This window comes from Pelodiscus sinensis, chromosome 30 (genome assembly GCF_052426305.1).
Source record: "Pelodiscus sinensis isolate ZL-2025 chromosome 30, ASM5242630v1, whole genome shotgun sequence".
In the NCBI taxonomy this organism is placed as follows: Eukaryota; Metazoa; Chordata; order Testudines; family Trionychidae; genus Pelodiscus; species Pelodiscus sinensis.
This window is the reverse complement of record NC_143081.1, coordinates 3,870,296-4,012,709: the sequence shown is the minus strand read 5'-3', so window position 1 is coordinate 4,012,709 and position 142,414 is coordinate 3,870,296. Positions and strand designations below refer to the sequence as shown.

General features: G+C 46.9%; 10 protein-coding genes and 2 pseudogenes across 10 annotated transcripts; 8 read left to right on the top strand and 4 right to left on the bottom strand.

Moving 5' to 3' along the window:
- The first annotated feature begins 2,164 nt into the window (after positions 1-2,164).
- LOC102456226 (olfactory receptor 14A16-like) lies at positions 2,165-3,112 on the top strand. Its single transcript, XM_006128282.4, has one exon. The coding sequence runs from the start codon at positions 2,165-2,167 to the stop codon at positions 3,110-3,112; it is 948 nt and encodes a 315-aa protein (XP_006128344.3).
- Positions 3,113-7,809: 4,697 nt separating this feature from the next.
- Positions 7,810-12,174, bottom strand: LOC102456481 (olfactory receptor 10A4-like). Its single transcript, XM_089774187.1, has 3 exons — positions 12,084-12,174; positions 10,772-10,808; positions 7,810-8,752 (listed from the first exon to the last, which is right to left on the bottom strand). The coding sequence occupies exons 1-3, from the start codon at positions 12,172-12,174 to the stop codon at positions 7,810-7,812; spliced, it is 1,071 nt and encodes a 356-aa protein (XP_089630313.1).
- A 2,437-nt stretch (positions 12,175-14,611) lies between these two features.
- LOC102455489 (olfactory receptor 10C1-like) lies at positions 14,612-15,550 on the bottom strand. Its single transcript, XM_006128279.4, has one exon. The coding sequence runs from the start codon at positions 15,548-15,550 to the stop codon at positions 14,612-14,614; it is 939 nt and encodes a 312-aa protein (XP_006128341.3).
- A 12,338-nt stretch (positions 15,551-27,888) lies between these two features.
- Positions 27,889-28,815, bottom strand: LOC102456727 (olfactory receptor 10C1-like). The gene has a single exon (XM_025187345.3). The coding sequence runs from the start codon at positions 28,813-28,815 to the stop codon at positions 27,889-27,891; it is 927 nt and encodes a 308-aa protein (XP_025043130.3).
- A 10,186-nt stretch (positions 28,816-39,001) lies between these two features.
- On the bottom strand, positions 39,002-39,958 carry LOC102456971 (olfactory receptor 10C1-like). Its single transcript, XM_006128284.4, has one exon. The coding sequence runs from the start codon at positions 39,956-39,958 to the stop codon at positions 39,002-39,004; it is 957 nt and encodes a 318-aa protein (XP_006128346.4).
- Positions 39,959-60,238: 20,280 nt separating this feature from the next.
- Positions 60,239-61,201, top strand: LOC102457219 (olfactory receptor 2AP1-like). Its single transcript, XM_006128285.2, has one exon. The coding sequence runs from the start codon at positions 60,239-60,241 to the stop codon at positions 61,199-61,201; it is 963 nt and encodes a 320-aa protein (XP_006128347.2).
- A 4,319-nt stretch (positions 61,202-65,520) lies between these two features.
- On the top strand, positions 65,521-66,478 carry LOC102457464 (olfactory receptor 10C1-like). Its single transcript, XM_006128286.3, has one exon. It carries the CDS (start codon positions 65,528-65,530, stop codon positions 66,476-66,478), a length of 951 nt encoding a protein of 316 aa, XP_006128348.3. The 5' UTR covers positions 65,521-65,527.
- Positions 66,479-72,749: 6,271 nt separating this feature from the next.
- On the top strand, positions 72,750-73,688 carry LOC149521018 (olfactory receptor 10C1-like). Its single transcript, XM_089774450.1, has one exon. It carries the CDS (start codon positions 72,750-72,752, stop codon positions 73,686-73,688), a length of 939 nt encoding a protein of 312 aa, XP_089630576.1.
- Positions 73,689-79,908: 6,220 nt separating this feature from the next.
- LOC102457718 (olfactory receptor 10C1-like) lies at positions 79,909-80,847 on the top strand. Its single transcript, XM_075911901.2, has one exon. The coding sequence runs from the start codon at positions 79,909-79,911 to the stop codon at positions 80,845-80,847; it is 939 nt and encodes a 312-aa protein (XP_075768016.2).
- Positions 80,848-86,640: 5,793 nt separating this feature from the next.
- On the top strand, positions 86,641-87,579 carry LOC102457975 (olfactory receptor 10C1-like). The gene has a single exon (XM_006128288.3). It carries the CDS (start codon positions 86,641-86,643, stop codon positions 87,577-87,579), a length of 939 nt encoding a protein of 312 aa, XP_006128350.2.
- A 9,645-nt stretch (positions 87,580-97,224) lies between these two features.
- Positions 97,225-98,153, top strand: LOC102458215 (olfactory receptor 6N1-like; annotated as a pseudogene).
- Positions 98,154-126,409: 28,256 nt separating this feature from the next.
- Positions 126,410-127,355, top strand: LOC149521017 (olfactory receptor 5AP2-like; annotated as a pseudogene).
- The last annotated feature ends 15,059 nt before the right edge of the window (positions 127,356-142,414 follow it).

The window sequence follows — 142,414 nt, the reverse complement described above, 5'->3', positions numbered from 1 at the left end:
CGTTGTCCTCCGTTCTGAATTAGAAGTAGGCTTGGAAGAATGAGAGAGATCTTGGTAAAGGTGAGTAAATATTCATTTCACCATACCTGCCCAAACCAACACAAATATTTCAATGAGTAATATCGAAAAACCACAGTGAGGCAAAGTAAGAAAATACAACCAGAGAGATGAGTGGAGTTTTGATTGTAGGCTATATGCTTTGTATATTTTGAAGTGATTTTACAAGTCGTATCGTAATAATTATAAATGTTGTTTTCTGATGTTCAGTGTAATTAAGTATCGTCAGCCACACTTTGTACGACATCCCTCCCCAGTAATTTCCCATGCCCGTGAAAATTTCAAGAGAAGAATGTAAGGAAAAATGTAAGGAGATCTATAAAATAATGACTAGTGTGGAAAAAGTGAATAAGGAAAAGTTATTTACTTATTCCCATAATATAAGAATGAGGGGTCACCAAATGAAATGAAGAGGCAGCAGGTTTAAAACAAACAAAACAAAGTTTTTCTTCACGGAGCGCACAGTTAACCTATGGAACTCCTTGCCAGAGGATGTAGTGAAGAGTGGGATTTTAACAAGGTTCAAAAAGGAGCTAGATAGATTCACGGAGGTTAGGTCCATCAATGGCTCTTAGCCAAATGGGTAGGAATGGTGTCCCTAAGCCTCTGTTTGTCTGGGGGTGGGTGACGAGGAGTGATTACGTGAGGATTCCCTGTTGTGATCCCTCCCTCTGATGTATCTGGCATTGGCCACTGTCAGTAGACAAGACACTGGGCTGGTAGGACCTTTAGTATGATCCAGGATGACGATTCTTATGTTCTTATGTAAAAATGCTTAAAACTGATAACTTTTTTGCAACTGGGAGAATATAAATTGATCATCAAACTGTACAAATTAATACTGATGTTATCTGCTGACATTATAAAAAAGGAATTCTGCCAAGCACGGTTATGAAGGTTCTGCTTGTTGTAATTGAGGGCATATGCTGAAAACAATCAGACAGTTTTTCTGTGGACGTGAGGTCCCACAGTGTCATAGAAATAGACATTTACAGAAGCAGAGAATTTTCTTTTCTTTTGTTGTAAATGAGGGTGAATCATTTGGACGAGCAAACAAGTTTGGGAAACGTATCTACCATTCTAGGACCAAGAAAGAAAATATTAACAGGCAAAACGTACCCAAATAAATCTTTCAGAAGAACATAGGAGCGGTTGGACGGGGTGACACCAAAGATCCATCGAGCCCAGCGTCCTGTCTGCTGACAGTGGCCAATTCCAGGTGCCCCAGAGGAAGTGAACATAACAGGGAAGGATCAAGTGATCCTTCTTCTGTCATCCGTGTCCAGACAAAGAGAGGTGAGGGACACCATTCCTACCCATCCTGGATAATAAGTATGAATGCATCTACCCTCCATGAATTTATCTAGGTCTTTTTTTAGCCCTGTTAAGTTCCTGGTCTTCACCACCTCCTCTGGCAAGGAGTTCCACAGGTTGACTGTGTGCTGCATGAAGAAAAACTTCCTTTTGTTTATTTTAAAGGTTCTACTCTCAATCCATTGTTTGTTTAAAACCAGCCACCTGTTCTTCATTGAGAATAACTTTCCTCTAATCCCTGAGGGTATGTCTACACTACCCTCCTAGTTCGAACTAGGAGGGTAATGTAGGCATACCGCACTTGCAAATGAAGCCCGGGATTTGAATTTCCCGGGCTTCATTTGCATAAACCGGGCGCCGCCATTTTTAAATCCCGGCTAGTTCGAATCCCGTGCCGCGTGTATCCTCGTGGAATGAGTACAGCTAGTTCGGATTAGGAATCCTAATCCGAACTACCTACTCCATGCAGCCGCGCGGCACGGGGGGGGTTGAACTAGCCGGGATTTAAAAATGGCGGCGCCCGGCTTATGCAAATGAAGCCCGGGAAATTCAAATCCCGGGCTTCATTTGCAAGTGCGGTATGCCTACATTACCCTCCTAGTTCGAACTAGCGGGGTAGTGTAGACATACCCTTATTCTTGGACCTGAATGACCTTAGAAAAAGACAATTACTCAAGCTCATTCTAGAACGAAGAATATGACCATGGAAGAAGCACATAATATCGTCCTCTTTTCTCTTCTGCTTCCCTGACCCTTTGTTTTTACCTTCCCACTTTTCTCCCCACAGCAGGAAATGTCGAACCAAAGCACCGTGATTGAGTTTCTTCTCCTGGGCTTCTCTGATGAGCGGGAGCTGCAGATTTTGCACTTTGTGGTGTTCTTGGTGATTTACTTGGCTGCCCTGATGGGGAACCTTCTCATCATCTCAGCCATCGTCCTCGACCACCGTCTTCACACCCCCATGTATTTCTTCCTGGGCAACTTGTCTATCCTGGACATCTGCTACATCTCCGTTGCAGTCCCCAAGTCCATGGCCAACTCCTGGAACAACACCCGGTGGATCTCTTTCCCCGGCTGCGTTGCCCAACTCTACTTCGGCATCACCTTTGCCTTCGCGGAGGTGACTCTCCTCACGGCCATGGCCTACGACCGCTACGTGGCCATCTGCCATCCTTTGCGGTACAGGGTCATCATGACCGGAGGGGTTTGTGCCAAGATGGCCGCCGGTTCCTGGCTCACCAGCTCCGTCTATTCCTTGCTGCACACGGCGAATACTTTCTTCCTGCCCTTCTGCCGGTCCAACGTGGTGGATCAGTTCTTCTGCGACATCCCGCAGCTGCTGAAACTCTCCTGCGCGGATACGCGCCCCAACGAAATTGTGGTGGTTGTCTTAAGTGCCTTGGTGGGCTTGTTTTTCTTCATTTCGATATTTCTGTCCTACTTTCATATCTTTTCGGCTGTGCTAAGGATCCCCTCAGCCCAGGGTAGGTATAAGGCCTTCTCCACCTGCCTGCCGCACCTACTTGTGTTTTCATTGTTTATCAGCACCGGGATCTACACGTACCTACGGCCTGGATCAGCGTCTTCCCCCTACGAGGGCCTCTTGGGTGCTGTGCTCTATACTGTGGTTTCCCCAATAATAAACCCACTGATTTACAGCCTGCGGAACAAGGAGATAAAAGACGCCCTAGGCAAACTTTTAAACAAGTTGTGTTTCACCAAGGGCCTTTTCACTTCTTAGTGTCTATATACATTTGTATTTCCTGTCCCGTGTAGTCAACCTGTGGAACTCCTTGCCAGAGGAGGCTGTGAAGGCTAGGACTATAATAGAGTTTAAAGAGAAGCTAGATAATTTTATGGAGGTTAGGTCCATAAAAGGCTATTAGCCAGGGGATAAAATGGTGTCCTTGGCCTTTGTTTGTCAGAGGCTGGAGAGGGATGGCAGGAGACAAATCACTTGATCGTTGTCTTCGGTCCACCCTCTCTGGGGCACTTGGTGCTGGCCACTGTCGGCAGACAGGCTACTGGGCTAGATGGACCTTTGGTCTGACCCAGTACGGCCGTTCTTATGTTCTTATGTCCCACTCCAGCGGATCATCTTCACAGTTAAAGGATGGGAGTCATTTTCATGGAATATATGTTTCTCAAAGCACGAGGGTAATTTGAAGATGGTGTTTTATTGAAAAACATAGAACACCATTTAGTCAGGCGTCAGGGCTGGTTGAAGTCAATTGTGTGTTTCTAAATGGTGTTTAAACATGGGGCCATTGATGGACCTAACCACCTTGAATCTATCTAGCTCTTTCTTGAACCCTGTTAAAATTCTAGTCTTCACCACATCCTCTGGCAACGAGTTCCACAGGTTGACTGTGCACTGCGTGAAGAAAAACTTCCAAAGGTCCATCCAGCGCAGTGTGCTGACTGCCGACAGTTGCCAATGCCAGATGGCCCAGAGGGAATGAACAGAACAGGAAATCCTCATGAGATTCCTCTCCTGTCCTCCATTTCCAGACAAACAGAGTCTAGGGACACCATTCATACCCATTCTGGCTAATAGCCATTGACAGACCTAACCTCCAGGATTCTGTCTAGCTCAGTGGTCCCCAACACAGTGTCCGCGGGTGTCGTGGCGCCTGTCGGGCCATTTCTGTGTGCCCGTCGAGTGGTCGGGGCCGGCCCCACCCCCGGGTGCACAGGACATGGGCTGTTCTGGGCCCGGGCGCGCAGCGTATGGGCGGCCACACCCCTGGGTGTGCCGCACAGTTGCGGCGCCAGCCCCGGGAGTGCGGCGCATGGGTGGCACCAGCTCCGGGCACGCAGCGTATGGGTGGCCCCACCCCCTGGCACGTAGGCGGCCCTGACCCCGAGCGCATGTGTGGCCCCTCCCCTGGGTGCCCAGCGTGTGAGCGGCCCAGCCACCCGGGTGCCCGGCAGCCCCAAAAGGTTGGGGACCACTGATCTAGCTCTTTTTTGAACCCTGTTAAAGTCCTAGCCTTCGCCGCATCCTCTGGCAAGGAGTTCCACAGGTTGGCTGTGTGCTGCATGAAGAAAAACTTCCTTTGGTTTGTTTTAAACCAGCTGCCTATTCCTTTCATTGGATGTCCCCTAGTGCTTATATTGTGGGAAGAAGTAAATAAGTTTTCCTTATTCACTTTTTCCACAATAGTCATGAGTTTATAGACTTCTATCCTATCCTTCATTGGTCTCCTCTTTTCTAAAATGAAAAGTCCAAGTCTTTTTAATCTCTCTTTAGATGGGACCCGTTCCAAAACTCTAATAATTTTTGTTGCCCTTTTCTCAACCTTTTCCAATGCCAAAAGTTCTTTTTTTGAGATGAGGCGACCACATCTGTACACAGTATTCAAGATGTGGGCATCCCATGGTTTTATTCAGAGGCAAGAAGATATTCTCTCTTATTCTCTATCCCTTTTTTAATGACTCCTAAGATTCTCTTGGCTTTTTGACGGCAAAAAACAGGTGTGTAAGATTCTGGCAACGGTTTGTACGTATCTTAGCTAGGGAGGGGATGGCTTGTGACCCCGGGGAAGTGTGATGAACATCAGAAGATGTTAGTGAACAACAGGGCAGATAAGAATTGTCTTTGGCAAAATGCATTGAAAGCGGTTTGGCTTGAGAAATTCCTAGGAGAAGGTGAACACAAACTCCAACCTATGTGAAGAGCGTAGCTCAGTGGTTTGAGTATTGGGCCATTATATAGAGCGTTGTGAGTTCAATCTTTAAGGGACCCAGTTAGGGTACGTCTAGACTACCGCGTTTTGTCGACGGAAGTTTTGTCGACAGATACTGTTGACAAAACTTCCGTCGACAAAGAGCGTCCAGACACATCGAGTTCTGTCGACAAAGCAAGCTGCTTTGTCGACAGAACTCCGTAGTCTGGACGCAATGTTACAGGCAATAACACCTTCTGTTGACAGAGTTCTGTCGACAAGGTGTTATGCCTCGTAAAATGAGGTATACCAGCGTCAACAAAACTGCTGAGATCTGTCGACGTTATGTCGACAGAACTCAGCGGTAGTGTAGACGCTGGTATAGTTTTGTCGACAAAAGTCCACTTTTGTCGACAAAACTAGGTAGTCTAGACACACCCTTAGATCTGTGACAAATCTGTCAGGGATGGTATTTGCTCCTGCTGTGAGGGCAGGGGACTGGACTCCGTCACCTCTCAAGGTCCCTCCCAATTCTATAATTCTTTCCTCAGATTATGCAAAACAAAAAAACAGATCTTTGAAGCTACACCCAGACGGAATGCTTAATTGTCTGCTAACCCAAAGACGGTCGGGCGAACCCCTCCGAAAGAAAATCTCAGCTCTTTGTGCTGGTTCTGATTTTGAATGTGAGACCGTTATGACCCTTTAAACAAAGGGGACAGCAATTGAGGCTACGTCTACACTGCTCCCTCTGGTGCAAAAAATGTGCAAATGAGGCAAAGCGTGGAATATTGCCGTGCCTCATTTGCATAATTAAGGAGGCTCTGTTTTTGCACAAGAGGCTTTTGCGCAAAAATAAGTCATCCACACTGCTCCTTTTTTGCACAAAACCACCATCTTATGCCAGAGCCCTTATTCCACATTTTTTTCCAGGAAAAACGGCTCTTGCATGGAGAGGGCCGATAAAGAAAAGTTATTTATTAGTTCCCTAAATAGAAGAACTAGAGGACACCAAATGAAATTAATGGGGAGCAGGTTTAAAACTAATAAAAGAAAGTTCTTCTTCACACAGCGTGTAGTCAACCTGTGGAACTCCTTGCCAGAGGAGGCTGTGAAGGTTAGGACTATAATAGAGTTTAAAGAGAAGCTAGATAATTTCATGGAGGTTAGGTCCATACAAGGCTGTTAGCCAGGGGATAAAATGGTGGCCTTGATCTCTGTTTCAGAGGCTGGAGAAGGATGGCAGGAGACAAATCGCTTGATCGTTGTCTTCGGTCCACCCTCTCTGGGGCACCTGGTGCTGGCCACTGTCGGCAGTCAGGATACTGGGCTAGGTGGACCTTTGGTCTGACCCAGTACGGCCGTTCTTATGTTCTTAAGTAAGAGGGTTCTTGCACAAAAATGAGCTGTGTGGATGGCTCCTTTTTGCTCAAAAGCCCCTTGTGCAAAAACGGAGCCTTCTTAATTATGCAAATGAGGCACACGATAGTCCACGCTTTGCCTCATTTGCATATTTTTTGAGCCAGAGGGGGCAGTGTAGACCGAGTCCCAAACATTGGCCCCTTTGTTAAAAGGGTCATAATGGTCTCACATTCAAAAAGATGTGTTGATGTTGCCTTGGGGTTTGAAGGCCTGAGTCTGACCAGGCCGTGAGGATGGAGCTGAGGTGATTCCGGTTTAGCACTGTCAATTCTGTCATTGATTTTGATATGCTTTCCCCCTGAAGAATAAATGTACTTGCAGAATCTGTGTGGGAACTTCATTGAGGCAGGGTATTTATACTCTTTGCAGACTTAGAAGAGAAAGCAGAGAGATGCTAGCTTACTTAGGCCTTCTGGGATGCGTAAGACATCACCGGTGGTATCCTGACAGGTCGTCTTCTCCATCAACGATGATAAACTTTCGGCGGCATGTGTGTGCTCCCCATCGACCGTGTTAACCACGCACACTTAGTCAACATCGCAGACTCCGAGAGAGCCCCCAAAGAGCAAACACTCAGGGTATGTCTAGACTACAGAGTTTTGTCGATAGAAGTTTTGTCGACAGATACTGTCGACAAAGCTTCTGTCGACAAAGAGCATCTAGACTGCAGCCAGTTCTGTCGACAAAGCAAGCCGCTTGGTCAACATAAGTGTGGACGCAAAGGACAGTGTAGATGCAAGAATGCCTTCTATCGACAGAACTCTGTCGACAAAAGGCGTTATTCCTCGTAGAATGAGGTTTACATACGTCGACAAAACTGCTGAGTTTTGTTGACGTTATGTCGACATAACTCAAAGGCAGTGTGGACGCAGGTATAGTTTTGTCGACAAAAGTCCAGTTTTGTCGACAAAACCCTGTAGACAAGACGCACCCTCAGATAAGGATCGAAGGCACCCAGACAGGTGACAAAGGACTGACTCTGTCAACAGTATGGAGTTCACTCTTTGCCCCCTCAGTTGGAGAAAGACGACTCTGAAGGGTTCGCTTTTCCACAGAAATGCAGACAGGTGACACCTCACTCCTGACAGAACAGGTTGCTCCTCTCCTGTTACTTACAGGCCCAGCCAAAAGGTTCACGGGGTCCAAGGCAACATGCTGTGTTTGCAGGGCCGGCCTTACTATGAGGAGAACTGAGGCAGCCACCTCAGGTGTGAGCCATTTTAATAATATCGGTGGGGAGAGGAAGGGGGAAACTACAGAGACGGAATGTAGCGTAACTGGGCAACTCCACACATGGACAAAATGTCTTGCAGTCCACACACTGAACCCCACATGTGCCATGTTCATCTCAAAATGGAGGCTCTCCCCAGGAAGATATTATCCTATGAAAGGTTCTCCTGAGCGCCCCTTTCACTACCTTGTTCCTGAGGCTGTAGACCACCGGGTTTAATAACGGGGTGATTACGGTGTAGCAGAGGGACCAGAATTTGCCGGTAGTGGGTGAACTATTAGATTTGGGCTGGAAGTAGGTGAGACCGGTGGTGCCGAAGAACAAAACCACCATGGTGAGGTGTGAGGAGCAGGTCGAGAAGGTTTTACCCCGGCCTGCAGCTGAGGGCATTTTCAAGATTTCGGTCAGGATGTAGAAGTAGGACCAAAGGATCAACGCAAAGGGGATGGCGACAAATAGCACCGTCGAGATAAGGGCTTCGATTTCAATCCCATTGGTGTTTCCGCAGACTAGCTCCAGCACTGGGGGAGCATCGCAGAAGAAATGGTCAATCTCCATGGGGGGGCAGAAAGGGAGATGGAACAGCCACATGACGTGCGTTAGCGTCACGAAGCTGCTGCTCAGCCAGGCCGCGCCCGCGAGCCGCAGGCAAACGCTCTTCTTCATCACAACGGCATACACCAGGGGGCGGCAGATGGCCACGTACCGGTCATAGGCCATCAGGGCCAGGAGGCAGCACTCGGTGCCTCCGAGCGAGAGGAGGAAATACATCTGGGCCGCACAGCTCGAAAACGAGATGGTTTTCGCCCCTGCCAGGAGGTTGGCCAACATTTCTGGGATGATGACCGCAGTGTAGCAGAGCTCCAGGAAGGATAAGATCCTGAGAAAGAAATACATGGGGGTGTGAAGGGCAGAGTCGGCACATGTTATAAGAACGATGAGAACATTCCCCAGCAGAATAGTTATGTATATAACTAAGACCAAGACAAAAAGTAGGCCTGGCAAGTTAGGGAGACCAGAATATCCCAGAAGGATGAATTCAATTGCGGAGGACTGGTTCCTTCCTTTCGTGGTTTCAGGATATTGCACCTCCTAAGGAAATGAAGAGGTATTCAGATACCATGGTGACGTGGATCCTTCTAAAACACATAGTTACAGAGCACAGTGCCCCTATGAAAGTTATTGGCTGCAGGAATTAAACCTGGCAACTTAAGATAATGAACCTTTTTGGTTTGTACTAAAAAAGAAACCTCTGTTAGCCAATGCCCCATCAACCTCTCAGTGGCCTGGTCGCCAGCAGAGGGCAACACGGATCCCCCCTTAGCCCCAGTTTACATTAGGACTTTATTTTGCAACAACCCCCTTTAGGTTGAATTTATAAGCAGAGCATCCACAAAACCAAGCCCGATATTTCAAAATAACGGGACACTTGGAATACGTTTTTTTTAAAGACAATATGCAAATTTGGTGCTAATTTTCATATCTTCTTCCGGTCACTTTTTGGAAAGCAGGTTTTTCAAAAGTGAAAGTAGTCTGGACGTGGTTTTTTCAGGAAAAAAAAACCTTTTTCGAAAAAACCACTCTTCCAAAAAAGAGGTTTACGTGATTTTTTGAAAGGTTTTTTTTTTTTTTCAAAACAAGCCCACGTCCAGACTAGTTTCACTTTCAAAAAACCCACTTTTGAAAAAGCGATTGGAAGAAGAGATGCAAATTAGTGCCAAATTTGCATACTTCCTTTAAAAAAAAACATAGTCTAGACGTAGCGTTATTCTGAAATCTGTGCTCCTGCTTTCCTCTGGGGGAAAAATGCTAATTTTAAAATAGTTATTTCAAAATATCATTAGTGTGGACGCGCTGGTGCCACTATTTCAGAATAACGACTCCCCAGAGTCATTCGAAGTAATTACACCCCAGTGCTTCCACATTAACAGAGCCTGCCTCGAACTCATTTCGAGGCTTCCCCCATAATGGGGAGACACCATATCGATTTTGAATAGTGATAGAGATGTAGCCGTGTTAGTCTGGTGTAGCTGAAACAAAATACAGGACTATGTAGCACTTTAAAGACTAACAAGATGGTTTATTAGATGATGAGCTTTCGTAGGCCAGACCCACTTCCTCAGATCAAATAATGGAAGAAAATAGTCACAACCATATATACCAAAGGATACAATTTAAAAAAAATGAACACACATGAAAAGGACAAATCACTTTACAGAACAGAAGGGGGATGCCAGTGAGTTAATGATATTAGAGGTGGGGAAGGGGAAATGTCTGTGAGTTAATAGTATTAGAGATAATTGGGGAAAATTCGACACTCTCCACAGGGGAATTAACAAAGACTATCTTACCCATTACAAAGATAGCTTCCCCAATTTTCTTCCATTATTTGATCTGAGGAAGTGGGTCTGGCCCACGAAAGCTCATCACCTAATAAACCATCTTGTTAGTCTTTAAAGTGCTACATAGTCCTGTATTTTGTTTCATATCGATTTCGTTATTTCCAGAGAGCAGGTCTACTCTGGGAAATTATTAGGTGTGCACTTTATTTCAAATTCATTTAAGTTATTCCAAAATTAAACTGCTGTGTTGACATACCCTTAAAGATTAAGTGGAGAGCATTTCATCGGATGCATGACGTTTTTGCTGAAAGAGACTAACACGGCTACTTCTTCGAACAATAATTTCACTTCTACAAAATACAATGACAAAGAGGTCTAATTTAGCTGTGGCCACTCAACAAAGAGATTTTGGAGTCACTGTATGAGTTTTTGGACCCCTTAATGTGCAGTAGCAATCAACAAAGCAAACAAAATTTGGGGCAATGTTACGAAAGGGATCGATAATAAGACCATAACAAATCATATTGTTTCTATATAAACCAATGGCACAGCCACATCTTAAATACTGCATGCCGATTTGCTCACGCCATCTCAGAAAAGGTATATTGCAATTGGAAAAGGTACAGAGAAGGAGGGGGAATTATTAAGGGAATGGGACAACTATTAATAGGACTGGGAGTTTTCAGCTTGGAAAAAGGGACAACTCGGGGACACAAGATAGTCAATTAAATCATGACTGTTGTGGAGAAAGTAAGGATGTGTTATTAGCTTGTTCTCATAACACAAGATCTTAGGGTCAGGAAATGAAGTTGATAGGCAGGGTTTAAAATAAACACAAGGAAATATTTCTTTACGCCATAACACGTCAACCAATGGGACTCTACCAGAGGATGTTGTGAAGGACAAGATTTTAAGACGACTGAAAAACGAGAGACGTTCATGAGTCAACAATGGGACACTGTTGCAAAAAAAAGCCAACATGATTCTGGGAGGCATCAACAGGAGTGTTGTGAGCAAGACACAAGAAATCATTCTTCTGCTCTGCTTTGCACTGATTCGGCCTCGGTGGGAGGATTGTGTCCAGTTCTGGGCACCACTTTTCAAGAAAGAGGGAGAGAAATTGGAGAAGGTCCAGAGAAGAGCAACAAAAAACGATGAAAGATCTAGAGATCAGGAGCTAGGAGGGAAGGCTGAAAGAATCGAGCTTGTTTAGTTTAGAAAGAGAAGACAGAAGCTATGTCTAGACTGCAAAGACAAGTCGGGAAAAGAACTGCAATTTGCAAATCCTTTTCTGGGTTTTTTTTTCGGAAGAGGCTTTTCCAAAATTTGGCCCAGCCACACAGGGTGAAATTTGAGAAAAACCTCCTTTTTTCAGAACATCCCTTCTTACTCATACAATGACTACAGGGATGCCAAAAGAACATGTCCGCTTTATCGGAAACTGTTCTTTGGATATGTTCCTTGGACATGACACAGCTTTTCTGGGATACTGGAAATATCCTGGAAAAGCTCTGCCGTGCAGACATAGCCTGAGGGAGGACATGATGGCGGTTTTGAAGTATCTAAAAGGGTGTCACAAGGAGGGGAGAAAATTGTTCTCCTTGGCCTCTGAGGATAGGACATCACAGCAAGGGAGGTTGAGGTTGGATATTAGGAAAAACTTCCTACCAATCAGGGTGGTGAAATACTGGAATAAATTGCCCGGGGGGTTGTGGAATCTCCATCTCTGGAGATATTTAAGAGCAGGTTGGACAGACGCCTGTCAGGGATGGTCTAGATGGTGCTGGGTCCTGCCGTGAGGGCAGGGGATTGGACTTGACCTCTTGAGGTCCCTTCCAGTTCCAGGATTTTGTGGAGGACAGGTCCATTAAGGGGTATTCGTCAGGATGGGTGGGGATTCAGGGTTTGCTAGCAGCCCCGAATGGGTGACAGGGGATGGATCCATCGTTGATTCCCTGTTCTGTTCACTCCCTCTGAATCACCTGGCATTGTACCAACAGCAGAATTAAAATTTTGCCTTCCTTGAAAGAGACACTTCCCTGCCTTAACCAGGAATCAGAGACATTCCATCGGAATTCGATCTCCCACGCAGGGAGTCCCCAACCTCTGCCATCCGCCTGGCCATGTCTAAGACCAACATTACGTCTTATATGCTCGCACACTCTCATAACAATCAGAGAGAAACACTCACTGAGAAGAGTGGTCCATTGTCCACATTCATTTCTGCAAGATGCTCTTTGGTTGAGGTGGGTTCGCATGTCTTTGTTTATTTCAAGTCGCAAAGACAGCCGACTTTTATCCTCACTCCGTCTTCTCCCACCTTCCATTCCCTTGTCCCAGGGATTTCCCCTCCCACCTCAGGGATCTATTAACATGTTTATGTAGCTGCGACCAAAACCAACGGTGCCCATTACATTGTGATTATGAAAGACAGAGGCTACTCTCCAGAGGTGGAAAATGAGATCTCTTAGAACGGATTTTTTTTTTGTAGGTTTCTTTCAAAGTTGAACGGGTTGCCACTGGGATATTGGATCCTTCCCAAAGTTCATGGGTCGATTTTCAGAAACTGGATTGCTACCTGAGATCCGCAGACTCTTGAGTGTCCTCAAACGATGTCTAGAGGGCCCATGAAAGATTACTGTAAAAAAAAAAGTTTCAGGTCCCAGAAAAATGCATACTCCCACTACAGGCCAAAACTGGGTAGAATTGAGCTTACTTGTGGACATGTCTACACTGGGAAACTATTTTGAAATAACTCAAATCGATGTATTAGCTCCGGCTCTGTCTACACTACTAGGATATTTTGAAATAAATTATTTCAAAAGAATAACTCCCCAAATTGCTATTTCAAAAAATGTTTATTCTTCTTCACAAGTAAGAGTTATTTCAAAATAATCAGCCTATTATTTTGAAATAGTAGGGTAGACAAGGGAGTTCTACATCATGCAATGAGAACCAGCTGCTTTTTAGTTCAAACAGTAGAGGCTCCTATGCAAAGCTCCAGAGATCCCAGGTTCAAATCTACCTTGTGGTGCTCCAGCCATGTGGTGGTTACATGTAAAGGCTGCTTCCTCAGCTAGAGGAAGTATGCAACCCACACACCTAGGCTACCTCCAGACTGCACTTTTAGGATGTGTCTAGACTAGAGGGTTTTGTCGACAAAAGTCCACTTTTGTCGACAAAACTATACCTACGTCCACACTGCCTTTGAATTATGTTGACATAACATCGACAGAACTCAGCAGTTTTGTCGACGGATGTAAACCTCATTCTACGAGGAATAACGCCTTTTGTCGACAGAGTTCTGTCGATAGAAGGCTTTACTGCATCTACACTGTCCTTTGCGTCCACACTGTTATGTCGACCAAGAGGCTTGCTTTGTCGACAGAACTGGCTGCAGTCTAGATGCTCTTTGTCGACAGAAGCGTTGTCGACTGTATCTGTTGACAAAACTTCTGTCGACAAAACCCTGTAGTCTAGACATACCCTCAAATCTGAAAAAGATATGCAATTTGTGGTAGTTAGTCTCTTTTTTGATTTCCTTTCTAAAGAGGCTCTTTCAAAATTTGGCACATCTACATGGCACCAAATTGCGAACAAAAGCGCTCTTTCAAGCCCATCCCTTATTCCTCAGAACGAGGTTTACAGGGATGGCGAAATAGCTCATCTGTTCTTTGGAATTTTTTTTTGAAAAAGAGGACTTGTTCCTTGGACGCGGTGTTTCTTTTTCCCGAAAAAGCAATGCAGTCTGGATATAGCCCTAGTGTGGTTCACTGCCCCATGCAGTGGCGCTTAGACCATTTACAACAAGAGCTAAGGACAAGAGACCTCTACAGCCAGCTGGCTTTTTAGCACAAACAGTAGAGGTTCCTATACAAAGTTCCAGAGGTCCCAGGTTCAAATCCGCCAGGTGCCGGTTACAGATGCTCACCTTGTTGAATAAGGGGAGTTATTTTGAAATGACTCCCCAGCATAGATCTGCCCTCCTGAAATAACAAAATTGATATAGTATATCCCCACTACGGAGAAGCCTTGAAATTAGTCCGAGGCAGGCACCGTTAAGGTGGATGCTATACCTCAATTGAGAGCTCGTGGGTGTGGCCAATTTTTCCAAAGTCCCATGAAGTTTGTTTACAGCCACCATTTCTAACTCTCATTGGTCTGTGCTATTATTTAGCCTGATTTTACCCATAAATATTCATTAACAGCCGAGTAAGCAGGGGAAGTGTTGATAATGCTGCTAGACAATATTGACCTCCCATGATCCGGAAAATTCTCTGGTACAGAACCGGTCAAGTCCCGAGAGTGCTGGACAAGAGAATTTCGACCTGTCATACTAACAAAAAATTCTGCAAATGATAATATTTCTTCATGTATTTTGTTAAATATGAAATGTTAAAGAAAAAAATTCATGGAAATACAAAACTCAGCCAATTTTCCAACACTGAATTACACACGGCAAATATCTCGTTTACAGCTGAGATGCTGTCTGAGAGATACTCCAGTAAAGGAAATGACGTTTGGAGTAAGGTACTTCTCAGAGATTCATCCGTCAGAAAATAATTTATCTGAATGTATTAAAACAATTTAATGGGTATTTTTCTCAAAGCGTCTTTCACCTCTTTGTTCCGGAAGCTGTAGATGATGGGGTTTAAGAAAGCAATCACCACGGAATAGAAGAGAGAGAACACCATCTCCTCCCCCATGCCGTAGCTGGACTTGGGGCGGGCGTAGGTGATGAGGGCCGTCCCATAGCACAAAGTCACCACAATGAGGTGTGAGGAGCAGGTGGAGAAGGCCCGACGCCGGCCTTCGGCTGTCTTGATTCTCAGGATGGTGGGGATGATAGCGACGTAGGAGAGCAGGCTCATTAACAAAGGCACCATGAGGGCGAAGCCAGCACCCAGAATGAACTGGATCTCTATCCAGTAGGTGTTCCCGCACACCAGCTTCAGCACCGCCTGGATGTCACAGAAGAAGTGGTTGATCGTGTTGGGACCACAGAAGGGAAGGGTGAAGAGCGAGGATGTGTGCCCCACGGCCACCAGGGTGCCGCAGATCCACGACCCACCCGTCAACTGGAGGCAAACCCTCTTATTCATGATGGCCGTGTAGCGCAGCGGGTTGCAGATGGCGCTGTAGCGGTCGTAGGCCATCGATGCAAGCAGGAAGCACTCGGTAACGCCGAAAAACAGAAAGAAAAACATCTGCACGGCGCAACTGGCAAAGGAGATGGTCTTACGGTCAGAGAGAAGGTTGTCCAACATCTTGGGCACGGTGACAGAGGTGTAGCAGAGGTCCAAGAAGGACAAGTTCCTGAGGAAGAAATACATGGGGGTGTGAAGGGCCGGGTCGACATATATGACAAGGATGAGGAGAAAGTTGCCCAGCACGGTGAGGATGTAAATGAACAGAAACACCACAAACAGGACGAGATTCATGTCGGGGTAGTTCGAGAAGCCCAGGATGACAAACTCAGTCATGGAGGTCTTATTTCTCATTCTCTCTTTCACCATATTTTCTCTTGAAAATCAAAAAGAAGACTTGTTAGTTTGATATTTTATATCAAGTCAAACTGATTATGATCTATCTATCTATCTATCTATCTATCTATCTATCTATCTATCTATCTATCTATCTATCTATCCCCGTATACCCCCTCTGTCCTATCTATCTATCTCTCCATTCCCGTATACCCCCTCTGTCCTATCTATCTATCTCTCCATCCCCGTATACCCCCTCTGTCCTATCTATCTATCTCTCCATCCCCGTATACTCCCTCTGTCCTATCTATCTATCTATCTATCTATCTATCTATCTATCTATCTATCTATCTATCTATCTATCTATCTATCTATCTATCTATCTATCTATCTATCTATCTATCTAATCTATCCCCGTATACTCCCTCTGTCCTATCTATCTATCTCTCTCTCCATCCCCGTATACCCCCTCTGTCCTATCTATCTATCTATCTATCTCTCCATCCCCGTATACCCCCTCTGTCCTATCTATCTATCTCTCCATCCCCGTATACTCCCTCTGTCCTATCTATCTATCTATCTATCTATCTATCTATCTATCTATCTATCTATCTATCTATCTATCTATCTATCTCTCCATCCCCGTATACTCCCTCTGTCCTATCTATCTATCTCTCTCTCCATCCCCGTATACCCCCTCTGTCCTATCTATCTATCTCTCCATCCCCGTATACCCCCTCTGTCCTATCTATCTATCTCTCCATCCCCGTATACTCCCTCTGTCCTATCTATCTATCTATCTATCCCCGTATACTCCCTCTGTCCTATCTATCTATCTATCTATCTATCTCTCCATCCCCGTATACTCCCTCTGTCCTATCTATCTATCTATCTCTCCATCCCCGTATACCCCCTCTGTCCTATCTATCTATCTCTCCATCCCCGTATACTCCCTCTGTCCTATCTATCTATCTATCTATCCCCGTATACTCCCTCTGTCCTATCTATCTATCTATCTATCTATCTATCTCTCCATCCCCGTATACTCCCTCTGTCCTATCTATCTATCTCTCTCTCCATCCCCGTATACCCCCTCTGTCCTATCTATCTCTCCATCCCCGTATACTCCCTCTGTCCTATCTATCTATCTCTCTCTCCATCCCCGTATACCCCCTCTGTCCTATCTATCTATCTATCTATCTATCTATCTATCTATCTATCTATCTATCTATCTATCTATCTATCTATCTATCTATCTATCTATCTATCTATCTATCTATCTATCTATCTATCTATCTATCTATCTATCTATCTATCTATCTATCTCTCCATCTATCTATCTCTCCATCCCCGTATACTCCCTCTGTCCTATCTATCTATCTATCTCTCTCTCCATCCCCGTATACCCCCTCTGTCCTATCTATCTATCTATCTCTCTCTCCATCCCCGTATACCCCCTCTGTCCTCTCTATCTCTCTATCTCTCTCTCCATCCCCGTATACCCCCTCTGTCCTCTCTATCTCTCTCTCTCTATCTATCTATCTATCTATCTATCTATCTATCTATCTATCTATCTATCTATCTATCTATCTAGGGAGGGAGGGAGGGAGGGAGGGAGGGGATTTGTCTGGCACCTTTCTTTGTGTGATTCAAACCTTCAGTGACCCTGGGAGCATTCATGTATACGAACTTAAGAACGGCCAGACTGGGTCAGACCAAAGGTTCATCTAGCCCAGTGTCCTGTCTTTTGATAGTGGCCAGTGTCAGGTGCCTCACAGGGAATGAATAGAACAGGGAATCATCAAGTGATCCCTCTCTTGTCATCTATTGTCAGCCCCTGACAAACAGAGGCTAGGAACACCATCCCTATCCATCCTGGCTAATAGCCATTGATGGACCTAACCTCCAGAAATCTCTCTAGCTCTTTTTTGCACCCTGTTAAAGTCCTAGCCATCACCACATGCTCTGTCAAGGAGTTCCACAGGTTAGCAATGCGCTGAATAAAGAAAAACTTCCCTTGGTTTGTTTTCAACCTGCTGCCTATTCATTTCATTTGGTTGACCCCTCATTCTTATATTGTGGGAATAAGTAAATAACTTTTCCCTATTCACTTTTTCTGCAACAGTCATGATTTTATAGACCTCTATCCTATCCTTCTTTAGTCTCCTCTTTTCTAAGCTGAAAAGTCCAAGTCTTTTTAACCTCTCTTCATATGGGACCCGTTCCAAACCCCTCATCACTTTTGTTGCTCTTTTCTGAACCTTTTCCAATGCCAATACATCTTTTTTGAGATGAGGCAACCACATGTGTAAGCAGTATTTTGGGGGAGTCCATCACAGCCACACACTGAGCAAGATAAAATACACAATTAGAATCATAGCATGCCAGGGTTGGAAGAGACCTCAGGAGTCATCAAGTCCACCTCCACACCCAAAAGAGGACCAACCCCAACTCAATGCCCCTCTGCCATGGATATTGGTCAAACAGGACAGTCTCTACGGAAAAGAATTAATGGACACAAATCTGATATCCAAAAAGGTTACACACAGATACCAGTTGGAGATCACTTTAATCTACCCTGGAACTCGTTAATGTATCTCCAAGTCACCATGTTGTTTTGGGCCAATCACATAAGCTTTGGGGCATGGATAGCTCAGTGGTTTGAGCATTGGCCTGTTAAATTCACGGTTGTGAGCTCAACCCTTGAGAGAATTAATCTGGGGCAAATCTATCAGGGATTGAACTTTGTCTTGCTGTGAGGGCAGCAGACTGGAGTCGATGACCTCTCAAGGTCCATTCCAGCTGTATGAGGTATATCTCCATGTTTTATATTAAATACCCAGGGAAGGTTGGAACTTAGCTTCATTTTCAAGTTTGAGTCCTGTCACAGAGGTATGAATAGAGCCATTGGCAGGATGGCCCGCTACATGCCACTTCCGAATGACATAAAAAAACAAACAACGGGAACTTCAGAACGACTCGCAACTTATCTATCTGCTTCATGCATAGAGACTCTAGGGGTGTTTCTAGACTACAGGGCTTTGTCGACAAAAGTGGAAATTGTCGACAAAACTATACCTGCGTCCATACTGCCTTTGAGTTATGTCGACATAACGGCAACAGAACTCAACAGTTTTGTCGACGTATGTAAACATCATTCTACGAGGAATAATGCCTTTTGTTGACAGAGTTCTGTCGATAGAAGGCATTATTGCATCTACCCTGTCCTTTGCGTCCACACTGTTATGTCGACAAAGCGGCTTGCTTTGTTGACAGAATTGGATGTAGTCTAGACGCTCTTTGTCGACAGAAGCATACTGTTGACACAACTTCTGTCGACAAAACCCTGCAGTCTAGACATACCCTAGTTAACTATTTCTTTCTCTTTTTTTCCTTCTCTCTCCCCTCATCCCTTATTTATTTTGCAACTGCACTTTTAATAACTCCGGTCATCTGAAGAAGTAGGTTGTGCCTACGAAAGCTCATGATGCCATCGATATGTTTTGTTAGTCTTTAAGGTGCTGCTAGACTATTCGTTGGGTTTTTTTTTTAAAGTTTTTCCAGTTACATACTAATTCGGCTTCCCCTCTGAAGCTTTCAATCCACTGATCCAGGACTTGGTCAAGCCGGGACTTCAAAACCTCTAGGGATGGAGATTCCCTCCTGTCCCTAGAGAACCCATCCAAGTGCTTCCTCACCTTCCTTGGGAAATCGTTTTCCTCATAGCCAACCTACACCTCACCCAATTGTGGTACTGAGCAAGATTTGTACTTCTTACTCTGGGGAAAAAAGTGTGATGGCTAAGAACAGGAGATACATCTAGACGAGTGTTTCTCAACCTTTTTTTATAAAGTACCCCTTTTTTAAAAAAACATAAGTACCCCCAGTATCTACAGTTTTCAGACACACACAATTTTTTCTACCATTGCAACACATTTGTTTAAACAACTTAATCGTAGCCAGGTGGGCGATGAAATTTTTGGGTATAAAATGTACAAAAATAATAAAGCGCTGTCAAACTTAAAACAAAAATTCAGTTTTCTCCAATTTTCAGTGGTGTTGATGTACCCCCAGATGTGTCTCGAGGACCCCTAACGGTACTCGTACCACCAGTTGAGAAACATGATCTAGACTGCAAGGCTATTTTGGGATCCTGAAATAGCTACCCTATGTCCAAGGGACACGTCTGCTATTTTGAAAAAATTTTCAAAATAACGGATGGGCTATTTTGACATCCCCATAAACCTCGTTCCACGAGGAATAAGGAGTGTTTTGAAATAATGCTATATTTTGAAATTTGGTGCCGTGTAGCTGCATCAAATTTCAAAATAGCCTATTTCAAAATAAAATTGAAATAAGATACGCAATTTGTGTATCTTTTTTTTTCAATTTTGTAGAGCAGTCTAGACATATCCAGTCAGGCAGAGGCGACTGGTTGGTTATTTTCAATGTGCTTCTTTCAGGAAAGGGATGTAGGGGCAGAGAAGCAGGAAAAGGAGAGAAAGCAGCGAAGCCATCGTAACGTTTTTCAGACTGCACGCTGCAGAAAAAGAAAGAGAGCACTGGAGAATATTGAAACGGGAGAACTGAAGACAAGGGAGAAGGAAATAAGGGAGAAGAAAGAGAAAGAGGGTGAAAATAACATTCCGACTTCCTGGAGAAGCCAAACCAGAATTCACCTACCCCAGTGATCCCCAAAAATCCACCATTGGGACCATTTTTAATTCGCCCACATAAGACAGAAGATATTGCTGAGTATTTGACTACCTTAGAAGAAGTTCCTGACACCAAGACAGTTCCTACCATGGCCGCAAAATTAACTGAGAGCTCCAAGTGTGTACAATGAAATGCCCATTGAGGATGCTTTTGATTAGTGCAAATTGAAGAATGTTGAATTACAAAGGTTTGGATTACAAAGGTTATTCCTGAAATAGATAAGAGTTAAATTTAAGGAATCTTCAGAGAGAAATTGGCAGGAGCTGGTTGGCCTTACCTGCAAGCGAAATATGCAGCTGTGGAGAGGCTCCTGAAAATTTGGGGCTCCGCTGGGTTTTAATGTCTTCCCACCCACCTCTTCCTATCCCTGGCCTGTAGATCCACTTCCTCCAGAGAGGATCTAGTTAACTTCAAATTAAAAAGGCTGGCCAGAATTATTAGCAGAGCCTGTGAACGAGCCATTCAAGCAGTAATGAAGGCATTGAACAGGCATTTGCCTACCTCAGTTATATACAGGATGAACCTCTCTAGTCCAGCACCCTCAATTCTAGTCCTGAACGAGAGAATTTTCCATCAGTATGACCAGTGCTTTTTACAGCCACAGGTAATGGATTACTGGCACCTTTTTCTCTTGCAAAAAAAGCACAATATGACCAACACTTCCATGGCTTACTGGGCTCTGAGAAGACATGTAGGGGTCAATTAAGGTGCGTCTACACAGCAGGGCTTCAGTCAGAGTAAGCTGCACAAATTGAGCTACGTCAACTGCATTGTTTATTTTGAAATAGCTTCTTTCAAAATTAGGACCATCCACTTATTTCGAAATAGAGCATTCTTCTTCTGACTTCCCTTCAGCTACGTCTAGACTGCAGAGTTCAATCGGAAAAATTGCATCGCTTTTTCCAATTTACTTTCGAAAGAGTCTGTTCTGACATTTGGTGCATCTACACAGCACCAAATTTCAGAACAAAAGAGTTCTTTGGACACATTCCTTCTGCCTCGTAGAACAAGGTTTACAGGGATAGTGGAAGAGCGTGTCTGCTTTTTCAATTTTTTTTCTGAGAAGTGCACACATTCCTTGAGGCATTGTTTTTCCGTGATACCTCCAGGATCCTGGAAAAGCAATGCAGTCGAGACGTAGCCTTACTCCTCGTACAATGAGGGTTACAGGAGTTGGAGTCAGAAATCCTCCAGCTTGAAAGTATTTTGACATAAATCAACTGCCTGCTGTGTAGATACGGACTGTTACTTTGAAATAATACTAGTTATTCACCTCAAAAAAGATATTTTGGCCTTGGAAAGGGTTCAGAAAAGGGCAACTAAAATGATTAGGGGTTTGGAACGGGTCCCATATGAGGAGAGGCTAAAGAGACTGGGACTTTTCAGTTTAGAAAAGAGGAGACTGAGGGGGGATATGATAGAGGTCTATAAAATCATGAGTGGTGTGGAGAGGGCTGATAAAGAAAAGTTATTTATTAGTTCCCATAATAGAAGAACTAGAGGACACCAAATGAAATTAATGGGTAGCAGGTTTAAAACTAACAAAAGGAAGTTCTTCTTCACACAGTGTGTTGTCAACCTGTGGAACTCCTTGCCAGAGGAGGCGGTGAAGGCTAGGACTATAATAGAGTTTAAAGAGAAGCTAGATAATTTCATGGAGGTTAGGTCCATAAAAGGCTATTAGCCAGGGGATAAAATGGTGTCCTTGGCCTCTGTTTGTCAGAGGCTGGAGAGGGATGGCAGGAGACAAATCGCTTGATCATTGTCTTCGGTCCACCCTCTCTGGGGTACCTGGTGCTGGCCACTGTCGGCAGACAGGATACTGGGCTAGATGGACCTTTGGTCTGACCCAGTACGGCCGTTCTTATGTTCTTAAAATAATGTTGCCCTGTAAATGTACCCCTAGAGCTAAGAACAGAACAGAACACGGTCAGCCAGGACTGGTGGCTGTAAATAAACATCATCAGACCACGGGGAAATATGAAAAAGGACATGAAGCCAACTAATATCATGCCGGACCGCGGATCTTGTCAGACCAGAAAGTGCTGGATTAGAAAAGTTCAACCTGTATTGTAAGTTTCTGAATGTACCGTGTTAGTCAACAAGAACTTACTTTTAATGCAAATTTTAAACTATTTCATTAGCATGTTGCTGACGATGATAAAATCACATCTCAAAAAAATTATCACTACTCCCGTCCTGTGGTTGCCATTGGGCTACTGTTCTCTTAAAAGTCTGCCTTAATAAGGAATTAATATAACTGAATGCAGTTTCTATTCATTCTATTTAATTTTATGTAACTATACGGGGCTTTCTGTTCAATGAAATAGTCTCGATTTCTCGGGCTCCTTCACAAGGCCCAACTAGAATGAAATCAATATTTTGCCAGTCTCACAAACCTCTTGGTTCATCTACAATGATTTAGGGTACGAGTCTCTTCTCTCTTAAAAGAACATAAGTCACAAATAAACACCGATACTATAAACAACGAGGAGTTTTGTAGCACTGTAAAGGCAAATAGATTGGACTAACAAAAACGATGAAAGGTCTAGAAAACATGAGCTAGGAGGGAAGGCTGAAAGAACTGGGCTTGTTTAGTTTGGAAAAGAGAAGACTGAGAGGGGACATGATAGCAGCTTTCAAGTATCTAATACGTGTTACAAAGAGAAGGGAGAGAAATTGTTCTCCTGGCCTGTGAGGATAGGACAAGAAGCAATGGGCTTAAATTGCAGCAAGGGAGTTATAGACTGGATATTAGGATGTTTTTTCCTAACTGTCAAGGTGGTGAAACACTGGAATAAATTTCTGAGGGAGGCTGTGGAATCTCCATCACTGGAGATATTTAACAGCAGGTTAGAGAGACATCTATTAGGGATGATCTAGACAGTGCCTGGTCCTGCCATGAGGGCAGGGAACTGGACTTGATGACCTCTCAAGGTCCCTTCCAGTTCTAGCGTTCTATGATTGTATGATTTATTGGAGCTTGACCTTTTGTGGGTCCTTCGTCATATGCATGGCATGAAAAACTTATGTCCAAATAAATCTGTTAGTCTTTAAGGTGCAATAGGACTCCTCATTTTTTTTGCCGATACAGACTTACATGGCCACCCCTCTGAGACTGAGACCACCATTTTCCCAGCATAACTCATGGAAATCAACGCAGTTATGCCCATGAAAAATAGGAGTAAAACTTTGCTATTTCTCTTCTATCAACTGACAGCATTCTGTTTTCTTTTCCTTTCTTTTCTATTCTAATCAAAATGATATCTCAGAATCGGCACATTGCTATGTAAAATGTATTGATTGCACCCAATTGGCATTTTCCGATGGAAAATTAGTGCGCTGGAATGTTTTGAAATGGTTCAACAATTCGCAGCACTAGAGTTCCTCCTGGTGTTCCACTGAAGGGTGTCTGAAGTTGGGGTTTGAGACGAAAATGGACCCCATTTCAGTTCAAGACACCGGAGGGATTTCACAAAACTCATCTAGATGCATCTCGTTTAGAAGACCCCAACGGAAATAAACGTAAGTCTTGGCAAATCAAGAAAGGTCTCACCTGCTCCGTAGCCCACGTTCATCTCCGTTCGATGATGGCCAAAGAATTCAGTCACTCATGGTACAGGAATATTTAACAGCTTCTTTAGAATCACAAAGGGCCTGGTTTTTTTCTTTCTCTCCCAGGACCCATTATATGAAGACGTAACATAATTATTACGGGAATATTCTTTCTCCTCTTGAAATCAGCGGCAAACATCTAATGATCTCAATAGTGTAGAATGTTGGCATTGAATGTTTTGCATCTATGGGACAAATAACCAGCTAGCCCTAAGCTCCTAAATCCCATGGGCACATTTCCAAATTCCACATCTTGTAACTAAGCAAAGACTTGAAGGGTTGGTCTATATGCAAGATGCCACCAGCAAATTGCCGCTGAGGTGCATAGAGTTTCCAACCAAGGAAAGGCCATAAATGTCCCATTATACCCCAGTTACAGGACCAAGCTAATGTTGCTTTCAAGAAATGGCAACTTCACACGGGCAAAGGGGAGATTCTTAAAAACACGAAAGTTGTTCCTTCATCGACAGATGGGCCATTATTTTCAAGGCAAAGAGGATAGGCAGAACCTGCTCCTAATTGACCTGGGGTAAAATTGTCTAAAAAAAATCTAATCTAAATCATTTCCCACAACTCTAAGGGTGCGTCTACATAGCAAAGTTATTTCGGAATAACGGCCATTATTCCAAAATAATGATGCGAGCGTCTACGTAGCAAATCCGTTATTTCAAAATAATTTCAAAATAACGGATGGCTTCTTCCGACTTCTGTAAAAACATTCTACGAGGAATAACGCCTCTTCTGCAATAGCTATTTCAAAATAAGGCGTGTGTAGACACTCCACTGCTGCGATTTCGAAATAGCCCCTCCCCAGGGCATTCTAAGTTATTCCCCCTGGGGCTGTAAATCGAGAGAGCACATCTACATTAGGGAAGCCGGACTCAGATTCATTTGGAGGTTTCCCTGCAGTGTAGACATGCTATTTCAAAATAAGGTATTTTGGAATAACTATTCTGCAGTAGCTTGTTCCGAAAAAACCGTGCAGTGTAGATGTAGCCTAAGTGACTTACGAGCTCAAGTCACATTCAAGTAGGCCCATGTTTCCCAAGGTAAGAACATTCCTAATTCCCATTGGCTTGGCTGAGAGTTGGGTACTGACGGTGTGTCTACAATGCACTGCAACTGGAAGTTGCGTAGCTTCTTATGATGCAATTTTGAAATAGCTTATTTTGTCATAGGGCGCTGTCTGCACAGTGCCAAATTTCAAAGTGAAACACTGTTCTGAAATGTCCCTTACTCCTCGAGGAATGAGGTTTATAGGAATATCGGAGTATTAAGCACGAAATAATAACCTTACTGTGAAGATGTGGGATAGCTATTTTGGGATACTCTGGTACTTTGGGATAATCCTGAAATAGCGTTGCAGTCTAGATGTACCCTGAATGACCAGAATACCTTTGACTTTCTGGCCTTTAAGACAAGTCAACGGGAACATGGAAATGTTACCCCCAGACCCATATTCTGTGGAAGATTTAGATCGACCAAGAGAGTTTGGTGACTACGGGCATGTCTACGCTGCATTTCAAAATAACAAGGGGTGTGTTTACAGAGCACCCTAAACTCGAAATAAAATATGCAATCTGCCTATCTTATCTCGAATCGATTTGGAAATAGCTTATTTTGAAATTTGGCACGTCTACACAGCACCAAATTTTGAAATAATGTGCTGTTTCGAGCCATCCCTTATCCCTCGTGCCACGAGGTTTACCGGGATGGTGAAATAGCCCACCTGTTATTTTGAAAAAAAATATTTTGAATCAGTGGGCGGCCTGTGTCAACATGGGGTAGCTAGTGTAGACATGGGGTAGCTAGTTCGGGATACCTCCGCTATCTTGAAATAGCCATGCAGTGGAAACATATCCTAACTGCCCCTTTAGGTGCCCAAATCCCAGAGTTAGCTAACACTGGTATTCTCCGAAAGCTGTATGCACTTCCATTTCCTGGGGTCCCCATTGCCTTAATGCCTACTCATGAGGCTCTGTGCATGAACACTGAGGCCTCTTGTAGCATCCAGATGAATAGATTTCAAGACCAGGAGGGCCCATTGTGATCTTGTAGACTTACCACCTGTATGACACTTTCCACGGAATGTCCCCAAAATAATTCTTAGAACAGATATTTTTTTGGGGGGAAGGGGAGGAACATCCAATCCTGATTTTAAAATAGTAAGAGAGGCAAAATCGGCATTGACCCTTGGTTAATTTTTCCAGTGAGTAATTAATCCTGCTGCCAAACAGGTAAGTCTTGGTTTCCGGTCTGAAAGTCTTATTTCAACTTCCAGTCGTTGGATCTTGTGAGACCTTTTTCTTCTGGTTGGAAGCTTCCATCATTATGTTTCCATCATTAAGTTTGCAGATGATACCAAGCTGGGAGGGGTGGCAAATGCTTTGGAGGATAAGGTCATAATTCAAAATGATCTGGACAAACTAGAGAAATGGTGAGAGGTAAATAGGCTGAAGTTCAATAAAGACAAATGCAAAGTGCTCCACTTAGGAAGGAACAATCCATGTCTCTCACACAGAATGGGAAGCGACTGTCTAGGAAGCAGTCCCAGAAAGGGATCTTGGCGTCATAGTGGACCACAACCTAAATATGACTCAACAGTGTGACACTGTTGTGAGCAACACACGAGAAGTCATTCTTCCACTCTACTCTGTGCTGATTAGGACTCACCTGGAGGATTATTTCCAGTTCTGGGCACCACATTTCAAGAAAGATGTGGAGAAACTGGAGAAGTCTAGAGGAGAACCACAAGAATGATTCAATGTCTAAAGAACATGAGCTATGAGGGAAGACTGAAAGAACTGGGCTTGTTTAGTTTGGAAAGGAGAAGACTGAGAGGGGACATGAGAGCGGCTTTCTTTGCAACAGCATCCCACTGCTGACTCATATTCAACTTGTGGTCCACTATGACCCCTAGATCCCTTTCTGCCGTACTCCTTCCTAGACAGTCGCTTCCCATTCTGTGTGTGCGAAACTGATTGTTCCTTCGTAAGTGGAGCACCTTGCATTTGTCTTTATTAAACTTCATCCTATTTACCTCAGACCATTTCTCCAATTTGTCCAGGTCATTTTGAATGACGACCCTATCCTCCAGATTAGTCGCAACCCCTGCCATGAGGGAAGGAGACAGGACTTGATGACCTCTCAAGGTCGTTTCCAATTCTAGTGTTCCGTAATTCTATGATTCAATGATTTATTTCAGAAACTTCCTTCTGATTTCACTAAAAGCAACCCTGGATTTCCCCGAGGAGCATCATGCCAAGAATGCAAATGCCCTTTTTGACCTCAGGGGCCCAATGGAAATATCTTTACCCCAAACCAATTTTTGTCAGTAGTTTTGGGAGTAAAAGATCACATCAGCAATTCTCAACACTTCTGTTTGAAATAAGGGAGACATCTTTTTTTAATTAAATCCCGACATCCTTGAATTACAGAGTAAGAGCTGCTCAAATCCTGAGAGAAGTTTAAAGTTTTCATTTCCCTTTCTTTATTTTAACTACATGAATTGTCTTTGAATGCCAGAAGGGGATTTTAAAGGAATACATTAAATCATATTTCCTCCTTTGTTTCATCAGCTGTGAAAATATTAATAAAAAATTCTTGGACACACAATACCTCAGGACAGGTCGATCAGCTGTACATTTAAGAACTCCTGGTGAAGCTCGGAAAACATTAAGTTTCGTTTGAGGTGTAAAGTCGTCTTTGAGCTACACATTCCAAACCAGCTGTAGGGAAATGCTTTGTGGGTAAGTCTACCCACGGGTATCCCGTAATAACTGGAGGTATCCCAAAATAGCTATCCCGCGTCCAAAGAACACATCTTCTATTTTGAAATTATTTTCAAAATAACAGACATACTATTTCGGCAGCCCGGTAAAACCTCATTCCACAAGGAATATGGGTTGGCTTGAAATAGATGCCCCAAATTTTGAAATGGCCTTTTTCAAAAGAAAATCAAAATAAGATATGCAATTGGTGTAACGCACATTGTGTACCTTATTTTGATTTTAGAGAGCAGTCTAGTTGTACCCGGTGTGCTAACTGAATAGCTTCATCCCTGTTTTCCTTAAGGCATCTTTCACCTCCCTGTTTCTGAGGCTGTAGACAATGGGGTTCAGGATTGGAGTCACCACGGAGTAGAAGAGAGAAAGCAACTTGTTGACATCTGGGGAGAAGCTGGCCTTGGGACGCAGGTACATGACCATGGCCATCCCGTAGAACAAGGTCACCACGATGAGGTGTGAGGAGCAGGTGGAGAAGGCCCGGCGCCGGCCCGTGGTGGACCGAATCTTCAGGATGGTGGAGATGATGTAGAGGTAGGACACCAGGATCAGCAGCAATGGCAGCAGGAGGATGATAGCTGCTCCCACCACAATCTGAATCTCATTCCAGTAGGTGTCGCCACACACCAGCCGCAACAGCGGCTGGATCTCACAGAAGAAGTGGTCGATCACGTTGGAGCTGCAGAAAGGGAGGGTAAAGACGAAGATGGTGTGCTCCAGAGCCACCAGAGTGCCGCACACCCACGAGCCTCCCGACAGCTGAAGGCAAACCCTTTTGTTCATGATGGTCGTGTAGCGCAGAGGGTTGCAGATGGCGCAGTAGCGGTCGTAGGCCATCGACACCAGGAGGAAGCACTCGGATCCAGCGAAGAACAGAAAGAAAGCCAGCTGTAGGGCACAACCCAGAAAGGAGATGGTTCTGCGCGTGGAGAGGAGGTCGGCCAGCACTTTGGGCAGGGTGACGGAGGTGTAGCACATCTCCAGGAAGGACAGGTTCCCGAGGAAAAAATACATGGGGGTGTGGAGGGCTGGGTCAACGCTGATGGCGACGAGAAGGAGGAGGTTGCCCAGCACAGTCATGATGTAGAGGCATAAAAAGACCACAAACAAAATGAGATTCCCATCGCGGTGGCTGGAGAAGCCCAAGATGATGAACTCAGTCACGGAGGTCTTGTTCCTCATTCTCTCCCACAGCACCTTGTACATGGAGAAACAGAAAGGAAAACTGTACGTTGGTTGGGCACAATGAATTAAACCTAACTAGCTATCCCATACACCTCCTCTCTCTCTCTCTCTCTCTCTCTCTCTCAATCTGTCTATCCCCATCCATCCATCCATCCATCCATCCATCCAAAAACTGTACATTGGTTGGGTACAATGAATTAAATCTAACTAGCTATCCCATACACCTCCTCTCTCTCTCTCTCTCTCTCTCTCTCTCAATCTGTCTATCCCCATCCATCCATCCATCCATCCATCCATCCATCCAAAAACTGCATTGGTTGGGTACAGTGAATTAAATCGAGCTAGCTATCCCATACACCTCCTCTCTCTCTCTCTCTCTCTCTCTCAATCTGTCTATCCTCATAAACCTCATCTATCTATAGGAAAGGAAAACTGTGCATTGGTTGGGTACAGTGAATTAAATCAAGATAGCTATCCCATACACCTCGTCTCCCTCTCTCTCTCTCTCTCTCTCTATCCTCATAAACCTAGTCTGTCTATCTATCTGCCTGTCTGTCTGTCTGTCTGTCTGATATGAATCAGGATTGACACCATTTTGGATCTAATGTCTTGTCACAGCCCTCTAAATCTGGAGTAACTTTCCTGAATTCAATGTTTTTCTACCTTCTCTCAGGATCCCTGCTTTTATATTGGTGTGTGTAAATAAACTCAGTGGAAATACATCCATTCTGTGCGAGCATCAAAGGCGCATATATTTGGATCAATGCTATTATAATTACATAAAGCGTAATCACATAATTACATGAAACAGAGGTTCAACTGGACCTGGTGGAGTTTTTACTTACCCTGGTGGAATTTGTGAGAATCTGCATTCGAGTCTCTCATAGGTCAGTGTCGCCATTTATCTCATTTTCTTCGGGTGTGGGGCACAATCAAGGAAGTTAGGCTGAGACACCTCAACCAAGACCATGGATTGGTTTATCCTAATTCTATTGTGTAGACATTCCACCTCTCTACATGAGAAACACATGTTTGGTGTATGTTATTCAGAGTGCTATGCAGATGGCTTCCTTCTTTTCTCTTCTCTACAAGACCGACAATAGGCCATTGACTTCAGTGCCTGTATCCCTCATCACACTTATTTTGTCTGCTCTTTCTTTATCCTCCCTACCTCTATTTATCCACCATGATCCACCCATTAATCTTTCTCTTTTTTCCATAGGTGAAATGTTTACCAATCCTCTTCATTTCCACCAATTTTGCTCTTACGTAAGAACATGAGTGCACAGTGAATCACACGAGTCATCCATCCACCCAAGGGTCCTCCTTCTCACAGTGGCCGGTGCCCAGTGCTACAGAGGGAATGAACACAAAAGAAGAGGGTTAAAGAGAAAATTTCGATATGCAGATGATTGTGGTATGACAACACACACGAGATGTCCAGGGTATTGAGAAAGGGTTCAACAATGACCTCTAAAATATAGAACACTATGTCTGGAAATGGAGACTGCACTCCCGATAAGAATCGAAAACCACGTTGAAAGTGACGTTCTTTGTGAAAAGAGTGAAACATGATTTTACCCCAATGTATCTCAACTGTGCTGCCTGGTTCTTGGACAATTTAGAGAAGGTAGTAAGAGCCTGCGTAGTTCAGAAAGCCAGCTAGATTGTTAGGCTTAATGATTACCATTTATGGTTCAATGTCTAGTTGGCAGCTGATATCACGTGGGTACTTCATTGGTCGGTCCTGGGGCTAATTTGGTTCCTCAGCTTCAGTCATGATCAGGATGTTGGGTTGACTCGCACCCTCAGCAAGTTCACAGAGGACACTAGTGGAGGGAGTAGTTGATACATTGGACGACAGAGAAACCTGTACAAACTGTAGAATTGGGCCAAAAGAAATCTGATGAGTTCAGCAAGGATAAGTGCATAGTCCTACACTTCATACAAAAGAATCCACAGCATTTCTGCAGGGGAGGGACCAATTAGCTAAGTGAGTTATGCAGAAAAGGATATAGAAATTAGAGTGGATGAGAAGTTAGAGATGAGTCAACAGTGTGTCCTGGTAACTGCTGATGAGCCAATCTTCCATGAACTTAGCTAATTCTTCTTTGAACCCTGTTATATTTCTGGCTTTCACAGCATCCTGTAGGAATGACTTTCTCCAAGGTGACTGTGCTTTGAGTGAAGAAAAACATCCTTTTCTTTGTTTTAAATATGCTGCCTATTCATTTCATTGGTGGACCCCGATTCTAGTCTTACGTGAAGGACTGAATACAACTTCCCTTTTCACCTACTGCACATCAACTGTGATGTTGCCGATCTCTCTCATTTCCCCCTCTTACTTGTCTCTTTTCTAAGTTCAACTAAAGTTTTTAAGTTGCAGTGGGGGAGGTTGGAGATTAGGAAAAAACGATTTCCCTTGGAGGGTGGAAAATCACCGGGATGGGTTCCCTAATGGTGGAATCCGTCCTGGCTCAACAAAGCCCTGGCTGGGGTGATTGAATTGGGGTTTGTCTTACTTTGGGCAGGGGGCTGGACTCGATGACTCCTGAGCTTTCTTCCACCCTAGGATTCTATGAGTGTATGACTATTCTTGGTATATTTAATTTTGCAATGAATCTGAGATTCCCCCATTTAATCCTAATTTCAAGATCAAATAAAATGTTGACAACTTAGCCTTTATGTTGGAACCGTATGTTCCCGTGTTAGCATTTTGACAGGCAGAGATAAGTCAAAACTGTCTGATAATATTGGATTGAAATTTAGACAAAGTCAACATGTTCCCGTGCAAATGTCATCAAAGCAGCCCTTTCTGATGGTGGAATTTTCCACTCGTTTTGCTATTAGCTGCAGGGGAGTCATCCGTGGCTTTCAACTCACAGAGATGCGAAAGTCGGGACTTCAACTTGAAAGTGGAATGCATTTTGGTGGGAAAATAATAATAGAAATGGCACGAGAATCTCTAAATTCAGCTCTATTAGAATAATCAGGAGAAAATTAATGTATTTCTAGTCAAATCAAACAAGGCTCACCTCCTCTGTCGCTTTCTCTGTGATTACCAAAATATTTACTCATGGATGGAAGTGGACTATTTAAGAGCTTCTTTGGACTCTCCAGGGAACTGGTTTCTGGTGTATCTCAAAGGACCCATTACGTGAAACTATAACACAACTATTCAATGGATATTCTTCCCGCAATTAAATCATTTCCAAACATGTAATGATTTCGATAAAAATAGAATATAGAGCTTAATGTTTTGTGCCATTGGGATACAGATCCTGTTGGCACCCAGGTACCTAAATCCCCTGGCAGATATCTAAATTCCACCTCTCATCACTAAGCAATGACCTCATGGCTTGGTCCAATTGTAGGACTCCTTTCATAAAATGCCATAGATTTTATACTGTTCCCACCCAATGACAAGAGCAGAATGGTCACAACACACGTCTCTTAACACAACTGAGAACATAATGGTTTCCACCCATGACACCTCCACCAAGGGGAGTTTCTTAAAAACAATGAATTTTCATATTATTTTCAGTGTAACTAAGATGATCTCAATGTCACTCTAATTATTATCGGGTAAGTGTTTTTTAGATAATCGATGTGATTTACAAACGTAAGTGTTGTTTATTAAAGTGATTTAGGCACCCCGAATCATGGCTTTAAAGGTATTTTTGTGCATAACTCCCCTTGACTTCAGAGAATTATAGGAGCTTATGGGCTGGCTCAGGGAGGCTAAACCCAGCCCTGCCTCTTCCACCAAGGCCCCGCCCTTTCTCCAGGCCCCACCCCCACCTTGTCTAGGACCCCAGCTAGTCTGTCAGTTGCCCTGTTATCCATTGCAGGACCCCGTTATGTCTTTTAGTCACAGTGTTGCACTTCGAGATTTTTTTACTATGACCCCCAAATCGTTTTCTGTCCCACCATTTCCGGAGGTAGCCTGTCAATATGGCTGGCATTCTTTGTGTTCAGATGTCTACATTTAAAGTCAGACATCTTGAAAAGCAAATGGTTGGCTTATGCAAGTGTCACCAAGAAAATCAATGTCCTCTTCATTATTTCCAACTCCCTAATTTTTGTGTCATCCGCAAATAAGATCAGCGCTGATTTGATGTTATTGATAAAAAAATATTGACTGGTGTACAGCGGAGAACTTATCCTGTAGGTGGCCGTGCTACACAACCTCCCATTCTGCTATGGGTCCCTGTTTACAGTTAAATTTTGAGGCATAACAATTAGCCAGTTCTTAATGCATTTAATGTCAGCCAACTTACTCGTATAGCATTCTACATTTTTAATAAAAATACTGTGCCGTCTCGATACTATGTTGTGCATAAGGCCACGTGTGAGCTGCTAACTAGAGAAGCGAGGCACAGTTTCGCCAACGTCACTTCTGAGTCCGAATTCGGAAGGCCCGCTCAGTGGATACCTAACTCCACACAAAATGGCCAAGGAAGAGGGCCTCCCACATAACTCTTGGTGCACTGGCTGGGATGACTAGTTGCCATAGTACTCAGTCCTTGTTTTAGTGCTCCTCTATCTCATGAGCGTTGAAGAAAGAGAGAGCCTGAAAGGTCCGGCCTAGAATGAGGCCTAAGGCCTAAACTAAAGTCAGGCCCTGTTGGTGTGAATTAAATTTAGCGGGAGTCAGACAATGAGCAAAAGTTACTTATGGAATCATAAAATCGTAGGGTTTGAAGAGACCTCAGGAGGTCATCGTGTCCAACCCCCAATTAAAAAATTGAAAGACAGGCCCTATTGCCAAGACTGTACAGTGGCCAGCATGAACACGAACCCACCACCCCTTTCCTTAAACATTCAGGCTACATCTACACTGGCATGATTTTCCGGAAATGCTTAAAATGGAACATTTTTCCGTTATAAGTATTTCTGGAAAAAGCGTGTCTACATTGGCAGGATGCTTTTCCGGAAAAGCACTTTTTCCGGAAAAGCGTCTGTGCCAATGTAGACGCGCTTTTCCGCAAAAAAGCCCCGATTGTCATTTTCGCCATCGGGGCTTTTTTGCGGAAAAGAAATCTGTGCTGTCTACACTGGCCTTTTCCGGAACAGTTTTCCGGAAAAGGACTTTTGCCCAAACAGGAGCAGAATAGTTTTTCTGGAAAAGCACTGATGATTTTACATTAGATGGTCAGTGCTTTTCCGGAAATTCAAGGGGCCAGTGTAGACAGCTGGCAAGTTATTCCGGAAAAGTGGCTGATTTTCCGGAATAAGTGGCCAGTGTCGACACAGCCTCACTGTCCAGAATGAGAACTTGGCACAGATACCGCGAGCACTGAAGAGGGAAACATCTTCCAGCTGGCTAGCATAAGGCCATCCCCAAAACAACATAAAATGATGTGGTTTGGCTGAAGGGATGAGTCGGAATGTTTCTTCCGAAATATCGGGAAGGTAACAAGGGGAGGTAACAACCATGCCATGAAACACGTAAGGAGGTACGTAAGTTGTTTATCCCAGATGGTTTGTCTCTATTTACCAATGTTAAGATACTTCGCCCTAATATTCACCTGGCTGAAGGGAGACTGGAAGACCCCGCCCGGCTGCTCACAGAGTTAGTCCATGGTAAAAGACACGCATGTTTCAGCGTATGTGTAAAACTGACCTCTGTCACTCACAGCATGCTTCATTTCTGCTCGACTTGGTGCTGATGAGGCCTCAGTTGGAGGATTGTGTTCCGGGCACCACATTTCAGGAGAGAAGTGGAGAAACTGGAGAAGGTCCAGAGAAGAGCAACAAGAATGGTTTAAGGTCTAGAGAACATGAGCTAGTAGGGAAAGAATTTAGTTTGTGTAGTCTGGAAAAGAGAAGGCTGAGGGGGGACATGGTAATGGCTTTCAAGTATCTGAAGGTATGTCTACACTAGCCACCCTAGTTCGAACTAGGGTGGCTAATGTAGTCATCGAACTTGCAAATGAAGCCCAGGATTTAAATATCCTGGGCTTTATTTGCATGTTCCCAGGCACCGCCATTTTTAAATGCCCCGTAGTTCGAACTCCCTGCCCGCAGCTACTCGTGGCACAGGCTAGGTAGTTCGAATTAAAGCTCCTAATTCGAACTACCTAGCCTGTGCCGTGTGTAGCTGCGGGCAGGGAGTTCGAATTACAGGGCATTTAAAAATGGCGGCGCCTGGGAAAATGCAAATAAAGACCGGGCTATTTAAATCCCGGGCTTCATTTGCAAGTTCGATGACTACATTAGCCACCTTAGTTTGAATGAAGTTGGCTAGTGTAGACATACCCAAAGAGGCTTTTATGAGGGAGAAAAATTGTTCTCCTTGGCCTCTGAGCATAGTACAAGAAGCAATGGGCTTAAATTGCAGCAAGGGAGGTTTAGGTTGGACGTTAGGAAAAACTTCCTAACGGTCAGGGTGGTCAAACACTGGAATAAATTGCCTAGGGAGGTTGTGGAATCTCCATCTCTGGAGATATTCAACAGCAGGTTGGACAGACACCTTTCAGGGATGGTCTAGGCAGTACTTGGTCCTGCCATGAGGGCAGGGGACTAGACTTGATGACTTCTCGAGGTCTCTTCCTGTTCTAGTGTTCTATCATTAACAGCAAACCTGGCCAAGCACACTCACCCCTAGTGATTTTCTTGAAAATCTCAGCTGAGGCCTGCTATATGGGCCACTCCAGCATGGCCCCCAGCCAGAAAACACACCCAGCCAATAACGGAGGACCACAAATAGAAAGGATTTGAACAGGGAGCCCCAACCTCTCTGGGCAGTGTCCTCAACACTGAGATGTTTCAACACGGGTCCCGCTCAATCTCTCCTCTAAAAACTGCTCCATTACTGAGAAATCCTTGCATATATATTGGGCCATAGAGCACGTGAGAATGACTTCAAGTCGCGTGGCTGGGGCATTCCCTTGGACCCAGGACCCCAGTGCTCTGCTTTGATGACTCTAATGTTCATGTAGCATAGCACGAACTCCATTTACCAGGAGAGGCTGAAGGAAGCCCAGAGCAGAATATCCATCAGTTCAGTCGAGACCCTCAACTGAGAAGTAGGAAACCCCTCTACAAATTCCTTCTCCTCCTCAGACAGAAGGAGAACTGAAGTGGGAGATCTTCCACCTCCCAGGAAAATACCTTAGCCCTCAAGCTAAAAATTACATGGCAGCTGCAGCTGCACCGAACTCGTCCTCTGGGGTTCCCAACCCGAGGAGGATACTTTTCTTTAGCCTGAACCTAGAAACTGGACTCCAATTGAGGGGCAGAGTTAAGGGTAAAAACACCTCAATGTGGCCCCTCCCATTAGCTGGATGAGGCAGCTTTCCATACTTCATAGAGAAAGATGCTGTGATTAATTATGATACGTACCCTGGGATCAGAGAATGACAAAAATGAATTCAAGTTGCAGTGGGGAAGGTCTAGGTTGGATATTAGGAAAAGCGATTCCTAAAGGAGGGTGGTGAAGCCCTGGGAGGGAGTAGAATCTCCATCCCTAGAGGTTTTTAAGGCCTGTCTTGAAAAAGCCCTGGCTGGGATGGTTTAGTGGAGGTTGGCCCTACTTTGGGCAGGTAGTTGGAGTCGATAACTCATGAGGTCTCTTCCAACCCCTGTAATTCTATGATTCTATGTATTGACTATAGCATGAGACATAGGGTGCCCTAGGTCCCCCAGCTGAAGCCATGTCCACGGTGGCCCAGTGCGAGGTGACCAGAATGGGACTTCCCGCAGATTGAAGGAGAATAAGCATTTCCAAGTGTCTGTTGCTCACTTATATGCATTGTTCGGCCTGTGCTTATTGATGTGTCACATTGCAGGAGCTGTGCAAGGATTAAATTTGTGCTCCTCTAAGCCAGCCTTGAGGACTGCTGGTGAAAACACTGGGTGTCCTTTATCAGATGGCCTTCAACAGCCAAAACTCCCCTTGCTAGCTAGCCGAGAACTTCGTATGGTATAAATATTATGATCTCAGCTCTCAGCCCCATGGGAACATTGAGAGTGGCATTGGGCCAACTCGCAGACACTCGGTAAGCAGCTAAAGTATAAAATCACTGGGATTCCCACCCCTCTGGGAGTCTCACCAGGGACTTAGACCTTGCAGGGTGCCTTAGGTTCCCCAGCTGAAGCCATGTCCACCGTGGCCTGGTGCGAGGTGACCAGAATGGGACTTTCTGCAGTCTGAAGGGAGTAAGCATTTCCAAGTGTCTGTTGCTCACTTATATGCATTGCTCGGCCTGTGATTATTGATGTGTCACTTTGCAGGAGCTGTGTAATCATTTAGCTGTATTATGCCTGGTAATAGTAGTGACATAGTGAGATTAATAAAAGTAACTATCCCTAATCGATTCTGTCTTGAAGTGCATCCACAACCCTGTTGGGCCCTGCTCTTCTGGCTTAACATTGACCATCAATGCAATCCTCCTCTTAGACCTCAGATGTCCCATGTGCAATCTCATGATTAGGGCCCTACCAAATGCACAGACCATGAAATCTTGTCTCCCCCTCATGATGTCTGGTCTTTTGCCTGCTTTTACTCTATGGGTATGTCTAAACTATGATTTTTTTCTAAAGAGGATATGAAAATTCCATCAGCATTTGCCTATCTTCTTCCAATCTCACTTTCGAAAGAGGATCTTTTGAAAAGTGAAAGTAGTTTTTCAGGAAAAAAAACTTTTTTGAAAAAAACCCCACGTAAACTTCCTTTTTTAAGGAAGAGTGGGGTTTTTTTCAAAAAAGGGTTGTTTTTTCAAAAAAAAAAAAAAGAACGTGTCCACGCTACTTTCACTTTCAAAAGATCCTCATTCAAATTCCTGTGGAATTTGCACATCCTCTTTCAAAAATTGTATGTAGTCTAGACATAGCATATGTGATTCCGATTTCATAGTGGAGAATGTTTCTCAAAAGGGGGGTTCTGGCTCAAAGGAGGGTTGCATCGGGCAGGGGGAGGGGTCCTGGCATTGCCACCCTTACTTCTGCACTGTCTTCAGAGCTGGGGGGCTGCTGGCAAGGGGCACCGCTCTGAAGATGGTGTCCCACCAGAAGCAGAGAGCTCAGGGTGGCCGTATTACACTCTTCCATCCTTTCTTCTCTACCGCTGTCTTCAGAGCTCAGCATTGGGATCCCTACCGCCTCAACACTGAAATTCCAGATTTAAACCATTGAGATCATGAAAATTACAATTTTTAAAACACTATGACCATGAAATTGATTAAAACGTGCCTGAAAAGATATGCTGGTCTAGACTCGGGAAGTTGGCTTAAGGTACACAACTTCAGTTACATAAAATATGGCACCATCTTCACACGGGAGGCCGACAGGAACAAATGCTTTGTTCCCACTGGCCTCCCTTACTCCTCTTGACTTGAGAGAAGTATCATCACTGAAGCCATCTTCAAAGTTCAATTAAGTGGGTCTTAACTAGACCCACTCAATCAAACACCAGAAGATCTATCTCTGGTGTGGCAAGCGGAGACCTGGCTTGAGATGTTGATCACGTAGAACTGATTGACAAATTGGGGGCAAGAGATACTGATGTTCTTTCTGAAGCTTCAGGGGGTAGCAGAGTTAGTCTGTAACAGAAAAACATTAAAAACCAACAAATAATCTGGTAGCACTGTAACAACTAACAAAACATATAGATGGTATCATGAGCTTTCGTGGACACAGCCCACTTCTTCAGATGACTGGAGATACCTGAAATCTTTCTCAGATACCTGAAATTCCTTTCAAAGCATTTTTTTTTAAATAATGAAAAGTGAACTCCACCTACCGAGTTACCAAAAACATTTTCTATGTCCTCTACCAATCAGGCATTTCAACAATTGAGCAGAGAATGTGGGAACAGATTCGTAATTAAAGTATGCGAGATCTGTTCTAAAATGTACCTATATTCGAATTTGAACTGTTGAAACAACGGGAGGAGGGATCTATATAATTTCATTTTTTATTTATTTTTCCCCCATTTTATTTTCTATTAAATTCCAATTATTTTAGGCCAACCAGTGGTTGAAAAAAACTCTTTTATTTTATCGAAATTCAAAATTTTAATGAAAATATTTAATTGAAATAAACATTTCAGAAAAAGCAGACCAGCACTAAGTTTGATGAGATAAATTATTATATAGTCCATCTTGGTCTCCTTGCAAATATAGAGTCTCTTGAAAGCTGAGATATTCCCCAGGGAACAATCCCGTTGGGGAGGAAAGGTCTATTTTTGCGGGTGAAATACCTTCATCCCTGTTTTCCTCAAGGCATCTTTCACCTCCTTGTTCCTGAGGCTATAGATTATGGGGTTCACAATTGGGGTGAACACTGAGTAGAACAAAGAGAGCAACTTGTTCACCTCTGCAGAGAAGCTGGACTTGGGGCGGACGTACATGACGAGGGCCGTCCCGTAGAACAAGGTCACTACGATGAGGTGGGAGGAGCAGGTGGAGAAGGCTCGGCGCCGGCCTTCGGCGGACTGCATTTTCAGGATGGTGGAGATGATACAGATGTAGGATACCATGATCAACAAGAAGGGTATCAGGAGGACGAAGGCAGCTGCTACAATGATTTGGATCTCATTCCAATAGGTGTCCCTACACACCAACTTCAGCAGTGGCTGGATCTCACAGAAGAAGTGGTCAATCACGTGGGAGCCACAAAAGGGAAGCTGAAAGATAAAGGCCGTGTGTCCCAGGGCCACCAGGATGCCACTGATCCACGAGCTTGCAGCCAGTTTGTTGCAAACCTTCTTATCCATGACGGCCGTGTAGCGTAACGGGTTGCAGATGGCGCTGTATCGGTCATAGGCCATCGACCCAAGGAGGAAGCACTCGGTGACAGCAAAGAAGAGAAAGAAATACAGCTGCACAGCACAACTGAAAAAGGAGATGGATTTATCTTCGGCGAGGAAGTTGGCCAGCATCTTCGGCACGGTGACAGAGGTATAGCAGATCTCAAGGAAGGACAAGTTCCTAAGGAAGAAATACATGGGGGTGTGAAGGGCTGGGTCGACATTTATGACGACGATGATGAGGAGGTTGCCCAGCACGGTGATGATGTAAAGGCACAGAAACACCATGAACAGCATGAGATTCAGGTCGGGGTGGTTAGAGAAACCCAATAGGACAAATTTGCCCATGGAAGTGTCATTTGTCATCTCTTCTTCAGCATATTTCATCTTAAGAATTAAAAAGAAAGTTACACATGAGTTTGATATGTTATTCATGTAAAATAATAGTGACATCTTTCAGTCAACCCATGCAATCTATCTATCTAGATAACCCATACATCTTCTCTCTCTCTCTCCCCATCCACCCATCTATCTATCCATCTGTCTATCTTTTACCCAAGACAGACTAATCTTTCTTTTATAAATACAGTAAAACTCCGTTGGTCCGGCATCTGATGGTCTGGCACTCCTGATGGTCCGGCACCATCAGGAACCCGGAAGTGCTCCGCAGCTGGACCATTGGAGCTGCTCTGCCCCCAGCTTCCCTTATTCAGCTGCTGCTAAAACTGACCAGCGGCTGAATCGAGGAAGCCCGAGGCAGAGCAGCTGGGGCGCTGCCGGGTAGATCCCCATGCGCTGCCCCTGGGGGGCTGCGGGACCAACCCGGCAGCACCCCAGGTGCCCTGATTCAGCCGCTGCTGAAATTGACCAGCGGCTGACTCAGGGAAGCCCAGGGCAAAGCAGCTCTGCCTCAGGCTTCCTGGAGTCAGCTCTTGGTCATTTTCAGCAGCGGCTGCCTTGGGAACGCCTGGGGCAGAGCAGCTGGGGTGTTGCCGGGTTGATCCAGTAGCGTCAAGGAGTGGCGCTGCGGGACCAACCCAGCAGCACCCCAGCTGCTCTGCCCCAGGTATCCCCAAGAGCAGCTGGGGTGCTGCCTGGTTGGTCTCGCCGCGCCAAGGGTCAGCGTTACCCCGACCAACCTGGCAGCACTCCAGCTGCTCTGCCCCAGGCGTCTCCGATTCAGCCGCCGCTGGTCAGTTTCATCAGCGGCTGAATCAGGGACGCCTGAGGCAGAGCCGGACTATCAGAAGGGGGGGCTATGAGGGGTCTGGGGTGGCACCCCTCCACCTCAGACCCCTCATAGCCTCCCCTTCCAATAGTCCGGCATATCTGATAATCCGGCACCCCCTGGGTCCCAAAGGTGCCGGATTATCAGAAGTTTACTGTACCTGTTTATTAGACAAGGGGACTGTACTGTATCTATTATATTTGGCATTGAGTAGGTCAGTTGATGCAGTAGCACATGGGAAAACATTAGTTAAGTTTGAGAACTGTGTTTTGTAGAAAAATTGCAATAAGTAATTGTAACATAACTCATAATCAGGGCTCGACAAATAATGCAATCTACTCGCCCGTGGCAAGTAGATTGCAACCCAGAAGAGCTGGCTTCGGGTGATCTGTGCATGCGCAGAATGATCTGCGTACACGCAGATCGCCGGACAGCGCAGCTGGCGAGCAGGGCTCGCCACGGTTTGGCGAGCCCTGCTCATAATATAAACAATTATTTGAGGGGGCTGGAGCATAAGACCCACAAGGAGAGACTGAGGGTATGTCTACACTACAAAGTTAATTCGAACTCAGAGCCGTTAGTTCGAATTAACTTTCATAGGCGCTACACAGGCAAACCGCTAGTTCGAACTTAATTCGAACTAGCGGAGCACTTAATTGGAACGAGGTAAACCTCATTCTACGAGGACTAATGCCTAGTTTGAATTAACTAGTTCGAATTAAGGGCTGTGAAGCTGTCCTCCATAGAATCCTTGAACTGGAAGGGACCTCGAGAGGCTATCGAGTCCAGTCCCCTGCCCTCATGGCAGGACCCAGCTCCGTCTAGACCATCCCTGACAATGATCTATCCAACCTGCTCTGAAATATCTCCAGGGATGGAGATTCCACAACCTCTCTCAGCAATTTATTCCAGTGTTTAACCTCCCTGACAGGTAGGAAGTTTTTCCTAATGTCCAACCTAATGTTAATGGGCCATTTCACCTTGAAGAGTCCCTTAGAATATGAGCTGACTGGCCTGTTTCAGCTTGCATTTTGCTATGGTACTCTCAGTACCTTTCCCAGACCTTTCACCAATCCACCTTGACCCTCAACAAGGGGAGGTAGGTATGAAAAAATGATCAACATTTTTCTGGGATGTATTAACAGGAGTGTCCTAAGTCAGATCCAGGAGGTAATAGTCACTGCGCGTTCAGTACTGGTGAGGTATCAATTGCAGTAGTGTGCCAATTTCTGGGTACCCGACTTTAAGAAAGACGTGGGCAAACTGGAGAGAGTCTAAAGTACAATCATAAAAAAATTCTAAAAGGCGTAGAACACCTGCCTTCGGTAGAAACGTTTAAAAAAAGGAGGCATGTTTAGTCTTTAGTAAGGTAGACTGAGGGAGGACCGGATAAATGTCTAATAAATGTCTTCGGATTGATAAGGGCTGTTACAAGGGGAATGGTGACCAAGGGTGCATCTATACTGCACCGTAACTCAAAAGAAGATACACAACTTGAGCTATGCAAATTGGGTGGCGCCTTTCGGTGCTATTTCGAAATAGCTTATTTCGTCATTGGGTGCTATCTCCACAGTGACAAATTTCGAAATGACGTGCTACTCCGAAATGGTCCCTGACTCCTCATGGAATGAGGTTGATAGGGATGTAGGAATAATGGGCTTGCTGTGAAGAAGGCAGGAGAGCTATTTCGGGTTACTCCGGCATCCCGAAATAGCATTGCCAGGTAGACGTAGCCTAACTGTCCACGGACGGTAGAACAAAGACGTAATCTGCAAGCCAGGGAGATTTCGGTACATTATTGGGGGAAAACTCTTTGAGGACGTAACATCTCAGGAATCAGCAAGTAGGGGAGGTGGTGGAATCCCCCTCATCAGAGCTTTTTAAGAAGACGTTAGACAAGTTTTCTCAGGGAGCATCTAGGCAACCATAGTCCTACTTCAGGGGGTTGGGTTTGATGACCTCTTGAGATCCCTTCTCATCCTACTATGTACATGAACACTTAGGCTACGTCTACACTGGCCTGAATTTTCGGAAATAGCTCTGGTGAGCAACCGAGCTATCAATCCAGGAGGTCAGGTGTTGGATTTTTTTTCCCCATAGCTCTTAGCCTGAGCACTTGCCTGAGCCACCGAGGACACACTGGCCTTTTTAGGCACCTGTTTTGGGAAAGCTACCAAGAACACATACATGCAAACTAGAAATCACATCTCCTAGCTGAAATGTGGACACATCCTCAGGCTACAGCAAGTCATAGTGCAAAACTACCCTGCTTGAGAATCATGAAATCTTAGGGCTGGAAGAGACCTTAGGAATCATCAAGTCCAGCCCCCTGCCCAAAGCAGGACCAATCCCAACTCGCTCATCCCAGCCAGGGCTTGGTCAAGCCGGGACTTCAACACCTCTAGGGATGGAGATTCCATCCTCTACCTAGGTAACCCATCCCCCCCCCCCCCCCCGCACCCACCTAGTGAAATAGTTTTTCCAAATCTCCAACCTAGACCTCCCCCACTGCAACGTGAGACCGTTCCTCCTCGTTCTGCAACTGTCCCCACTGAGAACAGACCCTCTCCATCCTCCTTAGAACCCCTCTTCAGGAAGTTGAAGGCTGCTCTCAAATCCCCCTTCACTCTTCTCCTCTGCAGACTAAAACAAGCCCAAATCCCTCGACCTCGCCTTGCTTTGCAACAACTATTTACTTTAGAAGTTTCAGAGGGGGTAGCCAAGTGAGTCTGTAACACAAAAAACTTAAAAAACAACAAATCGTTGAGTAGCACCTTAAAGACTAACAACATATGTAGATGGATTCATGCGCTTTCGTGGGAAAAACCTACTCCAGTCATCTGAAGGAGTGAGTTTTACCCACGAAAACTCATGATCCCATCTACATGTTTTGTGAGTCTTTAAGGTGCTACTAGACAATTTGGGGGGGTGTCATTTATTTTATGAAGTTGATTGTATTTTTAAAACATTTTGTTAGTCACCTCGACTATTTTCACTGGAGAGGTGGGGTAAAAATAGTTTAAATAAAATAACATGAACTAAATAACTATCCACGTCAAACACGCCTGTCCAACACTAAAATCTCCTTAATGCTGTTTGACCCACCCTGGTTTGAAACAGGATTAGATGACCCCTGAAAGACTTGGGTTTGTTTAGTTTAGAAAAGAGAAGACTGGGGGGACATGATAGCCGTTTTCAGGTATCTAAAAGGGTGTCATAAGGTGGAGGGAGAAAACTTGTTCATCTTGGCCTCTGAGGATAGAACAAGAAGCAATGGGCTTAAACTGCTGCAAGGGAGGTTTAGGTTGGACATTAGGAAAAACTTCCTACCTGTCAGGGTGGTCAAACACTGGAATAAATTGCCCAGGGAGGTTGTGGAATCTCCATCTCTGGAGATATTTAAGAGTAGGTTGGAGAGATGTCTATCAGGGATGGTCTAGATGGTGCTTGGTCCTGCCATGAGGGCAGGGGACTGGACTTGATGACCTCTCGAGGTCCCTTCCAGTCCTAGTATTCTATGATTCTATGATCCCATACTACAGAATCTTTCATGTGTGGTCCCTGGGACCATCCAGGAACGACAGCCTAGCACTAGGTAGAGATACCCCTCAGGGTGCTGTGAACTGTGCGTTTGTATTGAGAAGCTTCCCCTGCGATAGAGTAAGCTTTCCCCACGTTGAAACAGGGCCCGTTTCAGTGCAAGAGGAGAAAGGGAGAATCCGTCTAGATTGATCCGTCAGACCGATCCAAAGGAATTGGGCAGGGCTGTACTCAAATAAAGAAATCTCACCTACCTCGGCAACCCACATCAGTCCGGTCTCTCTGCTTGCGAAAGAATTTGATCGTGGACTGAACTGGAGTATTTAAGACTGTCTTTCGACGCCCTGGGGAACTGGTCTTGGAGGCGTCTCAGCCACACCTTCCGAGAATACATAACATAACTGTTAAGGGACAGAAATCTCCCCCCACCCGCCCATCCGTCCCTTGAAACATCTGTCGGTTTCAGTAGGAGGAAACTTGGGATTTAACTTGGTTTTGTGTCCATGGCCAAATGCCAGCCCTTCAACCCAATGGTGCCAAATCCACAGATGTAGGAAATCAACTTAGTTCCACAGACGTCAATAAGACATGTCCCTTTTTAGTTGGTAAGAACATAAGAACGGACAGACGGGGTCAGCCCAAAGGTCCATCCAGCCCAATGTCCTGTCCGCCGATAGCGGCCAAGGCCAGATGCCCCAGAGGGAGTGAACAGAACGGAATTGTCACGTGATCCCTTCTCTGTCATCCATTTCCGGACAAACAGAGGCTAAGGGCACCATCCCTACCCATCCTGGCTGATAGCCATGGATGGACCTAACCGCCATGAATTTTTCTAGTTCTTTCTCCAAGCCTGTTCAAGTCCCGCTTTTCCCGACCTCCTCTGGCAAGGAGTTCCGCAGGTTGACTGTGCACTGCATGAAGACAAACTTCCTTTTGCTTGTTTCAAACCTATTCATTTCATTTGGTGGGCCTTGTTCAAATTGACATATTGTCACCGGGGCTTATCCACAAGTGGGGAGAATCGTTTCTTTTATTGGAGTGAGTAGGCCAAATGAAAGCCAATGGTGTGGGATTATTTAGGTCACCTGATGATCCGATGGGACAGCTCTAGACCCTAATGCAACATGGCTTTATTCCTGTTTTATGCTGCCAGAAGTCCATTGACGTCAAGAAATGGTGTCGTACTCCTTAATAAGGCCCAATGTTGCTTTTTCCCCCCCCTTTCACTGATTTCCTTAATGATTGTCAGACCTCTATAAACCATACCAATCCTTCCACCCTTATCCACTCACGCCTAATGTCTTCACTGCAGCGCCTATGGTGTGTTGCTATGTTGGCATAACTCAACGGGTGTCGCACCCTTGTGGTGGTGGAATTTACCATGCCAGGAGGTGTTTGTTGTTGCCGGAGGAGGACTAGCTCCCCCAATGGTGTGTCTTACATTGTAGGAGGCCCTGTTCTCTCACCTCCAGAGGAGCCCCCAGCTTCCCCTTGTCTTTTCTTGGTTGCAGGGTGACACTTGAACCATTGACGTTAGCTCAGAAGGCAGATATTGTATCTACTGGGCCATTGGAAGAGCCCCCCAAACTGCCTACAATCCAGGACCTCCTTATCCATCTTATGTCCCAAGGGTACCATGCCCACATTGGTTGGGGGTCAGGCTCAAACCGTCAGCCTCTGGCTTCCTAGGCCTGGGTCTACCTTCGAGCTCTGTCAGGAGACACATCAGACCCATTAATTGTGGTCCTTGGTGCCAGATGGAGGGGGTAACCCCACAGCCCACCATGCCCCATGCCAGGGAGGGAGGGGCAGGATTCACGCACGGAGCTCGGGGATGGGAGTTGGGGGGTCGGAGGTGAGGGGCTACCCGTGGGTGCAGGCTCAGCATGCACAGGAGTTCCTCAGCCATGGGGGAGGGGCTGCTGGCTGAGGTAAGGCAGACCCCACTGCCATGCCCCCCCCCCAGGGAGCACCACAGCATTGTCCCCGTGAGCCCCCCAAACCTGCCACTCTCCTGCCCTGCTGCACTGGCCCGAGCCTCCAGTCATCCCTGCCCTGACTCCTGCACCCCCACCCCCTGCCCCGACATGCACCTCACAGCCCTGAGTCCCCCTAAGTCCCTGCCTTGGTCCCCCCCCCACACCAACCTCCTGCCTTGAGTCTCCCACACCTCCCAGCCCCTGCCCTCACCCTCCACCCCCTCCTCTGAGACCTTTACCCCACCCCTGCCTTGCGCCCCCCCACACCTCCAAGACCTCTGCCTTGACCCCCACACCCTGCCTTGAGGCCCCCCCCCACACCTCCCAGGCCCCGCTCCTCCTCACACCCGCAGCCGTGAGCCCCATAACGCCTGCCCCTGCTCCTCCAACCCCGCTGCTTGCCCTGAGTCCCCCCCAACCGCTACCCTGACTCCTCCAATCCACACCCCCTACCCACAGCGCCCCCTGCCTTGAACTCCTCACCCCTGCTCTGTCTCATGCACCCCTGCACCTCACAGCCCTCCCCCCTCTACCAGCCCCCTATCCAGAGTCCTCCCTCCTCTCCCCTGACTCCTGCACCCTCCACCCCCTCTGTCAGGAGCTCCCCAACCCTACCCTGACTCGTCTACCCCAAACCCTGCCCTGACCACCCCCAACATCCAACCCCCTACCCTGAGCCCCCATCCCTGTCCTGACTCCTGCATCCTCCACCCTTCCTGCCCAATGCCCCCATCACCCCACAGCCCTCCGCCCTCACTCCTGACCCCTTAGTCCTCCGCCTTTTTCCCTGACTCCTTCACCCCCTAGCCGCAGCTCTGAGCCCCCCCCCCATGCCTCCCATCCCCCATCCTGAATCCTGCACCCCCACCACTGGCTTGAGCCCCACCGTTTAAATAAAGCATTTCTGTTTTCCAAGAAAAAAAATCAGCACCCAGGCCACACCTGGTCCATTCATTCAACGAACGCAACCCAGTGAATCGGCTCCGTCCTGAGATCTTTAACTAGTTCATGTTCTTAGATTTGCTATATCCCCATTAATATCATGAAATCAACCCTTGTGAGTGTTGACAGGTGTCCCGTTTTCAACCAAACACCCGGCCAAAAAGGGTCCCTCCCCAGCCCTGACATGAAAACGAGGGAGGGAGGGAAACGGCATGAACAGGGCGGGGCCTCAGAGAAGGGGTGGGGCAAGAGCGTTCGGTTTTCCTCGGTCGGAATGTTGGCCGCCTCCGAGATCACGGAAATTCTGGCCTATGTCTGCTCTCCTTGAGGGGCCTGTCTACATGAGGAAACGATTTCGAAATAACCCCATTCAACATCATAACTCCCCAAATAATAAAATCAATAGGGCACCTCCACACTATAGGGGGAGCCTTGCAGTGGGTCCGAGGCGGGCTCTGTTATTGTGGGCGCGCAAAATCAGACTCAGCACCCTAGGAAGCCCTAGGGAGTCGTCAGTTTGAATGACACTCGGGAGTCGTTATTTCGAAATAGCGGCGGTGCTGGAGCTGGTGAGCACCTAAATCCCTTAGGCCCCATTGATAATCCCAGCTGAAGCCTGGAGCACGCAGGAACACACCCCATTTGGAAGCACCCCAGTTATCAACCCGGCCAACAAGTCATCAGCTCCCAGCTTACAGAGCACGCCGACAAACACCCACTAATTTCTGGGCTTACTCATTACATGTGCTCTTCTCCTGTGTCAGTAGGACCCCTCCCCCTGTGGGCAGCTGTGGGGGAAAGGGGTTGCCAGGGCTGGGAAGGAGGTGTGGGCGGAGCAGCAGAACTGTCTCTAGCTGCACACTTTGTGGCGGCCATTTTGTCCTTCAACCTATGAGGGCCACTCACCTCTGTCTAGTGAGTCGGGGCTGGGTGCTGTGTTTGGGGGGGCATCCCAGGGATGGGGCAGAGGGCAGCTGGACCACCACTCATTCTGGGGCAGGTTGCCCATGGAAAGGGGTTGGGGTGGCCGGAGCCCCTAGACAGCACGTTGGCTTCACAAGGCTCCATGACGTTTGTCTCAATTTGGCACCCCAAATTTCAGGGGGCCCTATATGGCTGAGGGTGTTGCCTCTTGGCAGAGTTGGCCCTGAGGTCATATCTGTCTGGTGCTCCCGACCCATGCTTCTCTTTCCAGAAGTGGTGTATCGCACTGATTTTCCACGGTGGAGAAGACATCTTCCAGTCCTACTGTTGACCCATAGGCCTTCCTTCCAGCTCCCTGCACACTAGGATGTCCCATAGGGGTGTTGCCCTCATGTATAGATTTACGGGTAGGCCTTTTTTGGACCACCTTCCCCCTCGCAGGCCTTGTTGGATAGCCAGGTGGCTTTTCCCAGGATGCACTTGGAGAGAGTTGCGGTACACGGTTGCGGTTGTGAATGGATGGGCCACAGAACCGGTGATGGAGAACATGCGGTGGACAGAAATTCCTAGCAGGAGAGACACTCCCAGATGTCCATGTGCTCCTGCCTTACTGGCATGCAAGGCTGTTTAATTAGAGTTAATTGGGAGGCTGACTTAGCCTGGCCTTGTCCAAGAGGTCTAAGGGAATTAGGCCCCTAACCTTGTCGTAAACAGAGGCTGAATTTCCTTAACCAATTGGAAAATCCCAGCCTCTTTCCTTTTTTCTCTCATGTTGACAACTTTATAAGTGATCTCAAACTGGGTCACTCTATAACGGGCTGGATAACTGTTCTCAGACTGTCGTTATTAATGGTTCACAGTCATGCTGGAAGGGCATAACAAATGGAGTTCCGCAGGGGTCTGTTTCGGGACCGGTTCTGTTTAATACCTTCACCAATGATTTAGATATTGGCATATTCAGTTTGCAGATGATCCCAAGCTGGGAGGGGCTGCAGGTGCTTTGGGGGATGGGGTCAAAGTTCAAAATGATCTGGACAAACTGGAGAAATGGTAGATAAGTTGAAGTTGAATAAGGACAAATGCAAAGTGCTCCACTCAGGAAGGACCAATCAGTTTCACACAGACAGGGCAGCCACTATCTAGCAAGGAGGCCTGCAGAAAGGGATCTAGGAATCAGAGTGGACCACAAACTAAATATGAGTCAACAGTGGGACGCTGTAGCAAAAAAAGCCAACATGATTCTGGGCTGCATGAACAGGAGTGCTTGAGCAAGACACGAGAAGTCATTCTTCCGCTCTACTCTGCACTGAATAGGCCTCAGTTCATAGAATCATAGAATCATAGAATAATAGGACTGGAAGGGACCTCGAGAGGTCATCGAGTCCAGCCTCCCGCCCTCAAGGCAGGACCAAGCTCCGTCTACACCATCCCTGACAGATGTCTATCTAACCTGTTCTTAAATATCTCCAGAGAGGGAGATTCCACCACCTCCCTTGGCAATTTATTCCAATATTTGACCACCCTGACAGTTAGGAATTTTTTCCTAATGTCCAATCTAAACCTCCCCTGCTGCACTTTAAGCCCATTACTCCTTGTCCTGTCCTCAGAAACCAAGAGGAACAAATTTTCTCCTTCCTCCTTGTGACACCCTTTTAGATATTTGAAAACCGCTCTCATGTCCCCCCTTAATCTTCTTTTTTCCAAACTAAACAAGCCCAGTTCATGAAGCCTGGCTTCATAGGTCATGTTCTCTAGACCTTTAATCATTCTTGTCGCTCTTCTCTGCACCCTTTCCAATTTCTCCACATCTTTCTTGAAATGTGGCGCCCAGAACTGGACACAGTACTCCAGCTGAGGCCTAACTAGTGCAGAGTAGAGCAGCAGAATGACGTCACGAGTTTTGCTTACAACACACCTGTTGATACAACCTAGAATCATATTTGCTTTTTTTGCAACAGCATCACACTGTTGGAGGTTTGTGTCCAGTTCTGGGCACTACATTACAGGAAAGAGGGGGAGAAATTGGAGACGGTCCAGAGAAGAGCAAGAAAAATGATTCAAGGCCTAGTAAACACGAGCTGTGAGGGAAGACTGAAAGAATTGGGCTTCTTTAGTTTGGAAAAGAAAAGACCGAGAAGACATGATAGTGGTTTCCAGGTATCTAAAAGGGTAACATGGAGGGTGGGGGGAAATTGTTCTCCTTGGCCTCTGGGGATAGGACAAGAAGCAATGGGCTTAAACTTCAGCAAGGGAGGTTTAGGTTGGACATTAGGAAAAACTTCCTGCCAGGGTGGTGAAACACTCGAATAAATTGCCCAGAGAGGTTGTGGAATCTCCATCCCTGGAGATATTTAAGAGCAGATTGATCAGACACCTGTCAGGGGTGGTCTAGACAGTACTTGGTCCTGCCGTGAGGGCAAGGGACTGGACTTGATGACCCTCAAGGTCCCTTTCTAGTCTACAATTCATGATTCTATGCTCCAACTTGTCCCGTGTCCTATCTCTCACGATTTATAAGTGAACCACCCCATTCTACTACTGCTAGATTCTGGTCATCAAAAGTTCAACACCACCCCAAGAATGGGGTCGCACCCCTAGCCATCTTGGGCACCCGCCTGTCCTCCAAAATTCCACCGTTCCATTGCGAATGACTCTGAGACCTCACAGTTCAGCTCACACGAGGCAGGCCTGGCTCTGCAGCAGGGCTGCTATGCCCCAGTCAAACGATAATTAGCAATCCCCTGAGCCTCGGAGCCTCAAAGATAATGACTCTGCCATCGGTTTTCTCACTGGCATTGAAGCCCTCGGAAAAAAGGGAATTCTTATCTGCCCAGTGAAGGTGCCTCTAATCTACCATCCCCTTGGTATCCAACCAGGGCAACTCCCTGATCTAGTGTGGACTTTTATTAGACTTGTGTCCTTGCTCTGCCATTGGTATCTGTAAAATTCAGCTCTGCCGATCAGCGGGAAGGAGTTTCATTTTAATGGCTCCCCCCGGGCATTATTAAAAAGTCTTCGCCGACGGAGTTTCAACTTTAAACAGGTCGCCGAGGGGGTTGTTAGCATTCAGCGGGCGTCGTGCAAGGAAGCGCTACCCACATCCACAACGGTGCACCTGGCACGGATTTGTCCCCCGGCATTAAGCGCCTAGCAACAGGTGACGTTTATGGACTTTGGGAGAGTAGTTATGTTTAAAAAAAAACCCCAAAGTGGATGAAACTCAAAGTTACTTTGGAGAAGCGTAATGCACCAAATTCTCTGGACAAGGCCCCTAGCAGGGTAGGCATGACTCCAGGGAGGATAATGGAGCTCTGGTCATTTTCACCACTGGAGGGTCCTGTCCTATTAAGTATAGTAGAATTGATAATTGATGGATGATTTCGTTCTCGCTAGAGGGATATCCCCCAGCGCACCTCCTTGCTGAACTCGGACTTGCAGGTGGTGGAGCTGTCTTGGGAGACAGCTCATCCATCTTCAGTAGCGTCAAACCAGCTACTAACTGTGGACCGTCCCTGCTGCCAAGGGCAGCAGGCGGAATCCAGGCAGCGCGAAGCAAACATCAGGGGGACGAAAGGAAAAGCCATAGTCCAAGGGAAACAGGCTGCGGGGCGGGGGGTTCCCACTTACGGCTCACTTTTTGACATCTGGACAAGCTGTGGTGCTGATAGTCCTCCCCTTCCACATCCTGGAGGAGAGTTATCCAGGTCAATAGTCCCTTTGAAATCAAGGCAGTGAGTGATGAGACTGATTGTTACCAGTTTAACATAATATAAGAACATCAGAACGGCCACACGGGTTTAGACCAAAGCCCAGAGGGATGAACAAAACAGAGAATCCTCACGTAATCTGTCTCCTGTCATCCATTTTCAGCCTCTGACAAACAGAGGTTAAGGACACTGTTCCTACCCATCCTGGCTAATAAGTATCTAGCTCTTTTTTGACCCCGTTAAAGTCCTGGCCTTTGCCACATCCTCCGGCAAGGAGTTCCACAGGTTGACTGTGTGCTGCAGGAAGAAAAACATCCTTTTGTGTGTTTTAAACTGGCTGCCTCTTCGTTTCATTTGGGGTGCCTCTCCCCAGCAAAGTTATCTCAGAATAGCGGCTGGTCTTCCAAAATAACGATGTGTTATTCACAGCCATTCCGTTATTTGAAAATCATTTCGAACTAACGGACAACTTTTTTCAACTTCGGTAAACCTCATTCTACAAAGAATAAGGCTCTTCCAAAATCGCTATTTCAGAATAGGAGCCGTGTTTCGGAATAGGAGCCGTGAACAGGGCAACCGCTGTTATTTTGAAATAAGGTATTTCGGAAGATATCTTCCAGAGTAGCTTATTCCGAAATAAATGTGCAGTATAGATGTAGCCTTGGTGATCCACAGTTCTTACGTGATGGGAAAAAGTTGGTAACTTTCCCTTATTCGCTTTCTCCATCCCTGTCATGATTTTATAGACCTCTGTCATGTTCCCGCTTAGTTTTCAAAACTGAAATGTCCCCGTCTTTTTAATCTCTCTTCATATGGGATCTGCTCTAAACTCACCCTTTTGGGAACTTTTTCCAGTGCCGAGAGATCTTTTGTGAGATGAAGCGGCCACTTCTGTATGCAGGTTTAAAACACCGAGTGAGCAAAGCATAACACGCTCTGGCCTCTATTCAGCACTGCTGCCGTGAGCAAATCAACAGCCCAGTTCAGCCAGTTCCTCATGGTGTGATTAGTCCCAGTGGTGTCAACAGAATCGGTGATGGAGTAAAGGTTCAACGTCTACGTGATGAAGTGAGAACCCGCCTCCCGTTTTGGGTGGTCAGAAGGATTTGTGGGAGTCATGTCGTTTTTGTGGGCCGCTTATATCCGACTTCTGCTTGCTGGTTGAGGCTTGTGAAGGGAAGCTGATTTCACGCTCTGCTTCCTCTTCCTTGTGGAGGCCATCTTGGTGGAGTACTGTTCCTTCACAGTGGAGTGGCGCTTAACTTGATGCCCTCCTGACGTCTCTTCCAACCCTAGAAGTCTACGGCTACATCTAGATCAGTGTTTCTTAACCTTTTTAAGACAGAGGAACACCCAATTAATACTTTTTTTTATGAGGCACACCAAGGATTTTTTGTTAAAAATAAAAGGCCGGGGAAAAGTTATTGAGAAAAAAAATAGGGTCGGGGAGAAAGTTATTGAGCCAAAAAAAAAAAAAAGAAGGTTGCCTGCCCCTTTAAGGGCGGCCATTTTGAACTCTTTTGTTCACTGTAGCATATGGCACACCGGTGTGCTACGGAACATATTTTAAGAAATGCTGGTCTAGACTGCATCAGTATCCTGGAAAAGCAATGCCACGTGCAAAGAACGCATCCGCTTTTCCGAAATTTGTTTTGAAAAAGGGGATACGCTGTTTCATCATTCCTGCATACCTCATTCTATGAGAACCAAGGAATGTGTCGAAAGAGCACTTTTCCCCAGTATGCGGCACCATGAAGACGCACCAAATTTTGGAAAAAGCTCTTTCGACTGTAAATCGGCCAAAGATACACCAAGTGCACACTACATTTCTTTTTCCAATGTAACAGTGCAGCGTAGACCTAGCCAATGAAGTTTGTTTCATAAAGGGTGGCATGCCACCGAGTTAGACCATTCCCCTGAATTCGGAAGACTTCCAGTCTTGACTCTGCTGGAGATGCCATTTCTGACCATGTGTAGGGGAGCCTAGACGGCCTTCCCATGACCAGAACAACAGGACCTGCAGTGCTAGGCCTCGTCCCTGCCTTGTGCAAAGTATGGATCTGTAACACACCATGCTAGGACTGATTCAAACCTAGGTACTCACGTATGGACGCATGCAGGCCAGGCCAGAAACGGTGGAGAGCATCAGGAGTTCTTGCACAATTATGCATAACTTGTACAGGACAGTGAGACCAGGCCAAAAAGAGCAGAAACAACCGGGTACTAGGAGAGGTAGATACACTCGAGGGAGAGGTAGATATGTTCAAGGACAAGGATACGGTCCAGAGTGACTTAGACAAATTGGAGGGCACAAGGGTGACTCTGGCCCCGGGCATGCAGCAGACAGGCGGTGGCGGCCCTGCTCCCAGGCATGCGGCACATGGGCTGTTCCGGCCCCAGCACACAGCGTATGGGTAGCCCCACCCCTAGGCACGCACCACAAGAGTGGCATCAGCGTTGGTCCCGGGAGTGCGGCGCATGGGTGGCACCATTACCGGGCAGGCACCGTATGGGTGGCCCCGCCCCCGGGTGCCTGGCACATACGTAGCCCCGCCCCTGAGCACCCGGCAGCCCCAAAAGATTGGGGTCCACTGGTCTAGACAGTATTTGGTCCTACCATGAGGGCAGGGGACTGGACTCGATGACCTCTCAAGGTCCTTCCAGTCCTAGTATTCTATGATTCTAGGATTCTAGGACATCCCATATTTTGATGAGAGAAAAACGCAAGAGACAGCCAGAAAAACTATTAATAAAGCACCTTTGCAATATTTTGGCACAGCAAAATATATCCTAGATATTGGCATACTAGGTATCTTACCTAAACGGTAGTTGATTGGTAGCTATGACTAGAACGACCAAGTCTCGCTTTGTTATCAATTGGGTTTAGGAAGAACAATCAATGGGAGGGAATAAGAAGAATTGACCCACAGGGCCCTGCTTTCAATGAAACAAGAAGGAATAGATCCCTTCGCACCAGCAAGTCCAGTGCCTGGCGTTCCGACACGTGGGAAACCAAGGAACCACGCCCTCCTGCCTGGTACTGTAGGAAGCATCCGGGTGAAGCGTCAGGCGTAATTATTGTACTATAATCATCTTCTATTGCTTGCTTTTGCATTGCTTTGCGCCGCATTCATTGCTTTCGATTTTAAACCTTCACTATTTTAAATTGTATAGGGATTGTGTGTCAGGCTGGTAAAACTGTGTTCGCTGTTTAAAGCAGTGGTCCTCACCGCAGAATGATCTGGGACGGCCCTGTCCCCGGGCGCCCGGCAGCCCTGAAAGGTTTCAAGCCACTTTTCAAGCTTGCAATACCTAAGAAAATGGTTCAGTCTCTCTGGAGTGCTCCGGTTTCTACAAACCAAACTACATGACACCGCGGCAACTCGCGTATGAGGGCCATTTTTCAAAGCATGCTGGTGCAAACAGCAGTCTAATGGGTTTCTCAGAGGCCCCTAGGTTTGTACCACCCATGATGGTCAATGAGGTGGGAGCTTTGGAAAACACTCCTGGTTTTAGGCATCCCATCCATAGGGCAATTTTGGGGAGACCACCCCTGGCCCTGCAGTTTGGTAGTCCCCTCATTGACCCCCCCCAACCATCCTATGAATGGGACTGCCCCTTATACTGAGGTATGTCTGTGAAGCCCAGGGTGGCCTGGGAGATTCCCTGGGTGCCGTGGGGCTGGCTGCATCTAACCTCCATCCTTCTTGTTTCAGAGGAAGCCCCTTCCCCTGCCTTCTGGGCCGAGCAGTCTCATTCATAGGATGGTGTGTGGGGGGGCGGGGAGGCTGTCCCAGGTCCTGTGCTTTTGTGGGGCTGCGTTCTAGATGCTCCAACCGTCCTATGGATGAGACTTGGCGTGGGCTCAGGGCATTATTAGAGGGGGCTGATAGAAGGTGACTGTAGAGGTTACCCACAACATTCCCTCTATTATTTTCCACCTGAGTGTGGAATAAATTTTATGTGAGCCAATGTGGATGTGCAACACCTAGCTGTACGACGAGCCACCACCAACTTACTGAGAATGACTCAACTGCCGGACTCCACTTCACGCAGCAAACTCAGGGGGCTGTTCTTTGGAAGCTACCCCGTGACACCTTTTAACTGAACTCCCATGCAGAGCCGAGCCCCACAGTGTGAAATAACCCATCTCACTCCACTTGGGACAGCGCAGTGATGCACTGAGTGACAAGCACAGGTTGGACCTCCATGGTCCGGCATTCCTGGGGACTTTGCCAGACTAGGGAGATCTTCCTGTCCCCTTCTGCCACCTGCCCCTCCCAGCCCTGGATTTCATACCCTGGCTTCCTGGCCCACAGAACACCTCCCACTAGTCCCCCACAAGGATGCCGGATGTTGCTGGAAAAGAAAGATTTCCAAGAACCTTGAGAATTTGGATAGTTAATTCCCCCCGCCCCACACAAACACTTGCTCTCTGATTCTCATGTGAGCCACGATTTCCCACATCCCTAAATCATTAGAGGGTTGTTTGCATTCAGACAAGTTTCCCTTGTGAGCAGGTCCCATGAAAAAATGCATTTTTTCAGGGGAGATGTTTCCCCAGAGGCCTGCAGAGAGGTAGACTTAAATACCTTCCACAGCCCTGGTTCATGTGTACCTGCGGGGAAAACTGCCAAGCAACGAGGTCCATGACGCTCTCAGGCGCTCCTGGGGAAACACACTGAAAGGAGGGCAGGGACCAATGCGCCTCAGGTCGGCAACCGGCAAAGAGGAAAAATGAGAGAGAAACAGAGCAGATAAAGAAATCAATGGGGAGAGGAAAGGCCTGAGAAGTGATGAAAACAGGTCTGATTTGCACAAGAGGGAAATATGAAGAAAAAACTAGATAGATAGATAGGGGGTGTGTGTGGGGATAGATAGATAGATAGATAGATAGATAGATAGATAGATAGATAGATAGATAGATAGGGGGTGTGTGTGGGGATAGATAGATAGATGGGGGTGTGTGGGGATAGATAGATAGATAGGGGGTGTGTGTGGGGATAGATAGATAGATGGGGGTGTGTGGGGATAGATAGATAGATAGGGGGTGTGGGGATAGATAGATAGATAGATAGATAGATAGATAGATAGATAGATAGATAGATAGATAGATAGATAGATAGATAGAGGGGGTGTATGGGGATGGATGGATAGATAGATAGAGGGGGTGTATGGGGATGGATGGATAGATAGATAGAGGGGGTGTATGAGGATGGATGGATAGATAGATAGAGGGGGTGTATGAGGATGGATAGATAGATAGATAGATAGATAGATAGATAGGGGGTGTGGGGATGGATGGATAGATAGATAGAGGGGGTGTATGGGGATGGATGGATAGATAGATAGATAGATAGGGGGTGTATGGGGATGGATGGATAGATAGATAGAGGGGGTGTATGGGGATGGATGGATAGATAGATAGAGGGGGTGTATGGGGATAGATAGATAGATAGATAGAGGGGGTGTATGGGGATGGATGGATAGATAGATAGAGGGGGTGTATGGGGATAGATAGATAGATAGATAGATAGATAGATAGATAGATAGATAGATAGATAGATAGATAGATAGATAGATAGATAGATAGGACTGCTCCTTAGGGTATATACTTACGGAAATTAATGATAGATATGCAGTATAATAGTAGCCTTAGACTTTGGACAGAAAACATGGATGAGGTGATACTTCTTGTAGAAACAACTACTGTTTGTGGGAGAGGTTTTTTTTAGCTCACACAGAGTTGTGCTATCGATATGGGAACGTCCCCGAGTTTCTCACTGCTGAGGTGGAACAACTGGATAACCTCAGAAGTTCCTGGGTATTTCAAGACTCAAAGTGAAATGGCCCATTGAGGTCTCTCTAGTTATGGGAGGGGAGAGGAAAGGGACGGGAGGAAGCCGGGCATGGGGTGGAGTTAGTTGGTTACAGATCGTTGGGATGAACGATAAATTCAGCCCCTGAATTTTACTGTGTAGCCGTTCTCAGCTTTTGAAAGTGTTTGTGGGGCAAGTTTCATTTGAGTGCCTGGGCCAAAGAGCAAGATACAGAGTAATCCGGTGTTTGCCTCTTGGCTCTCTGGTGGTGTTCTCTTTTATCTTTTTTTCTTGTCTTTTCTCCATGAGCTAATTCAAGAGCATAGAGACTGTCCACTTGCCCCACGTAGCCGTGCTTGGGGCATTTTGTGCACTGGTTGATATATGCCACCTGATGTGATGAGCGTGTAGGGGGCCGCAGATACCGAAAGGGATGTTGTTAGGAATGTTGCTCAGAGTAGCATGGGGGTACTTTTATGGGTTTGGCATGTGGGTTTGAACAATGGTCTCCAGTTATAGTAGGAGAGGTCAAAGTCGGGTACAAGCCATAGCTGATGGGTTAGTGCGTTGATCTTAGGACAAGAAGCAATGGGCTTAAACTGCAGCAGGAGAGGTTGAGGTTGGACATCAGGAGAAACTTCCTACCAGTCAGGTGGTGAAACACTGGAATTAATTGCCGAGGAAAGTTGTGGAATTTCCATCCCTGGAGATATCTAAGAGCAGGTTGGACAGACATCTATCAGGGATGGTCTAGACGGTGCTGGGTCCTGCCATGAGGGCAGGGGACTGGACTCGATGACCTCTCGAGGTCCCTTCCAGTTCTAGTGGTCTGTGATTCTTTGTCAAAGGTATGCCAGCTGACGATGGGTCCCATTTTTCAAATTTGTGCGTTGATCTTAGGACAAGAAGCAATGGGTTTTAACTACAGCAAGGGAGGTTTAGGTTGGACATTAGGAAAAACTTCCTACCTCCCAAGATGGTTAAACACTGGAATAAATTGTCTAGGGAGGTTCCGGAATCTCCATTCCTGGAGATATCTAAGAGCAGGTTGGACAGACATCCATCCGGGATGGTCTCCTGCGAGGAGGGCAGTGGTTTGGCGGTGACGACCTTTCAAGGTCCCTTCCCGTTCTAGTGGTCCGTTATTCTTTGTCAAAGACACACTGGCTAAAGATGAGTTCCATTTCTCAATTTGCCTTTGTTTTCCCCACCATTGCTGGGAAATAATGTTTTAAAGGAACCCAGCATGCAAATAGGAGGCTATAAAATGTCCTACGTTCTTATCCCAAGTCTTTCTGTACCTCCACCGATGAGAAGTTTTCACCTATCTACTTCATGGGAGTTTTGTGCAGACCACTTCCTCATCGTCCAGTGGTCCAGACAGCATTGCGTGTTAGAACCTACCATAGTCAACCCCCAAATTCATACCAACAGATTGTTGTAGTACATTGACCATGTAAGAAACTCTTGTTTTACACTTTGCAGGCACCAGCTCGCAACGAAGGGCAGTTCTACTTAAAGGTGGCTAACGTTGAAAAAATAAAAACGGGCCATCCTCTCTCCATAAAGGCCGGCGGAGATAAAAAATTTGAATCCGCATCTGTAAAAATGAGCCGTTGAGATCCGCATCCACATCTGCGGATGTGGGCACCCGAGGATACAAAGAGGAGAGCTGCATATTTGCAGGGTTTGAGATACAAAGTGTATATCATGGAATCGTAGAATCATAGAACATTAGAGTTGGAAGAGACCTTGAGAAGTCATCAAGTCCAGTCCCCTGCCCTCATGGCAGGACCAAGCAATGTCTAGATCATCCCAGACAGGTGTCTGTCCAACCTGATCTTGAATATCTCCAGTGATGGAGATTCCAGAACCTCCCTAGGAAATTTATTCCAGTGTTTCACCACCCTGACAGGTAGGAATTTTTTCCTAATATACAATCTAAACCTCACTTGCTGCAGTTTAAGCCCATTGATTCTTGTCCTGTCTCAGAGGCCAAGGATAAAAAAATGTCTCCCTCCTCCTTGTAACACCCTTTAAGATATTTAAAAACTATTACGTCCCCTCTCGGTATTCTTTTTTCCAGACTAGGAAAACCCAATTCTTTCAGCCTTCCCTCCTAGGTCATGGTTTCTAGATCTTTATTCTTTTTTGTTGCTCTTCTCTGAACCTTCTTCAATTTCTCCACGGCTTTCTGGAAGTACGGTGCCCAGAACTGGACACAATCCTCCAACTGAGGCCTAATCATTGCAGTCGAGTAGAAGAATGACTTCTCAGTCTCCTCATCAGTATCTAGTCAAGTGAACTGTGGAGATCTGTATCCACATCTGCGGATGCAGGTACTTGCCGATATGAAGCCCATGTCCATGCATTTGGTAACTGCCCCTTCCCTGTCACTCTTCGAATGTTTCATCAACTGAATGTGGAAAGATTTTGCCTGTTATAAATAGAGGTGAGCACAAGATTCTCGGCCCTTTGTGTGTGTTTACGAAAGAGAATTATTTCTCATTTCATCTCCCAGGGCATCCATGGAGAAGCAAACCCAAGCGTCTGAGTTCATTCTGTTGGGGTTCACCAATATCCCTGAACTGCAACAGCTCCTCTTCGTGTGGCTTTTCTTGGCCTACGTGATGACCTTCATGGGGAATCTCCTAATTATCGTCATCACCTGCTCCGACTCCCGCCTCCACATCCCTATGTACTTCTTCCTCCGGAACTTGTCCTTCTTGGACATCTGCATAACCACCGTGGTCGTCCCTAAGATGCTGGCCGATCTTAGCACACAGAAGAGAACAATATCCTTCACCGCCTGCCTCTCTCAGTATTTTTTCTTTTTTCTCTTCGGGGCTACAGAATTTTTGTTGCTGGCGGTCATGTCGCTCGACCATTATGTGGCCATCTGCTACCCACTTCGGTACACCTCCATCATGAGCCAAAGACTGTGCAGTCTGCTGGTGAGCGTCGCCTGGATGGGAGGTCTTCTCCTCATCGTTACACCTATCATTCTGATCAGCCAGCTCTCGTTCTGCAAATCCAACGTAATCAACCACATCTTCTGTGACTATACCTTCTTGCTGCAGCTGTCCTGTGGGGACAAGCACCTCCTTGAACTCATCCATTTTGTTCAGGCTTTCTTCACCATTCTAGGCACCTTATTGCTGATAGCCGTGTCCTACTTCTCCATCCTCATTGCCATCATGCGCATGCCTTTGGCGACGGCACGCCAACGGGCCTTCTCCACCTGCTCCTCCCACCTCCTCATTGTCCTTATCTGCTACGGCAGCTGCGTTATCATGTACGTCAGGCCCAACCAGGAAGAAGACCTGGACATCAACAAAGGGCTTGCCCTCATCAACGCCGTGGTGGCCCCCTTGCTGAACCCTTTCATCTACACGCTCCGGAACCAGCAAGTGAAGGACGCACTGAGAGAAGCGGGAAGGAGGGTGTTTTCTCCCCAGAGTGTGAGGGGGCTCCAGGCAGTGCAGAAATAACAATTAATTAAACCAATCTTTGACATGAAAAGAGGCCAAGTCCTTCATTTTTTTTCTCCATTGTGGAAAGATAGAAAATACAGCAAAAGGCCACCTTGGCTTAACCATGAGATCTTGCATGTTCTAAAAATAAAAAAATGAGTCATATAAAAATGTAAAGTAGGACAAATTACAAAGGATGAATATAGGCAAACAGCACAGGAATGCAGGGACAAGATTAGAAAGGCAAAGGCACAGAATGAGCTCAAACTAGCTACGGGAATAAAGGGAAACAAGAAGACTTTTTATAAATACATTAGAAGCAAGAGGAAGACCAAGGAGAGGGTAGGCCCACTGGTCAGTGAGAAGGGAGAAACAGTAACAGGAAACTTGGAAATGGCAGAGATGCTCAATGACTTATTTGTTTCGGTCTTCACCGAGAAGTCTGTAGGAGCACCTAACATAGTGAATGCTAGTGGGAAGGGGGTAGTTTTAGAAGGTAAAATAAAAAAAGAACAAGTCAAAAATCACCTAGAAATGTTAGATGCCTGCAAGTCACCAGGGCCTGATGAAATGTATCCTAGAATACTCAAGGAGCTGATAGAGGAGGTATCTGAGCCTCTGGCTATCATCTTTGGAAAATCATGGGAGACCGGAGAGATTCCAGAAGACTGGAAAAGGGCAAATCTAGTGCCCATTTATAAAAAAGGAAATAAGAACAACCCAGGAAACTACAGACCAGTTAGTTTAACTTCTGTGCCAGGGAAGATAATGGAGCAAGTAATTAAGGAAATCATCTGTAAACACTTGGAATGTGGCAAGGTGATAGGGAACAGCCAGCATGGCTTTGTAAAGAACAAATCATGTCAAACCAATCTGATAGCTTTCTTTAATAGGATAACAAGTCTTGTGGATATGGGAGAAGCAGTGGATGTGGTATTCCTAGACTTTCGTAAGGTGTTTGATACGGTCTTGCATGATATTCTTATCAATAAACTAGGTAAATACAACTTAGATGGGGCTACTATAAGGAGGGTGCATAACTGGCTGGATAACCGTTGTCAGAGAGTAGTAATTAATGGTTCACAATCCTGCTGGAAAGGCATAACAAGCGGAGTTCCGCAGGGGTCTGTTTTGGGACTGACTCTCTTCCAATATCTTCATCAACGATTTAGATATTGGTATAGAAAGTACGCTTATTAAGTTTGCTGATGATACCAAGCTGACAGGGGTTGCAACTGCTCTGCAGGATAGGGTCATAATTCAAAATGACGTGGACAAATTGGAGAAATGGTCTGAGATAAATAGGATGAAGTTTAATAAAGACAAATGCAAAGTGCTCCACTTAGGAAGAAACAATCAGTATCATACATACAAACTCAGGGGGCCGCTCTTTGGAAGCTACCCCGAGGCACCTTTTAATGCAGAGCCGAGCCCCACAGTGTGAAATAACCCATCTCACTCCACTTGGGACAGCGCAGTGATGCACTGAGTGACAAGCACAGGTTGGACCTCCACAGTCCGGCATTCCTGGGGACTTTGCCAGACTAGGGAGGTCTTCCTGTCCCCTTCTGCCACCAGCCCCTCCCAGCCCTAGATTTCATACCCCGGCTTCCTAGCCCACAAAACACCTCCCACTAGTCCCCCACAAGGATGTTGCCGGAGCAGAGGGATTTCCAGGTACCTTGAGAATTTGGATAGTTAATTCCCGCCCCCCCCCCCACACACACACTTCCTTTCTGATTCTCATGTGAGCCGTGATTTCCCACATCCCTAAGTCATTACAGGGTTGTTTGCACTCAGACACATTTCCCTTGTGAGCAAGTCCTATGAGAAAATGTATTTTTGGGGGAGATATTTCCCCAGAGAGCTGCAGAGAGGAGGACTTAAATACCTTCCATAGCACTGGTTCATGTGTACCTGGGGGAAACACTGCCAAGCAATGAGATCCATGCTGTTCTCAGGCGTTCCTTGGAAAACACACAGAAAGGAGGGCAGAGACCAATGTGCCTCGGGTCGGCAGCTGGCAAAGAGGAAGAATTAGAGAAAAACAGAGCAGATAAAGAAATGAATGGGGAGAGGAAAGGCCTGAGAAGTGATGAAAACAGGTCTGATTTGTACGAGAGGGAAATATGAAGAGAAAACTAGATAGATAGATAGATAGAGAGAGAGAGAGAGAGAGAGAGAGAGAGGTGGTGTATGGGGATAGATAGCTAGAGGGGATGTATGGGGAGAGATAGATAAGATAGATAGATAAGATAGATAGATAGAAGGGATGTATGGGGATAGAAAGATGAATTTAAATGAATGGAGATGCCTTTCTCCTAGAACGGGAAGGGACCTTGAAAGGTCATCGAGTCCAGTCCCTTCCTTCACAGAAGACCAAATACCATCCCTGGGCAGAGATAGATAGATAGATAGAGGGGGTGTGTGGGGATGGATGGATGGATGGACGGACGGACTGCTCCTTAGGGAATATACTTATGGAAATTAATGATAGATATGCAGTATAATAGTAGCCTTAGACTTTGGACAGAAAACATGGATGAGGTGATACTTCTTGTAGAAACAACTACTGTTTGTGGGAGAGGGTTTTTTTAGCTCATACAGAGTTGTGCTATCGATATGGGAACGTCTGCGAGTTTCTCACTGCTGAGGTGGAACAACTGGGGAGGCTCAGAAGTTCCTGGGTATTTCGAGACTCAAAGTGAATTGGCCCGTTGAGATCTCTCTAGTTATGGGAGGGGAGAGGAAAGGGACGGGAGGAAGCCGGGCGTGGGGTGGGGTTAGTTGGTTACAGATCGTTGGGATGAACGATAAATTCAGTCCCTGAGTTTTACTGTGTAGCCGTTCTCAGCTTTTGAAAGTGTTTGTGGGGCAGGTTTCATATAAAGACCAGGACCGAAAAGCAAGATACAGAGCAATCCGGTGTTTGCCTCTTCGCTCTCTGATGATGTTCTCTTTTATCTTTTTTTCTTGTCTTTTCTCCGTGAGGTAATTCAAGAGCATAGAGATTGTCCACTTGCCCCACATAGCTGTGATTGGGACATTTCCTGCAGTGGATGAAATGTGCCACCTGTTGTGCGCCAAGATCCCAAAAGTTGTGTTGTTAGGAATGTTGCTAAGAGTAATATAGGAGGGACTTTTCCAGGCATATGGGTTTGAACAATGGTCTCCATTTGTAGTAGGGGAGGATGAAGTTGGGTACAAGCCATAGCTGATGGGTTAGTGTGTTGGTCTTAGAACAAGAAGCAATGGGCTTTAACTACAGCAAGGGAGGTTTAGGTTGGACATTAGGAAAAACTTCCTACCTGTCAGGATGGTTAAACACTGGAATAAATTGTCTAGGGAGGTTACGGAATCTCCATTTCTGGAGATATCTAATAGCTGGTTGGACAGACATCCATGATGGTCTCCTGCCAGGAGGGCAGAGGTTTGGCGGTTACGCCCTTTCAAGATCCCTTCCCATTCTAGTGGTCTATGATTCTTTGTCAAAGACACACCGGCTAACGATGAGTCCCATTTTTCAATTTGTCTTTGTTTTCCTCACCATTGCTGGGAAATTATGTGTTAAAGGAACCCAGCAAGCGAATCGGAGGCTGTAAAATGTCTTACATTCTCAGACGCCAAGGAGAAAATTTTTTATCCCTCATCCTTGTAACATCCTTTTAGACATTTAAAAACTATCATGTCCCTTCTTGGTCTTCTCTTTTCCAGACTAGGAAAACCCAATTCTTTCAGCCTTCCCTCCTTGGTCATGTCGGCTGCATCTACACTGGCAGGATTTTGCGCAAATACTTTTAAAGGAAATGTTTTTCTGTTAAAAGTATTTGCGCAAGGGAGCGTCTATACTGGCATGTGCCTTTGTGGAAAAGATTTGCTTTTGAGCAAAAGCATCCGTGCCAGTGTAGACGCTCTCTTGTGCAAGAAAGCTCTAATGGACATTTTAGCCATTGGGCTTTCTTGCGCAAGAAAATAACGTTGCTGTCTACAATGGCCCTCTTCTGCAAGAATACTTGGGGAAGAGGGCTTATCCCTGTGCGGAAGCGTCAGAGTATTTGCTCAAGAACCACTGATTTTGGACATTACAAAGTCAGTGTTCTTGCACAAATATTCACGGCCAGTGTAGACAGGCGGCAAGATTTTGCGCAAAAGCAACTGCCAATGTAGACACAGCCTTAATCTTTTAAGATAGATGCGGCATGGGGATAGTTGGATAGATAGATGGGGGTATGAGGATAGATACATAGATGGACGGATGGATGAGTGGATGGATGGATGCCATTTTGACTTGATTTCAAGCAGCAAACTAACTCATAGTTTTATTTTCAAGTCTCCAGATGAACTATGCTGAGGAGGAGAATGAGACCAAACACCTCTGTGACTGAATTCGTCCTGTTGGGCTTCTCTACTGACCTTGACGTGAGCTCTGCTTTATTCCTGGCGTTTCTGGGCGTTTACATCTTCATCGTGCTGGGTAACGTCCTCATCATTGTCGTCACCACAGCCGACCTGGCCCTTCACACCCCCATGTATTTCTTCCTCAGGATCTTGTCCTTCCTGGAGATCTGCTTCACCTCTGTCACCCTACCCAACGTGCTGGCCGAGATCCTCTCAGTGAGGAAAACCATGCCCTTTGCCGGCTGTGCCGTGCAGATGTATTTTTTCCTGTTCTTTGGTGTTACCGAGTGCTGCCTGCTCGCGTCGATGGCCTACGACCGCTACTGCGCCATCTGCAACCCGCTGCGCTACACGGCCTTCATGGATAGGAAAGTCTGCCTCCGACTGACAGGCGGGTCATGGCTCTGTGGGATGGTGGTGGCCGTGGGACACACCGCCTTTGTCTTCACCCTTCCTTTCTGCGGGCCCAACGTGATCAACCACTTCTTCTGTGAGATCCAGCCGGTGCTGAAGCTGGTGTGCGGGGACACAAACTGGATCGAGATCCAGATCATTGTGGGGGCTGCACTTGTCCTTCTTCTGCCTTTCATGCTAACGCTGGGGTCCTACGTATGTATCATCTCCACCATCCTTCAGATTCGGTCCACTGAAGGCTGGCGCCGAGCCTTCTCCATCTGCTCCTCACACCTCACCGTGGTGACCTTGTTCTATGGGACAGCCCTCATCATGTATGTCGGTCCCAAGTCCAGCTTCTCCCCAGAGGTGAGCAAGATATTCGCTCTGTTCTACTCAGTGGTGATTCCGCTCTTGAACCCCATTATCTACAGCCTCAGGAACAAGGAGGTGAAAGATGCCTTGAGGAAAACAGGGACAAAGATATTTCATCCTCAAGATTAGCTGTTTTTCCTCTGACTGGACTATATCTGGGGACTATCTCATCTGCCAAGTGACTCTCTTTTGCTAACGAGCCCAATGGATACTTTAGATACTTGATACTTTTGGATACTAGGAGACTGAAAAGACTTTGCTATTATTTTTTCACCCTTAGATGATGTAGTTCACGTTTGTAGACCTTCGTAAATATGCTTTCCAAGGAATTTCAGATATCTCCCAAACAAGATCAACAACCATTCGCTCCCATTGGCCAATAAGTTCTAATTTGGAAATATCGCAATTCTTGACCATTCCTAATAAGATCACACATGTCTGAAGTCTAATTGCAAGTCTGCATTGCCGGGGACAGCTTCTTTATTGTGCTTTGAGCCGCAGATGTACAAGAATAATAATCAGAACATCTTTCCCCCCAGGAATGTGTTGTTTTTCAAGGATGCACAGTGTGACGAGGTTTCCAAATCCTTTTCACAATCCTCACTTGTACGTTCATGGAAGATCACAAAGCATGGGATAGAATCATAGAGCACTCGAATGCGAAGGGACCTTGAGAGGTCATCAAGTCCAGTCCCCTGCCCTTCTGGCAGGACCAAGCACTGTCTAGACCATCCCTAATAGATGTCTATCCAACCGGCTCTTAAACATCTCCAGTGATGGAGATTCCACAACCTTCCTAGGCATAATGGTCTGGATTCCCTATACACTGAGTGGAGGGAGATAGACCCTAAACGGTGAGACCCATGAAACCAGGAAGTGTAGCAGGGATCAGAACCTGCTACAGACCCATAAAACCAGGCAGTGAAGCAGGCATCAGAGTCCTGCACCAGCCAAAATTTTAATGATGTGGAAGAAAACCTCAAATAATTATTGATAATATTTTCAAGTGACACACAATTAGAGGAGCGGAGAATAAGAAGAGGTTCCGTGTCAGATTCTCAGGGATCTGAAATCAGGCCATTTTCTTTTAGCAGTAGTTAAAGTGAAATGTGGATGTCGGGAAGCATAGAATATGGGTCATATTTATGGGAGAAGGGACTCTATCCTGGGAGACAGTAACACCGAAAAAGACTAGGGGGTCATAGTAGAAAATCAGTTTAACGAGAGCTCCCAATACAACACGGTGGCCAAAAGAGCTAACGGCATCTTGTGAGACCTAAATGGGGGATATTGTGCAAGAAGAGATATTATTTCATCGAGTCCAGCCCCCTACCTGAAGCAGGAACAAACCCAACTCAATCCAGGGCTTTGCCAAGCTGGTACTTCTAAACCTCTAGGGATGGAGATTCCACCCCCTCCCTCGGGAACCCTTCCCAGTACTTCCCCACCCGCCTAGGGAAATCATTTGTAGACCTCCCCCACTGCAACGTGAGCCCATTGCTCCTCATTCTGCCACCTGCCCCCACTGAGAACAGCCTCTCCCCAGCTTCTTTGGAACCCCCCTTCAGGGAGTTGAAGGCTGCTCTCAGATGCCCCCTCACTCTTCTCTTCTGCAGACTAAACAAGCCCAAATCCCTCAACCTCTCCTCATAGGTCATGTGCTCCAGCCCCCGAATCATTTTAGTTGCCCTCCACTAGACCGTCTCCAATGCATCCACATCCTTTCTCTAATAGGGACGCAATACTACAGATTTGGCCTCACCAAAGCCTTACGGGTAGGTGGCTACGGAATGTTGACACCAACAAACAGAAGTGCCAACCACTTTAGGAGAATACCCGTGTAAAATAAATCTGGGATTTAGGCACCTAAAATGGCAGTTAGTAACCAAAAACTCTTAGGGACTCCAGCCCTAACTCTTCCTCACAAGGAGAAAAAGTGTCTTGAGATGATGTTTTTACATTCCAATTGACTTGTCCTCAAGGCCAGAGAGTCAAAGATATTCAGGTCATTTAGTGCCCAACTCTCAGTCAAGCCAATGGGAATTAGGAATGTCCAAACGGTGGTAAACCTGGGCCTGGCTATTTTAATCATTTTAACGAATGGGACTAGAGCTCGTAAGTCACTTTGAGTTGTAGAAAATGATTTAGAGTAGATGTTTTGTAGATAATTTTACCCCTGATCGAGTAAGACCAGGTTCTGCCAGTCTTCTTCACCTTGAAAATAATGGGCCTTCTATCGACAAAGGAACAATTCCCTATTTTTGAGAATCTTCCCTTTGCCTGTGTTGATGTTCTCATTTGTTGAAAGCAACATGGGCTCAGTCCTATAATTGGGGTTTTCTGGCATTTTCCTTGGGTGCAAATTGCATGTATTCAGCTGAAATTTTCTGGCGGCATCTTGAGTCCAACCCTTTGGGTCCTTGCTTAGTTACAAGAAGTGAGATTTGAAAATGGGCCCATGGGATTTAGGAGCTAAGGGTTAGCAGGTTATGTGTCTCAAAGACACAAAACAATCACGGCCAATGGTCTACTCTATTGAGAGCATTAAATGTTGCTGCTAATTTGAAAGGAAGAAAAAGTATTCCCTTAACAATGATGTCATATCTTCATATAATGGACCCCGGGGGAGATATAAACAACCAAGCCCTTCAGCAAGCTGTTAAATATTCCTGTCCCAACCATGTCAAAACTCTTTCGTGATCACAGCGAGGAGATGAATGTGAGATCCAGACCAGGTGAGAAATTTCTTGATTTTTCAAGATTTACATTGACTTCAGTTCTGGGTCCTGCTGTGAGGGCAGGGGACTGGACTCAATGACCTCTCAAGGTCCCTTCCCATTCTAGTGTTCAAAGATTCTATAATTTCTTGGGGTTCCCGCAAATGGCCTGAAATGACATGCATTTTATGAAGCCCCTCTTGTTTCTTGAACTGTTTTAGTTTCAAACCCCAATTTCAGTCCTACGTAGCAAAAAACCATGAGTAACTGTAATGCTGTTAATTGTCGAGCAGCCTGAAAACCCTCCCACACACCCAATTTTCTGTCAGAAAGCAGTGTGTGAAGGGAAAGAAAACATTGTACATGGGACCGTGCCAATTTTGAAATACCATGGTCTATTCTTTTCCTTCCTGTTCTAGTCTAAACCAAATGATAGCATGGGATAGATTCTGAAAGACGAGAGCCTTACTCCTTCATTACACGGGCGTCATCTTATTGATTTCAATGAGTTATGACAGGATGAATGGTGGTCTCAGTGTCTATTTGTGATTCACTTCAACTGAAAATAGAGACATGTCCCCCTAAATATCTAAAGAGGAACCCAGAGATTGGAGCAGGGGGCAAAATATTTATTCCTTTCAAATTGGGACTTTCACAAGGAATCCAGACACCCAATTTGGTCTCATTGAAGAGCAAGTCTCATGAAAGTAGAAGCACAGAATCCTAGAACATTAGAACTGGAAGGGAACTTGAGAGGTCAACGAGTCTAGTCTCATACCCTTCTGGCAGGACGAAGCACCATCTAGACATCCCTGATAGATGTTTATTCAATCTACTCTTTAATATCTCCAATGATGGAGAGTCCACAACTCTCTAGGCAATTTATTCCAGTGCTTTACTACCCAATCAGAGAGCTTTTCCTAATGTCCAACCTAAACCTCCCTTGCTGCAATTTAAGCCCATTGCTTAAATAAAATAAAATAAAATACCCACACAGCTGTAACTGTGTATTAGTTTGTATCTGGACCAATGCGCTCTGTTGGAAACACCCCTCTTCTTAGTGTGGTTTGCAGTGTAGGTGGGGGCAGGACAAAGGCCAAACATGAGGTCCTATGTCTTCAGTTTTATCCCTTGAGTTCATGAACCTGGAGTACATAAGTCCAAACACGGCAGCTGGGCAGAGCTGAACCCCCAAACAAGGTTGACCAATTCCTTTGCAATGGCCATACACGAGTTATTGAATGGTAGCTCACTTGCTTTGCAACGGCTGTACATGGTTGTTTTCCACCCGCCTGGGTGTGGGTTGTTTTCCTTGCGGTTGTCTCTGGGGCGCTCATATCTGGACAATTCCCCAACTCATAGTACATTTTAGTGATAGCCCTAATACACCGCCTCATGAGCTCATATGCAGTACAGTGGTACATATTTTGATAGAACAGTGGGGTTCAACTCTTCAGACACATTCCCATGCAGTTAGGCGGTACATCTATGACGGTAAAGAAATCTATGTTCTTGGCTGTTGTATATTGGCCAACCTTCTCGGATTATGCAGCATTCAAGCAGAGAATCTGCTAAAAGGGGATATATTATTTTAACACACCTGCTCTGAGGGTGCGTCTATTTGAAATCACTAGCACTGTTCCGAAATACCTTACTCCGTCTCCTCGCAACCGTCAGTTACTTTGAAACAGTGTCAAAATACCATCAAGTGGGAGGACTTCTTACTCTGATTCCTGTAACCCCCCTTGCACGAGGAGGAAGGGAAGTCGGGGGAAGAGAGCGATATGACGTACTGGGGGTGCTGTCTGCTCTGTAACCTGGGGCTCCCCTACGCTGTGATGTGTGATTCCCATTGACTCACCGGCATGTGTATTGGCCCAGACACCTAGTCCTAGCCTGAGGAGATAACAAGGCTCTTTGCAGGGGGAAAGACAAATGAAGGGAGGTGGAAGCGGCCACCTGGCTGGGGGAGCAGGGCCTGGGAGCTGGGCTGTCTTTGCTGGCAAAACATGAAGAGAGGAGACTACACTGAGTACTGGAGGTTGAGGGGGCAATGGACCCCCACCCCAAGGGGTCTAAGACTGCCTAGCCCTAACTCCTGTAGCCACATAACGTCTGTGCTGGGCTGTATCCTGGAGAAGCAATGAACCCCATTCTACTGGCTGGCGGAGTGTCATCTTACTACGGATGGGGGTCAACGATCGGGGGGTACCCGATACGCCATCACAGGCTCTATTTCAAAATAAGTGCTGTGTAGCCGCATCATATTTCAAAATAAGCTATTTCGACATAGATACGCAATAGACGTCGCTCAACTTGCGTAGCTTATTTCGAGTTAAGCCCTGCAATGTAAACGCACCCTAAGGATATACCTACGCTAGCCCTCTAGTTGGAACTAGGGAGGCTAATGTAAGCATTCGAACTTGCAAATGAATCCTGGGACTGAAATATCCCGGATTTCATTTGTAAGTTCGAATGCCTACATTAGTCTCCCTAGTTCCAACTAGGGGTCTAGTGTAGACATACCCTAAGAGACTTGAATTCGGATTTTGACATTTATTGTCAACAGTGTAAATGCAGACACCACATTTCTGATCGGAGTCCTGGCTTACACAAGTACAGGCAGTCCCCGGGTTACGTACAAGATAGGGACTGTAGGTTTGTTCTTCAATTGATTTTGTATGTAAGTCGGAACTGGTACATATTGTAGGGGAAACTCTAGCCAAACATTTCTCCAGAGCTCAGTTTTATTCTCCCTCACTTCACTTCCCTCAGTCCTTTATTCTCAAGCTGAGGTGTCTGCTGAGAAAAGCCGCTCCACATCTCCCTAGTCTCCTGGGCGAAGGGCGGGGATCTAGCTTCGCGTCTCCCTGGTCTGCTGGGGGGAAGCAGCTAGTGCGAGGTTGCCTCACCCCCTTTGTAAGTAGGGATCCGATGTAACCCGGGGACTGCCTGTATAATATCATGAACCAAAGGGTTTTTTTTATTAATCTAATGCTAGTAGAAGAGTCGTACTTCCGCCCAGGCTAGGAACATAGGCCCAAAGGAAGCTGGTAGGACTGAGGGAAGAAATCAAACGCTTAAGTTTAGTGAAGCTACTCTAGATCGACACATAGGGTACGTCTAGACTACAGGCTTTTGTCGACAGATACTGTTGACAAAGCGTCTGTCAACAAAGAGCGTCTAGACAGTTCTGTCAACAAAGCAAGCCGCAGTGTAGATGCAATAATGCCTTCTGTCGACAGAACTCTATCAACAAAAGGCGTTATTCCTCATAGACACACCCATAGATAGCTGGGAATGCTTTGACTGGGAAAACCATACGGTGACTTGTCTACCTGGTGTGGAGATCTCTTTACACATCGGAGGAGCCAGTGGTCATGGTGCATGTAGGTACGCACGACATAGGGAAGGATAGAGTGAGGTCCTGGAAGCTGAATTTAGGTGGCTAGGTAAGAGATTGAAATCCAGGATCTTCTCTGAGATACTTCTAGTTCAACATGCAGGGCCAGATAGGCAGGTAGAACTTCAGGGGTTCAATGGGTGGATGAGACACCGGTTTAGGAGGAAGGATTTAAATATATTAGGAACTGGGGAACTAGATAGATAGATAGATACATGGATAGATAGATAAACTTTATTTAAAACTTTAAACTAAATACTTCTCTTTTTTTATTCTTAGGATGAAATATTCTGAGGGAGCAAATAAGACCTCCGTGACTGAGTTTGTCATCCTGGGCTTCTCTGACAACTCCGACATAAATCTCGTCTTGTTCTTGTTTTTTCTGTTCGTTTACATCCTCACCGTGCTGGGGAACTTCCTCCTCATCCTCATCATAGTTGTCGATCCAGCCCTTCACACACCCATGTATTACTTCCTCAGGAACTTGTCCTTCTTGGACGTCTGCTACACCTCCGTCACCGTGCCCAAGATGTTGGCCAACCTCCTCTTGGACAGTAAGACCATCTCCTTTGCCAGTTGTGCCATGCAGATGTTTTTCTTTCTGTTTTTCGGCATTACCGAGTGCTTCCTGCTTGCCTCCATGGCCTACGATCGTTACAGCGCCATCTGCAACCCGCTGCGCTACACGGCCATCATGAATAAGAAAGTTTGCCTCCAGCTGATAGGTGGGTCATGGGTCTGCGGCACCGTGGCGGCCGTGGAGCACACATCCTTGCTCTTCACCCTTCCCTTCTGTGGGCCCAACACGATCAACCACTTCTTCTGTGACATCCAGGCAGTGCTAAAGTTGGTGTGCGGGAACACCTATTGGATTGAGATCCATATCATTCTGGGTGTTGGCTTCTTCCTCCTGATGCCTTTGTTAATGAGTCTGTTGTCCTACGTCGCTATCATCTCCACCATCCTGAAAATCAAGACGGCCGAAGGCCGGCATCGGGCATTCTCCACCTGCTCCTCACACCTCATTGTGGTGACTTTATGCTACGGGACGGCCCTCATCACCTACGCCCGCCCCAAATTCAGCTACGGCATGGGGGAAGTCAAGATTTTTTCCCTCTTCTATTCGGTGGGGATAGCTGTTTTAAACCCCATCATCTACAGCTTCCAGAACAAGGAGGTGAAAAATGCCTTGAGAAAAATACCCATTACGTTTTTTTAACCAGACCATCAAATCATAGAATCATAAAACACTAGAACTGAAGGGACCTTGAAAGTTCATCAAGTCCTGTCCCCGGCCCGCATGGCAGGACCAAGAACCATCTGGACCATCCCTGATAGATAGATCAGATAATTTCTTTTCAGTTCAATAAGCCTCCAAGAAGTATCTTGGCTCCAAAAGTCACTTCCTTAACTTCAGTACCTGCTAACCCGCATCCCTTTGGAAATACGGTGTTGGTAAAATTTACCCTCTTTTGTATTTCCATGATATTTTCTTTTCTTTCAATGTTTTAATTTAACCAAATAAACTGAGGAAACATTTTCACATTCAGGCTTTATTTAATTATGACTTGAATCCTCTTACAGCCAGAGAATCTGTTAATATTTAAGGGGGATAAATCCAAAATACAAATTAAAATAACCAAATGCATTTAAATGTCTTGTCGCCTGCCAACTTTTGTTGCAGCCAGTCGAATTTCAAAATGTTTCAGGGTTTTATAGAAAAGGGCCCTTCCGCGGTTGACTTTCTCTGAAGTTCCCAGATGCGGTCTTTGAAGAACGGCAGATGGAAATGGTTGTAGGTAAAAGGAACTCCCAAATGTTTTACATTATTTTGGATAACAAGGCATGTTTCCATCACCATCACATTTCGTGTCAACCGTGACTCTTTGTCTTACAGGTCGTTCGACTTGGGCTTCTTGGATGGGGAACTCACCACAGATACAGATGGTTTGAAAGCACAGCTGTGACACACCTGGAAGGCCAGCACCTTGGGAAAGGCTGGCATTTTGACATGTGTTTTCCTTCCAAAGGAGGATAGAAAACATTTGACATTTTTCACAGGTTTGAAATTCTGGGAGAAAAAGAAATTGGTTTGGAATCACAGAATCCTAGGGCTGGAAGAGACCTCAGAAGTCATCCAGTCCAGTCCACTGCCTAAAGCAGGATCATCCCCAACTCAATCATCCCAGCAAGGGCTTGGTCAAGCCGGGAATTAAATACCTCTAGGAATGGAGATTCCACCCCCTCCCTAGGGAACCCATCCCAGTACTTCCCCACCCTCCTAAGAAAATCGTTTCTCCTGATATCCAACCTAGACCTCCCCCACTGCAATGTGAGCCCATTGCTCCTCGTTCTGCCATCTACCCCCACTGAGACCAACCTCTCTCCAGCCTCTTTGGAACCCCCCTTCAGGAAGTTGAAGGCTGCTCTCAAATCCCCCCTCGCTCTTCTCTTCTGTAGACTAGACAAACCCAAATCCCTCAGCCTCTCCTCATAGGTCATGTGCTCCAGCCCTTGAATCATTTTGGTTGCCCTCCACTAGACCTTCTCCAATGCGTCCACATCCTTTCTCTAATAGGGATGCAATACTCCAGATTTGTCCTCACCAAAGCCTTACGGGTAGGTCGCTACAGAATGTTGACACCAACAAAAAGAAGTGCCTACCACTTTAGGAGAATACCTGTGTAAAATAAATCTGGGTTTTAGGCACCAAAAGCTCTTAGGACTCCAGCCCTAACTCTTCCCCACAGAGAGAAAAAGGGTCTTGAAATGATGTTTTCACGTTCCAGTTGACTCATCTTAAAGACCAGAGAGTCAAAGATATTCAGGTCATTTAGTGCCCAACTCTCAGTCAAGCCAATGGGAATTAGGAATGTCCAAACGTAGGTAAGCCTGGGCCTGGCTATTTTAATCATTTTAACGAATGGGACTTGAGCTCGTAAGTCACTTTGAGTTGTACAAAATGATTTAGAGTAGGTGTTTTGTAGATAATTTTACCCCTGATCGAGTAGGACCAGGTTCTGCCAATCTTCTTCACCTTGAAAATAATGGGCCTTCTGTCGACAAAGGAACAATTCCCTATTTTTAAGAATCTTCCCTTTGCCTGTGTTGATGTTCTCATTTGTTGAAAGCAACATGGGCTCAGTCCTATAATTGGGGTTTTCTGGCATTTTCCTTGGGTGCAAATTGCATGTATTCAGCTGAAATTTTCTGGCGGCATCTTGAGTCCAACCCTTTGGGTCCTTCCTTAGTTACAAAAGTGACATTTGGAATTGTGGCCATGGGATTAAGGAGCTGAGAGCTAGCAGGTTATGTGTCCCAAAGACACAAAACAATCACGGCCAATGGTCTCCTCTATTGAGAGCATTAAATGTTGCCGCTAATTTGAAAGGAAGAAAAAGTTTTCCCTTAACAATTATGTCATGTCTTCATATAATGGACCCCGGGGGAGATATAAAGAACCAGGCGCTTCAGGAAGCTGTTAAATATTCCTGTCCCAACCATGACAAAACTCTTTCGTGATCACAGCGAGGAGATGAATGTGAGATCCAGACCAGGTGAGAAATTTCTTGATTTTTCAAGATTTACATTGACTTCAGTTCTGGGTCCTGCTGTGAGGGCAGGGGACTGTACTCAAAGACCTCTCAAGGTCCCTTCCCATTCTAGTGTTCAAGGATTCTATAATTTCTTGGGGTTCCCGCAAATGGCCTGAAATGACATGCATCTTATGAAGCCCCTCTTGTTTCTTGAACTGTTTTAGTTTCAAACCCCAATTTCAGTCCTACGTAGCAGAAAACCATGAGTAATTGTAAGGCTGTTAATTGTCGAGCAGCCTGAAAACATTCCCACACACCCAATTTTCTGTCAGAAAGCAGTGTGTGAAGGGAAAGAAAACATTGTACATGGGACTGTGCCAATTTTGAAATACCATAGTCTATTCTTTTCCTTCCTGTTCTAGTCTAATCCAAATGACAGCATGGAATAGATTCTGAAAGACGAGAGCCTTACCCCTTCATTACACGGGCGTCATCTTATTGATTTCAATGAGTTATGCCAGGATGAATGGTGGTGTCAGTGTCTATTTGTGATTCACTTCAACTGAAAATAGAGACATGTCCCCCTAAATATCTAAAGAGGAACCCAGAGATTGGAGCAGGGGGCAAAATATTTATTCCTTTCAAATTGGGACTTTCACAAGGAATCCAGACACCCAATTTGGTCTCATTGAAGAGCAAGTCTCATGAAAGTAGAAGCACAGAATCCTAGAACATTAGAACTGGAAGGGAACTCGAGAAGTCATCGAGTCTAGTCTCATACCCTTCTGGCAGGACGAAGCACCATCTAGACATCCCTGATAGATGTTTATTCAACCTACTCTTTAATATCTCCAATGATGGAGAGTCCACAACTCTCTAGGCAATTTATTCCAGTGCTTTACTACCCAATCAGAGAGCTTTTCCTAATGTCCAACCTAAACCTCCCTTGCTGCAATTTAAGCCCATTGCTTAAATAAAATAAAATAAAATACCCACACAGCTGTAACTGTGTATTAGTTTGTATCTGGACCAGTGCACTCTGTTGGAAACACCACTCTTCCTAGTGTGGTTTGCAGTGTAGGTGGGGGCAGGACAAAGGCCAAACATGAGGTCCTATGTCTTCAGTTTTATCCCTTGAGTTCATGAACCTAGAGTACATAAGTCCAAACACGGCAGCTGGGCAGAGCTGAACCCCCAAACAAGGTTGACCAATTCCTTTGCAACGGCTGTACATGGTTGTTTTCCACCAAGCCTGGGTGTGGGTTGTTTTCCTTGCTGTTGTCTCTGGGGTGCTCATATCTGGACAATTCCCCAACTCATAGTACATTTTAGTGATAGCCCTAATACACCGCCTCATGAGCTCATATGCAGTACAGTGGTACATATTTTGATAGAACAGTGGGGTTCAACTGTTCAGACACATTCCCATGCATCTAGGTGGTACATCTATGACGGTAAAGAAATCTATGTTCTTGGCTGTTGTATATTGGCCAACCTTCTCGGATTATGCAGCATTCAAGCAGAGAATCTGCTAAAAGGGGATATATTACTTTAACACGCCTGCTCTGAGGGTGCGTCTATTTGAAATCACTAGCACTGTTCCGAAACACCTTAGTCCGTGTCCTCACAACCGTCAGTTACTTTGAAACAGTGTCAAAATACCATCAAGTGGGAGGACTTCTTACTCTGATTCCTGTAACCCCCCTTGCACGAGGAGTAAGGGAAGTCGGGGGAAGAGAGCGATATGACGTACTGGGGGTGCTGTCTGCTCTGTAACCTGGGGTTCCCCTACGCTGTGATGTGTGATTCCCACCGACTCACCCACATGTGTATTGGCCCAGACACCTAGTCCTAGCCTGAGGAGATAACAAGGCTCTTTCCGGGAGAAAGACAAAGGAAGGGAGGTGGAAGCGGCCACCTGGCTGGGGGGCTGGGCCTGGGAGCTGGGCTGTCTTTGCTGGCAAAACATGAAGAGAGGAGACTACACTGAGTACTGGAGGTTGAGGGGGCAATGGACCCCCACCCCAAGGGGTCTAAGACTGCCTAGCCCTAACTCCTGTAGCCACATAACGTCTGTGCTGGGCTGTATCCTGGAGAAGCAATGAACCCCATTCTACTGGCTGGCGGAGTGTCATCTTACTACGGATGGGGGTCAACGATCAGGGGGTAGCCGATACGCCGTCACAGGCTCTATTTCAAAATAAGTGCTGTGTAGCCGCATTGTATTTCAAAATAAGCTATTTCAACATAGATACGCAATAGACATCGCTCAACTTGTGTAGCTTATTTCGAGTTAAACCCTGCAATGTAGACGCACCCTAAGGATATACCTACACTAGCCCCCTAGTTGGAACTAGGGAGGCTAATGTAGGCATTCGAACTTGCAAATGAATCCTGGGATTTAAATATCCCAGATTTCATTTGTAAGTTCGAATGCCTACATTACTCTCCCTAGTTCCAACTAGGAGTCTACTGTAGACATACCCTAAGAGACTTGAATTCGGATTTTGACATTTATTGTCAACAGTGTAAATGCAGACACCACATTTCTGATCGGAGTCCTGGCTTACACAAGTACAGGCAGTCCCCGGGTTACGTACAAGATAGGGACTGTAGGTTTGTTCTTAAGTTGAATTTGTATGCAAGTCGAAACTGGTACATATTGTAGGGGAAACTCTAGCCAATCATTTCTCCAGAGCTCAGTTTTATTCTCCCACACCTCACTTCCCTCAGTTCTTTATTCTCTGCTGAGAAAAGCCGCTCCGCGTCTCCCTAGTCTCCTGGGGGAAGGGCGGGGATCTAGCTTCACGTCTCCCTGGTCTGCTGGGGGGAAGCAGCTAGTGCGGGGTTACCTCACCCTGTTTGTAAGTAGGGATCTGATGTAAGTCGGATCCATGTAACCCGGGGACTGCCTGTATAATATCATGAACCAAAGGGTTTTTTTTATTAATCTAATGCTAGTAGAAGAGTCGTACTTCCGCCGAGGCTAGGAACATCGGCCCAAAGGAAGCTGGTAGGGCTGAGGGAAGAAATCAAACGCTTAAGTTTAGTGACGCTACTCTAGATCGACACATAGGGTACGTCTAGACTACAGGCTTTTGTCGACAGATACTGTCGACAAAGCGTCTGTCAACAAAGAGCGTCTAGACAGTTCTGCCAACAAAGCAAGCCGCAGTGTAGATGCAATAATGCCTTCTGTCGACAGAACTCTGTCAACAAAAGGCGTTATTCCTCGTAGTATGAGGTTTACTGCCGTCGACAAAACTGCCGAGTTCTGTCGATGTTATGTCTACAGAACTCAGCGGCAGTGTAGATGCAGGTATAGTTTTGTTGAGAAAAGTCCATTTTTGTCGACAAAAGCCTGTAGTCTAGACACACCCATAGATAGCTGGGAATGCATTGACTGGGAAAACCATACGGTGACTTGTCTACCTGGTGTGGAGATCTCTTGACACATCCGAGGAGCCAGTGGTCATGGTGCATGTAGGTAACCACGACATAGGGAAGGATAGAGAGAAGTCCTGGAAGCTGAATTTAGGTGGCTAGGTAAGAGATTGAAATCCAGGATATTCCCTGAGATATTTCTAGTTCAACTAGGTCCAGATAGGCAGGTAGAACTAGATATTTCTAGTTCAACTAGAGCCAGATAGACAGGGCCAGATAGGCAGGTAGAACTTCAGGGGTTCAATGGGTGGATGAGACACCGGTTTAGGAGGAAGGATTTAAATGTATTAGGAACTGGGGAACTAGATAGATAGATAGATAGATAGATAGATAGATAGATAGATAGATAGATAGATAGATAGATAGATAGATAGATAGATAGATAGATAGATAGATAGATAGATAGATAAACTTTATTTAAAACTTTAAACTAAATACTTCTCTTTTTTTATTCTTAGGATGAAATATTCTCAGGAAGCAAATAAGACCTCCGTGACTGAGTTTGTCATCCTGGGCTTCTCTGACAACCCCGACATCAATCTCGTCTTGTTCGTGTTTTTTCTGTTAGTTTACATCCTCACCGTGCTGGGTAACTTCCTCCTCATCCTCGTCATAGTTGTTGACCCAGCCCTTCACACCCCCATGTATTTCTTCCTCAGGAACTTGTCCTTCTTGGACCTCTGCTACACCTCTGTCACCGTGCCCAAGATGTTGGCCAACCTCCTCTCGGACAGTAAGACCATCTCCTTTGCCAGTTGTGCCATGCAGATGTTTTTCTTTCTGTTTTTCGGCATTACTGAGTGCTTCCTGCTTGCCTCCATGGCCTACGATCGTTACAGCGCCATCTGCAACCCGCTGCGCTACACGGCCATCATGAATAAGAAAGTTTGCCTCCAGATGATAGGTGGGTCGTGGGTCTGCGGCACCCTGGCGGCCGTGGAGCACACATCCTTGCTCTTCACCCTTCCCTTCTGTGGTCCCAACACGATCAACCACTTCTTCTGTGACATCCTGGCGGTGCTAAAGTTGGTGTGCGGGAACACCTATTGGATTGAGATCCAGATCATTTTGGGTACTGGCTTCTTCCTCCTGATGCCTTTGTTAATGAGTCTCTTATCCTACGTCGCTATCATCTCCACCATCCTGAAAATCAAGACGGCCGAAGGCCGGCATCGGGCATTCTCCACCTGCTCCTCACACCTCATTGTGGTGACTTTGTGCTACGGGACGGCCCTCATCACCTATGCCCGCCCCAAGTCCAGCTACGGCATGGGGGAAGTCAAGATTTTTTCCCTCTTCTATTCGGTGGGGATAGCTGTTTTAAACCCCATCATCTACAGCTTCCAGAACAAGGAGGTGAAAAATGCCTTGAGAAAAATACCCATTACGTTTTTTTAACCAGACCATCAAATCATAGAATCATAAAACACTAGAACTGAAGGGACCTTGAAAGTTCATCAAGTCCTGTCCCCGGCCCGCATGGCAGGACCAAGAACCATCTGGACCATCCCTGATAGATAGATCAGATAATTTCTTTTCAGTTCAATAAGCCTCCAAGAAGTATCTTGGCTCCAAAAGTCACTTCCTTAACTTCAGTACCTGCTAACCCGCATCCCTTTGGAAATACGGTGTTGGTAAAATTTACCCTCTTTTGTATTTCCATGATATTTTCTTTTCTTTCAATGTTTTAATTTAACCAAATAAACTGAGGAAACATTTTCACATTCAGGCTTTATTTAATTATGACTTGAATCCTCTTACAGCCAGAGAATCTGTTAATATTTAAGGGGGATAAATCCAAAATACAAATTAAAATAACCAAATGCATTTAAATGTCTTGTCGCCTGCCAACTTTTGTTGCAGCCAGTCGAATTTGCAAAATGTTTCAGGGTTTTATAGAAAAGGGCTCTTCCACGGTTGACTTTCTCTGAAGTTCCCAGATGCGGTCTTTGAAGAACAGCAGATGGAAATGGGTGTAGGTAAAAGGAACTCCCAAATGTTTTACATTATTTTGGATAACAAGGCATGTTTCCATCACCATCACATTTCGTGTCAACCGTGACTCTTTGTCTTACAGGTCGTTCGACTTGGGCTTCTTGGATGGGGAACTCACCACAGATACAGATGGTTTGAAAGCACAGCTGTGACACACCTGGAAGGCCAGCACCTTGGGAAAGGCTGGCATTTTGACATGTGTTTTCCTTCCAAAGGAGGATAGAAAACATTTGACATTTTTCACAGTTTTGAAATTCTGGGAAAAAAAGAAATTGGTTTGGAATCACAGAATCCTAGGGCTGGAAGAGACCTCAGAAGTCATCCAGTCCAGTCCACTGCCTAAAGCAGGACCATCCCCAACTCAATCATCCCAGCAAGGGCTTGGTCAAGCCGGGAATTAAATACCTCTAGGGATGGAGATTCCACCCTCTCCCTAGGGAACCCATCCCAGTGCTTCCCTAGCCTCCTAAGAAAATCGTTTCTCCTGATATCCAACCTAGACCTCCCCCACTGCAATGTGAGCCCATTGCTCCTCGTTCTGCCATCTGTCCCCACTGAGACCAACCTCTCTCCAGCCTCTTTGGAACCCCTCTTCAGGGAGTTGAAGGCTGCTCTCAAATCCCCCCTCACTCTTCTCTTCTGTAGACTAAACAAGCCCAAATCCCTCAGCCTCTCCTCATAGGTCATGTGCTCCAGCCCTTGAATCATTTTGGTTGCCCTCCACTAGACCTTCTCCAATGCGTCCACATCCTTTGTCTAATAGGGACGCAATACTCCAGATTTGGCCTCACCAAAGCCTTATGGGTAGGTGGCTAAGGAATGTTGACACCAACAAACAGAAGTGCCTACCACTTTAGGAGAATACCCGTGTAAGATAAATCTGGGATTTAGGCACCAAAAGCTCTTAGGACTCCAGCCCTAACTCTTCCCCACAGGGAGAAAAAGGGTCTTGAAATGATATTTTCACGTTCCAGTTGACTCATCTTAAAGACCAGAGAGTCAAAGATATTCAGGTCATTTAGTGCCCAACTCTCAGTCAAGCCAATGGGAATTAGGAATGTCCAAACGTAGGTAAGCCTGGGCCTGGCTATTTTAATCATTTTAACGAATGGGACTTGAGCTCGTAAGTCACTTTGAGTTGTACAAAATGATTTAGAGTAGGTGTTTTGTAGATAATTTTACCCCTGATCGAGTAGGACCAGGTTCTGCCAATCTTCTTCACCTTGAAAATAATGGGCCTTCTGTCGACAAAGGAACAATTCCCTATTTTTAAGAATCTTCCCTTTGCCTGTGTTGATGTTCTCATTTGTTGAAAGCAACATGGGCTCAGTCCTATAATTGGGGTTTTCTGGCATTTTCCTTGGGTGCAAATTGCATGTATTCAGCTGAAATTTTCTGGCGGCATCTTGAGTCCAACCCTTTGGGTCCTTCCTTAGTTACAAAAGTGACATTTGGAATTGTGGCCATGGGATTAAGGAGCTGAGAGCTAGCAGGTTATGTGTCCCAAAGACACAAAACAATCACGGCCAATGGTCTCCTCTATTGAGAGCATTAAATGTTGCCGCTAATTTGAAAGGAAGAAAAAGTTTTCCCTTAACAATTATGTCATGTCTTCATATAATGGACCCCGGGGGAGATATAAAGAACCAGGCGCTTCAGGAAGCTGTTAAATATTCCTGTCCCAACCATGACAAAACTCTTTCGTGATCACAGCAAGGAGATGAATGTGAGATCCAGACCAGGTGAGAAATTTCTTGATTTTTCAAGATTTACATTGACTTCAGTTCTGGGTCCTGCTGTGAGGGCAGGGGACTGGACTCCAAGACCTCTCAAGGTCCCTTCCCATTCTAGTGTTCAAGGATTCTATAATTTCTTGGGGTTCCCGCAAATGGCCTGAAATGACATGCATCTTATGAAGCCCCTCTTGTTTCTTGAACTGTTTTAGTTTCAAACCGCGATTTCAGTCCTACGTAGCAGAAAACCATGAGTAACTGTAAGGCTGTTAATTGTCGAGCAGCCTGAAAACATTCCCACACACCCAATTTTCTGTCAGAAAGCAGTGTGTGAAGGGAAAGAAAACATTGTACATGGGACTGTGCCAATTTTGAAATACCATAGTCTATTCTTTTCCTTCCTGTTCTTGTCTAATCCAAATGATAGCATGGAATAGATTCTGAAAGACGAGAGCCTTACCCCTTCATTACACAGGCGTCATCTTATTGATTTCAATGAGTTATGACAGGATGAATGGTGGTGTCAGTGTCTATTTGTGATTCACTTCAACTGAAAATAGAGACATGTCCCCCTAAATATCTAAAGAGGAACCCAGAGATTGGAGGCGGGGGCAAAATATTTAGTCCTTTCAAATTGGGACTTTCACAAGGAATCCAGACACCCAATTTGGTCTCATTGAAGAGCAAGTCTCATGAAAGTAGAAGCACAGAATCCTAGAACATTAGAACTGGAAGGGACCTCGAGAGGTCAACGAGTCTAGTCTCATGCCCTTCTGGCAGGACGAAGCACCATCTAGACATCCCTGATAGATGTTTATTCAACCTACTCTTTAATATCTCCAATGATGGAGAGTCCACAACTCTCTAGGCAATTTATTCCAGTGCTTTACCACCCAATCAGAGAGCTTTTCCTTATGTCCAACCTAAACCTCCCTTGCTGCAATTTAAGCCCATTGCTTAAATAAAATAAAATAAAATACCCACACAGCTGTAACTGTGTCTAAGTTTGTCTCTGGACCAGTCCACTCTGTTGGAAACACTCCTCTTCTTAGTGTGGTTTACAGTATAGGTGGGGGCAGGAGAAAGGCCAAACATGAGGTCCTATGTCTTCAGTTTTATCACCTGAGTTCATGAATCTGGAATACATAAGTCCAAACACGGCAGCTGGGCAGAGCTGAACCCCCAAACAAGGTTGACCAATTCCTTTGCAATGGCCATACACGAGTTATTGAATGGTAGCTCACTTGCTTTGTAACGGCTGTACATGGTTGTTTTCCACCAGCCTGGGCGTGGGTTACTTTCCTTGCGGTTGTCTCTGGGCAGCTAATATCTGGACAATTCCCCAACTTATAGTATATTTTAGCGACAGCCCTAATACACCGCCTCATGAGCTCATATGCAGTACAGTGGTACATATTTTGATAGAACAGTGGGGTTCAACTGTTCAGACACATTCCCATGCAGTTAGGTGGTACATCTATGACGGTAAGGAAATCTATGTTCTTGGCTGTTGGATATTGGCCAACCTTCTCAGATTATGCAGCATTCAAGCAAAGAATCTGCTAAAAGGGGATATATTATTTTAACACGCCTGCTCTGAGGGTGCATCTATTTGAAATCACTAGCACTGTTCCAAAACACCTTAGTCCGTCTCCTCACAACCGTCAGTTATTTTGAAACAGTGTCAAAATACCATCAAGTGGGAGGACTTCTTACTCTGATTCCTGTAACCCCCCTTGCACGAGGAGGAAGGGAAGTCGGGGGAAGAGAGCGATATGACGTACTGGGGGTGCTGTCTGCTCTGTAACCTGGGGTTCCCCTACGCTGTGATGTGTGATTCCCATTGACTCACCGGCATGTGTATTGGCCCAGACACCTAGTCCTAGCCTGAGGAGATAACAAGGCTCTTTCCGGGAGAAAGACAAAGGAAGGGAGGTGGAAGTGGCCACCTTGCTGGGTGGCAGGGCCTGGGAGCTGGGCTGTCTTTGCTGGGAAAACATGAAGAGAGGAGACTAAACTGAGTACTGAGGGTTGAGGGGGCAATGGACCCCCACTCCAAGGGGTCTAAGACTGCCTAGCCCTGACTCCTATACCCACATCACATCTATGCTGGGCTGTATCCTGGAGAAGCAATAAACCGCATTCTACTGGCTGGCAGAGTGTCATCTTACTACGGATGGGGGTCAACGATCGGGGGGTACCCGATACGCCGTCACAGGCTCTATTTCAAAATAAGTGCTGTGTAGCCGCATCCTGTTTCAAAAAAAGCTATTTCGACATAAGATATGCAATTGACATCGCTCAATTTGCATAGCTTATTTCGAGATAAGCCCTGCAATGTAGACGCACCGTAAGGATATACCTGCACTAGCCCTCTAGTTGGAACTAGGGAGGCTAATGTAGGCATTCGAACTTGCAAATGAAGCCCGGGATTTAAATATCCCGGGCTTCATTTGCAAGTTTGAATACCTACATTAGTCACCCTAGTTCCAACTAGGGGGCTAGTGTAGACGTACCCTAAGAGACTTGAATTTGGATTTTGACATTTATTGTCAACAGTGTAAATGCAGACACCACATTTCTGATCTCAGTCCTGGCTTAGACAAGTATAATATCATTAACCAAAGGTGGTTTTTTATTAATCTAATGCTAGTAGAAAAGTCGCACGTCCGCCGAGGCTAGGAACATAGGCCCAAAGGAAGCTGGTAGGACTGAGGGAAGAAATCAAACGCTTAAGATTAGTAAAGCTACTCAAGATCAACACATACAGTACATCTAGACTACAGGCTTTTGTCGACAGATACTGTCGACAAAACGTCTGTCAACAAAGAGCGTCTAGACTACATCCAGTTCTGTCAACAAAGCAAGTCGCAGTGTAGATGCAATAATGCCTTCTGTCGACAGAACTCTGTTATTCCTCGTAGAATGAGGTTTACCGCCGTCGAGAAAACTGCCGAGTTCTGTCGATGCTATGTCGACAGAACTCAGCGGCAGTGTAGATGCAGGTATAGTTTTGTCGAGAAAAGTCCACTTTTGTCGACAAAAGCCTGTAGTCTAGACACACCCATAGATACCTTGGTTTGCATTGACTGGGAAAACCATACGGTGCCTTGCCTACCTGGTGTTGAGATCTCTTGACACATTGGAGGAGCCAGTGGTCATGGTGCATGTAGGTACCCACGACATTGGGAAGGATAGAGAGAGGTCCTGGAAGCTGAATTTAGGTGGCTAGGTAAGAGATTGAAATCCAGGATCTTCCCTGAGATACTTCTAGTTCAACATGCAGGGCCAGGTAGGCAGGTAGAACTTCAGGGATTCAATGGGTGGATGAGACACCGGCTTAGGAGGAAGGATTTAAATATATTAGGAACTGGGGAACTAGAGAGATAGATAGATATATGGATAGATAGATAAACTTTATTTAAAACTTTAAACTAAATACTTCTCTTTTTTTATTCTCAGGATGAACTATTCTGTGGGAGCAAATAAGACCTCCGTGACTGAGTTTGTCATCCTGGGCTTCTCTGACCACCCCGACATGAATCTCGTCTTGTTCGTGTTGTTTCTATTCATTTACATCCTCACCGTGCTGGGCAACTTCCTCCTCATCCTCGTCATAGTTGTCGATCCAGCCCTTCACACCCCCATGTATTTCTTCCTCAGGAACTTGTCCTTCTTGGACGTCTGCTACACCTCCGTCACCGTGCCTAAGATGTTGGCCAACCTCCTCTCGGACAGTAAGACCATCTCCTTTGCCAGTTGCGCCGTGCAGATGTTTTTCTTTCTGTTTTTTGGCCTTACCGAGTGCTTCCTGCTTGCCTCGATGGCCTACGACCGCTACAGCGCCATCTGCAACCCACTGCACTATATGGCCATCATGAATAAGGGGGTTTGCCTCCAGCTGACAGCTGGGTCGTGGGTCTGCGGTACCCTGGTGGCCGTGGGGCACACGTCCTCTCTCTTCACCCTTCCCTTCTGTGGTCCCAACACGATCAACCACTTCTTCTGTGACATCCAGGCGGTGCTAAAGTTGGTGTGCGGGAACACCTATTGGATTGAGATCCAGATCATTCTGGGTGCTGGCTTTGCCCTCCTGATGCCTTTGTTAATGAGTCTGTTGTCCTACGTCGCTATCATCTCCACCATCTTGAAAATCAAGACGGCCGAAGGCCGGCGTCGGGCCTTCTCCACCTGCTCCTCACACCTCATTGTGGTGACTTTGTGCTACGGGACGGCCCTCATCACCTACGCCCGCCCCAAGTCCAGCTACGGCATGGGGGAAGTCAAGATTTTTTCCCTCTTCTATTCGGTGGGGATAGCTGTCTTAAACCCCATCATCTACAGCTTCCGGAACAAGGAAGTCAAAAACGCCTTGAGAAAAATACCCATTACGTTTTTTTAACCAGACCATCAAATCATAGAATCATAAAACTCTAGAACTGAAGGGACCTTGAAAGTTCATCAAGTCCTGTCCCCTGCCCGCATGGCAGGACCAAGAACCATCTAGCCCATCCCTGATAGATAGATCAGATAATTTCTTTTCAGTTCAATAAGCCTCCAAGAAGTATCTTGGCTCCAAAAGTCACTTCCTTAACTTCAGTACCTGCTAACCCGCATCCCTTTGGAAATATGGTGTTGGTAAAATTTACCCTCTTTTGTATTTCCATGATATTTTCTTTTCTTTCAATGTTTTAATTTAACCAAATAAAGTGAGGAAATATTTTCACATTTGGGTTTTATTTTATTATGACTTGAATCCTCTTGCAGCCAGAGAATCTGTTAATATTTAAGGGGGATAAATTTAAAATACAAACTAAAATAACCAAATGCATTTAAATGTCTTCTCACCTGCCAACTTTTCTTATAGCCAGTCGAATTTGAAAATATTTCAGGGTTTTATAGAAAAGGGCCCTTCCGCGGTTGACTTTCTCTGAAGTTCCCAGATGCGGGCTCTGAAGAACGGCAGATGGAAATGGGTGTAGGTAAAAGGAACTCCCAAATGTTTTACATTATTTTGGATAACAAGGCATGTTTCCATCACCATCACATTTCGTGTCAACCGTGACTCTTTTTCTTATAGGTCGTTCGACTTGGGTTTCTTGGATGGGGAACTCATCACAGACACAAATGGTTTGAAAGCAGAGCTGTGACACACCTGGAAGGCCAGCACCTTGGGAAAGTCTGGCATTTTGACATGTGTTTTCCTTCCAAAGGAGGATAGAAAACATTTGACATTTTTCACAGTTTTGAAATTCTGAGAGAATCTTAGGGCTGGAAGAGACCTCAGAAGTCATCCAGTCCAGTCCTCTGCCTAAAACAGGACCAATCCCAACTCAGTCATCCCAGCCAGGGCTTGGTCAAGCCGGGAATTAAATACCTCTAGGGATGGAGATTCCACCTCCTCCCTCGGGAACCCATCCCAGGGCTTCCCTAGCCTCCTAAGAAATTTGTTTCTCCTGATATCCAACCTAGACCTCCCCCACTACAACGTGAGCCCATTGCTCCTCGTTCTACCATCTGACCCTCCTGAGAACAGCCTCTCTCCATCCTCTTTGGAACCCCCCTTCAGGGAGGTTGTTATCAAATTCCCCCTCCCTCTTCTCTTCAGCAGACCAAACAAGCCCAAATCCCTCAGCCTCTCCTCATCGGTCATGTGCTCCAGCTCCAAAATCATTTTCATTGCCCTTCACTAGACTGTCTCCAATGCATCCACGTCCCTTCTGTAGTGGGGGACCCAGAACTGGACACAATACTCCAGCAGAGTCGAATAAAGGGGAACAGTTACTTCTCTAGATCTGCTGGCAATGCTCCTCCTAATGCAACCTAATACGCCATTCGCCTTCTTGGCCACAAGGGCACCCTGTAGTAAGGATGTTAAATTGTGGTTAATGGACTAGTCAAGTAGTCGATGGAATTTCCATCGTCTTCTCGACTAGTCGATAGGCACTTCTGCATTCCTCCTTTGAATTTCACAATAGTAGATTTTGGTGATTAGAGCATGGCTATTGGATCCGTCCCCGCAGGTCAGGCAGACAAAGGGTCCCCATTCTTCCTCTGATTTGAGGATCAGATAGGAGATGGCCTTCCAGGCGCGTAGAGCAAAGGAGAAACACACATGCCCATAGCGAGAAACACTGATGAAAGGGGAACTTTTATGAAGGAAATTTTGGCATCCGTGGAATTTAAGGCTCAGCATCATCCAAGCAGGGGTTTTACAGACAGCAGAGGCACTTGTATTTGGGTTTTGCCATGATAGGGTGCAAACAGGGCCCTTATGAAAAAAAAGATGGGGCAATGCAAAGGAAGTTCTGGTGCTAACAGAGACATAAGAACATAAGAATGGCCAGACTGGGTCAAACCAAAGGTCCATCTAGCCCAGTGTCCAACAGTGGCCAATGCCAGATGCCCCAGAGGGAGGGAACAGACAGGTCATCCTCACATGATTCCTCTCCTATCATCCCTTTCCAGATAAGCAGAGGCTAGGAACACCATCCCTACCCATCCTGGTTAACCTCCATGCATTGATCTAGTTCTTTTTTGACTCTGTTCAAGTCCTCATCTTCACCGCATCCTCCGGCAAGGAGATCCACAGGTTGACTGTGCGCTGCGGGAAGAAAAACTTCCTTTGGTTTGTTTTAAACTTGCTGCCTCTTCATTGCATTTGGTGAACTCTACTTCTAATGTGATGGGAACAAGTCAATAACATTTCCTTTTTCACTTTCTCAACACCTGTCATGATTTTATAGACCTCTATCCTATTCCTGCTTAGTCTCCTCTTAGCTGAAAAGACAACAGGCTGGACAAACCTTCCTGACACAAGGCTAAGGTATTTTAGTACTTTTGCTCTGTTAAAAATGCAAATGGATGTACCATTCTCACTCTGTGGGTATGTCTACACTACAAAGTTAATTTGAAATAACAGGAGTTATTTCGAATTAACTTTATTAGCATCTACATAGGCAAACCACTATTTCAAAATAAATTCGAAATAGCGGAGCCCTTATTTCGAATTTGGTAAACATCATTCTACGAGGAGTAACACCAAATTCGAAATAGCTATTTCGAATTAAGTGCTGTGTAGACACTTCATTCGAAATAGGGGGCCTCCAGCCCTTCCCAGGGAGCCCTGGTGGCCACTCTGGGCACAACCAGGAAAACTTACTCTCCTCTCCCCCAACCCCGGAGACATTAAAGGGATAGACCCTGGCCACAGTGCCTGTTCCAGCTCCAAGCCTGCCAGCCCAGAGCCAGCAGTGGCCACCAGGGCCCCTGACCCAGTGGCCCCAAAACATGAGCCAGCAAACCACTGGCAGCCAGCCCTCCACCGCTCCCCAGGAGCAGTCTGCCAGCTCCCAGGAGCCTGACAGGGGCTGGAGAAGGCGGGCACCTTCCTGGTCCAGGGTGGAGATCATGGACCTTATTCAGGTTTGGGGGGGATGACTCCAATGTCCATGATCTCGGCACAAGAAGGAGGAACGTGGCCGTCTATGGCAGGATAGCTGCCAGCCTGGCCACCAAAGGCCACATGCGAACCCAGGAGCAGGTTAGCATGAAAGTCAGGTTGGTCCTGTGAGACCCCCAACCCTGAGCCCTGAGCTTCCCCTCCCTCTTCTTCCCCTTACTTCCCCCTTCCAGCTTCGTCCTCCCAGGTTTCCCCCTCCCCTCTCCCACCCTCTCTCTTCCCCTCTCCCACCTCCTTTTCCCAGTCTCCCCAGAGGTCCATCCCCCCCCCCCAGTTTTGTTCAATAAACCCAGTTTCTATTTTTGAACATACGTGTCTTTTATTTGACATCAGGAAGGGGGGCTAGGGAGGGGTAAGTGGAAGGACGTGAGGGAGGAATGGGGCACGAGCCCCGGTGGGGAGGACTGGGGAGGCTTTAAGGACTCCTCAGGATGGACACTTTCCCCCAGGGCCTCCTGGATCCTAACAGCTCCCGATCGACACCCCAGATGGCAGCTTGCAGCAAGTGCAGCCAGGCTGATGGCAACGACCCCACAAGATCCACTGGCGTGCCCAGGGGCAGCTCTGGCTCCATGTGGCCGAGTGCTGTGGTGTCCCCAGTGCAGGCGCTCAGGGCACTCCAAGCCAGGACTGCTTTGCTGTCCCTCATCCAGGTAGACAAGCAAGCAGGGAACCCTGAGAACTGTCTGCCCGGGGTGGGGGTCGGGTCCCTTTAAGCACGGAGCTCAGTTATCCTCAGGCAGCAGCTCCACACACTAAGTCCTAACCTGATGCCCTGCCGGCACTGGTTCTGGCCAGCCTTAACTTCAGCTCAGGGTCCGCTCAGTGTGGACGCGCTATTTCGCAATAGCAAAATGCTATTTCGAAATAATTTGTGTGTATAGATGCATTATTCTGATTTAGGTTAATCTGAATGAACTATTTCTGCAATAGTTCTGTAGTGTAGACATACCCTGTGGGAGAAGGTGGCTGCAGCTCCTTCAGGAACTAAGAATGGTGGTAGAGCAGGCATTGGGGTGAGGGATAGCTCAGTGGTTTGAGCATTGGCCTGCTAAATTCAGGGTTGTGAGTTCAATCCTTGCAGAGGCCATTTGGGGCAAAAATCCATCAGGGATGGTACTTGGTCCAGTTGAGAAGTCAGAGGACTGGACTCAATGACCTTTCAAGGTCCCTTCCAGTTCTAGGAGATAGGCAATCTCCATTATTTAATTTTTTTTAAAAGGGGTAATTAGGCAAATTGGCTCACATTGTGACTCCTCAGAGCTACCACAGAGGTTTGCCTATTTCAGTTCTAACTGGAAACTCCTGGGATCAACAGAGCAAGAAAGGCCTGCTGACTTCTGTGTAACCCGAGCATAGGCCGTCTCTCTCAGGGGTAGAACCTCTGCTCTGAGGGGTCCCCAATCCTTAGGGAAGTCTTGGCAGGAGTTTGAGGCCCCAACAGACGGAGGACATGTTTGGAGATGAAGCCGGGAGGAGCTTGTGACCACCAGACATAGCCCTCCATGGTCTTTGAAGGACTCGACACCAACCCGGAGCCCTGATGATGTCGGGGGCGTTCTCTGCTCTGCCACTTAGCATGGGAGTATTACAGAACAGCCAGAGAGCCCCCAAAATGGAAGAGAGAGAGACACAGGTTTTCCACCCACGAGAAGAGATGGCTGAAGAGATGGAAACCCAGATGAGGTATCCCGTTTGGGCTGGAGGGGGAATATAGTTTGCAGTTGAACTATGACGACTGTACCCATAAAGGGTGTCTTTATTTTAGGTCAGAACTGGAGGTTGGCTAAATGACCATCCTTAAGACTTTCTACCTGACTGTGCATGTGAAGATTTGCCCATTAAGAGGATCAGCATTAATTGTTGCCTGCATCGGTCACACCTCATGCACATGGCTTCTACTGTGAATAGCGAACACTGGTTCTCTTTGCGTGTGGGCCGAAAGTTCTCCAAGGATTGGGCGACTGGGCTGCCCTCAAGGTTCTGTCCCAGGGACATACCATCTGACTGAAAATGGAGCCTCATGTGGCAGAAGACCAAGTCTGTGAGGTTAAGGGATGCACTGGAGTTATGCTGTAACTTGATGAGTTATCTGAAAGAATAAATAATATTGATAACACTGATTGGGGAAAATTCATCACTTCCTTCTCCCCCTAAATCTTTCAGCCACTAGATGTCTCTGTCTTGAGTTCCAGGCCGGGGGCCTGGTAAACAGTAGAGACCAAGCTGGAACTGGAGCTGTGGCTGGGAATGCCTGTTTGCAGTTTACCATGGGTGAAATTGACTTCACATTTAACTGACTATGTGTCACTTGGGAGCCTCGAGGACCTGAAAGTGGTAGTCACATGCAGCAGGCAGTATACGTCAGCATACATTGAGTGAGGAGGACTAGTTGCATCAGGATTGTTGTTTGTCTTGTCTGAACAGAAAACAGAGCCAGGACACTCCAGACTTCCGCACTACAAGTTCCCTTCTGAGGCAGACTCCAGGGAGGTAGTAAGAGGATTACAAATACAAGGAGTCATTCCGAACTCCAAATAGAGCATCTTTCGCACAAGATCGCAGTCCCTGCTCTTCCCGTCTGGAATACACAGGTCTCTTCCCCACCAGACTCCAATTGAGGAGAGACAGTAAGAGAGTACAAACATCAGCTGATCCTGGCTTCCAGGTAAGCAAAACCCCCACCCTGCCACTGCACTGATACAACACATACTCGCTAAGAAATGTAGGGAAATTAGCCATTTTTGCTCAGCTGCCTGTTGGAGTTTTTATCACACTCTAAAGTGAAGATATTTGAGGGGCAAATATTTTTTTTTCTTATGGTGGAGCCTGGAATGGAATTGTAGATGGCTTCCTTTCCTTTTTTATTTTAATTTGATTTCTTTTCGCCAGTAAGCAACATGCAATGCTGGCAAAAAGATTCACCTCTGAATGCCCTTTGTTTTAAGGCTTTTTATCGGAGTTCAGAAAAAAGGAGTTCGGGAAAAAAGACTTCTACCAAAGCAAACACCTTTGGAGTTCTGACTTGATGGATCTGAATTCTCTGCGTGCTTCCATAAAATATACAGCTGATAGAGTCGGGATGTCAGTAGGGGGGAATTGAACCTCTGATATTAGGGGTCAAAGCCTTGTCCGTCTACTGCATAAAATAACTGTTCTCAGAGAGTAGTTATTAATGGTTCACAGTCATGCTGGAAGGGCAGAACACGTGGGGTTCCGCAGGGGTCTGTTTCGGGACCGGGTCTGTTCAATATCGATTTGGCATAGAGAGGACGCTTATTCAGTTTTCAGATGATCCCAAGCTGGGAGGGGTTGCGAGGGCTTTGGAGGAAGGGTCATAATTCAAAATGATCTGGACAAACTGGAGAAATGGTCTGATGTAAATAGGATGAAGCTGAATAAGGACAAATGCAAAGTGCTCTATTTAGGAAGGAACAATCCATTTCACACACGAAGAATGGGATACGACTCTCTAGGAAGAAGTCTTGCAGAAAGGGATGTAGGGGTCAGAGTGGATCACAGAATACTAGGACTGGAAGGGAAGGGACCTTGAGAAGTCATTGATTCTAGTCCCCTGCCCTCATGGTAGGACCCAGTACTGTCTAGACCATCCCTGATAGATATTTACATAATCTACTGTTAAATATCTCCAGAAATGGAGATTCCACAACCACCCTGGGCAATTTATTCCAGTGTTTGACCACCCTGACAGGTAGGAACTTTTTCCTAATGTCCAACCTAAACCTCCCTCGCTGCAGTTTAAGCCCATTGCTTCTTGTTCTATCCTCAGAGGCTGGGAAGAACAAGTTTTCTCCTTCTTCCTTGTGACACCCTTTTAGATACCTGAAAACGGCTCTCATGTCCCCCCTTAATCTTCTCTTTTCCAAACTAAACAAGTCCAATTCTTTCAGTCTTCCTTCATAGGTCATGTTCTCTAGACCTTTAATCATTCTTGTTCCTCTTCTCTGGACCTTCTCCAATTTCTCCACATCCTTCTTGAAATGCGGTGCCCAGAAATGGACACAGTACTCCAACTGAGGCCTAACCGGCGCAGAGTAGAGCGGAAGAATGACTTCTCGTGTCTTGCTCACAACACACCTGTTAATGTATCCCAGCATCACATTTGCTTTTTTTGCAACAGCGTCCCACTGCTGACTCATATTCAACTTGTGGTCCACTATAACCCCCAGATTCTGTGCTCCTCTTCCTAGACAGTCTTTTCCCATTCTGTATGTGTGAAACTGACTGTTCCTTCCTAAGTGAAGCACTTTGAATTTGTCTTTATTAAACTTCATTCTGTTTACCTCAGACCATTTCTCCAGTTTGTCCAGATCATTTTGAATTATGACCCTTCCTCCAAAGTAGTAGCAACCCCTCCCAGCTTGGTATCATGTGCAAGCTTAATAAGCGTACTCTTTATGCCAATATCTAAATTGTTGATGAAGATATGGAAGAGAACCAGTCCCAAAACAGACCCCTGTGGCACCCCACTTGTTAGTCCTTTCCAGCAGGATTGTGAACCGTTAATAACTACTCTTTGAGTATGGTTATGCACCCACCTTATAGTAGCCCCATCTAAGTTGTATTTGCCTAGTTTATTGATAAGAATATCATGCGAGACCTATCAAACGCCTTACTAAAGTCTAGGTATACCATGTCCACCGCTTCTCCCTTATCCACAAGACTCCTTATCCTATCAAAGAAAGCTACCAGATTGGTCTGACATGATTTGTTCTTTACAAATCCAGGCTGGCTGTTCCCTATCACCTTATTATCTTCCAACTGTTTGCAAATGATTTCTTTAATTACTTGCTCCATTATCTTCCCAGAAGTTAAACTGACCGGTCTGTAGTTTCCTGGGTTGTTCTTATTTCCCTTTTTATAGATGGGCACTAGATTTGCCCTTTTCCAGTCTTCTGGAATCTCTCTTGTCTTCCATGATTTTCCAAAGATGCTAGCCAAAGATTCAGATACCTTCTCTATCAGCTCCTTGAGTATTCTAGGATGCATTTCATCCGGCCCTGGTGACTTTGCAGGCATCTAACTTTTCTAAGTGATTTTTAACTTGTTCTTTTTTTATTTTATCTTCTACTCCTACCCCCTTCTCACTACCATTCACTATGTCAGGCATTCCATCATCAGACTTCTCGGTGAAGACCGAAACAAAGAACTCATTAAGCATCTCTGCCATTTCCAAGTTTCCTGTTACTGTTTCCCTCTCCTCACTGAGCAATGGGCCAACCCTGTCTTTGGTCTGCCTCTTGCTTCTAATATATTTATAGAATATCTTCTTGTTTCCCTTTATTCCTGTAGGTTGTTGGAGCTCGTTTTGTGCCTTTGCCTTTCTAATCTTGCCCCTGCCTTCCTGTATTGTTTGCCTATATGATGATCCAGACAGTGCTGGGTCCTGCCATGAGGGCAGGAGACTGGACTCGATGATCTCTTGAGGGCCCGTCCAGTGCTAGAATACTATAATTCTATGAGCTAAAAGCCAGAGGCAGCTTAGATAAGGCTGTAGGATAGATTTCACTGTCCTTTCTTTAGTGGTCTCAGGGACTCGGTTGCATAACTACGCATCAAGAAATTACACCCTAAAAGAGACAAAAAAACACCCAGGAAATCACCACTTCTCTGTGTGGCTACTCCTGGCTCCGGACTTTCCCCGAGGAGCAGATGTTGGGTGTTGAGTTCTGAGGGGGTGGCCAGGAGCTGGATCAAGAGGCCACTGGACCATCACTGAGCCAGGGAGGAGCTGGATGGGCGCTGAGCTGAGGGCAGCCGGGAGATGAGGCTGGGGACCACCGGAGCCAAACCTGAAATTTGGAAAAAAACAGGAGGGGATTGACAAATGGTTTAATCGTCCATATCTGTACTTGGATCACTAGAGAAACAGGACCATCCAACCCCAGAGGGGGAAGGACCAAGGGCAGAAAGAGCAAGGTGCCTGCCCGTGGTGGGACTTGAACCCACAAAGCCAGGTTGAGGAGGCTTCTGCCTTCATCCATACCTGGGTTGCCTTCTTGCAGTCGGATACCCAGCACTTAGCCTTGAGGGTTGGCTTCAGAAGGTGGGAGGGTAACTCTGAGGCTATGTCTAGACTGCAGGTTTCTTTCGAAAGAGGCTCTTTCGAAAGCATCTTTCGAAAGAGCCTCTTTCAAAAGATCGCATCTAGACTGCAGGCGGATCTTTCGAAAGAGAAATCCGCTTTTTCGAAAGAGAGCACCCAGCGAGTCTGGATGCTCTCTTTCGAAGACGGCCTCTTTACATTGAAGAACGCCTTCTTTCGAAAGAGGAACTTTCGAAAGAAGGCATTCTTCCTCGTGAAACGAGGTTTACCGCCATCGAAAGAAAAGCCGCGTTCTTTCGAAATAATTTCGAAAGAACGCGGCTTGAGTCTGGACGCAGGGGAAGTTTTTTCAGGAAAAGGCTACTTTTCCCGAAAAAACCCCTGAGTCTGGACACGGCCTCAGTGGCAGAGAAGTTTACAAATATTGGTGGGATCCATTGATGGACACGTGAGCCCCGGTTTGACTTTGTTCTTCTGCTTCAACCGTGGCCCTTTTTCAATTGTTTCTAGGTCCCACCATGGCGGAACCAGCCTGGAGCAATCGATCGTCCATCTTGGAGATTGTCCTCCTGGGATTCGCGAAGGTCCCTGAACTAGAGGTCCTGCTCTTCCCATTGTTCCTTGTGGCCTACGTAGTGACCATGGCCGGCAACATCCTCATCATGGCGCTGGTGGTGGCCGATCAGCATCTCCACACCCCCATGTACTTCTTCCTGGGGAACCTGTCCTGCTTGGAGACCTGCTACAGCTCCGCCATCCTGCCCAGGTTGCTGGCCAGTCTTCTGACGGGGGACAGGACCATTTCTGTCCCTGGGTGTATCGTGCAATTTTATTTTTTCGCCTCCTTGGCCGCTACAGAATGTTGCCTCTTGTCCGCGATGTCGTATGACCGGTATTTAGCGGTGTGCCGACCCTTGCACTATGCAGCCCTGATGAATGGCAGGATTTGCCTCCAGCTGGCCGCCGGATCTTGGCTAAGCGGCTGCCTGGCAACTGTCATCATATCGTCCTTGATGTCCCAACTCGCTTTCTGCAGCCACAATGAAATCGACCATTTCTTCTGCGACTTCACCCCACTCATAAAACTGGCCTGTAGTGACACCACCCTGATTCTGGTCCTGGATTTTCTCCTGGCATCTCTTTGCACCCTCTTCCCATTTCTCTTAACCCTGTTGTCCTATGTTTATATCATCCTCACTATCTTGAGAATCCCCTCCACCAGCGGCCGGAAAAAGGCCTTCTCCATCTGCTCCTCCCACCTCATCGTGGTCACGATGTTCTATGGGACCATCATCATTGTCTACATGCTCCCAAAATCCAACACATTGCGGGACCTAAACAAAGTCTTCTCCGTCTTCTATTCGGTCCTGACGCCCCTGATCAACCCCCTTGTCTACAGCCTGAGAAACAAGGAGGTCAAGGAAGCCCTCAACAGGGTAGTCCATAAATGCGTGGCTTTCTCAAGAACTTAGAGGTGCCTCGCCGATTCTTTTTGGTCGAAAACAGACAGGGGTGGGGCAAGATGATTTACTGGGACCTTCAGGGGAAGATTGGATTAAGAAACACAACTCCAGCTATACTTCCGTATGTGTCTGGAGTTGACGTACCATAATTCGAGTTTTCTTGTGTCCTCCACAGAGGTCGGTCGACTAGAGAAAATGCCACCATCAACTTTCCTTACTCCTTATGAGGCTCTAGAGTACCAGTGCCGATGAGGGTGCCCGCTGAGTTTGATTTAGCAGGTCTTTGCTAGACTCGCTAAATCAAACTTCAGACGATCATCCGCAGCAGCATCAATCTTCCACATAGTGAAGACATAGCCTGAGTTATAGGCACTAGATCCATACGGTGAAATCTTGCCCCAATTGATGTTAATGATCAGTGGCACCCCCTATCCCTCAATGGCTGTGGGGCTGGATTTGACATTATTTCTTTTTCATCAAATGAAAGATCAGTTGCTAAAATGATGACACGTATCAGATTTCTGTGAGTCCCTCTCTTTTCAGCAGAGGTTTTTAAAGCCTTTTCCTATCCCCCCATGGAGAATATTCTTTTTGAAACTGATTTTAGTGCCTAAAACTATATATTTTTATTATTTTTCCCAATGTTTTCATGACACTCCAAAATTCAAGTGTATGTGTTTTCCAGTTTGGACTTTGTACTTTAGTCAGTTGTTTTTTTGTTTGCTTGCTTGTGGGTTTTCTTATTTGTTTGTTTGTGGGGGTTTTGTTTGTTTTTTGTTTTGTTTCATTTTTGCTTCCCTCGACCACTCTTTTACCCTAATTTTCAGTGGTAACATGAAAAAAAAGGGCTTTAAAAGTTGAGGAAGCTGGAGGGAGTAAGAGGAGAACAGGATGGAAAAATAAACCGACCACCGTGACAAAACACGAAATGTTAACAAAAAAATCAAATACACGAAAAATCCATTCTTTCTGAATTCTGAAAAATGAAAGACATTTCAAAATGTTCTTTACCATTTTTCAAACACTTTGTTTTAAGCCTTAAATTTCCAGTCTAATTTTGTTCTCTTTTTCTTAGAGTAGTTGCTAAATTCTGATGAGTCACCATCATAGAGAAAACTGAGACATTCTGACAACGTTTCAAGCCAAAGCGATATAAAAGGATCTATAAAAGCAAAGAATAATTTCTGGGCATTTTACCTGTCATATTTTCTCAGTGTTAGCAGTTTCTTAATGTTAAATAAAAGTAATGAACACAACAGGCTGCATTTTCATTAACCATGGACCTACAAATTTTATACAGTTTGGCTAAGAACATTTTTTAAGTATGTCCCAAGCGGTTTCCATCAGCTGCTGGGAAAAGTGGGAAAACTTCCTTTATTAGAACACCTAGGAACTTAGGTGTACTCTAGGAACATCTATGATAATTTTCTTAAAAAAAAATTGTTGTCACATCCAAAAATAAAAAACAACCTTCCCCTCCAAAAAAACCCCCAAAGAAGTAACAAAAACAAAGAAGAGGTTGTGACACACCTGTGAGTTGTCCACAGAACACCACTGTTCTGCGGAACGTAGTTTAAGAAACACTGGTTTCATCCCTGATAGATGTCGTGGAATCCTGGAACACTAGAATGGGAAAGGACCTCGAGAGGCCACCGAGTCCTGTTCCCTGCCTTCACAGCAGGACCAAGCACCAGCTACACCATCTCTGATAGATATCTTGGAATTGTAGAACACTAGATGCACTTTGAACATAGCAGCTAGCACAGGGGCTGAAGGTGTGGGGCCCAAGATTACCACGTTTCTCGCCTGCCCGAACGCTGAGGGTAAGTCAGCACTCCCTCCGGGCCGGTATAAGGAATTCCTGACCTGTTCTTGGCCTAGTCCAACACCTGGGTGCCAAGCATGGCAATCAGTTTCCCGTTGGCCCATGATGTTGATCGTAAGTATCGTTCCTTGAAGGAGAGCGTTGGAGTGAAACCTACCGCGTGAGGAGAAGCGTTGCGGTCCCCAGCATCTTTGTTTTCAATGCCTGGCACAGAAAATCCATAAAGGTACATTCTTCAGTCAGTGGAGAGCATATGGAAAACATCTGAACCATGTTTGTTGGAATTTAAACTATTTAATGGCTGTCTCAGTCTTCGGCCAATTAACATAAGAACGTCAGAACGGCCAAACTGGGTCAGTCCAAAGGTCCATCCAACCCAACATCCTGTCTGCCGACAGTGGCCAAAACCAGGTGCCCCATAGGGAGAGATCACAACAGGGAAACCTCATCTGATCTCTCCCATCACCCACGTCCAAAGAAATAGAGACTAGGGACACCATCCCTTCCCATCCTTGCTAACAGCCGTCGATGGAACTAACTTCCAGGAATCTAACTAGCTCTTTTTGGTACCCTCTTAGGGTATGTCTAGACTACAGGGTTTTGTTGACAAAAGTCCACTTTTGTAGACAAAACTATACCTGCGTCTACACTGCCACTTTGTTCTGTCAACATAACGTTGAGGTGGGAGGAGCAGGTGGAGAAGGCCTGTTGGCGTGCCTTGGCCAAGGGCATGCGCATGATGGTGATGAGGATGGAGATGTAGGACACGGATATCATCGCTAAGGTGCCGAAGAGGGTGAAGACAGCAAGGGGGTATAGTCACAGAAGAAGTGGTTGATTATGTTGGATTTGCAGAACGAGACTCGGCTGATCAGGACGATAGGTCCATGAAACATCAGTGTTGCGCGGAACGTAGTTTAAGAAACACTGGTCTAGATTATCCCTGATAGATGTCATGGAATCCTAGAACGCTAGCACGGGAAGGGACCTCGAGAGGTCACCGAGTCCAGTCCTCTGCCCTCTCGGCAGGACCCAGCACCATCCTGGACTTTAGAGAGAAACTCTAAAGAAGGGGCATGTGAAACAAATCACCAACTGGATGCACATTGAACATGGCAGCTTGTTTGAGATCCTCGCTTTGGGCAAGGCAGGACTCTCCAGGGGTACGTCTACACTACAGCACTAATTCGAACTAACTTAGTTAATTTGAACTAAGGTAATTTGAATTAGTGCATCTAGACCTAAAAACTAATTTGAATTTGCTAATTCGAACTAGCATGTCCACATTGAGTGGACCCTGAACCGAAGTTAAGGCTGGCCGGAACCAGGACTTAGCGTATGGAGCTGCTGCCTTAGGCTAGCCGAGGGCTGTGCTTCAAAGGACCTGACCCCCACCCCGGAGAGACAGTTCTCAGGGTTCCCCGCTTGCTTGTCTACCTCGATGAGGGACAGCAAAGCAGTCCTGTCTTGGAGTGCCCTGAGTGCCCTCATTCGGCACATCACAGCACTTGGCCATCAGCCCGGCTGCACTTGCCACAGGCTGCCATCCGGGGGTGTCAATAGGGGGCTGTCAGGATCCAGGAGGCCCTGCAGAAGAGCTTCCACCCCAAGGAGCCTGCAGAGCCACCCCAGTCCTCCCCATCGGGGGCTCGTGCCCCACTTACCCCTCCCTAGCCCCCCTTCCTAAGATTTTTTTTTTCCTCAGAGAGGTCGCTGTGTTAGTCTGGATCAGCAAAAGTGACAAGGAGTCCTGTGGCACCTTATAGACTAACAGATGTATTGGAGCATAAGCTTTCGTGGGCAAAGACCCACTTCGTCAGATGCATGTCAGACAGTGTCTGAGTTTTGTGTAATCTAGACAAGGAAAGCAACTGCATAGCTTCTTACTAACTTGCTTCTCTAAGCCTCTTAAGAGCAGGAATAGAATTGTAGAATCCCAGGGCTGGTAGAGACCTCAAGAATCATCAAGTCCAGCCCCCTGCCCAAGGCAGGACCAATCCCAACTAAATCAACCCAGCCAGGGCTTTGTCAAGCCGAGACTTAAAAACCTCTAGGGATGGAGATTCCACCCCCTCCATAGAGAACCCATCCCAGTGCTTCCCCACCCGCCTAGGGAAATTATTTTTTCTAATCTCCAACTTAGACCTCCTCTACTGCAACGTGAGCCCATTGCTCCTCGTTCTGCCATCTGCCCCCACCGAGAACATCCTCTCTCCAGCCTCTTGGGAACTCCCCTTCAGGAAGTTGAAGGCTGCTCTCAAATCCCCCCTCGCTCTTCTCTTCTGCAGACTAACCATACCCAACTCCCTCAGCCTCTCCTCGTAGGTCATGTGCTCCAGCACTCAAGACATTTTGATCGCCCTCCGCTGGACCCTCTCCAATGCGTCCACCTCCTTTCTGTAGTGGGGGGCCCAGAACTGGACACAGGACTCCCGACGTGGCCTCCCCAGTGCCGAATAAAGAAGGAATCACGCCGATAATCTTACCTACTGTTTACATCTCCTTACAGAATCACGTCATTAAGAAGTCATCCAAAGGCCAAGTGAGCTTTTCAAAGGTAGCGCGAAGTATCCACAATTGTCTCTATTCAGGAAACATTCCTAGCGCTTGCCAATCACCCAGGCAAGACTGTTACCGCTCTGAAGTAGCTTAAAGAAAAGGCTTTCCCAGCCAGAGTGGCTGAACCGGTTTTTTTCAGGGTCCGTAGATTTGCTTGAGAATTTACTTTCACATTTACCCAGGGATAAGCCGGTTCAGCTTTGCCGGAGAGGTGCCTTTGCCTCCGGCCCAGTGGGCGGCCACTCTGCCCTACTACACACCCACGACGTAAAAGAGTTCAAGTCAATACGTCTATAATCCGGCCCTGCTCCGGACAGGTCGGAGGCAGACAGTCCAGGATTTCAAACACTTCCAGCACAGGAGGGCTTGTTCCTAGATCAGGCCAGGCCGGCAAACCACCCACAGGGCTAGTAGTTCGTCAGTTCCACAAGAGCCCAAGCCCAGTTCAGGCGGGGCAACAGACAAACAGTTTCAAAGCCCCAGCCTTGCTTTCGGCGATGTAATAACCCCTGAGGCCTTACATCCACCTGGGCCAATGTCCTTGATTATAAAGGCCCGGGCCCTGGCTCGGAGTGGGGCAGCACACGACAGTTTGGTAGTTTGAAAGTCCTTGCCTTGCTTCAGGTTGGGTCACCACTCCTAGGGTATGTCTACACGACAGTGTTCATTCGAATTAACGTAATTCGAAATAGGTAATTCGAGTTAAGATCATTCAAAATAACGCATCTAGACAAAAAAACTATTTCGAAATAGCGCGTCCACACTGAGTGGACCCTGAACCGAGGTTAAGGCTGGCCGGAACCAGTGCCGGCAGGGCATCAGGTTAGGACTAAGTGTGTGGGGCTGCTGCCTGAGGCTAACTGAGCTCAGTGCTTAAAGGGACCCGACCCCCACCCTGGACAGACAGTACTCAGGGTTCCCCACTTGCTTGTCTACCTTGATCAGGGACAGCAAAGCAGTCTGGTCTTGGAGTGCCCTGAGTGCCTCCACAGGTTGGCTGTGGGTCGTGTCAAGAAATACGATCTTTTTGTGTTTTTAACATGCTACCTATTGATTTTACTTGATGCCTTCTAGCAGGTCATCTGAAGAAGTAAGAGGTGACCACGAAAACTCATGATACCATCTACATGTTTTGTTAGTCTTTCAGGTGTTACCAGACCTTGTGTTGTTTTTAAGTTTCTCCTGTACAGACTAAGGGTATGTCAACACTGCAAAGTAAATTCGAAATAATAGCCGTTATTTCGAATTAACTTTAATAGTGTCTATACATACACGTATAGTACAGGAGAAACTTAAAAACAACACAAGGACTCGTAGCATTTTAAGGAGTAATACAACATGTAATTTGAATTTGGTAAACCTCATTCTACGAGGAGCAATGCCAAATTGGAAATAGCGCTTTCAAATTAAGGGCTGTGTAGATACTTAATTCGAAATAGGGGGTCTCCAGCCCTTCCCAGGGAGCCCTGGTGGCCACTCTGGGCACAACCAGGAAAACTTACTCTCCTCTCCCCCAGCCCGAGACATTAAAGGGGAAGACACTGGCCACAGTGCCTGTGCCAGCTCCAAGCCTGCCAGCCCAGAGCCAGCAGTGGTCACCGGGGCCCCTGACCCAGTGGCCCCAAAACAGGAGCCAGCAAACCACTGGCAGCCAGCCCTCCACCGCTCCCCAGGAGCAGTCTGCCAGCTCCCAGGAGCCTGCCAGGGGCTGAAGAAGGCAGGCGCCTTCCTGGTCCAGGGTGGAGATCATGGACCTTATTCAGGTTTGGGGGGGATGCCCCCAACGTCCATGATCTCCGCACTAGATGGAGGAATGCAGCCGTCTATGGCAGGATAGCTGCCAGCCTGGCCACCAAAGCCACATGCGAACCCAGGAGCAGGTTTGCATGAAAATCAAGGTGGTCCGGCGAGACCCCAACCCTGAGCCCAGAGCTTCTCCTCCCCCTTCTTCCCCTGGCTTCCCCCTTCCAGCTCCCTCCTCCCAGGTTTCCCCCTCCCCTCTCCCACCCTCTCTCTTCCCCCTCCCACCTCCTTTTCCCAGTCTCCCCAGAGGTCCCCCCCCCCAGTTTTGTTCAATAAACCCAGTTTCTATTTTTGAACATACGTGTCTTTTATTTGACATCAGGAAGGGGGGCTAGAGAGGGGTAAGTGGAAGGATGTGAGGGAGGAATGGGGCACGAGCCCTCAGTGGGGAGGACCGGGGAGGCTGTGAGGGCTCCTTGGGGTGGACAAATGACTTGTTCCCTTGAGGCGAAAGAGTGGAGGCCCCTTCAGACAAATGATTGGAAGCCCCTTGAGGTGGAGGACTGCAGGCCCCTTGAAATGATGGAATGGAGGGCCCTTAGAAAAGGACGGCAGTCACCTTGAGCGGAAGGAGTGGAGGGAGCTGAAGGTGAAGTACTGGAGACCCCTTGTGACGAAGGACTGGAGGCTCCTTGAGGCGAAGGGCTGGAGGCATCTTAAGGTGATCTACCGGAGGTCCCTTAATTTATCAAGGTCACCGTTTCCATGTGTTCTGAGTCTTGGTCATTCCAAATTTGGATTTCGGAGTGGGTAGATGAGTGTTCACCATCTGAGCATCTGGCTCTGCCATCTGAGTGTTCACCATTAGAGCTTCCAACTCTGCCATCTGAGTGTTCACCATTAGAGCTTCCAACTCTGCCATCTGAGTGTTCACCATTAGAGCTTCCAACTCTGCCATCTGAGTGTTCACCATTAGAGCTTCCAACTCTGCCATCTGAGTGTTCACCATTTGAGCTTTCAACTCTGCCATCTGAGTGTTCACCATTAGAGCTTCCAACTCTGCCATCTGAGTGTTCACCATTAGAGCTTCCAGCTCTGCCATCTGAGTGTTCACCATTAGAGCTTCCAACTCTGCCATCTGTGTGTTCACCATTAGAGCTTCCAACTCTGCCATCTGAGTGTTCACCATTAGAGCTTCCAACTCTGCCATCTGAGTGTTCACCATTAGAGCTTCCAACTCTGCCATCTGAGTGTTCACCATTTGAGCTTTCAGCTCTGCCATCTGAGCGTTCAGATCTGGCAGCTAGGGCTTGGGCTTCCCGTACAGCTGTAAAACCATTTTCTATCTCAGCAGATATCTCCTCATCGGTAAGACCTCTCAGAAATGATTCCGGTGAAGCCGTGTAGCGGTCGCATAGGTGTTTCTCAATGAATTTCCCTATCATCTCATTCTGCTGTTTTTTTATATACTTTGCCGTCTTATCCTTGAGCATCTTCCTGCTTTGCTCAACACCTATGGAGATCGGTTTTGTGTTTCTCTTCTTATCAATACACCACCATAAACACCCACCACTGGCTGTGATCAATAGGAGCCCGAGCCCCGCAAGCTGAGGGGATAAAATCAAGACGTTAAAATTTGTACATCGCATTCGACTTTTTCTCTTTTCCACTCAGCGTTTCTATTTTGCACCATCCAGTCACTCCCCCACACTGAGTTCTCTCCCCTCAGCCCCCCCACTCCCTGCCCTCACTCCAGCACCCTCTTCCTTGAGAACCCCCATCCCGCTCATCCCCCTGAGGTTACTGCTTCACTCCCACCCTCTGCCCTAAGCTCCCAACCCACAACCACTTTGCTGATCTTTAAGGTTCACTCTCCCCCACACAATAGGGGCATCAAGGGGGGGAATCAGCTAGTCGACTAGACTTTATCATCCTTAACCTGCTCTTCAATATCTCCAGAGAAGGAGGTTCCACAACCCCCCTCAGCAACTCGTTCCAGTGTTTCACCATCCGGACAGGTAGGAAGTTTTTCCTAATGTCCAACCTCAACCTCCCTTGCTGCAGTTTAAGCCCATTGCTTCTTGCCCTGTCCTCAGAGGCCAAGGAGAACCATTTTTCTCCCTCCTCCTTTTAACACCCTTTTAGATACTTGAAAACTGCTACCATGTCCCCTGTCTGTCTTCTCTTTTCTAAACTAAAGCCCAGTTCTTTCAGTCTTCCCTCCTCGCTCATGCTCTCTAGACCTTGCATCATTCTTGTGGCTCTTCTCTGGACCCTCTCCAATTTCTCCACACCTTTCCTGAAATGCAGTGCCCAGAACTGGACACAATCCTCCAGCTGAGCCCTAATCCACTCTCAGAGTACAAATGGGCAGGAGGAAAGCAAAGTTAGTTCCTCTCTCGGGGCAGGTGAATCTTACCTGGGACCTATGATAAGCAGGACTCACTGGCTGTGGGTTATCTGCTGTGCAGTTCACCTGGGGGGATTTGGACAGACAGTCAAAGTATTTCCCGTCCAGAAGAATGATCAGGAGCCACAACACAGCAGGTATTAAAGCCTTTATAAAAATGCCCCCACATCTGCAACAGCTGTTGTGTTCAGAGCAAGAGACGTCATTGCATGTTGAAAGAAGATATACACATGCTGGCTGGAGAATCAAGCCTAACAGAAACAAGACAACGGGTGGTATGATGATAAAGCAGAGGCTGTAAGGACGTCTCAACGTCTCTTCTTCTGGGCATTTGAAATTCGGATCCATTGACTGTTCCACTGCCACCAAAATGAGGGAGTACACTGACATCGATACGACAATGAAGTACTTACTCCACAGTTGCAAGAACTTCCTACCGATATCCATGTTAATCCGGGATGAGACTGGCGCTCGCTCACTGCTCACTGTCAGCTCTCTAGTCTAACTGTGGTCAGACCAATGAATCGTTCTTGCCTATGAGTGAGAAGGAAAGTGAAACTCAGAGCTTTCCACTGTGACCTGTAAACAGCTCTGCCACTCTGTTAGCACCTTAAAAGGCCTGATTGTGCATGGATGTGTGCACAAACCTCCAATTCGCAAAGCTATCAGGTTTCAAGTCGTTCAACCAGTGGGTCAGAAATCTGATCCTAGTTCTTCACAGCACTTGGTTCCTAACTTGACAGGGAAATCATTTTCTCTGCCATAAAAAGATTATTCTTTTACAGGTGTCGAATACACACCCCTAAAGGTAGACTGTCTGGCTGGTGGTCAATTTCAAGTGGGGTGCCCCAAGGATCCGTTCTAGGGATGGTTTTGTTCAACGTCTTTATGAATGACCTGGAAGAGGGGATGGGTTGCATCCTCAGCAAGTTTGCAGATGACAGTAAGCTAGGGGGAGAGATAGATACTCTGGAGGGCAGGGATAGAGTCCAGAGTGACATAGAACAACTGGAGGATTGGGCCAAAAAGAAATCTGATGAGGTTCAACAAGGAGAAATCCAGAGTCCTGCACTCAGGATGGAAGAATCCCAAGCATTGGTACAGGCTGAGGACTGACTGGTGCAAGTAGCAGTTCTGCAGAACAGGACCTGAGGATCACAGTGGATGAGAAGCTGGTTATGAGCCAATAGTGCGCCCTTGGAGCCAAGATCTCTAATGGCATATTAGGGTGCATGAGGAGGAGCATTGCCGACAGATCCACAAAAGTGATTATTCCTCCTTATCCGGCTCTGGTGAGGCCACATCTGGAGTATTGTGTCCAGTTCTGGGGCCCCCACTATAGAAAGGATGTGGACACATTGGAGAGGGTCCAGCAGAGGGCAACCAATATGATTCGGTGGATGGAGCGCATGACCTATAAGAAGAGGTGGAGGAATTTGGATTTGTTTAGTCTGCAGAAGGGCAGATTAAGGGGGGATTTGAGAGCAGCCTTCATCTCCTGAAGGGGGCTCCAAAGAGGCTGGAGAGAGGCTGTTCTCAGGGGTGGCAGATTGCAGAACGAGGAGCAATGGTCTCATGTTGCAGTGGGGGAGGTCTAGATTGGATATAGGGAAAATAATTTGCCTAGGCAGGTGAGGAAGCACTGGGATGTGTTCCCTAGAATCTCAATCCGTAGAGGTTTTTAAGTCTTGTCTTGACAAAGACCTGGCTGGGAAAATTAAATTGGGGTTTGTCCTGCTTTGGGCAGGGGACTGGACTTGATGCCTACTGAGGTCTCTTCCTCCTAGGACTGAATGATTCTAGGAGGGTTCTGAATCTTACATTAAATTAATCAAAATGTTAATCTGTCTGGGTACGTCTACACTACAGCGCTAATACAAACTAACGCGTCTAGAACTAAAAACTAGTTCGAATTAGCGTTTTGCTAATTCGAACTAGCAAGTCCACATTGAGTGGACCCTGAACAGGGCTTAAGGCTGGCCGGAAGCAGTGCCGGCAGGGCATCAGAGGAGGACTTAGAGCGTGGAGATGCTGTCTCAGGCTAGCCGAGGGCTGCGCTTAAAGGGTCCCGACCCCCACCCCGGACAGACAGTTCTCAGAGATGCCCCGCTTGCAAAGCAGTCCTGGCTTGGAGTGCCCGGAGTACCCACACTGGGCACATCACAGCACTCGGCCATCAGCCCGGCTGCACTTGCCGCAGGCTGCCATCTGGGGAGAGGGGGCAATTGGGGGGCTGCAGGAGAGCTTCCACCCCCAGAAGCCCGCAGAGCCAGCCCAGTCCTCCCCATCGGGGGCTCGTACCCCATTCCTCCCTCACTTCCTTCCACTTACCCTTCCCTAGCCCCCCTTCTTATTGATGTACAAAATAAAGATAACATTTCTTCCAACATTGACTCTGTCTTTATTGAACAAAACTGGGGGAGACTGGGAAAAGGAGGTGGGAGAGGGGAAGAGAAAGGCTGGGAGAGGGGAGGGCAACTAACATGATCAGGGGTTGGGAACAGGTCCCAGATGAAGAGAGGCTACAGAGACTGGGACTGTTCAGCTTAGAAAAGAGGAGATGGAGCGGGGACAGGATAGAGGTCTCTAAAAGCAGGGGTTGGGTGGAGAGGGTGCATTCAGAAAAGTTCTTCCTGAGTTCCCATAAAGAAGGACTAGAGGACACCAAAGGAAAGGAATGGGTAGCAGGCTTGAAACTAGTAAGAGAAAGTTGTTGTTGTTCTTGACAAAGCAAATAGTTAACCTGCGGAACTCCTTGCTGCAGGAGGCTGTGAAGGCTACAACTAGAACAGAGTTTCAAGGGAAGTGAGATCAAGTCATGGAGGTTGGGTCCATGGAGTAGTCTTAGCCAGGGGGTAGGAGTGGTGTCCCTGCCCAAAGTTTGTGGAAGGCTGGAGAGGGATGGCACGAGACAAATGGCTTGGTCACTGTCTTCGGTCCATCCCCTCCAGGGTCCGTAGGGTTGGCCGCTGTCGGCAGACAGGCTACTGGGCTAGATGGACCTTTGGTCTGACCCAGGACAGCCATTGTAAGCTCAGGGCTCAGGGTCGGGGGTCTCAGTGGACCCCCTTGATTTTCATGCACACCTGCTCCTGGGTGGCCAGGCTGGCAGCTCTCCTGCCCTAGACGGCCACCTTCCTGTGCCTAGTGCGGAGATCGTGGACGAGGTCCATGATGACCGCACTAGCCCAGGAAGGTGCCCGCCTCTTGCGGTCCAGGGCAAGCTCCAGGGAGCCCCCAGCCTGGTCCCGGGAAGAGGGGGTGGGCTGGGGGACATCGGGTGGGAGGCTCGAGCCGTGCCAGGTGCAGGGTCTGCTGGCTGGGTGCTGGCAGGCTTGTACCTGGCACGGGCACCGTAGCCAGCCCGTGCCCCTTTAAGGGGTCCGGGGCTGGGAGGGGGGCATAGAGTTTCCCTGGTGTTGGCCAGAGTGGCCACCAGGGAAACCTGGGGAGGGCTAGCCTCCCACTAGTTCGAATTAAGGGGCTACACACCCCTTAATTCGAACTAGCTAGTTTGAACTAGGCTTAATCCTCGTAAAATGAGGTTTACTTAGTTCGAACTAAGCGCTCCGTTAGTTCGAATTAAGTTCGAACTAACGGAGCGCTAGTGTAGCCCCTAGGAAAGTTAGTTCGAACTAACTTTGCAGTGTAGACATACCCTCTGAAATGATAAAGGATAATGTTGGTGAAAAATGCATTGTGGATGAGTGGTAAAGTGAAGACAGCAGTAAATATGCAACAACTGAAAAAGGGAGAAGTAGAGCACATCCAATATAAATTAAAATATTTGATGGTTAGAAAGTTGATAAGGGAAGCTAAAGACAGTAGTTGGAAATAACGCAGATCACAATTCTGCAAGGAAAGGGACTTTTGAAAGTATATTTCGAGCAAAAGAAATTACTAGAGTGGAGACTTTTGCAATTGTCAATGCTGGTGCAGGAAAAGACATTGTGCAGGAAAAGTGTTGAATAATTCTTTTCTGGGAAAGAAGTAGGGTGGTGGGTTTTTTTAGGCTGCTCAATTTCTTTCCAGTCCTTAAGGAACTAAGAAGGATGTGAAACATCTATTAGTGATAACTATTTTTAAAGCAGCAGGTTTGTATAACTTGTAGCCAAGAGTCCTAAAAGAGGTGACTGAGGAGGGGCTTGGCCCAGCTATGTTAATTTTGAATAACTCTGGGAATCAGAGGGAAATTGCAGAAGATTAGACAAAATCTAATCTAGTCAGCCTTCCGAAGTGCCAAGTGAGATGGCCAACATAAACAGGCTGCTTTGACTAATATCAAACACCTGGCCAAACATTGGAAAATATGCCACAGAATAGAATAATAGAATCACAGACCACTAGAACTGGAAGGGTCCTCGAGAGGTCATCGAGTACAGTCCCCTGCCCTCATGGTAGGACCAAGCACCAGCTAGACCATCCCTGATAGATGTCATGGAATTGTAGAACACTAGATTGGGAAAGGACCTCGAGAGGTCACCGAGTCCAGTCTCTACCCTCTCGGCAGGACCCAGCACCATCCTGGACTTTAGAGAGAAACTCAAAAGCAGGGGCATGTGAAACAAATCACCAACTAGATGCACTTTGAACATGGCAGCTGGCGCGGGACCCTGACGGTGCGGGGCCCAAGACAACCACTTTTCTCGCCTGCCCGAAGGCCGAGGGTAAGTTAGCACTCCCTCCGGGCCGGTATAAGCAATTCCCGACCTGGGCTGGAGTTTCCTGTTGGCCCATGATTTTGCTCATAAGTGTCGTTCCTTGAAGAAGAGCGTTCGAAAGAAACCTACCGCGCGAGGAGAAGCGTTGTGGTTCCCAGCGTCTTTGTTTTCAATGCCTGGCGCAGAAAACCCATAAAGGTACATTCTTCAGTCAATAGAGAGCACATGGAAAACATCTGAACCATGTTTGTTGGCATTTAAACTATTTAATGGCTGTCTCAGTCTTTGGCCAGTTAGAATAAGAACGTCAGAACGGCCAAACTGGGTCAGACCAAAGGTCCATCTAGGCCAGTGGTCCCCAACCATTTGGGGTTGCTGGGCGCCAGGGGGCGTGGCCGTGCCAATCCGCGGCACTCCCGACAGTGGCCAAAACCAGGTGCCCCACAGGGAGAGATCACAATTGGGAATCATATGATCCCTCCCCTGTTACCCACATCCAGAGAAATAGAGACTAAGGACACCAGCTGTACCCATCCTGTCTAACAGCCATCGATGGACGTAACTTCCAGGAATCTATCTAGCTCTTTTTGGTACCCTCTTAAAGTCCTGCTCTTCACCACATGCTCAGGCAGGATTATTCCTGGTGGTCTTTCAGATTTTTTTTCCTAAACACATCTCTCTGTGCTCATTTCCAAATCCTAGCTTCATTTTAGAAAACCCACTTGACCGTCGGAAGATATTTGTATGATGAGGGCAAACTCTGAGGCCTTAAAAAACAACAACAGTCTGGTAGCACTTTATAGACTAACAAAACATGTCGATGGGATCATGAGCTTTCGTGGGCACAGCCCACAGGATGCAATGTAATCTGAGTTTCTGTCACCCTTCATTTTAATTCCCCTTTGTTCTCCATTTCAGACACAATGAGCTTGAGAGAAAAGCACATTCCTAGGAAGCATTTTTCCGGGCTAGATGACACACCTGTTAGTAATTAGATGCCGGTACTTCCATGAGTGTGGTAGGGTTCGATTTTTAGATCCAAGAGAAACCAGGACACTGAAAGGACACTGAACCACTTTCGTATTTATTGCAAGCTGGATGCAGTTAATATCGTTAAGTTGTACATGCCTTAAAAGCGATGACAATGTAGATCTTAAATACGATACGTCCTAAAGATTCAGAGGGGGGAGCCGTATTAGTCTGTAACAGGAAAAACTTAAAAAGCAACAAATAGTCTGGTAGCACTTTAAAGACTAACAAACCAAGTACAGTAAAACTCCAGTTGTCCAGCATCCAGTGGTCCGGCACTCCTGACATTCCGGCACCAGCTGGAACCCGGACGTGCTCCAGGCAGCCAGACAATTGGATCTGCTCTACCCCGGGCTTCCCCGAGTCAGCCACTGGTCAGTTTGAGCAGCGGCTGACTTGAGGACACTTGGGGCAGAGCAGCTGGGGTGCTGCTGGGTTGGTCCCGCAGCACCACCCCCTTTTCCCCCCCACCTCATCCCAGACCACTCATAGCCCCCCTTTCTGACAGTCCGGCATAGCTGATAATCCAGCACCCCCTGGGTCCTAACGGTGCCGGATTATCAGAAGTTTACTGTAGTTGGGATCATGAGCTTTCGTGGACACAGAAGCGATGAATACAGTGCAAAAGCAATTCATAGAAGATTCATTATAATACAATGATTAAGCCTAAGTCACTGACACTTCACCCGTATGCTACCTACAGTACCAGGCGGGAGGTTGTGGTTTTTTGATTCCCACCCGTCAGGACACCGCACACTGACGTAGCCGGTATGAAGGACCTGTTACTTCTAGTTACAAGGAGCAGGGCGTGTGAGTCAATCCAGCTCCCTACCTCCCATCTATTCTTCTAACTAATCACCATTTTAAAGCAAAGCAAGACTTGGCCGTTCTAATCGTGTTTACCGATTGATTCTGTGTTGTGTAAGATTCCTGTCATGCCCAATGCTCTACTCGGGATGTTGCAAAAACTATGTGCGAAGTTAACAGTTCCGTAGCTACATCTGTCACTTTTGCTTCTCAGCGACAGAAGTATCAGTAGAAGGGGGCTTGCCATGTGTGTTGATGTGATCTCGCTGTACTTTGCTTAATCTGCCTTGTTATTCACAACTTTCCCATCTCTCGGGCCTTGTCTTTGAAACAGTCCTGTGTTTTGCTTGTTTGAGATCTTCGCTTTGGGCAAGGCAGGACTGTCCAGGTTACCCTGCACCCTGAGCTGATGAAATGGAGATCTCTTGACTCGGTGGGCTGGAGCCGTCTTGAGGAGAAGAACTGGAGGATTATATGTTAGTTTTTTAAGTATATTAGAACATAACAATCGCCAGAGTGAGTGAGACCAAAGGTCCATCTAGTCCAATGTCCTGTCTGCCAACAGCAGCCAATGCCAGGAGCCTCAGAGGGACGGAACACAACAAGGAATCATCAAATGATCCCTCCCCTGTCACCGATTTCCAGAGAAACAGAGGCAGGGACACCAAGCCTACCCATCCCAGCTAAGAGTCATTGATGGACCTAACCTCCATCAATCTATCTAGCTCTTTTTTGAAGTTCTAGCCTTCACTGCATCTTCTGGCAAGGAGTTCCACAGGTTGACTGTGCACTGCATGAAGAAAATCTTCCTTTGGGGTTTTTTTTCAACCTGCTGCATATTCATTTCATTTGATAACCCCTAGTTTTTCTGTGATAGAAAGCTACAGAGCAAGAATACTTCTCTGAGGCTAAGTTTAGACTGCTACGTTTTTCCGGGATAACAGAGGTATCCCAGAAAACCTCTGCTGCATCCAAGGAACGCGTCTCCATTTCTGAAAAAAAAATTTTCAGATGCATTTTTTTCAGCATCCCTAAAAAACTCATGTTATGAAGAAAGGATGTTCCAAATGTTTTCCCCAACATTTGGCCCAGTGTAGACAGGCAAAATGATAGAAAAACCTCTTCTGAAAAATTGTGTATCTTTAAAAAAAACCTCAAAACCCTGAAATGTAGCCGGGGACTACATATGTCTTGTAAGTCTCCCAGTAAAAGTCTATGGAGTATGTCCATGTGGCAATATTTTGCTACAGTGATTGCCATAGAGTTTAGAAGGGTTGTTCAGCCATCTAATCCGACCTTCTGGTTTTACAGTTTTATCACCCTCATCTACACAACTAGGGGACTCTTGAGGAGGAGCACAGAGATTATTTTCATCCCATCCGGAGCTTGGTCAAGCCAGGAGGTAAACATCTCTAGAGATGGAGATTCCACCCCCTCCCTAGGGAACCCATCCCACCCTCCTAGGGAAATTGCTTTTCTTAATCTCCAACCTTGACCTTCCGCACTACAATCTGAGACCTTTTTGAAAGCCAAAGAAATGATAAAACCGCAGATCATAATATCATAGAATCCACTAGAACTGGAAGGCACCTCGAGAGGTCATCGAGTCCAGTCCCCTGTCCTCACAGCAGGACCAAATACCTTCTAGACCATCCCTGGCAGGTGTCTGTCCAACCTGCTCTTCAATATCTCCAGGGATGGAGATTCCACAACCTCCCCATGCAATTTATTCCAGAGTTTCACCATCCTGCTCTTGCTGCAGTTTAAACCCATTGCTTCTTGTCCTATCCTCAGAGGCCAAGAAGAATAATTGTTCTCCCTCCTCCTTGTGATACCCTTTTAGATATTTGAAAACCGCTACCCTGTCCCCTCTCCCTATCCTCCTTTCCAAACTAAACAAGCCCAGTTCTTTCAGTCTTCCCTCAAAACTCATGTTCTCCAGACCTTTCATCATTCTTGTTGCTCTTCTCTGGCCCCACACACGTCCTTGAGCTTCATTATCTCACAACTTGTTCATGCAGCTCAGGAGGCCTTGAGCCAGCTCATCGCTGGTTAGAACCAGCCCAGCACCGGCTCCAGCTGAGCCACCTGCAAGAAACAGGAGCGGTAACTGACAGTCACCCTGTGCTTGATGACACACTGAATCGATGATCTGGTGTAACAATAGAAATATTATTAGTACAACAACCCTGAGGTGCATTAAGACCTTGAAAATTCCCAAGGCCTTGGGAAACAGTGTTTGATGTCTCCCACCAGTGATGTCTGGTTAGGTCAACTATTTCGTTGCCTACTTGAGCAATCAGTAATTAATTGATGGTACCATTGATCAGAACTCCAAACACATTGTGAGTACATTGGGTATGACCATTAGTAAAGATACATTTTTGGCCTGAGGGTAACCAGTGACAGGAAACATTTTGTGGGGGGTTCTTACACACGTAGAATCATAGACCACTAGAACTGGAAGGGACCTCGAGGGGTCATTGAGTCCAGTCCCCTGCCCTCATGGCACAATGAAGCATCGTCTAGATCATCCCAGATTGGTGTCTGTCAACCTGCTCTTAAATATCTCCAGGGATGGAGATTCCACAACCTCCCTAGGCAATATATTATAAGGGGTCCCCAATCCTTCACCTCAAGCATTCTTCAATTCTCCACCTCCAGAGGTCTCAAAACCATCACCTCACAGGGCCCCCAACCCATCTCCTAACGTGGTCACAAAACGTTACCCTCAAGAGTTCTTCAGCCCTTCACTTGAAAGGATCTCGAATTCTTACCTTCACTATCCTTTACAGAAGACCTCCACTGCTTCACCTCAAGGGACTACCAATTTCTGATTTGCAAGGGTAGGTCTACACAGCGGGAGGATTGGAGGCCCTTGAGACAAAGGACTGGTTCCCCTGAGGCGAATGAGTGGAGGCCCCTTCAGACAAATGATTGGAAGCCCCTTGAGGTGGAAGACTGGAGGCCCCTTGAAATGATGGAGTGGAGGCCCCCTGAGGAAAGGACGGTAGGCGCCTTGAGGGGAAGGAGTGGAGGCCCCTTTAAGCAAAGGACCAGAGGCAGTTGGAGGTGAAGGACTGGAGGCTGCTGGAGGTGAAGGACTGGAGGTCCCCTGAAGTGAAATATGGAGGCCTGTTGAGGTGAAGGACTGGAGGACCCTTGTGGTGAAGGATTGGAGACCCCTTGAGACGAAGGACTGGAGGCTCCTTGAGGCAAAGGCCTGGAGGCATCTTAAGGTGATCTACCAGAGGCCCCTTCACTTATCAAGGTCACCGTTTCCATGTGTTCTGAGTCTTGGTTATTCCAAATTTGGATTTCGGAGTGGGTAGCTGAGTGTTCACCATTTGAGCATCCGGCTCTGCCATGTGAGCGTTCAGATCTGGCAGCTAGGGCTTGGGTTTCCTGTGTAGCCGTAAAACCATTTTCTATCTCAGCAGATATCTCCTCGTTGGTAAGAGCTCCCAGAAATGTTTCCGGTGCAGTCGTGTAGCGGTCGTGTAGCTGTTTCTCAATTAATTTCTCTATCACCTCATTCCACTTTTTTTTTATAATCTTTGCTGCCTTATCCGTGAGCATCCTCTTGCTTTGCTCAGCATCCATGAAGATCAGTTTAGAGTTTCTCATCTTATTCACCCAGCATGCAAACCCAGCACAGGCCATGATCATTAGGAGCGCGAGCCCCGCAAGCTGAGGGGAAAAAATCAGGACGTTAAAACTTGTTAATTGCATTAGACTTTTTCTCTTTCCCCCTTTGGTGCCTCTCGCCCCCGAGCGATTCTATTTCACACCCCAGGGACCATCCAGCCTCCCCCCACTCTGAGCTCTCTGCCTCCATCCCCCCCAGCTCTTGCCCTGAGCCCCCCTACACTGAGGTCTCTGCCCTCAGCCCCCCACCCCCTGCCCTCACTCCAGCACCTTCTTCCTTGAGCAACCCCCAACCCTCACAGCCCCCTGATGTTACTGCTTCACTTCCACCCTCTGCCCTAAGTTCCCAACCCACAACCCTTTTGTTGGTCTTTGAAGGACGCTCTTCCCCACCCCCGCCCCCGGCCCTGCCCCCACCCCCACATAGAGGTATCAAGCGGGGGGAATCAACTAGTCGACTAGATTTTAACATCCTTAACCTGCTCTTCAATATCTCCAGAGATGGGGATACCACAACCTCCCTGGGCAACTCGTTCCAGTGTTTCACCACCCTGACAGGTAGGAACTTTTTCCTAATGTCCAACCTCAACCTCCCTTGCTGCAGTTTAAGCCCCTTGCTTCTTGTTCTATCCTCAAAGGCCAAGGGGAACCATTTGTCTCCCTTCTCCTTGCTCCCCCCTTTAGATACTTGAAAACTGGTGTCATGTCCCCTCTCAGTCTTCTCCTTTCCAGACTAAACAAGCCCAGTTCTTTCAGTCTTCCCTCCTCGCTCATGTTCTCTAGACCTTCCATCATTCTTGTGGCTCTTCTCTGGACCCTCTCCAATTTCTCCACATCTTCCCTGCAATGCAGAGCCCAGAACGGTACACAATCCTCCAACTGAGCCGTAATCCACTCTCAGAATAAAAATGAGCAGGAGGAAAGCAAAGTTATTTCCTCTCTCGGGGCAGGTGAACCTTACCTGGGACATATGATAAGCAGAACTCGCTGGCTGTGGGTTATCTGCAGTGGAGTTCAATTGCGGTGATTTGAACATACAGTCAAAGTATCTCCCGTCTAGAAGAATGATCAGGAGCCACAACCCAGCAGGTATCAAAGCCTTTATACAAATGCCCCCATATCTGCACCAACTGTTGGGTTCAGAGCAAGAGACGACTTGGCATGTTAAAGGAGGATATAGACTTGCTGGATGGAGAATCATGCCCAACAGAAAGAAAACAACGGATGGTATGATGATAAAGCCGAGGCTGTAACAACATCTCCACATCTCCTCTTCTGGGCATTTGAAATGCGGATCCATTGAGTGTTTCACTCCCACCAAAACGAGGGAGTACACTGACGTCGATACGACCATGAAGTACTTGCTCCACAGTTCTATGAACTTGCTGCCAATATCCATGTTAATCCGGGATGAGACTGTCGCCCGCTCACTGTTCACCGTCAGCTCTCGAGTCTAACTGTGGTCAGATCTACGAATCGTTCTGGCCTATGAGGAAGAAGGAAAGTGAAACTCAGAGCTTTCCACCGTAACCCGTAATCAGCTCTGCCTCTCTGTTAGCACCTAAAAAGGCCCGGCTGTGGATGGGTGTGTGCACAAACCTCCAATTCGCAAAGCTATCAGGTTTCAAGTGGTTCAACCAGTGGGTCAGAAATCGGATCCTAGTTCTTCACAGCAGTCGGTTTCTACCTTGGCAGGGGAAATCATTTTCTCTGCCATAAAAGAATCATTCCTTTCTAGGTGTTGAATACACCCCCCTAAAGGTAGGCTGTCTGGCTGGTTGTCAGTTTCAAGTGGGGTGCCCCAAGGATCCATTCTAGGGCTGGTTTTGTTTAATGTCTTTATTAATGAGCTGGACGAAGGAATGGGTTTGCAGCAAGTTTGCAGATGACACTAAGCTAGGGGGAGAGGTAGATACTCTGGAGGGTAAGGAGTGGGTGTAAAGTGACCTAGAACAACTGGAGGATTGGGCCAAAAAGAAATCTGATGAGGTTCAACAAGGAGAAGTTCAGAGTCCTGCACTCCGGATGGTAGAATCCCAGACATTGTTACAGACTGAGAACTGACTGGTCTAAGCAGTAGTTCTGCAGAAAAGGACCTGGGGATCACAGTGGATGAGAAGCTGGAGATGAATCAACAAGGCGCACTTGGAGCCAAGAAGGCTAATGGCATATTGGGGTGCATGAGGAGGAACATTTCCAGCAGATCCACATTGATTATTCCCCTTTATCCGGCTCTGGCCCAGCGATATTAATTTTGAATAACTCTGGGAATCAGAGGGAAATTGCAGAAGACTAAACAAAATCTAATCTAGTCAGCCTTCCCACGTGCCAAGTGAACTGGCCTACGTAAACAGGCTGCTTAGACTAATATCAACCCCCTGGCCAAACATTGGAAAATATGCCACAGAATAGAATCCTAGAATCACAGCACACTACAGCTGGAAGGGACCTCGAGAGGTCATCGAGTCCAGTCCCCTGCCCTCATGGCAGGACCATGCAGCATCTTTTTGGCAGGCTAATTTGTCGGCGTGGTGGGGGAACATTTCCTTTTAAAGCTCTTCCTGAGCTAGCGGCTACCAGTCTGTGTGAGAAGCCTTGCATACGATAGTCTTTCTTTGCTGCAGTTCGGCTTAGATGAGAAGTTTTACAAGAGGCGGCTTTCTTTGCACGCAACGACAGAGGCATGTCGGAGGGATTGGTGTTTTTTTAACTCGTGGTTTGGTAAAAATAATGATTTCCTGAGAGGGGGGAGGCCCATTCTGAGAGAGCCATTTTTTTTAATTGGTGATTTGGCAAAAATAACTATTTGAAGGGGGTTGTGTTTTTTGGGGGCAGGAGAAGCGGGGGAGAGAGCCGTCCTTAACTATAGGATCCAGTCAAAGCTTTAAATCCATCAGCATGTACACAGAGAGATGTTCGGTAGCTGCCTCAAAAAGCTCCAGAAAGAATTGTGTTTTACCAGGGAACCTTTGCTGCTACACAGACAAACTCTTAAGTCGCTTTTGGTTGTGATCAGAGGAAGCTGGATACTGAATTTCCTGGCCCTGGCCCTTATAGTTTAGGCAGAGTTCTCGATCAAACTGAGAAACTTACATTCTAATTTAGAGAGAAAATTCATAGATTCACAGAGCAGTAGAACTGGAAGGGACCTGAAGAAGTCATTGAGTGTGTCTAGACTACAGGGTTTTGTCAATAAAAGTGGACTTTTGTTGACAAAACTATACCTGCGTCTACACTACCGCCGAGTTCTGTCGACATAACATCGACAGAACTCGGCAGTTTTGTCGATGGTGGTAAACCTCATTCTACGAGGAATAACGCCTTTTGTCGACAGAATTCTGTCGACAGAAGGTGTTATTGCATGTAAACTGTCCTTTGCGTCTACACTCTCATGTTGACAAAGCGGCTTGCTTTGTCGACAGAACTGGATGTCGTCTAGATGCTCTTTGTCGACAGAAGCTTTGTCGACAGATACTGTCGACAAAGCCTTTGTTGACAAAAGCCTGTAGTCTAGACGTACCCATTGAGTCCAGTCCTCTGCCCTCACGGCAGGACCAAACATCATCTAAACCATCCCTGACAGGTGTCTGTCCAACCTGCTCTTCAATATCTCCAGAGATAGAGATTCCACAACCTGCCTAGGCAATTTATTCCAGTGTTTGACCACCATGGCAGGTAGGAAGTTTTTCCTAATGTCCAACCTAAACCTCCCTTGCTGCAGTTTAAGCCCCTTGCTTCTTGTTCTATCCTCAGAGGCCAAGATGAACAAGTTTTCTCCCTCCTCCTCTTGACTCCTGATACGTGGAAACGGCTCTCATGTCCCCCCTCAATCTTCTCTTTTCCAAACTAAACAAACCCAATTCCTTCAGTCTTCCTTCATAGGTCATGTTCTCTAGATCTTTCATCATTCTCGTTGTTCTTCTCTGGACCTTCTCCAATTTCTCCACCTCTTTCTTGAAATGCGGTGCCCAGAACTGGACACAATCCTCCAACTGAGGCCTAACCAGCACAGAGTAGAGCGGAAGAATGACTTCTCGTGTCTTGCTCACAACACTCCTGTTCATGCATCTTAGGATCATGTTTGCTTTTTTTGCAACAGTGTCACACTGTTGATATATATCCATTTTCCTGTCTCCAGATAGGTATATCTCCATTTAAAAAAACATTATTTTATGCTTCTTCTGTACAATGAATCCTTGTGACATGCCGGAGGGCTCAGAACCAGGGGAATGGGTTTCTTTCATCCCGTCTTTGCTAACTGCCTCTGCTGGGGACCAACTGGCTAAGTCGCAGTTCGATAGAAAAGGACCTGGGATATTCCAGTGGATGAGAAGCTGGAGATGAATCAACAGGGCGCCCTTAGAGCCAAGAAGGTGAATGGCATATTGGGGTGCATTATGAAAAGTGTTGCCAGCAGATCTAGAGAAGTGTTTATTCCTTTTTATTCGGCTCTGAGAGGCCACATCTGGAGTATTGTGTCCAGTTCTGGGCCCCCGACTGCAGAAAGGATGTGGACACATGGAGAGGGTCCAGCGGAGGGCAACCAAAATGATTCGGCGGCTGGAGCACATGACGTACGAGGAGGGGCTGAGGGATTTGGGCTTGTTTAGTCTGCACAAGAGAAGGGGCGGGGGGTTTGAGAGCAGCCTTCAACTCCCTGAAGGGGGGTTCCAGAGAGGATGGAGAGAGGCTGTTCTCAGTGGTGACAGATGACAGAACACGGAGCAATGGTCTCACGCTGAGTGGGGGAAGGCTAGTTTGGATATTAGGACAAATGAGTTCCCTAGGAGGGTAGGGAAGCATTTGGATGGGTTGCAGTGTGTGTGTGTGTGGGGGGGGGGGGTCTCATCAGAAAGACTAGCGCAGTGTTTCTCAACCTTTTTTAAAAAGTACCCCCTTTTCTTTAAAAAAAGTACCCCCAGTACCTACAGTCAACCTGTGGAACTCCTTGCCAGAGGATGTTGTGACCACCAGGACTTTAATAGAGTTTTAAAAAAAACTAGATACACTCATGGAGGATGAATCCATCAATGGCTATTAGCCAGGACAAGTAGGAACGGCATCCCTAGCCTCTGTTGTGTGGAAATGGGTGACAGGAGAGGGATCACATGATGATTCCCTGTTCGGTTCACTCCCTCTGGGGCACCTGGCATTGGCCACTGTCGGCAGAGAGGACACTGAGCTGGATGGACCTTGAGTCTGACTCAGTCTGGTCATTCGTATATTCCTTTTATGTCCAATGAATATTGGCCAACAGATCTCAGTAGAAGGTCAAAGAATGAGAAAAGGGTCGTTAGGAAACAAAACATGAACCAGAAGAGAAATGAGCAGTTGTGTTCTGACATGCTCACTAGATGGCGGTAGTGGTTGGATATTCATAAAGGGGCAGTGCATTGGGGTAGCCCATCACCTTGGACAAGTGTTTTCCAGAACTCTAAACTAGGAGTTCATTGTTATCGAAAATGTTTTCCCATTGGGATTATTTATAAAAATTGCTTACATTAATCACACTGGGCCTTGTTAGCAGCAAAGCTTTGGAAACCCCAAATTAGTCAACTGGGAGCTAGGGCTTGGGGCGGGTGGTGGGGCTTGTTGAAAAAAACTGTGAAGGACTTGCCGGAGGACACAAATCCGAGGATGCTTCAGAGAGGTGCAGGTCTCTTCTCCGAGAAAATCGGGTTCCTGGAGAACGAGGAGAGATAGAACCACAGAGCTGGGCACCAAAGCCTGAGACATAAGAGTTCATCGAGCCAAAATGAACTATCTGGTGAGTAGCCGTTCTCAGACTGCTTCTCCATTGCCGGTGGTCTATTGCCTTCCAGACAAAGCAGACCAAGTGCTTTAGCACGTTAAACATTAGCAGCTTAAGAAGCTCATAGGAAAGATCTGTATTAATATAATGCTGGTGGACCCCAGTTGTTGGTGGGCAGGATTGAACCAGGCACCTCTAGAGCTCCCAGTTGTCCATGGACAGAATCAATCCAGGGACCTCTAGAGCTCCCAGTTGTCCATGGACAGAATCAATCCAGGGACCTCTAGAGCTCCCAGTTGTCCATGGACAGAATCAATCCAGCGACCTCTAGAGTTCCCAGTTGTTCGTGGGCAGACTTGAACCAGGGCCCTCTACTGATCCCAGTTGGCCATGGATAGACTCAAACCAGGGACCTCAAAAGCCCCTGGTTGGCAGTGGGCAGACTTGAACCTGTGACCTCTAGAGTCACTACAGCAGGAGCTGAAAGCCAGCTGGCTATTGGCTAAGGCTGGAGAGCAGACTCATGAATCCCTCTGTTATGGAACAGTGCCCCACAACCAGAAGGTGTTATTTGTGGTGAACGTGAGATCTGTATCTAAATCTCTGTGTCTCAAGGGTTTTAGGTGGTTGGGATTTTGCTCGTGAAAATCTAGCGAGGGTTGAATCCTGCAGGAACCCTCCAACAATGGTGGGGATGCTAAAAGGGACATCCTTAGTAATCCAGCGTGCGAAGAATATGTGGGGCATCCTCTGGAGAAACCCATGGGCCAGGTTGTCCATGGTCAGGTTCCTTTCTCCAAATCTCCAGGGAGCTCTGAGTTTGGTCATAGATAAAAAGGAGAACCAGTGAGCAAAAGCTGGGATGTGATCCTCAGTTGTATAAGCTGAAGAATCTCTAGTGGGAGATGGGAGAATAGAGTAAATCTTTAGGTGGCTGTAATGTTACTGGAATTTGAGAGAAGCAGCCAGATCATGGCTGCACCCATAGGTGGGGGTGCTGGCCCCAACAATGGTATAAAAGGGGGCCATGTGGGGTGCTGAATAGAAGCTTATTATCTGATAATCCTATGTTAGCTATTTATGTGGTTGTATAATGTCTGTGTGTGTAGTTAGGAATCTGTAGTCTGTGTGGATACTGAATACTTCTCTGCATGTGGTTGAGCATTGGGCAGGGCCCGGGCCTGTGGACATGCTAATTAGCGAGGCCCTGTGGGACAATGGCACTCAATTGGCCAAGGACACACCTAAAGCATGAGGGCGGACACCTAAGAGCGGCCAGCAGAGAGAGGCTGAGGACCAGGTGACCGGCTGAGACCAGAAGAGGCCAGGAAGGGGGTATAAAGAGGCCATGTGGTCGATGCCATTTTGTTCTCAGCTCAGCACTTCATCCCAGAGGCAGCACTGCAGGGATCGAAGAGCCCGGAAGACCTGTGAACCCATCCTGATCCTAGGATGTGCAATAAGAACTTTTAAACCAGCAGCTGTAACATCTCTGCTAGAGCCTGCATCGAGGACTGGGAGATTCAGTGCATGTAACGTACTATTCTTTAACAACCTTACTCTCATGCTTTTCTTTCTTGTGATAATAAACCTTTAGATATAGATTCTAAAGAACTGGCTCAGCGTGATTTGTGGGTAAGGTCCAGAGGGTAAATTGACCAGGGATCTGTGGCTGGTTTCTTGGAACCGGACAGGACTTGTTCGGGGTAGGTGGGATTGGGTGCTAGGACCCCCCACCTGTGTATGAGGCCCGGGGCCATCTGGGGCACGGATATTGCTGGGGTGTCGGAGGGGTTTTGCTCATGAGGCTTCAGGCAGGCAGCTGGAGCGCTCTGTGGGACGGGTTTGTGGCCTGTTTGGAGAGGTCACCAGTCTGGGGGCTGTAACGAGCCCCGGATGTGAGCAATTCGCCCTGAGCGGATGCCCTCAGCTGTGCCCAGACATGGCCCGGTCCATCACAGTGGCACCTCTACAGCTAGTAATTGATCAGTTCTGGGGTCCACCCTTCAGGAAGGACGTTCAGAAATCGGAGGAGGTTCGGCCACGAGAACGATGAATCCCAATGCTCAACCACATGCAGAGAAGTATTCAGTATCCACACAGACTACAGATTCCTAACTACACACACAGAAACCTGCCTTAAACCTGGCAAACATTTAAAGGTTCAGTCGCTATGCGGCTCGGGGATGGAGTGGCATCACTACCATGTCATGGATGTACCTTGGTAGCCTCCGTTGGATGGAGAACCCACTTAGAGTGTGAGACTGTAAGATCACAACTGAATGAGCTTCACAGAAAAGGGGGAACGTGGTTTTCACCACAGGCTATAAAGACCTTCCTGCAGAACAAAAATTTGAGTAGGGAATTGAGCCGATCTACTCTAGGAATTATCTAACAGAACAAGGGCAACACGACCCAATGGCTGGAATTAAAAGCTAGACAAATTCGAGCAAGGAAAACGTATTCATTTTTAACTGAAAAGGGAGTTTGCCATAGCTACATCTAACCAAAGCCTGGGGTGGCTTGTCCTTCACTGACAACTTTTAAATCGAAAAGGAATGCTTCGTTAAAAGGTCATTTTGAGGTTACGTCTAGACCAGTGTTTCTTAAACTTTTTAAGGCCAAGGAACACCAAACAATAATTTTTTTATGAGGAACACAAAGGATTTTTAGTTGAGAAGGAAAAAAAATTGGGGGGAAAGTTATTGGGGGAAAAAGTGTTGGGGGAAAGTTATTGAGCAAAAAAAAGTCACCTGCCCCTTTAAGGGCGGCCATTTTCAATTCTGTTGTTGTCCGCAGCACACCTGACTGCCTTTCTGCGCACCAGTGTCCCACGGAACAGAGTTTGAGAAACACTGGTCCAGAGTGCAAAGGTGAGGTGGTAAAAGAGGAGCAAATTGCACACCTCAATTTCCGTCTCTTTTTCTGCTTTCCTCTTGAAAGAGTCTTCCTAAATTTGGTGCATCTACTCGGCACCAAATTTTGGAAAAACCTGCTCTTTTGGCACATCTCTTCTTCCTCACAGAATGAGGTGTACAGGGATAGTAAAAGAGCACATCTGCTTTTTCAAAAATAATTCCGAAAAAGCAGATGCGTTCCCTGGACATGGCATGGCTTTTCCGGGATACCTCTGGGGATTGGGTTAGAGAGGGGAGAGGGGATGGGGGTGCCTGGCTCTGGGGGAGGAGAGGGGGATTGGGTTAGAGCGAGGGGGAGCTATTTAATTTTAAAATTATTATACATGAGTAAGTAACAACAATTGTACACATCAAATTACATCTGGTGCCCGAGTTACGAACACATTGACTTTTGACCGTTCGTATTTACGACCAGCCTCCTATACCGCCAGTCCCTGACTTACGAACGAAATCCTCACTTACAAACAGCGCGGCCGTATGTAAGTGAATGCAATCCAAATTACGAACCCTTCGAGGTACGACCTAGTGTATGGTATGTAACTCGTTCGTAAGTCGGGGACTGGCTGTATTGTGTTATATTCAAACAAGACCTGAAAGATATTATCAAGTATACCTTAAACATAATCTATAATATTAAATAATTACGACTTTCTGAGAGGAGTACATTTTCTTTGGTGGCCCTGAAAGCTATCAGCTTTCGTTTGTGGCCCGCGATAGGCTTCGAGTTTGAAATACGTGGTCTAGACGGTACTTGGTCCTGTCAGGAGGGCAGGGGACTGGACTCGATGACCTCTCAAGGTCCCTTCCCGTTCTAGTGTTCTATGATTCTATGATTCAACCTCAAGATTTATTTCTCTCTACTTCTCTTTCCCACCATAGACACGTGCCATGGCCAACAGAGACTCGGGAAATGCAACAGCTATCACACAATTCATCTTCCTAGGCTTCGGAGCGAACCCACAATGGCCCAACCTTCTCTTCCTGCTGTTTCTCCTGATCTATGTGGTGACTGTGGCAGGCAACATCCTGATCGTGGTGCTCGTGGTGGTCGATCCACATCTCCACACCCCCATGTACTTCTTCCTGGGGAACCTGTCCTCTGTGGAGACCTGCTACAGCTCTGCCATCCTGCCCCGGCTGCTGGCCAGTCTCCTGACGGGGGACCGGACCATTTCTGTTGGGGGCTGTATCGCGCAATTTTATTTTGGCAGTATCTTTGCGGCAGCCGAGTGCTACCTCCTAGCGGTGATGTCTTACGATCGGTATTTAGCGATCTGCAAGCCCCTTCCTTATGAACGGGAAGGTGTGTCGGCAGCTCGCTGCAGGGTCTTGGATAAATGGGAGTCTGGCTATTAGCATCATAGCAGGCCTTATGCTACAGCTAACGTTCTGTGGCCCCAATGAAATCGAGCACTTCTTTTGTGACGCCACACAGATCATCAACCTCGCCTGTACCGACACGTTTCTCATCGAGTTTGTCATTACACTCCTGGTGGTTCTGTTCACTCTGCCCCCGTTCACCCTCACCGTGGGGTCCTACATGTGTATCATCTTCACCATCCTCAGAATCCCCTCCTCCACCGGCAGGCGAAAGACGTTTTCCACCTGCTCCTCCCACCTCATCGTGGTGACCGTCTTCTACGGGACCCTCATGCTTGTGTATCTGCTTCCCAAAACCGCCACGCTCAGAGACCTCAACAAAGTCTTCTCCTTCTTCTACACAGTCCTCACCCCCATCAGCAACCCCTTCGTGTATAGCCTGAGGAACCAAAAGGTGAAGGAAGCGCTGAGAAAAATGGCCCACAAGTGTGCCAATGTTAGAAGACTTCTCTAAAGGGACTCTGTGACGTAGATGGGGTGCTGCCTGATGAACTTCAGCCCTCCCTCCGGTCTGAGAGCCTGAGACGCTCTCAGGATGTGTCTGGATGCTCCCCGCTGGGACAGGATCCAGGCCCTGGACTGGTCATTCTCTTCCAGCTGGGTAATCAGCTGGGCCTTGGTTGCTTCTCCCTCTGCACAGTCCCACAAGGTCTGCCTTCAGGAGTCAGGCGTGGGCCATCTCCCCGTCGATCCCAGGGACTCACCGACCGAGTGCTGCAGCAGCCATGACTCCCAGGAATCGCTTTGCTCTGCCTCCAGCACGTCTGGCTCTAGCAAGCCCCTTCCTTCTACTGCTCCTCATCACTCGCTTCTGGAAGCTCCCTCCATAGGGTGCAGTGAATCCCACCCCTGACACCACTGTGATGGCGCATTGGGGATCCCCCTGTCGAAGCGAGAAGAGACTCCACCAGCCAGTAGAATAGAGGGAGTTTATTGCTTCTCCAGGATACAGCACAGCACAGACGTGATGTGGGTACAGGAGTCAGGGCCAGGATGCCTCTGCCCCCTTGGGTTAAGGGGTCCATCACCTCTTCAACCCTCAGCTTAGTCTCTTCCCTTCATGCTTCCCAGCCAAAAATTGCCTCCCTCCAAGACCCTGCTACCCAGCCAGGTGTTTCTCCACCTCCCTTCCTTTATCTCTCCCCCTAGGAGGAGCCTTGTTATCTGCCCAGACTGGGACTAGGTGTCTGGGCTAATACCCATGTGGGTGAGTCAGAAGGAATCACATAGCACAGTGCAGGGGAACCCCGGGTTACAGAGCAGACAGCCCCCAACTACGTACAGTCTCCTTTTAAGACCAAGAGGAGAAGAGTGCAGTAGACGCACGGTTTAACGTGCAGGGTCTGTGCAGTGCTTCTCTCTCTCGAGGTATTTGGTAGCATAAGTTTGTAAGCGGTAAGGAGGGGCAAATATTTGAGAGTGCGAGATCTTTGCAGTCAGAGTAAAACGATAGAAATGGAAGTGGGTCTGGCCCACGAAAGCTCATCATCTAATAAACCATCTTGTTAGTCTTTAAAGTGCTACATTGTCCTGCATTTTGCTTCAGAGTAAAACGAGGCTGCCTTTTGAGTACTCATCCCACAAAGTCATATTTTTGCAAATTTCATACACTCACCCAATTATCTATTTCAGAACTGTCTGTCCAGCCATCTAAATGTCTGTTTGTTCAAGAACTCCTCCTCAATGTCAAGAATGAGAATTCACCAAAATCGGGAGGCAGCTTCCTCTTCTCCTAACCTAAAGTAAGGTCAGGGTTTCATTGTTCCAGGACAATGGGACGTGTCCTAGAATGGAATTGTTTTCCAGAACATAGGAAGAGAGGGGGCTGATAGCAGGGACAGTTATGCTCCACAGTGACCACCAGAGGGCAGCAAGGGTCCAGAGACAGCGATAATCCCATTGGGCCAGCAGAGGGAAAGGGCAGGGAAAGAGACAGCTATCTACTAGGAAACTTTTCTGGGAGAAAATAAAATAATGGTTTAGTCTGGAAATATTGACTTAGTCTGGAAATCTCACATAATTCTAAGGGAGTTGTGAACTGTCACATAGTAACATGTGCTGTGAAACACACAGGGATTAGCCTCTAGAGCTGTGTTTCTTAAACTTTTTAAGAATGAGGAACACCAAACACTTTTTTTTTAATGAGGAACACCAAGGATTTTTTGTTGAGAAGCAAAAACAAAACAAAACAAAACAAAAACCCAAGAACGGTTGGGGGAAAGTTGTTGACCAAAAAAAAAAAAAGTTGCCTGCCCCTTTAAGGACAGCCATTTTAAATTCTGTTGTTCTGCAGCACCCCTCCAAGTGCCTCATAGCACCGGTGTGTCACAAAACATTGCTCTAGATCTCACCTCTTGGTTGTCAACCACACGTTCCTTAATCCAGGCTAATGGGATGGATGCTGAGGTCGGAAAGTATTTACAGTTTCCAATCCCAATTTACAGCTGCACAGGGGCCACGGAAAATCTATCATAGAGCTGGTAGTTGGCATCAGAGCTCCCAGGCTGGTGATAAATCACCGAGGGTATGTCTACACTGCCACCCTAGTTCGAACTAGGGTGGTTAATGTAGGCATTCGAAGTTGCAAATGAAGCCTGGGATTTAAATATCCCGGGCTTCATTTGTATCTTGCTGGGCACCGCCATTTTAAAATCCCCATTAGTGCGGACTCCGAGCCCGCGGCTACACCTGGCACGGAGCAGGTAGTTCAAATTAGGCTCTCTAATTCGAACTAGTGGTACACCTCATTCCCCCCTCAGGGAGATGCTAGCTGCGACCCCCTGCCTGCCTCCCCCATCTCCAAGCACCTGCCTTAAGATAATGCCCAAGGTCGCCTGAACATCCAGCAACAGCGTTGGGATTACAACCAAGCATTCTTGCCTCCCTGTGCTCTCTCCATTAGGTCACACTGCCCCCACTCCAGCAGTGTAAATTAACCCCTCTCTGGCTTGTATAACCAACTCTGGGTTCTGAGTGAACCAGTTCTTTTTTTGACATGGCGGACGATTGCCATAGCAACCTCCCTCCGATTTTCGGTGGCCGAAGACATTCAGGATTCCGTCCGATTCATGAGGGGAAATTTGAGAAAGATTGTTGGGGATAGAGGAAACCAATTCTGTCCCAGCTCTGCGCTATGGGCCCATAATAACAATATGACCTAGATCTGTTGTACAGGTGGAACCTCTCTAGTCCAGAACTCTCTGATCCAGCAACCTCCATGGTCCGGCATGATGTTAGTTAGCGGGATGTCCACTTACCATGGGTTTGGCCAAGTTTCCCAAAGTCCCATAATGTTCATTTACAGCCACCCGTCCTGGCTCATAGAATCATAGTATCATAGAACTGGAAGAGACCTCAGAAAGTCATCAAGTCCAGCCCCCTGCTCTAGGCAGGACCAATCGCAGCATGAGGATCAGCTTTTGGCAAGTCCATGAATTTTGACCGCACGTCTTGTACCTTGAGTGAGCTCATTCGAGCCAAACCAAAGACCCGAGACAAGCACTCGAGTTTTCGAGGGCTTTTATTTTTCGATGCTGTGCCCGGGGAAATGTGAAAGTAAATTCTAAAGTGAATCTAGGGCCCCTGAAAAACAGGTTCAGCCACTTTGGCTGGGGAAGCCTTTTCTTTAAACTAGTTTGGAGCTGCAACAGTCTTGCATGGGTGATGGGCAGCGCTAGGAATGTTTCCTGAATACAAACACTTGTGGTTACTTCATGCGACCTTTGAAAAGTTTGCTTGGCTTTTGGATGACATCTTAATGATGTGATTCTGTAATGAGATGTGAACAGTCGGTAAGATAATCACCGGTTAAGTCCTGATTCCTATTTATTCAGCCACATCTGGAATGTTTGGTCCAGGAGCAGTCCAAGGCCGGCTGCCTGCACAGATGTCAATGGCCGTGACATCATCACGGTGCCCTGGCCAGCGGCGCCCTAGGCAGCTGCCTAGCGCGCCCAGGCTCACGGGCCGCCCCTGGTTAGGTCTATTTCTGGGCCTCCCACTGCAGAAAGGAGGTGGACACGTTGGAGAGGGTCCAGCCAAGGGCGACCAAAATGATTCGGGAGCTGGAGCACATGGTTTGTGAGGAGAGGCTGAGGGACTTGGACTTGTTTAGCAGAAGAGAAGAGCGAGGGGGGATTTGAGAGCAGCCTTCAACTTCCTTAGGGGGGTTCCAAAGAGGCTGGAGAGAGGCTGTTCTCAGTGGTGGCAGGTGGCAGAACAAGGAGCAACGGGCTCAGGTTGCAATGTGGGAGGTCTAGGTTGGAGATTAGGAAAAACGATTTCCCGAGGAGGGTGGGAGAGCACTGGGATGGGTCCCCTAGGGAGGGGGTGGAATCTCCATCCCTAGAGGTGTATAAGTCCCAGCTTGATCAAGCCCTAGCTGGGGTTGATTGGGGGTTGGTCCTGCTTTTTGGCAGTGGCCTGGACTCGATGGCTCCCGAGGTCTCTTCCCTACGATAACCAGCTGAAAAACAGCTGATGTAAAAAGGAGCAATTTCCGCTTCTACCACACGGGCACAGCACGAGCAAACATTTTTCACAGCAAAACCAAAGTGTAAAATACACAGCGACCTCCCCTACTTCTGAACAGCACACGGGGGTGGGGGAGGAAATGTACAAGGCTTTCCACGAAGCACTTTTTTTAAAAAAATTGCAACCCATGCCATCTTCTGTAATGTTCAGAGAAACAGAATGTGCCCTGCATCTTCGTCTAAATTAAAATATTTAAAAAAAAACAACCTCAAAACCACTTTTGTTTCAAATTAACCCCCTAGTTTTGTAACTCATTACTCAGCTGACCAAAATTAGTTTAAGCTTCTGGTGCAGGTTCTGAGCCTCAGAACAGCCAGACTGGGTCAGAGCAAAGATCCACCTAGTCCAGTGTCCTGTCTGCTGTCAGAGGCCGACGCCAGGTGCCCCAGAGATATGGAAGAGACCAAGTAATTCTCATGTGATCCCTCCCCTGTCACCGACCTACAGACAAACAGATGCAAGGTACACCATTCTTACCATCCTGGCTAGTAACCATTGGCGGACCTAACCTATCTAGCTCTTTTTAGAACCCTGTTAGAAGCCCCACTCTTCACCACATCCTCTGGCAAGGAGTTCCACAGGTTGTCTGTGGGTCGTGTCAAGAAATACGATCTTTTGTGTGTTTTTAACAGGCTACCTATCACTTTTACTTGATGCCCACTAGCAGGTCATCTGAAGAAGTAGGCGGTGACCACGAACATTCATGATACCATCTACATGTTTTGTTAGTCTTTCAAGTGCTACCAGACCTTGTGTTGTTTTTAAGTTTCTCCTGTACAGACTAAGGGTATGTCTACACTGCAAAGATAATTCGAAAGAACAGCCGCTATTTCGAATTAACTTTAATAGCGTCTATACATGCATGTATAGTACAAAAGAAACTTAAAAACAACACAAGGTCTGGTAGCACTTGAAAGACTAAAAAAACATGTCATTCGAATTTGCTAAAACTCATTCTACGAGGAGTAACACCAAATTGGAAATAGCTATTTTCAATGAAGTGCTGTGTAGACACTTCATTCGAAATAGGGGGCCTCCAGCCCTTCCCAGGGAGCCCTGGTGGCCACTCTGGGCACAACCAGGAAAACTTACTCTCCTCTCCCCCAGCCCCGGAGACATTAAAGGGGTAGACCCTGGCCACAGTGTCTGCACCAGCTCCAAGCCTGCCAGCCCAGAGCCAGCAGTGGCCACTAGGGCCCCTGATCCAGTGGCCCCAAAACAGGAGCCAGCAGGCCACTGGCAGCCAGCCCTCCACCGCTCCCCAGGAGCAGTCTGCCAGCTCCCAGGTGCCTGCCAGGGGCTGGAGAAGGCGGGCGCCTTCCTGGTCCAGGGTGGAGCTCATGGACCAGGAAGGTTTGGGGGGGATGCCCCCAACTTCCATGATCTGTGCACTGGGCGGAGGAACGCAGCCAGCCTGGCCACATGCAAACCCAGAAGCAGGTGAGCATGAGAGTCAGGTTGGTCCGGCGAGACCCGCAACCCTGAGCCCTGAGCTTCCCCTCCCCCTTCTTCCCCTGGCTTCCCCCTTCCGGCTCCTTCCTCCCAGGTTTCCCCCTCCCCTCTCCCACCCTCTCTCTTCCCCTCTCCCACCTCCTTTTCCCAGTCTCCCCAGAGGTTCATCCCCCCCAGTTTTGTTCAATAAACCCAGTTTCTATTTTTGAACATACATGTCTTTTATCTGACATCAGGAAGGGGGCTAGGGAGGGGTAAGTGGAAGGATGTGAGGGAGGAACAGGGAATGAGGCCCCGGTGGGGAGGACCAGGGAGGCTCTGAGGGCTCCTTGGGGTGGACAAAGGACTCGTTCCCTTGAGGTGAACTAATGGAGGCCCCTTTAGACAAATGATTGGAGGCCCCCTTAGGAAAGGACGGCGGGCGCCTTGAGGAGGTTTGGAGGCCCCCTGAGGCAAAGGACCGGAGACTGCTGGAGGTGAAGGACTGGAGGTCCCTTGAGACGAAGGACTGGAGGCATCTCAAGGTGAACTACGGGAGGCCCCTCCACTCATCAAGGGCTGGTTTTCCGTTTGTCCTGAGTTTTCGTTATTCCAAGTTTGGTTTTCGGAGGGGGTAGCTGAGTTTCCACCATTTGAGCTTCCGGCTCCGCCATCTGGGTGTTGAGAACTGGCAGCTGGGGCTTGGGTGTCCCATACCACCGTAAAACCATTTTCTTTGTCAAAAGATATCGCCGCATCGCTAAGACCTCCAGGATCGGTAAGATCTCCCAGAAATGTTGCCAATGCAGCCGGGAGGCGGTCGCGTAGCTGTTGCTCAATTAAATTCTCTATCTCCTCATTCCACTTTTTTTTTATATACTCTGCCGCCTGATCCTTGAGCATCCTCTTGCTTTGCTCGGCATCCAAGGAGATCAGTTTTGTGTTTCTCTTCTTCTTGCAACACCAGTATACACACCCAGTAATGACCACGAACAATAGAAGCGCGAGCCCCGAAAGCTGAGGGGATAAAATCAAGACGTTAAAACTTGTTAATCGCATTCGACTTTTTTTCTTTCCCACTTTGCTGCCTCTCGCCCCCGAGCGATTCTATTTCACAGCCCAAGGATCATCCAGCCTCCCCCCCTCACTGAGCTCTCTGCCCCCATCCCCACCAGCCCCTGCCCTGAGCCCCCCACACTGAACTGTCTGCCCCCATCTGCCACCATCTGCCCTCACTCCAGCACCCTCTTCCTTGAGAACCCCCATCCCACCCAGCCCCCTGATGTTACTGCTTCACTTCCACCCTCTGCCCTAAGCTCCCAACCCACAACCCTTTGCTGTCCTTTGAGGTACTTTCTCCGCCACCCCCCCCCCCCCCCATAGAGGTAGGAAGTTTTCCTCATGTCCAACCTAAACCTCCCTTGCTGCAGTTTGAGCCCATTGCTTCTTGTTCTCTCCTCAGAGGCCAAGGGGAATCATTTGTCTCCCTCCTCCTTTGGACACCCTTTTAAATACTTGTAAACTGGTGTCACATCTCCTCTCAGTCTTCTCCTTTCCAGACTAAACAAGCCCAGTTCTTTCAGTCTTCCCTCCTCGCTCACGCTCTCTAGACCTTTCCTCATTCTTGTTGCTCTTCCGTGGACCCTCTCCAATTTCTACACGTCTTTCTTGAAATGCGGTGCCCAGAACTGGACACAATCCTCCAACAGAGCCCTAATTCACTCTCAGAGTAAAAATTGGCAGGAGGAAAGCAAAGTTATTTCCTCTCTCGGGGCAGGTGAATCTTACCTGGGAAATATGATAAGCAGGACTCACTGGCTGTGGGTTATCTGCAGTGAAGTTCACCTGGGGGGATTTCAACAGACAGTCAATGTATTTCCCATCCAGAAGAATGATCAAGAGCCACAACCCAGCAGGTATCAAAGCCTTTAAACAAATGTCCTTATATCTGTAACAGCTGTTGTTCGTACAACCCCATGTTGAAAGACTATATAGACATGCTGGCTGGACAACCATGCTTAACAGAAACAAAACAATGGGGGGTATGACGAAATAGCCAAGGCCGTATAAAAGTCTCAACATCTTCCCTTCTGGGCATTTGAAATCCGGATCCATTGAGCGTTCCACCACCACCAAAATGAGACAGTACACTGACGTCGATATGACCATGAAGTAGTTTTTCCACAGTTCTATGAACTTGCTGCCAATATCCATGTTAACCCAGGATGAGACTGTCGCCCGCTCACCATTCACCGTCAGCTCTCTAGTCTAACTGTGGTCAGATCTACGAATCATTCTGGTCTATGAGTAAGAAGGAAAGTGAAACTCAGAGCTTTCCACCGTAACCTGTAATCAACTCTGCCACTCTGTTAGCACCTTAAATGGCCCAGCTGCAGATGGGTGTGTGCACAAACCTCCAATTCGCAAAGCTATCAGGTTTCAAGTCGTTCAACCAGCGGATTTGAAACCTGATCCTAGTTCTTCACAGCACTCAGTTCCTAACTTGGCAGGGGAAATCATTTTCTCTGCCATAAAAGGATCGTTCCTTTCCAGGTGTCGAATACACACCCCAAAGGTAGGCTGTCTGGCTGGTGGTCAGTTTCAAGTGGGGTGCCCCAAGGATCCATTCTAGGGCTGGTTTTGTTCAACGTCTTAATTAATGAGCTGGATGAGGGGAGGGTTTGCACCCTCAGCAAGTTTGCAGATGACACTAAGCTAGGGGGAGAGGTAGATACTCTGGAGGGTAAGGAGAGGGTGCAGAGTGACCTAGAACAACTGGAGGATTGGGCCAAAAGAAATCTGATGAGGTTCAACAAGGAGAAGTGCAGAGTCCTGCACCTGGGATGGTAGAATCCCAAGCATTGTTACAGGCTGGGTACTGACTGGTCTAAGCAGTAGTTCTGCAGAAAAGGCCCTGGGGGTTACAGTGGATGAGAAGCTGGAGGTGAGTCAACAGGGAGCCCTAGTAGCCAAGAAGGTTGATGACATATTGTGGTGCATTAGGAGGAGCATTGCCAGCAGATCTAGAGAAGTGATTATTCTCCTTTATTCGACTCGGGGGGGGGGGGGGGGCACATCTGGAGTATTGTGTCTAGTTCTGAGGCCCCTGCTACAGAAAGGACATGGACACGTTGGAGAGGGTCCAGCGGAGGGCTACCTAAACGATTCAGGGGCTGGAGCACATGACCTATGAGGAGAGGCTGAGGGACTTGGGTTTGTTTAGTCTGCAGAATGGAATATTATGGGGGGATTTGAGAGCAGCCTTCAGCTCCTGAAGTGGAGTTGCAGAGAGGCTAGAGAGAGGCTGTTCTCAGTGGGGGCAGATGGCAGAAGGAGGAGCAACGGTCTTATGTTGCAGAGGAGGAGGTGTAAGTTGGAAATTAAGACAAATTATTTCCCTAGGCAGGTGGGAAGCACTGGGCTGGGTTCCCTAGGGCGGGGGTGGAATCTCCATCCCTAGAGGTGTTGAAGTCCCATCTTGACCAAGCCCTGGCTGGGATGATTGAGTTGGGGTTGGTCCTGCTTTGACTGTGGTCTTCAGAGTATTTGAAGGCTTCAATATCTGAGATCTAGGTGAGAGGATTATTCTAGGAGGGGGTGGGTGAGATTCTGTGGCCTGCCCTGTGCAGGGGGTCAGACTAGATGATCATAATGGTCCCTTCTGACCTTAAAGTCGATGAGTCTGTGAGATTAGTGGAAAACAAAACAGCTGACAGATGTGGGGGGAAATAAACTTTTGAAAATATATTTGGAATAAAAGAAATTATTATAGGGGAGACAATTACAATTGTCAGTGCTGATGCAAGAAAAGAAAGAACTGCTGGATATTTCTTTTCTGGCAAAGAAGTAGGGTGTGGTGTTTATTAGGTGACTGAACTACTTTTCAGTCCATTAGGAACTAAGCAGGATGTGAAACAACATCTAATAGGGTATGTCTACACTATAAGGTTAGTTCGAACTAACTTTCATAGGCGCTACACTAGTGCTCCGTTAGTTTGAATTTAATTCGAACTAACGGAGCGCTTAGTTCAAACTAGGTAATCCTCATTCCACGAGGATTAAGCCTAGTTCGAACTAGCTAGTTCGAATTAAGGGGTGTGTAGCCCCTTAATTCGAACTAGTGGGAGGCTAAGGCTTCCCAGGTTTCCCTGGTGGCCACTCTGGCCAACACCAGGGAAACTCTATGCCCCCCTCCTGGCCCCGGACCCCTTAAAGGGGCACGGGCTGGCTACAGTTGCCCGTGCCAGGTGCAAGCCTGCAAACACCCAGCCAGCAGACCCTGCACCTGGCACGGCTCGAGCCAGCCACCCGATGCCCCCGAGCCCTCCCCCTCTTCCCGGGACCAGGCTGGCGGCTCCCGGGAGCTTGCCCAGGTCCGCAAGAGGCGGGCGCCCACCTGGGCTATTGCGGACATCGTGGACCTTGTCCACGATCTCCGCACTAGGCACAGGAAAGTGGCCGTCTAGGGCAGGAGAGCTGCCAGCCTGGCCACCCAGGAGCAGGTGTGCAAGAGAATCAAGGGGGTCCACTGAGACCCCCAACCCTGAGCCCTGAGCTTACAATGGCCGTCCTGGGTCAGACCAAAGGTCCATCTAGCCCAGTAGCCTGTCTGCCGACAGCGGCCAACACTAGGGACCCTGGAGGGGATGGACCGAAGACAGTGACCAAGCCATTTGTCTCGTGCCATCCCTCTCCAGCCTTCCACAAACCTTGGGCAGGGACACCACTCCTACACCCTGGCTAATACCACTCCATGGACCCAGCCTCTAAGATTTGATCTCACTTCCCTTTAAACTCTGTTCCAGTTCTAGCCTTCACAGCCTCCTGCAGCAAGGAGTTCCACAGGTTGACTATTTGCTTTGTGAAGAAGAACTTTCTGTTATTAGTTTGAAGCCTGCTGCCCATTCCTTTCCTTTGGTGTCCTCTAGTCCTTCTTTATGGGAACTAATGAAGAACTTTTCTGTATGCACCCTCTCCACCCAACTCCTGCTTTTAGAGACCTCTATCCTGTCCCCCCTCCATCTCCTCTTTTCTAAGCTGAGAAGTCCCAGTCTCTTTAGCCTCTCTTCATATGGGACCTGTTCCCAACCCCTGATCATTTTAGTTGCCCTCCCCTCTCCCAGCCTCTCTCTTCCCCTCTCCCACTTCCTTTTCCCAGTTTCCCCCAGTTTTGTTCAATAAAGACAGATTCCATTTTGGAAGACACATTATCTTCATTTTGTACATCAAGAAGAGGGGCTAGGGAAGGGTAAGTGGAAGGAGGTGAGGGAGGAATGGGGTACGAGTCCCCGATGGGGAGGACTGGGCTGGCTCTGCGGGCTTCTGGGGGTGGAAGCTCTCCTGCAGCCCCCCAATTGCCCCCTCTCCCCAGATGGCAGCCTGCGGCAAGTGCAGCCGGGCTGATGGCCGAGTGGTGTGATGTGCCCAGTGTGGGTACTCAGGGCACTCCAAGCCAGGACTGCTTTGCAAGCAGGGAACCCCTGAGAACTGTCTGTCCGGGGTGGGGGTAGGGACCCTTTAAGCACAGCCCTCGGCTAGCCTGAGACAGCATCTCCACGCTCTAAGTCCTCTGATGCCCTGCCGGCACTGCTTCCGGCCATCCTTAAGCCTGATTCAGGGTCCACTTAATGTGGACGCGCTAGTTCGAATTAGCAAAACGCTAATTCGAAGTAGTTTTTTAGTCTGGATCCGTTAGTTGGAATTAGCTTAGTTCGAATTAACTAATTCGAACTAAGTTAATTCAAATTAACGTTGGAGTGTAGACATACCCATAGTGATAACTCTTTTTAGATCAGCAGGCTTGGATAGTTTGCAGCCAAGAGTCCTAAAAGAGGTGGCCAAGGAGGAGTCTGGTCCATGAATGTTAATTTTGAATAACTCTGGGAATCAGAGGGAAATTGCAGAAGACTAGAAGAAAGCCAATCTAGTCAGCCTTCCCAAGTGCCAAATGAGATGAGTTACGTAAACAGGCTGCTTAGCCTAATAACAGTCCGCTGGCCAAACATTGAAAAATATGCGACAAAACAGAATCCTAGAATCACAGAACACTAGAACTGGAAAGGACCATGAGAGAGCATCAGATCCAAACCCAATACCATCTAGACCGTCCCTGATAGATGTCCGTCTAAACTGCTCTTAAATAGATATGCTGGAGGGCAGAGACAGGGTCCAGAGTGACTTAGACAAATTGGAGGATTGGGCCACAAGAAATCTGATGAGGTTTAACAAGGACAAGTGCAGAGTCCGGCCCTTGGGATGGAAGAATCCCAAGCATTGCTACAGGTTGGGGGCCAACCAGCTGAGTAGCAGTTCTCCAGAAAAGGACCTGGGGGTTACAGTGGATGAGAAGCTGGATATGAGTCAATAGTGTGCCGTTGTGTCCAAGAAGGCTAATGGCATATTAGGGTGCATTAGGAGAAGCATTGCCAACCGATCCAGAGATGTCATTATTCCCCTTTATTCGGCTCTGGTGAGGCCACATCTGGGTACGTCTACACTGGCATGATTTTCCGGAAATGCTTTTAACGGAAAACTTTTCCATTAAAAGCATTTTTGGAAAAACGCGTCTAGATTGGCAGGACGCTTTTCCGGAAAAGCACTTTTTGTGGAAAAGCATCCGTGGCCAATCTAGACGCGCTTTCCCACAAAAATCCCCGATCGCCATTTTCACGATCGGGGCTTTTTTGCGGAAAACAGTACAGTGCTGTCTACACTGGCCCTTTCGCGCAAAAGTCTTTCGGAAAAAGACTTTTGCCCAAACAGGAGCAGCATAGTATTTCCGGAAAATCACTGATGATCTTACATTAGATCGTCAGTGCTTTTGCGGAAATTCAAGCGGCCAGTGTAGACAGCTGGCAAGTTTTTCCGGAAAAGCGTCTGATTTTCTGGAAAAACTGGCCAGTCTAGACACAACCCTGGAGTATTGTGTGCAGTTCTGGGCTCCCCACTACAAAAAGGATGTGGACGCATTGGAGAGGGTCCAGCGGAGGGCAACCAAAATGATTTGGGGGCTGGAGCATATGACCTATGAGGAGAGGCTGAGGGAGTTGGGTCTGTTCAGTCTGCAGAATTGAAAAGTGAGGGGGGATTTGAGAGCAGCCTGCAACTTCCTGAAGGGAGGTTCCAAAGAGGATGGAGAGAGGCTGTTCTCAGTAGTGTCACATGGCAGAACAAGGAGCAATGGTCTCAAGTTGTGGTGGGAGAGGCCCAGGTTGGATATTAGGAAAAACTATTTCACTAGGAGGGTGGGGAAGCACAGGGATGGGTTCCCTAGGGAAGTAGTGGAGTCTCCATCCCTAGAGGTGTTTAAGTCTCGGCTTGACAAAGCCCTGGCCGGGTTGATTGAGTTGGGTTGGTCCTGCCTAGAGCAGGGGTCTGGACTTGATGACTTTCTAAGGTCTCTTCCAGCTCGATGGTTCTATGATTCTATGATCTCCAGTAATGGAGACTCCACAACTTCCCTAGGTAAATTATTCCAGTGTTTAACCACCCTGAATGTTAGGAAGTTTTCCCTAATGTCCAAACAAAACCTCCCTAGCTGCTGTTTAATCCCATTGCTTCTTGTCCTGTCCTCAGAGGCCAAGGAGAACAATTTGTCTCCGTCCTCCTTGTGACACCCTTTAGATACTTGAAAACCACTATCATGCCCCCTCTCAGTCTTCTCTTTTCCAAACAAGCCCAGTTCCTTCAATCATCCCTCAGAGCTCATGTTTTCTAGACCTTTCATCATTCTCGTTGCTCTTCTCTGGACCCTCTCCAATTTCTCCACATTTTTCTTGAAATGCGGTGCCCAGAACTCGACACAATCCTCCAACTGAGGCCTAACCAGTGCAGAGTAGAGCAGAAGAATGACTTCTCGTGTCTTGCTCACAACACTCCTGTTGATGCAGCCGAGAATCACGTTTGCTTTTTTTGCAACAGCATCACGCTGTTGACTCAGATTTAACTTGTGGTCCACTTTGACCCCTTGATCCCTTTCTGCAGGACTCCTTCCTAGACCGTCGCTTGCCATTCCATGTGTGTGAAACTGATTGTTCCTTCCCAAGTGGAGCACTTTGCGTTTCTCCTTAGTCAACTTCATCCTGTTTACCTCCGATCGTTTCTCCAGTTCAATGTTTCTCAACCAGTGGTACAAGTCCCCTCTGGGGTACCTGAGAGAAGTGTGTGGGGGGGGGGGATACATCAACACAGCTGAACTTTGGAGACAATTGAATTTTTCTGGTAAGTTTTACAGCACTTTATTATTTTTGTATTTTTTACACCCAAAAATTTCATTGCCCATCTAGCTACTATTAAGTTGTATGAACAAATGTGTTGCAATGAGAGGAAAAAAATGGTGTTGGAAAACTGTAGGTACTTGGGGGTACAATATTTTTTAAAGGGTGTACTTATATTTTTTTCTGAAAAAAGAGTATTTGAATTAAAAAAGGTTGAGAAATACCTCGTGGCTGTGTCTAGACTGGCAAGTTTTTCCGCAAAATCACCTGATTTTGCCGAAAAACTTGCCAGCTGTCTACACTGGCCGCTTGAATTTCCGGAAAAGCACTGACGATCTCATGTAAAATCATCAGTGCTTTTCCGGAAATACTATGCTGCTCCCGTTCGGGCAAAAGTCTTTTTCCGAAAGACTTTTGCGCAAAAGGGCCAGTGTAGACAGCACAGTACTGTTTTCTGCAAAAAAGCCCCAATCACGAAAATGGCGATCGGGACTTTTTTGCGGGAAACCGCGTCTAGATTGGCTACGGACACTTTTCCGCAAAAAATGCTTTTGCGGAAAAGCATCCTGCCAATCTAGACACGGTTTTTCCGAAAATGCTTTTAACGGAAAAGTTTTCCGTTAAAAGCATTTTTGGAAAATCATGCCACTGTAGACGTAGCCCGTGTGTCCAGATCATTTTGAATTATGACCCCAGCCTCCAAAGCAGCTGCAACCCTTCCAAGCTTGGTATGTGCTGCAAACTTTATAACCACTGAAAGGAAGGGGTTATAATTAACGGTTGTCAAAACAGCTTGAAGAAAACAATCACCCGAGCAGTTGTTGGTTTGGCTGGCACACATCTCCTCTGCGGCATGGGCTAGATCACACACGCCTGACGCCACAGCCAGCCAGCGGGTGACCTTTCTGTTGATGGGTATCTGTTCAGTTGCTGTTTGCAATCATTTCGCTCAGCTGCAGGCGGGAGGAGGAGGGAAAGGTTCGCGTGAGGTGTGGGGACAAGTGTCGGCCTAAAACAGGCAGTCTGGGGAGTGGTGCAGACAAACAGCTCGAAACCACACAACCACATCCTCTCCTGCCGTGCCGTCAGCTCCTTGCCTTGGCTTGGCCCTTGATTTCCGTTGAGTAATTATGTAACAATTTTGATTGCCGTACCTCCCGAACTTCTTGAGGACACAGCGTTGTAGAGTCCTAGGGCTGGAAGAGACCTCAGGAGGTCATCGAGTCCAGCCCCCTGCCCAAAGCAAGGCCAAGACAAGGATGGCGCTCTGAGGGACGTCTCTTTGAAAGCCCAGCGACAGAAGGAGAGTTGGCCACCCAACCCTTGTCACTAG

Excerpts from the sequence above, each read along its gene's own strand:
- LOC102456226 (XM_006128282.4), top strand. The coding sequence starts at position 2,165 with ATGTCGAACCAAAGCACCGTGATTGAGTTTCTTCTCCTGGGCTTCTCT.
- LOC102456481 (XM_089774187.1), bottom strand. The coding sequence starts at position 12,174 with ATGTTGGTCTTAGACATGGCCAGGCGGATGGCAGAGGTTGGGGACTCC. Across the intron at positions 10,809-12,083 it reads TGGAATGTCTCTGATTCCTG|AACAAGCTAATAACACATCC; the intron begins GTTAAGGCAGGG and ends TTGTGTTATGAG. Across the intron at positions 8,753-10,771 it reads TCCTTACTTTCTCCACAACA|GAACCAGTCCTCCGCAATTG; the intron begins GTCATGATTTAA and ends CACGAAAGGAAG.
- LOC102455489 (XM_006128279.4), bottom strand. The coding sequence starts at position 15,550 with ATGGTGAAAGAGAGAATGAGAAATAAGACCTCCATGACTGAGTTTGTC.
- LOC102456727 (XM_025187345.3), bottom strand. The coding sequence starts at position 28,815 with ATGAGGAACAAGACCTCCGTGACTGAGTTCATCATCTTGGGCTTCTCC.
- LOC102456971 (XM_006128284.4), bottom strand. The coding sequence starts at position 39,958 with ATGAAATATGCTGAAGAAGAGATGACAAATGACACTTCCATGGGCAAA.
- LOC102457219 (XM_006128285.2), top strand. The coding sequence starts at position 60,239 with ATGGAGAAGCAAACCCAAGCGTCTGAGTTCATTCTGTTGGGGTTCACC.
- LOC102457464 (XM_006128286.3), top strand. The coding sequence starts at position 65,528 with ATGCTGAGGAGGAGAATGAGACCAAACACCTCTGTGACTGAATTCGTC.
- LOC149521018 (XM_089774450.1), top strand. The coding sequence starts at position 72,750 with ATGAAATATTCTGAGGGAGCAAATAAGACCTCCGTGACTGAGTTTGTC.
- LOC102457718 (XM_075911901.2), top strand. The coding sequence starts at position 79,909 with ATGAAATATTCTCAGGAAGCAAATAAGACCTCCGTGACTGAGTTTGTC.
- LOC102457975 (XM_006128288.3), top strand. The coding sequence starts at position 86,641 with ATGAACTATTCTGTGGGAGCAAATAAGACCTCCGTGACTGAGTTTGTC.